This window comes from Xiphophorus maculatus, chromosome 7 (genome assembly GCF_002775205.1).
Source record: "Xiphophorus maculatus strain JP 163 A chromosome 7, X_maculatus-5.0-male, whole genome shotgun sequence".
Taxonomy (NCBI): Eukaryota; Metazoa; Chordata; class Actinopteri; order Cyprinodontiformes; family Poeciliidae; genus Xiphophorus; species Xiphophorus maculatus.
In genome coordinates, this window is record NC_036449.1 from 19,208,844 (window position 1) to 19,330,625 (window position 121,782).

Sequence of the window (121,782 nt, forward strand, 5' to 3'; positions counted from 1 at the left end):
TGCCCTTGATTCATTCTTGATTCATTAAATTATGAATAAAATCACAGGGGCATGAAAATACAGGCAGGTCATCTGTATTAATCTCTCCACAGAGTATGTCTGTGAATAAAAAAAAAAAGTGTCCTTCAAGAGACAATGAAAAATTGATGTCATATCTTATAGAGGTGAGAAGAAAGCTTGTGCTGCTGCAGCTAAAGTAGAGTCCCTTGACATTTTTGTAGCGGTATTGGAGGAATTCAGTTTTGGTCAGCCTAACACATTATTGTAAAAAAAAAAAAAAAAAAAGAAGTTTAAATTCCTGTTATATATGAACTAACATATATTTCTTGAACCTTAATATGAATGTGGAAAAGACATTTAGGGGAGATTAAGACTACATCAACAAATACACAAAACAACTATTCATAATAGACATATATCATATTTAAATTAGAGGCTGATACAGATAAATACTAAAAGTAATAATCAATAAAGAAAAGGCCCTTACAAGTACACATAAGGATTGTATTCAGTTCTTAATAAGTAAGCAATGTCTTGTGTATTATTTGTTTATATTTTTATTAAGCTATATTATAATGTCAAAATTATTTTGAACCATTTGACTTTAGCCTTACAAGTTGGGATATTTCAAATGAGATGATTACATCCTAACTTGTACAGAACAAAATGTAAAATATCTTCACAATATTTAAAAAAGGACATAAAATATTATCTTGTCCATAAGACATAAAACTTTTATGCTCCAAAAAATTATTTCAGAAAGTCAAAATACTTTTGTGCTTGTGTGCGCATCTAGACTGATTAATCAAATAACAGTTTCTTAATCTGTAATTTATCTTCTTTTTTTTACAGCAGCGCCTGAATTCCAGGATGACATCTCCCATGCTGTTTAACATAGAGATATAAACAGGGAGTGAGTGTGAGCTGTTCTCTCCATGTAAGGATATGCAGCAGTGGGAGTTGATGTGTTTGTAAAAAAAGATGTTCTTTGGAGAGATTCAGTCTGCGATCTGACACGTGTTCTATCAGATTCTGTTGATAGATGGTTTGCTCCAGCATGCTGTATTAATCCAAATCCACTTCAAGTCTGCAGAACTGAGTCTTTGTGTTGCAGCTTGTGCTGCTGTCGCTGTCCAGCTGTCGTCCCACACAATAAGCTTTCATCTAAACGTCTCTCTCCAGTGCAGCTCTCCCCAACCAGAGGCTGACCCCGGATGAATCTGCTGATATGGGAACTTTCCGATTGAGATGATTATCTGGACTTTGCAGTCTGTGGAGATTGCTTGAATTTCCTGACTCAGTTTGGAGTTTACATTCTTTGTGTGCTGTTGCCGAGGTAAGAAGTCTTTACCCTATCTTACTGTTTTTTTGGTTTTTTGCTTAGACTAGTTTAACTGAGTCTATACAAGCACAGAGGCAACTTTATTAATAAAGATTATCTTAGAGAGGTGAGTGAATACATTTTATGTTATTCTACTGAAACTGAGAAAAAAGGTCATTTGAATTTCAGAAAATAAGGTCACAACTTATGGGAACAAGAGCCCATATTGTAGAGTCAGGAATGATGTTTTAGGGATTGCACTGTTAAATCTTGCTGTTCTGTCATAATTAAGTTTCTGATTACGTTTTTGTTTTGTTTAAAAGTATTTATGTGCGAGCAACAAAGTGTGGGTGTGGTCAGGCTGGAGAAATCTGCTTGATTCATGTTACCAAAATAGAGATTTACAGAAATCAGGTAAAAAAAAAATGAAGCAAATTTTATCAAATTGTTAATTTGTCACCAGATTTGTTAGATTGTCTTCTATGAACATGCTGGCAGAGGCGATTGTTGAAGTGAGTGGTATAATTTGTTGTTCCTGTTTGTTTATATGCTAGCATTAACACTGCACCACAGCCGGGTGTTATAGGAAGTTAGAAAAGTAGCAAACTCACTGAGTCTGTTTACCTGAAAAGTTGAGATTGTTTATGACTTCTTTATCATTTTTTCCTGTTTGAGGAGTTTTTGCCTGTAATTCACTGTTGTGGGCTTGTTTGGTAGTTTTCAACATTGGTGTTGCTGAAATCGTTCTCCCAGCCTTCACCTGTTCGGTATTTGCAGATTTTTCTGTGGAACGTGACTCTAATCTAATTTGTGGAAAACCTGTCTATTAATGGATTTTCTTTTAAGAGAGCATATCTGAAATATTTTTTTGGCTGATGTTTTGAAAACAACCAATCCAGGAGTGATATTTATTTTCCTTAATGCAGATTGGCTGCACCCTCAAGAGCAGATAAGAGGAAAACTGTTGATGTTAGCTTCGTTAGTAGTGCTAAAGCATAATTAATGGATATTAAGGTTAATTCAGAGTTTTATCCATTAAAAAAGACAGATCCAAGTGTTTTAGAGGGGATCTAAAGAGTTCACAGAATTTAGCAAGGTTTAGGGTTTCACTGTTCTGCCACATTCAGAAATATGGAGTGACTGTGTAAACTAGATATTTATTACATTTTATTGTGGTACATCTTTACTTGTTTCCTGACAATCGTGTTTTTTTTTTTTTTTATTCTGTAAAGAAAAGTATTTTCAAAAAGAAATAATGTTTATATTTGAAGCAATTGACCATAGATTAAAATGGTTACAGAACATTGGCTGGAGAATGTGAGTGTGTATTTTCTTAATCATGCTTCAAGCAATTAAAAACAGAAGATTCTGTTGAGCGATAAAAGTGATTTAATACTCAAGTTGTGAACACACAGAAAAGGCTTTTGCATCTGTTAGTTCTTTGCTTGTAACTTTGACCACCATCAGTTTGATCATCTGACTTTCTAACATCTGTTCTGACAGAAAACTAGGAAAAAATGCAACAGCCTCCCATCAGCTCGTTATTTTGTTTGTTGCTTGTTGATGTTGACTCACATCATAGTACTTAACTCCAGCCAAAATGTTCCTCACCACATTTTACTCATAAACTCTTATCGGACAGTACATCCAGGCTGAGACTTTTTTCAAACAGAATTCCATGTTGTTAAGGAATTCCTGTTTTCTCAAAACAGATAAATGTAGATATAAATATCAAGAGACATTTTGTTAACACTGTCTGAAATTGCAATAAACATTTGTAAGCTCCGCTGAGTCGCCCTCTGTGGAATCTCACCTCTCTGACAGTAACTTCCTGCATTGAAACAGCGCTTTGGATTAGAAAGATGACACAGAGCAGCTGCTGTGTTTCAGGAAAAATGACTGGAATCAATTCAGTCGCGCCAATGATTTTATGGGTCATCATTCTGATGGTGTTCCAAGCCGCATCGCCTCAACCTGCTCCCCCTCGAGGACCCAGACCCATACCTGGACGAGGTGACAGTCCGGAACCAACACCGGCTCCGCTGCCGCCAGAGCCCACACCAAGACCAGAAGGTTGTGAGAGTGAGTTATTGTAATTTAATTTTAGGTCAGGAAACTGCAATATCCACTTTTCTGGATTTGCCTTGAAGGACTTGAGGTCGTTTTGATTTATATTTAATTTGCCTGTTTTATATGCAGTGCTGGAAGTATCCAGTGGAAATAAAAACGTAGACGGGTTAAAAGTGCAATAAAGTTCGAGCACGACTGAACATGAAAAAGAGATAGTAAAGAAGGATGAAGGAGGTGCTCGTCTGCTTCTATAATACATTACAAAACAGCATTAATTGCACTCTATGGATGTGAAATTGCTGTAATTTAACCAGACAAAAGAGTTTGAGTTATGTGAATGTGAAAGGCTTTATTTGTGCTATAATTTATTAGATGATTCACACTAATGCCTAAGAGCAGCATGTAATGCTCTGTCACCTTGAGGCTGAGCTCATTTTAAACCAGGAACACAAAGCTTGTTTTGTACAGACTGATGTTCCAAGACTCACAATGAAAATGAACCTTTTCAAATCATTACATGCATTATATGCACTTTCATTTTCATGCAAAAAATCTTAATAACATAAAAGTTGCAGAACAGGACAGCCTGTGTCGTTTCCTATGCAGCCCAGCAGTATGAAAAGGCATGAAAGTGAAATTTAGGAATTTTATGGTACATGAAAAATAATTGGATTTTCAGGTTTCATTCTGTCTCATTCTGCCAGTTGTTCCCTCATTCCATCAGCCATGTTTGTTCATGGTACTAATAATTATACATAATGTGTTCATCTGTCATTCTTTCATGCAGCTATTTAATCATCAATCCATTCATTATTCTATCCATCACTACATCTGTTTTCCCACCATCTGCTATACTTTGTTTATTGTTTCTTATCGTCTAGTCTTTTTTTGTTGCAGGTTATATGTTCAAATTCTGACCACTGAAAACATATCTGCTACGGATTTACTATTGACTTTTGCATTTACATATAAGAATTTTGCATTTTTGAATATTTGGTCTGGAAAAGTGGGCAATTTTGATATAAAAAGTGTGTAGGAACTCTAATTAAAAAAATTTTAGAGTATAAAAAACTATACTGCATCTTGCCCTATTTGTACCTTATCACTCAATAATGTTCACAAAAAACATTTGCAACTTATTTACATTTTTGTTGGCATCCTCCTGTTCAGCAACGATCATCGACTGTCCCATCAAGCTGTTTTTCACCATTGACACCTCAGAGACCATCGCCCTGCAGGAATCTCCGCCCGGGAGTCTGGTGGAGAGCATCAAGGAATTCATGAAGATATTCGCCCAGAACCTCGAAAATGAGGAGTACAGGGGCCAGATCCAGATCACTTGGTCCTTAGGGGGATTGCACTTCTCTCAGAAGCAGGTGTTGTTCAGTCAGTTCACGACCAAACAGAGCTTCATCAGGAATCTCAGTCAGATAAAATACCTGGGCAAAGGCACCTACATCGACTGCGCTCTCACAAATATGACCCACGAGATGACGTACTTAGGGACACAGGCTGTCCTGTTCTCAGTGGTCATCACAGATGGTCACGTGACGGGGAGTCCATGTGGGGGGATCAAGGTGGCAGGCGACAGGGCTCGGGATCAAGGGATCCACATTTTTTCAGTAGCAGCCTCCAGACGCATCAATGAACTAGGGATGAGGGAGATAGTCGGCTCACCCACAGAGGTGTACCGAGACGATTACATAGTCATGGAGATCGTTAATGGAAGACCGAGGATGAACACTGAAACTATTGATCGCATCATCAAAGTCATGGTGATCTGAGATCTTATTTTTTCTAAATACTTTTTTAAGATTTTATTGGTAGAAGAAACTTGCCTGACTGACTGCTGTTTTTGTTTTGCAGAAATATCAAGCATATCTACAGGTAAGACATCTTAAAAAATAATGATTGATCCACTAAAACGTCACTTCATTTGTTCTAGTCCCAAGGTTTTGAAGAAACTGTTCCTTTACTTGTTTACCTAATGATTTTGAATCCCTCCCCTAATATTGAACTTAACTAACTACCTGCTAGAGTTCACTAGAGTCATTATGCTTTGATTTGAATCTGTTATATTTATACAGATTAATAAAACTTTAATGACCTTGAAAAGGATGTTAGAACTCATCTCATCATGTCATTTGCTTTTTTTTTACTAATTTTTTGAGCAATAATAATTTGTCCTTGGAGATATAGCTACAGCTTGTACGCTAAAAATATATAACTCTACTTAAAAGTCACAGAAGATCCAATGTGCTTTTAAATGTATAAACAATGAAAGCTTCAATCCACAAGTAGTTTCTTAGACTAACTTACCCTACACCATGCTCATGAAACATTTGTTCTTTTGTTCAAGGCGCATCAAAGATTAATGAGGTTGGTCAAACATTTTGAAATGGGATCACCGCTGTTTTCACAAATGAGCTAGTTCTTTAAAATCTTAAAACATATGGCATAGGAAGATGTGATGCCATAGAAAAACACCACATCAGCATCACCTTACTCTGCACTGAACAATGTAGGAGACACAATATGATCACCAGAAAACCCAGGCTGCCACAGGGTTTTGGATTTGTTGAACAATTCTTCTACACAAGCACTGCGGGTCACACACGCCATGTACATTTAATGTGTTTGCAACTTCGAGAGAATCCACGCAACTGTTACTCAGCATGGTTTAATCTCTCACCACACTGTGCTGTCTGCGCTGATTTCTATCACCTCAGTGTGCCATATGCTTGAAACTGAAACTAAGGACCTGATCTACTTTCAAAATAATGACATTTCATTCCCAGATATTTGAATAATTCCAAAGTATTAATAAAATAAAACTAGAGGGTGACATCACAGGAAGAAGAAACATACCCCATCCTGATGCAGCAGGATGCAATGACTTCCACATCCTTGATCCCAATACACATACACCATTCACAACAAGAGTGCATAGTTCAAAGAGTTAACAGGATTTTTCACAAAATCAAACATTTTGTGTTTGTTTAGGCCTCTTGTGTTTTATAATTTGCATGTACAGTGTTTTTCTTTTTTCAAAAAAACATACAAATATTTACTTAGAAGACTGCTTTTGTTTTCTACCATATTTTTTTCATAATCACATTTGAAATGTTTGTATATTGTTTAGAAAGTGGAACCAAAATTAAATATCTTGTTTCTGTGCTCAAATGTGGCCAATAAAGATGGTTCTCATTTGGTGATGTATAAGACAAAGCAATCAAACATGCTGACACAAACTCTTCGTCCACCTGTTGACGAAGCTCTGTCTGGTCATGAACTGACATGAATCCAGCAATCTATCACCTCAAATTGTTTAGTACAATGTCCTTCAAAAGCAATGGCGCCTCAGTGCAATAACAGTTTTTTGAGCTACATATCAGCACTGACCCCATGTTGCCCTGAGAGGTTTCTTCTGCCAGCCAGTGTGTTGCAAATGTTCAAATATTCAGATTCAAAACAAAAACATGCAATGAGTCTGTAGAAGAAAATAATAGAGCATTTCACAAAAGCCAACCTACACCAAGACCTGCTTGTGGATTATTTGCTCATATTTGTTGAAAAAAGAGAGAACATAGTTTCTAATCAGGAATTAAACCATAAATGGATGCAGAACATTTAATGTGGAAACATTTACTTAGTTTCTATTATTATAATTGAACAGTAGAGATACTAGGTAATTTTTTATCTATGAAGCAAAACATCCATCCCCCATAAGCACACAAACCAATGCTTAATGCAGAAAATCCTTAAAACAAAAACCTTTAGAATCTGCTACGGTGTCTAATTCTTTTTAATTTTGAAATTAAATTTTGAAATAATGTTTTGTTTATTTATTATGAATCAATTTATTTTTGTTCTTCTTCTACTTGCAGTGTTATAAACCTACATGCCTTGCAGTCCCTGGGATCCCGGGACGAAAAGGGGCCTCAGGTCAAAAAGTCAGTATGACTAGTGCTATGCTAGTTTTCATGTTTTGTCTCCTGTTTTGCAAAACGTTCATTTTGCTGTTATTTTTTTAGGGCATTAAAGGAGACAGAGGCATCAAAGGACCAAAAGGTCTTAAAGGTAACCAGGTATGCCTGAGAATACGTCAAATCTAGTTAAAAAAACAACAAAAAAAAACAACTTGTGATTTTATTTTATTTTTTAAATTTTCAACGACAGCTCACTTTTAAATAAAATGTTCCAATTCAGGGTGATCCTGGGATTGAAGGTTCAATTGGACGACCTGGTCTAAAGGTTTGGTGAAGCTCACCAAATATTTATACGTTTTTCATTTATTTATCTTAATAATTTGTTCATTCTTGTTTGCCCTCAGGGAGAAGTTGGTTTTAAAGGAGAAAAGGTGCGATTTTCTAAAATTTTCTGATTATGTGCCAGTGAGAAAAAGAAAATACCAGCTGCAATAAATTTATTTCTTTCAAACAGGGTGAAATTGGATTAATTGGAGCAAAGGTAGAGCAACATTTTAATGCTTGGCTACACCACTCGTTTCTAGACTCCGAAAATTAATTGTGTTTGTTGTTTCTTGCAGGGTGCGGCGGGTTCACCAGGAAGGAATGGAACAGATGGACAAAAGGTAACTGGAGACGCATGTTACGTTTTCAAGGCACAGGATACTGGAGACATGTTCACTGACCTGTGGAAATTTCAGGGTAAATTTGGTCGAATTGGAGCTCCTGGCTGCAAAGGTGATCCAGGTGAAAAAGTGAGTCTTATGCTTTTACTGAAATCTGTTTTTGAATATTGATCTCGTCGTAGTTACCGCAAGAAAGAACACAATCATTTCTACCATGTTGCACATATAGATCAATCAGATGGTGTTAAACTTTATCATTAATCACCCACAGATGTCTGACTCATTCAATGCCTGTTTTTAAGGGACCAAATGGATACCCAGGAGACCCTGGTGACTCTGGATTATCTGGAAAAATGGGAGAAAAGGTGTGGAAAAAGAAGTCTAAGTTTATACAATTTTAGTCTGGAGAAAGACGAGGTAAAAATGTAAAAAACATAAAATAAAAAAAGAACAGCTCAAAAATGCATAGGTAACATAAAGCAAGGCTAGTGATTCAGAATTTGCTGGATTCACAGTGAAACAGTCAGGATGTTGGAATAGCAGCCTGGACCATCAGCTTTTTATGGGGGATCTTCACTTGTTTAATAGGCAGAAAGGAAATTTCCAGTTTGAGCACAACTTTTGAAAGAGGATGTGTCACATAAGCAAACCAGTGTAATAAAGCAAAAAGAGCATGTTAATACTTTACTCAAGCAGCAAAAAAGAGAAAAAAAGTCTGCAAATATATGCATTATAGCTGTTGAAGCAGAAAAAATGTCTCAAATTAAACAACTTAATTAGCTGTCAAAATTATTCCTGCAAACCTGCAGGATTTCACCTTGTTAATACGACTCAGTACCTTCAAATTTTCAATTACAGATTTCAGCTCTGTGTATAAACTATCCATAGCATATATATGTGTTTTCTAAAACGTTATACACATGTACAGTATGATATTGTACATTTGGTGACATCCTTCAATACTTTTGTGTGGCTCATATTTTTTAATAAGGTTTTGAAGGTATTACTGAGTTTTTCATTGGAATTTGGTTGCTTTTTACGTCCAGATTCTGATCATTTAGGGAGGAATGTTTTGTTTATTTTTCAATCCACTTAACTCTGACTTTTAGATCATTCAGGCGCAAAATAGATCTCATACTGGAGCGACAAATCAGTGTTGACTATTCATGTAACACACAACTTAGCAAAAACATATTTTTGAAGGAATCTGGAAACCAAGGTTATAATAGTTTCACTGAAATGTCCCAGGGTAGAAAAAAATAACATCTGCAATCAACTGTTTTTTTCTTATCTGGCTCCCTTGGCTCAGACTTGGGTAAAAAGCAATGTTCCTAAATTTTACTATGCTAATTATTATTAACTGTTTGGGCATATAAGGAAGGATCCATCCTTCTCACCTGTGTTTACGTGCACAGAGACGATTATTGCAGCTGGAAAGAATACAACATCTTCTCCCCATATATGGTAGCATCTTCCTGTTTTTGTGAGCATGACTCAAGTAGCTCTTTTCTGTCAGACAATAAAAGTGTGCTTTAACACAAATTTTGTGCTTTGAAAACCAAAGGAAAGGCAGAATGTGATTTATTTATTGTTTTATATTTTAAAAATTTCAACACCTTCAAACCATGATTAAATGAGTTCTTTAAAGCAAGCATCCATATTCAGTATTTTCTATGTCCATGTCCAGTGTTTAAATCTAATTGTGTCATTGTCTTTGTTGATTCAGGGTGATACAGGTCTCCCAGGGAAGATAGGCCCCCCAGGCCCTGTGGGAAATCCAGGACTAAAGGTAAGCTTTAGTTTGAAACACAGCAGAATGATGAAAAAAATACAGCCACTAACCTGACTTACCATTTCTTAGGGTGAAAAGGGAAATCCTGGAAATCCAGGATCACCTGGAGGAAGAGGGGTTCCTGTATGTATCATAGATTTATTTGAATGTCCTACAACATAAATTATTGGTAGAGTGATGACACTTATAGTACATTTGCATTTCTTTCAGGGGATCAGTGGCAAACCAGGACTGAGGGGCGAACTGGTATTTCAATCACTATTTAAAAGATTTGTTTTTGAGTTGTAAAATTTCGACATTCATATTTTATCAAACATTAACAGGGCAGGAGGGGAGATCCTGGAAGGAAGGGGGCGCCAGGACAAGATGGGGCCCCAGGACCAAAGGTGAGTTTTACATTGAAAAAAATCAGTTGTCATCTACTGATGACGTTTAAAGTTTGGGATTTTTAAAGCAGATCTATTCCTTTTTCAAACTGAGAAAAGTTAGGAAACTAAAACCAAAAGTAAATACCGTACTAGAGAACTTCTACTGCAGGGTGTCTTGGTAAACTATGGAGTATTTTTTATTTTTTTTAAATGCAAAGATCATGAAGGAAGGAGGGTTTCTGCTAGTGATCTGAAACTCGGTTAATCTTTTGAAATACTGACAAACAGCATGAAATTCTGTTGACATGAATTTTCAGCTGTAGAAGTACAGAAAATATCATGTTTTTCACATTTTCTGCACAACTCTACAGCCCCAGAGAGCAGAACCCCCTCCTGTCATGATTTAGTTATGCAATGCATCAGATACTTTCTTTGAATTCTGAGGAAGATTCTTGTTTTGCTCCAATTTCTTTATTCAGATTAACCAATTATTTATAATTTAAAATTCTCACGCAATATTTCTTTGAAGGGAGATCAAGGAGCATCAGGGGACAGAGGTCGACCTGGGGAAGATGGAGTTAGGGGTGCGAAGGTGAGTGGGTGGGCTTTGGCTGGAGAGACAACCCAGAGCCTTGTTACACATCATATAATGAAGCTACGCCTTCAAGCATAATGGATCAGCCAAAACAACTCCAGCTGAGTCTTGTATCAGGAAAAAAGAGGTCTTTCTCCAGGGAAAACACAATCCTTTTGAAATGGTTTGGCCTGCGTTGTCCACTGCCAAATTCCCATCCACATGAGTAATTCTGTGTGTGGGGGCTAGAGTCAAGGTTAAGTCCGGTGAAAGCATTTCCATTAATGTTTTCAGGGAGACCAAGGACTACCAGGACCAAGGGGTCGGCCAGGAGAACCAGGCAGCACTGGAGGAAATGTGTGCAGTTCATAATATCATCATTATTATTAACAGATTAATAGTTAAAGTTCATGAGCTGATGGAGCCATTAACCTTTGACACTGTAGGGCACAGTGGGGCCTCCTGGAGAACCCGGACTGAGAGGAGACCCTGGACCACGTGGACCGCAGGTGAGTAGGTCAAGTTTTAACTCTAAATGTAATAGTTTTTACACTTTTTAAATTCAACGGCATTTTAACAGTTTTATTTGGAGGTCTAAAATCAAAATCAACAAAAACTGTATTCAGATATTTACCACTCTGAAAAACTAGTATATACTGTATATGCATAAGGAAGACTTAAACTTTCCCATCACATTGGCCACCAGGAAGAAAGAAATAAGAGACTTTGGCTTAAATTTAAGCTCATTTAATGAAAATGTATGTGGTTATATTTCCAGTGAGGAGGAGAAATTCTGGAGGCAGTAGTTTGGACTGGGCATGTTGCTAAGGTGGATTTTCAAATCTAGTTTTGAGTGTTAGATACTTATAAATAGTCAGTCTTTTTAAAAATCTATATTTTCAAAACTCAGCTAATTTCACATGTAAACATGGTTTTTTTTTAGCATCTGATGCTAAAAAGTGATGTCTACTCATCACTTATATCCATGGTTGTTATAGGGTCTGACTGCTGACTTATAGGTCAAACTCCTTGAACCGAGGGGTTATAATAATCTCTTTCCCGTGTGATGCTTTATTTAAAGTCACGATTATCCAGCAAAAGATTCATAATCTTGTGACGAAAAGTGGGGCAAGTAAAATTAGTTCCCACACCTTATTTTCATTAAGTTGACTCAATTTTTCAGCATGGCTGGGACCTTGGGGAACACAAGAGTGTTCACTCCATCCTGTACTGCATTCCTACAATAAGTAGCAACATATCCTTTTAGAATGTTCTCTTTAGAAAAATCGATTCTGTTGACAAAATTCTGTTTTGGTAATTCTCCTCTGAAACTAGTTCACTATCGCCCTCTGGTATTTTCTAATGTCACTTATTTACTCGAAACCCCCCCCCCCCAACAAAAAACAAATCCCTAATTGTGAGTTTTTTATTTATATTGGAGAAATGAAGTGATGTTGTAAGACATTAATAACCAAAACCTAATCTTTGTATATAATATTTAACATTCAACACTGTCCTGGCTTAAAGGGAGACAATGGAAGACCAGGATTCAACTACCCTGGACCAAGAGGACCAACAGTATGATTTTTTTCTGTTCATATCATATCCTTCAGGTTTTAGATGCATGAGTAAAAGTGAATTCTGTGCTTTGCAGGGAGAGAGAGGAGATCCAGGCAAGAGAGGACCCAGAGGGGGCAGAGGTGAATGTGGTGCAAAAGGGGAGCCAGGAGCTAAAGGAGCACCAGGAGAGCCTGTAAGAATAAAGACACAATGTCTTTAATGGAAGGGCAATTTAGGGTTTAAACAGAGATGCTGAGCAGATAAGCTGAAACTAATGTTTATACGGTTCTGCTGAAACAGGGAAAAACTCTTATCTCAAAAACGAATGCTGTGCAGACTGTTCTGCCTCAAGCACTTGGATTGCTGAATGCACACAACAGAAGAAGTACTTAAATGAAACTATGTATAGTGTAACAGTCAAGTTTTCAGGCCCATGTTAAGTATTTTAACTCAATAAGTGATTTTGTTTAAATTAAGTCTTTAAAACTGATAATGCATTAATTAGCCTATGTTGTTGCACCAAATACATCTAAATCTGTGAATTTATTTTATTTTGTAAAGTTTAACTAATCCTTAATTAAGTCGTCTTTGTCCTTGTCGTTTTTTGATCAGTCCCTAAAGATAACTTTGAATGTTTGCATGCATATATTCATGAAAATTCTACTTTCACATCAAAGTTACATAAAAGAAAAAAACAATTAATAAATAGGAAAATGTACACACTTGAAGAAGCTACTGTTTTGTAAAACAGACTTGAGTTACAGTAGGTCTTCTTTTTTCTGTTTTTCAAAAGTATTCATGTTACATTTTTCTGTAAGATTCATCCACCACAATAAAATGTCTTTTGCCTTCATTTCAACTTAAAAGGTTGCCTAAATACATCTTTCCTAAAGAATAGCTACTACAGTGGCCAGTTAGTCAAAGGCCATCATCTCGTTTGGTGCTGATGTAGACTTGCACAAAAACTACTTTACTGGACTTTACTTAGTCACTCCATATGCAGCCACCTACTGGACAACCACTATAAGATCACAAAATTAGTATTTTAACTCTCGTGACTGGCCTTTATGACAATCTTACAAGCAAAAAAATATTACTAACATCAATTAATTATGACTAATACTATTGGCAAAATGTGCAATTAATCCTTTGTCCATTACTGGAGTTTCAAAGACTTAAAAAATAACTTTGCAGCCATTCCCAGATTGATAGATTTCAGAGTCCTCTGCTATTGAATTTCTTTATATCAGAGATTGATGTGTTACTATTTGAGATATTTTAGCCTACTTCATGTTGTCATGCAGTTTCTATTTAAGTGATTTCTGAATTCCATTCCATTTTGTCAGCTAATTTGTGATGTAAAAGGAGGAGGAGTTATCTTATCACATAGATCAGGGTTGGTTTCAGTATCTGAAACATTTATTTTAACCAAAAAAGTTAAAGAAGTCTTTAGGGAGGAAAATACTTTTTCACATAACTTGTGAATTTTTAAAAACATCATCTTTACAACAATTGGCTGAATAGTTCACAAGACATTTTTGGGGAAACAGGCTCTTTAGAAACCAAGTTTTACTGTGAGGATTACTCAGGTGGAAATAGAAAACCTAAATATTATCACGAAAGAAGAAACAGAAAATAGTCATTGAAAAAGGCAGAAAAAACTGTGGAGCTTCTTTTTTAGACATGGAAAAAGGAGCCCCAGAGATCATCATTATCATCATTATCATTACTGCCATCTGTTTCTTTGTGATATTTTTTGCAATGAAACAGATGCAGTTTATCTTCTGTACTGTCCATGTGTAGTTCATGGACAGTACAGTACTTCTTCAAACAAGGAGCAAAATCAATGACCACAACGCCCCACCTTCTGTAAAAAAAAGACTATAGCTGAACACTTTATACATATGCAGAGAATGAGTCACTATTACTTAAAACATGCTTGGTATGAGGTATGAGTCACTTCACCAGAAAAATATTTTGCATTCAGGGTGAACCAGGCCAGCCAGGAGAGCCAGGAGAGAGAGGACCCCAGGGAGACCCTGGAAAAGATGTAAGAAGCATCAGCGAAACCACTTCAGTAATCACCTGACCATGCATAAAGATTTCAGATCCAATATCGCCACTCTGTCTTTGTCATGTGCTTGTGCAGGGGGGTCCAGGGCCAGCTGGGGATCCTGGGCTCACTGTAAGTCAAACTGAGAAATACCATGAATAAAAGTAGGCTCTTTATATTCTTTGAAACTGAATGTCTCTAAACCGTCTTAATGTTACTCCAGGACTGTGATGTTATGACGTACATCAGGGAGACCTGTGGTTGTTGTGGTAGGCAGAGAGACATGATCCTCATTCCAACACAGCTCTGCAGTTATCATCTTTAAACATGCTGAGCCACTTGTTGCATTTTCTTTTCTTTTTTTTCACTCAGACTGTGAGAAACACTGCGGCGCTCTGGACATTGTCTTTGTAATTGACAGCTCTGAGAGTGTTGGGATGACCAACTTCACCCTGGAAAAGAACTTTGTTATCAACACCATCAACAAGCTGGGATCAATGGCCTCTGACCCCACATCTCCAACGGGTACAGTCCACAAAAATAACATTCAATCCTTTTCTAAAGGAAAATCAACACAGCGATCATGTGTCAAACTGTTGGGAATGTTTCAGTGATGTAACAATCAACATATTGATTGTTACAGTTGTAATGACGGTTTATATAAAATTGATAGGTTATTTTGAATGTGCAACAAAAGCTAAATTTAGGAGTAGTTTTCAGGTAAACATGCCTTTTTGTACAAATTATTGTAGCTTTTTGTCATTCTGTATCAAAAGTACAACAATGTGTGTCGCATTTTGGGTTTTTTCACTTTTAACACTACATTGGAGTTCTACTCAGAAGTTGTAATTTCCAGGTTTCATGCATGAAAAATGAAACAGAATGAACCCTGAAGGGAGAATCCTGGATTTGAACATTAGAGGTCTCCCGCTAACTCCAAATTCAGATTCAATATGGTTTCCACAGAAATATAATGAAAGTTGTTACAGGATTAAACAGTTTATTTGCACTGCTGACTCTTTTCTACCTTATTAACAACTGCTGATTGCCAAACAATCTTTGTTTGTAAAAATTATCTTGCCTTGCTAATTGTAGTTAGTGATAAAATACTTAGCAAATTTAACAAGTTTTGCAACCTCCTAGCTTAGCTGTGGCATCATCCCAAGATCCGGTTTTCAACTTCTGAGACAGCAGCAATCTACCACAGTTGTGGGTCGGAGATTTGGGAAAACTCTGTAGCTTTTTAGCATTGTTCAATTGAAAAAATTAAGCCTTTTATTGACAAAACAGTTAAAGATGTTTTATCATTAAAAAAAGACCATTTACTTACTGTATACTAGCAACTTGCAATTAATCTACAGTTACTGTGTTTTTTAGGTACGAGAGTTGGAGTGGTACAGTTCAGTCACAAAGGAACATTTGAGGTCATACGACTCGATGACCCTTCCATAGACTCCATGTCTTCATTCAAGACAGCAGTGAAGAATCTTCAGTGGATTGCTGGGGGCACATTTACACCCTCTGCACTCAAGTTTGCCTATGATAACTTAATAAGGGACAGCAAGAGAGCCCGTGCCAAAGTATCGGTAGTGGTAGTTACAGACGGTCGCTTTGACCCTCGTGATGATGACAGTAAACTCAGGTACCTCTGCGATGACCCCAATGTGGTGGTGAATGCCATTGGGGTTGGTGACATGTTTGACAAGGAACATGACAGCGAGACCCTAGTATCAATAGCCTGTAACAACAAGAACCGCATCACTGAGATGAAGAAATACACAGACTTAGTGGCTGATAACTTCATTCAGAAGATGGAAACAGTTCTCTGTCCTGGTAAGTCTCTCCATCCATTCTCCTCTTGGCATCTGCCTAAACTTCACTGAATGTCTGTTTACTTTTCCAGATCCAGTGATTAAGTGTCCAGATCTTCCCTGTAAAACTGGTGGGTTTTATTTATGGTTAGGTTACTGGTTTAATGGTAAAATGACGAGAATGTCATTGAGTAAGCGGTCCTCTTTCATTACAGAACTTGCTGTAGCTCCATGTGTTGGACGACCCATAGAGCTGGTGTTTCTTCTCGACGGTTCGGAGCGCCTCGGGATGGAAAACTTTGGCCACGCACGTCATTTTGTTGAAATGGTTGCAAATGCATTGACAATGGCCAAGAACAGAAATGACCAAAACGGGGCTCGTCTGGCACTGACAGAGTTTGGCAATGAGAATGAAAACCAAGTGGCCTTTCTTCTTACACACGAGCAGAAGGCTATCACTTCTGGTCTATCAGGTTTACATTATCTTGATGCTTCGTCAGCAGTGGGGCCTGCCATCTTCAAAACCATCAATGAGGTTTTGGGTAAAGGACCCACTCGCAAGACAAGACGTGGTGCCGAGGTCTCATTTGTTTTCATCACAGACGGTATTACTAATATCACCAACCTGGACGAGGCAGCTTCTGCAATGCGCAGGGAACACATCTTTTCCACTGTGATTGCTACGGGAAGTGATGTGGATGAAGAAGTCCTAACAAAGTTGGCTATGGGTGACCAGACTGCCATCTTTAAGAGTCAGAAATTTTCTGATCTGTTACAGCCTAGTTTCTTTGACCGTTTTGTCAGGTGGGTGTGTTAGAGACTGTCCTCATTGTGAGTGTCATACTGGTGCTACTGCTCTGTACTTAACCATTTTAACAGTTGATCCAAGTTGAATTCACCCTTGTATTGTTCTCAAAAATGCTGATTAAGGTCAGCTAATTTCACCTCCGTCAGAGATTAACAGGAACAATAATGTGCAAAACCTGAAATATTTGGGGAGGAGGTTTCTAAAGAACTCAGTTCTTACCAGCACTGATTTTCTTTGTGTTCAAATATGAAACAAAAAAGAAATGAGCCAATGGTGAGAGATAACTGGCAAAGACTTTAGGTACCTCTATATTGTCTACCCAGATTGTTTTGAGTGAACATTTTCCAGATAACATTTTTTTCTTGTACCAAAATATTAAATTAGGTTAGTTTCGATTTATTTGTAAAATGGTCTATTTAGTTTTCCAATTGCAAGAAACTCAAACTTAAAACAAAATAAATAAGGGTAAAAGATTTCCATCAAGTTAATTTGACAGCCAGTAAAGCAATTTATTTTTCCAAATGCTTGCAAATTCATCTCCAGACATGAACACTAATTATACAGCGAAATTAGGTAATATCATACCAAGCTGAAACCAAGAGCACTTTGGTGTGGTCCATTTGTACTCAGAAATCCAACTTTCTTATTTACTTCACAAACTCAAAATCCAATATGGCTGCCTTGTGCTTCAAATGTAACAAAAAATGTATGCCTTGTTTTTTGGATTTATGGTGATACCTCCTCAGTCACACATATTGTCTTTAATATGTTTCTAAATAGTTTGAATGTATAAAACACTGAAATATGTGCCACTTTAATTAAATTTGCCATTAATGACACAACTAGCAAATTCTATTGTTGTTTTCATCAAGCAACTGAAGCTAAGTGATTCTGTTAAAAGATTATAAGCAGTTATTCCTTAGCAGAAACTCCCGTTGTTTTCACGCTATGCAAAACCCAGGTAGTTGGCCCAAAAGGCTGAAGCTAAAGGCTAATCCGAGAGGCCATAGACCAAGACAACTAATGTTAATGCTTCATCAACCTGTAAATTGTAATCATCCATGTATAGAAGAGTTATTTATAAAGAAGCTGAATATTATTTTCTCAATAAGCGAAGTTTGGAGGCAGTGCACCACCTCCTGTACGTTTGGGCTTTTCTGGATGGATTTTGCCTACATGTTTCCGTCAATGGCTAAATATCTATGTCAGGTTATTTGGTCACTTAAAATTTTGCTGTTTTTAGTGCTTGTGCACATAATTGTCTCTCCGTTTCCCTGTGATGATGAGTTGCGACCTGTCCAAGGTTCACCCGACATCTTGCCCACCGAGCGCCATAGATGGACACCAACCCCTTTGCAGCCCCAGCATTTTGAACCTCTATAACATTTTGAAGAGTACAGTTGTTTTGAGATGGTGAAAATCAGTTTTGGTCTAGTGCTTTCTCTGTCTAGCCATTAAATTCACCCTCTAAGTCCAATTAATATGGATTCCCACCAATTGAAAACTATGTAAAATATCCAATATAAGCAAGATATTAACTGCTTTTAACCTTTTTAACAGAACCACACCTGGACATTCATAAACACCTTTGAAAGTTGGCTGTGATGTCATTTTAAGATTAGGGCTTTAATGACTTGGGTAAATCAAATTACCGTAAATGATAGAGACTTGAATCTTCGTTGTCTGCAATAAATCCAGGGCAATATGTTATGCTTTTTATTTTGAAAGGTTGTCTCCTAAACTAAGGAAGTACCGTCTCATTTTTAAGAAGTAAATGTTACACAAATGCAGCTTTTAAGTGTTTTATGTGGTGCTAGCAAGCTTACATTTATTAAGGACTTTTTTAGAGCTGTTCAACAAATATGTTACACAGTATCATATAGTACAATAATTCGGTTCAAGAACAGTGATTTAGAGGGCTTTTGTGTAAAACACAAGTGTCTGTTGGTGTTCATTATCTGTCAAACAAAAACGTTGAAATACACTCATTATTTTAAGAAAATATTTGTTTATTACTTGTGCGTTCTACAATTTGCAATTATTATCACAAAGCATCAAGTTTTAATATATTTTGTCACCCAAAAAAACACAAGCTCTACTGTTAAGCATATTATAAATCACTGATTTCACATAATAAACCTGTAGTACTCCGAATGTTACAGTTTTTGGTACACTAGATCATTGGAAAATGAATTACAAAAGACTCGTACAATGATAGTGATTTTACATTTAAAAGTGAACACAAAGTTTTTGATCTAAGCAGTTTTCTGTAAGTTGTTTGGTCAATTGTTTAATGAAGTACAGCTAACTAAAATACACCCAGTGACGGGAATCTCCAGTGGAAGGAACAGGACAAAGGACGGTTTAACTAGTTTGCTTAGGGTGGGGTTCAAACACCACATTCCTTAGATTTCTGCCAACACTCCTCCTGCTTCTTTTCTTACATCATGTCCAGCTGCACAGGAAGAGAGCAAAGAGAAGGGATATGAGCCTGATGAGCTTATAATGAGGTACTAAAAGCTCAACTCCTCAAAGAACAACATGAAAACCGCAGAGGAAACAGTTCTAACACTAATCTAATTCCTAAATTATATATCTATATAAAAAGACAGAACATAGATTGTTGTTGGACGACACATTTTTACACTCACCAAGTCATCAACATCGCCAGTGTCTTCCACAGGTTCAGGAGCAACTTGTTCTTTCTTTTCCTCAGCCAAAAGGAACTGCAAACAAAGTAAGATTCAGAGCTAGCAGTAAGGCATTATTTAGCCCTTAATATTAAATAACTTGCACGACTTTAAAATATCCTTGGAAAACTAAATATTTCAGCATTTCAACACAAAATCTGAATGCTAGAGATTTAGAACAGAGTGATGTATCTCACAGTAAGATATTTAAAGGGTCCATTTCTGCTATGTTTCGTAATTATGGGTTAGAGCTAATATAAAAACTTGAAATTTAGTTTCTTGTGAATTGGAAGATTATGGAATAAATGGAAAATTGTTTTTTAACAGGAAGAAAGTCCAGCGTGACTTCAACCTTTAGCTGCTCTTCGTAAATTAGTTTTAATTCAGTCACATCGGAACGTTTAGATGCACAAAAAGACTCTGGACCTTGACTAGGCCACTTCAAAACCATTGCCTTGTTTTTTAGTAAGCCATTCAGAAGTATACCTACAGCTACTTAGTTTAAGTGTCCTTGAACTTAAGGTCATGGACTGATTCCTCCTGAGCAGAACTCATGATTCAAACATTTGGGTTCCTGTTGGTCCGAAAAGCTTTTTCCACTTGGAACTCTCCAATGGAAGCTGTTTCTGCCAAGTCTAGTTTTTTTGTTGTTGTTGAATTGTGACCTCAAACATTAAGGAAAGCAAGTGAGGCCTTTAGATGGTGGTTTATTTGAGACCTCCTGGATGAGTCACTGGTGTGTTCAGGGAGTAATTTTGGTAGACAGCCTACTTCATGTTGTCAGAAAAGTCCTACATAAGTGATTTCTAGATTCTGCAAGTCTGGCAGTAATCAAGCTTTTCCACATGGGGTCAGATTAATTTGGACAAGTTGTTTCTCTTGAAATCATCATTTAAAAACAAGTTTCTTTTTTTGATTCGTTTGTTATTCATTGCCGATATTAAAAATTTACTTTCTGCCAAATGGGGTATTGTTTTTCATTTGCTGTTAACCATAATCCACAAAATAAAAGAAGTACTTCTTATATATGTTGCTTTGTGTTTCACTTTTTGAATTGACTTACTGAAATAAATTATTTTCTCAGTAGTATTCCACACTATTAATATGAATATCAATGTGCATTAAAATCACCTGAGAGGCTTCACTTTTCGACACGGCGCTTCCTTCAACCTCGTCCTTGCTGATCAAAGTCACAGCGTCTGCCCAAACAAAGAAGTCAAACGCTGAACTCTTCAGTAGACTTGTACTGTAACTAAAGCAGCGTTCGGCACTCAAATCATGTAGAGGCTTCATCTCTTCCCAGGGGAAAATAATTGAACGGAAACCTTGCAGCCTCTTAAAAAGAAGGCTTATCGTACCTTGAACAAGCAGGTCCCAGAAGACCTCGAGGCCTCTGCTGGGAATACTCCTTTTCAGGGACTGAAGGTAACTGTTGAACAGATCAGCATTCCCCTGCTGAATTATGGAAGACATAAAATATTCAAATTCCATTTAGCGCTCTCGCAAATGCTGACATGCTTATGAAAATTGGCCTCAGCTCAAGTCACAAGAAAAGAAACAGACTCATTTTAATCTCAAGACTAATAATCTCAGAAGAACAACCAAACGTTGAAAGAACATCATAGTCGTGCATTCCTAAATGTCGGATAGTGAATGTTTATTTACCTTTACAGACTGCTCTCTGAAAGCCTGGATACAGGTGATGCTTTTCATGTAGTAGTGTGTGTTCTTGTTGCTAAGCAGCTGCTCTATCCTGTGAGTCAATTGCTGACAGACTGAAAAGACAGAGGTCACCACAACCAGAGAGAGAGAAAAACGTAATTATAGGAGCTGAGTGTGAGTCACGGTGGTTTATATTACACCGATTTTCGTCTGATCAGCTCTGCAGAGAAATAACAGGAAGCCGGGACCTCACCTTCTCCGAACGAAAGAGTTTTCTGTTTGATCAGAGCGCGGAAGTCCCGGGCTGGATCTACACTTCCCACCTGGTTGGAGGTGGAAATTCATTTAAGACACATCTGTTGGGCTTTCCAGATTCAATGTTCCAGAATCTGTTTTGTTCATTTTTAAAACACAAAATAATAAACTGCACCATTGGTTTATGTCAGATTTTCTACAGTGGGCAGGCTTTAAATAAGCAAGAAGAAAAACCTTTAACTAGAGGGAAAGTAGGACATAAGGGATGGATACAGGACATGAAGGAAGGTAGGAGCAGGAAGGCATGGAGACAGGACATAAGGAAGGAAATTAGGACACAAAGGAGGAAAGATGGAAGGGCACAAGGAAAGAAGGAAGGAAGTAGGATACAATGATAGAAGTTCACCAAGACAAATGGAGGGACAGAGAGATAGGAGAAATGATGAAAGGAAGGAAAGATAGAGGAGATAAACATTAAAAATGAAGGACAGACAGAAAGATAGGGAGCATAAAAGGTTGAAGGAGGGAATTAAAAGATATGGTGCAATAAGTGCAAGGACACTAATAACAAAGGAAGGAAGTAGGACAAAAATACTAAGAAGGAAAGAGGGACAATAATAGAAGGAAGGAAGGAGGAAAGGAAGAAGGGAGGAAGGAAGCAAATAAGGAAGGAAGAACACAAGGACAGAAGGATGCCAAGTAGGAAATAAGGAAGGACACAAAGAAGAAAATACAGAAGGAAGGGTGGAAGGAAAGAAAGGACACATAGCAAGAAAGATAAAAGAAAGGAAGAATTCAACATTTAGACAATGGGACAAGAATCGAGTCTAGAAATAAAAATATTTTTACACCCTTAGTTTTTTATATTTATACAGACATAAAAGCTACTGTAAACTTTTCTATATATGACCCCTATGTGGCCTGTGAGGACTCAGCCAGTTCCCTCTGACACGTACAGAAGTAACAGATCCTTCAGCAATGTTTGCCAGGTTATACTCATCCTCCTCTTCGTCTTCTTTTGCTTTTTTGGCATCTGGTTCCTCAGAGCTATGAATCACAAAGAATATTTACAATCCATCACTGCTTCTTGTGACGTGAAAAATACCATGCACGTTACTCTGCAAAGGTTTTACAACCGATCTGCACACAGGACTGCAACAGGACTCACTCTTTGCCAAAAATCTGAGCGCTTGTCTTCAGCTTCTTTTTCTTCTCTACTTCGGTGAGTGGAAACAACTTCTTTATCTCCTGCAGTGGAGCTTGGCAGCGTTCCTGGATGACCTCAGGGCGATCGAGAGCAGCCTCCAGCCACGGCTCCATGGGGGGAAGAGGAGAGTCAGCGTGTACAGCCCTGTGGTGCAGACACTGAAATAATAAAATGATTTTGAGAAGCTGAAACCAGCACTCAGTGAGGCAGAACCAAACCAGGATAAACATTGTCAGATACTAGCTGGGTAAGGTTTTCCTTCCAATAGGAAAATCATCCTGACAATAAACACAAACAATGCATTTTGCCTAAAATCTGAAGTTTATTCCTATTAATATTGATAAGTATGTCTGTCGTACAGACAATGGAAGTTTTAGAAATTAGAATATTACATAACAATAGAAAGTTTTGGTACTTCTAACATTGTGGGAAGGTTCTAGGTCTTTCTGGAAAATGAAACCAGCATCTCTATAAAGTTCATCCAGAGGGAGGGATGAGCTGCTCTAAGATTTCCTAATGGATGGTTGCTCTGCCTTTAGACTTACTGAAACTCTGTGAAACAAAACCAGAAGCTAACAGTGAACTCTGACCTCTTCATTCTTCAATCTTTTGTCTACAGCATCATTTCATTTCTTTTAATTATTCTTATGCGATATTCTAATTTTCTGTAAAACCACATTTCATTAGCTGTAAGCCATATTCAGCATAACTAACAGAAAGACATGATTGCAATATATCTCCACATTAATGTATTAGATTTGATTTTCACTTTCTACACTGAATTACTGAAACACACTCACTTTTTATGTGTACTATAATATTCTGACTCAGGCAGAGAGCAAGAAAAAAGTCCTGAGTTAGCCATGAAGAAAAGGTGTTGGGAAAACTCCCAGAGGTTGAAGCTTCATCATAAAAAGTGACACATCAAAGAACAACAAGCAACACTTCACAAGTGATAAAGATTTAGTGAGACATGTCTGCAGAAGAATATAAAATCTTAAAGCTTTTTCCTGAACTCAATCAAACCTTTCTCTCTATATATATTTTTTCATTTGTTGAATATTTTTAGCATTTTTTTAAAAGACATTTCTGGAGTTTCAGTCAAAAGTCTTAATTATTAACTTGCTTCAGTATTAGTTATGAGATTTTCTCTGTAGGTTTGCCAGTAAAATAACTGAACTTCAGAGTTTAGGGGTGATTTATAGTGTCACTGCTTTTGTGGCATCTGGACTATCTTAGATAACATATTTTAGAATCTCTCTAAAAATAAAACCTCTTGGACCTGTGAAATAAGTAATAGACTATCCTAAATTAAATGCAGATTATTTAAAGCTTCGGTACCTTCCTCAATTGTTGGAACAAATACTTAGAAATAGTAGTTTTAGGGCTTTGCTAGGCATTTTAGGCAGACTTTAGGTACCACAGGTCCATGAATTAAAAGGTGCCTAGATACAAAACTGGTAGTTAAATTGTTTTTTTTCTGAAAGTGTGTGGATTCAGTCAATTAATGAAAAACCCCAAAATTGGTAGGCAAATGTTAAATCGATGTGATTCAATAAATCACAGATAAAGCACTTCTTAGGCATTATTTGACATTTGTTCTTTAGAAAATGGTAGATGGGGAAAAACAGAAAAAAACAATTATCAAACATTCATGCAAAAATTTTTTTCTTTCCTCCCCATATACAGACCCGGATATTCAGAGGAGCAAATTCCATATTTTCTTCATGACAGTGTAGGAGCTCTGTCTTTTAAACTGAGTGTTACCAAACCTGGAAGTGTCTCTGGAAAGCAGGGTTGGGAAGATGGTGAGGTTTGAGCAAATCTTCGTCTTCTGTTACAAGCATCATCGAATCGATAAGAGAGTCGATGGCTGACAGCTGCGTCTCTACAGGAAGTAAAGCACAAAAAGAAATCACAGAGTTTAGATTTTCATACGCAACTTAACACATTCAGATTTAAAGAACAACAAAATATCTAAATAAACACTTTCTAACAAAACAGTTGATCTTAAATATAAATACAGAATCATTTTTTTGTGAGAATACATTTTTAGTTCCTTTTTGTGATTTAAAAATAAAGCAACAATAGTGTCCCACCAGCCTCAGAATGTGCATGTACTAAAGGAGAAATAAAGCAGATCTGAAGTGTTTACATCACACCCATCGAAACGGCAGATTTTTATAACATGCAAAGAAATGATAATTACTTCTAATGTTGTTCACCTATAATGTGGCGCAAATAACTAAAAACCAAACAATTTTTGGGGGGATGGGAAAAAAATTGGTTCATGTGTGCACAGTCTTAAATGATTACATCATCAGAGCACATTTTAATAGAGTTTTAGGATTAATTGTTGTTTGGCTGGAATCTATTGGAGTTGAGAATATTTGCTCACTTTGAAGTCAAATTTCTTTTAAGTCCTGTTTGATATACACAGCATTTTTACAGCAGCTTAGGGTAACACTTACTTGATAATGTTATAAATTGGCAGAATGTGCCTGGAAAACATATAATACTGTCAGTTTAAAATGTCACCTAATTCACTGTGATTTATGCTGCACACCCAATAAGACTGAGTGTATAAATAAATCAATAGGCTCAGCAACAAAGTACTAATTTAAGAGTTTGTAGAATTGTAGAACTAGGTTATTTAATTTTTTTTTCTTTTTAAATTCCCCCAAACAGGTTTCCTGGTGTTTTGAGGTAAATTATTCAGTATATACAGTATGTCTCACAAAGGACAGAAAAGGTTTGAGAATAAAGTATTATAGTATCTTCATCTAACAATACAAAATCTGGAATTGAGTAGCGACACTTGAGTCACCATAAATTAAAAATGTTTCTGTGTTTTAATACCTCAAAGAATTACTGTATAAGTGAAGCACAAGGAAACAGGCTGCAGTCTGTATCCACATAACTGTTGAGCTGTACTACCACAAGTGTCCAGTACCAGTGTCCAGTAATTCTGAATAATCAGTTTCAAAAAATCTCCTCAGTGTCAAGAGCTCCTCCAAGCTCACACAAAATTTAATAAAAAATTAATAAAAGGTATCTGCTGACTGGGAGCTTCAACTTGTTCAGCTGAGGAGTTACATGCCTTAAGTGAATTATTTTAGCTGCAGCAGTTCAAATACACAAGATAGGAACTGTGCTCTCTGTTGACAAGGAAATGTGAGTGTGAAACAGTTTTTATTTTTTGCTCTTGAAAATCTGAAGAAAAGATCTAAAAGTGCAAAAGTATATCTTTCTGTGTGTGCCGCACCTGATGGAGCAATCTTCTTGTTGTTCTCAAGAGAAGGAAATGTAAACTGTCTTCCATAAAGATCTTCCATGAAGGGTAGCTGAACATATAAGAGGCACTGCAGAGGGAGATACAAAAAATTGAATGCAAGTATTTATATGCAATGTAGAAAAAGACACAATCATTTTTCCCCTTCACTGTGACTTCATATGATTCCAGATACTAGAAGATAATAGCATTGCTTTGTAAGCGAGCTAATTAGAGGCTCACCTGGTGATGTATTTTAAGTCAAAACCACAAAAGAAATCAAGATTTCCATTTTGCACAATGACCTGAAAGACCATTCAGCAATGAAGAAGCCACTACCTCAAAAAGTCACATAAAAAACAACAGGTCACAGGTTGGAAATGCAGTCAGGGACAAAGACCTTATTGTTGAGCACAAATAAGTCTTCCAAATTATTTACTAATAGTTATAAATTTGGATATCCCAACAAATACAGAAAAGTGTAAATTAAATGTCAAAGCATGAGCAAAAAAGATGGTGTGTTTGCAAAGACATTATTTTAAAAGTATATGAGGAGAGTTGCTGAAGAACAAACTCAGAAAAAGTATTTTTGTCTATGACCTGACCTCATAATCAGGTTTGATACATGGAAATGCAGCCCCCACTTGAGGATTGCTGCGCCGGTCGTAGGCGTAACGCACGATGGCAACCATGTTGAGCTCATCCAGACCACGGATCAGAGCCGACATGGCCACGCCTGCATGCTGTTCAGAGAGAAAAGAAATAAAACAAAACAAAAATACCAGATCAATTTCAACTTGTGGTCATTAACTTAACAATCAGCGCTGTCCATCCCTACCTCATCATCCCGTGCAGGAAATATCTTGACAATCTGTGTTCCCATGAACTGATGGCGAAGAACCTGCAGATGGAGATTAATTTAGTAACAGTATGCTTCAGCTGTTAAGTTGAGTCATGGCCTTGATTAAAAATAAGAGAAAAATACCAAGTTCTTTTTAGTGAAGCCCAGGACAGCAAAGCACTTCCCATCATGCTTGTATTTCATCTGATCCTGATCCACTTTGGAGAAAGGCACAATATCACTTCCGTAACGAAAACCTGGCAACAAAAAAAGAGGCGGGCTTGAACTTAAGCATAAAATTAGTCAGATTTTAGGACGAAAAAAGAATCTCTTCTGGCTCTTTTTTTTCTTTTATGCTTTGATTCCACTCTTCAAGGCTTTAGATTGTCCTCACCCTGAATAATGTCTTCCTTCTGCACCTCTGTCTCATTGTCATCGTCCAGACAGAAAACAGTCTCTCTCTTCACATCATCTCTCTGGTTGGTTTGAGCATCGACTGTGATCCACATTTTCTTCAGTTTCTCCTCAGTCACCTGGAGAAGAAATGCAACATTTAACAGTGAGGTTTATGTGACTATTATTAAGGTGGAATAACACTTAAGAATAGCTAAAGAATATATGAAATGTAAAAGCACTGCTTTAAATGGTCCAACTGAAACAAACAAATGTGCCTGCAGTTTTTAAAAAACAAATCACATTTTAGTGAACTTACTGCTTTGTAGCCAACAATACGGATGGACAGAGAGCTACCGATGGTGAGCTGACAGGGCCAGGCCATGGGTCTCCTCTCAATGCGTTTAAACATACACAGCTGCTCCACAGCATTCCTGCAACAGGATCGAGGCAAATGAAAATAAAAACATGTGACAAATATCTAATGCAAGGATCATTTACTCCTAAATGCAGTCAGATGGTGCGACTCAGAGATGAAAGTATTAACAGAGAACAAAAACCAATGAGAAGTGAGAAAGAACATTTGAATTGGAGAAAAATCTTTGAAACTCTTCAACCTGAATGTGTAAATTTCTTCCAGGCCCTCCTCCTCCTCCAGACTCAGCATGATGTTTTTAACCATTTCCAGGCCAGTTCGCTGTTCCCTGGAGAGACCTTTGCCCCTACCAGGGTCACCGGAACCCGTTCTGTCCTCATCTCCTTCACCCTCTTCTTCATCCTCCACTGGGAAAGGCAAACTGGAAATGAACAAGTTGGCAAAGGCAAAACAATATAAGGTCAGCAAGCTCTCTCTCTCTCTTCAAATTTAACAAATTTGAAGAAATTTAGCTTCACGCTTGAGAAGTAGAAAGCTACAGTAATATGAAAATGAACATGCTTTACAAAAGAAAACTGTGTATTACAAGAACTGCAGGGTGATTCCAGCTTGTTTCAAGTTCTCAATAATAACATCCAGCTTGTCTGAACTGGCTTCCGTGTTCAGGTCAGTCAGGAGAACAATGTTTAAGCGATCACATTTCTTCCCCCTTAAAAAGAAATAAAAGTCACAATCAATTAGTCTCTTCGACATAATGAAGAATGAAATCCACCCAAAAATGTTGGTTTTTGATTCTTCCTTTACTTTTTTAAAATAGTGAGATACACATTGCTTCTTACTTGGTTTCTGTCTGGAGAAGGTCCATGGAAACTACAAGAGCATCCAGCCCTGTTAAACGTTAGTTAAAGAACTTTTGAAAGAAAAAGCAAAGAAGCTGCTCATCTACATAAAATTTTGCATTGATTCAGTTATTCATGCATGTAATGCAGGTTGACATTTTAGTATAACATTTTTTAATTGATCAATGAAAAACTATTTCATACCTTGCAGTTTTTTTCTGTTTTTGTCATTAAAAATTATGGATTTTATTTAATGAGAGAAAAAAGTTCTCCAAACTAACCCGGTCCAGTATGAAATGGTAATTAGTCCCAAAGCCTGTGCCATACTTGGCAGCGGCCTCTCCTATCGAGTGTTTGATAACTGGCAATAAGTATTTTATGTCTTTCAGTCTCTCTAAAGTATCCTTAGGTGTGAGTGTGTGTCTGTGTCCATGCAGGGTCGATTGTCCTGTGCAACTTTTTCAGGCTGTACTCGCCCAACGATCACTGGAGATAAGCACCAGCCCCCCATGACCTGGGCAAGCAGGTATAGACAATGAAGGATCTGAAACATTTAATGGGGGAAACAGGAACATTAATAGGGAGCTACTAGGTTTTCACAGCACTGTAACCTTCTCAGAAACTCCATTTTGGGATTTCATTAACAATAAGCCGTACAAAATTTATAAATAAGTCCAACAAAGGATACAGTCAGCCTGCTGATTCTCAGGGTGGATCTGATGTTCAATCTCCTCCAGCAGCTCAAAGTCTGGCACCATAAGATGACGATGCACTGTGATGTTCTGGTATTGCCCATCCTGGTCCAAAGAGTTTTTGGTGGAATCCGTGCCAAACAGAACCAAAGCCAGCTCATCCTTGGTCTCTGCAAAAACCTGACAGAAAAACACTGGATAAAGATAAGAGGCCTATTTTTGAGGATGATACCTTGTTCGATGACTGTGCTGCTGTACCTGGCGCTGGACAAACTTCTGGATGACTTTTTTCGCCTGTGCAAATGGAGGCTCTTCACCAGGGGCTGAGTTGGACATGGAGAAGCCCACATCCATGCAGAGAACCAGGGCTGACTGCAGAGCAAACACCGCAATGGTTATAAACCCCGTTTTTTATTATAACAGATCAAATACATATTCATTATGTCATTATAAAGATGCCAATAACTGCTGAAACTCCTCCCCAGGTGAACTTACACCATGGCTAAACCAGCACTGTTTCGTCTTAATCAGATATTCAAGCATAAACCTGGTGTGGAAGTTTCTTTCGATATGTTAAAACCACATATTGTCATAAAATCAAGACATCGCCATGATGAAAATGAGTAGCAAATTGAACCTAGAGGCGTGACCAAAGATTTTCAGACATGCCTGAACATGGACACACTAACCTGACCGAACACAAGCAGCTTCTAATATTTTCAAACAGCAAAAACAAAACAAACCAAAAAAAAATACCCGAAAGTATTTTCTAAACACGAGCCTCCTGTTGTCATTCATTTAACATTGGTCTAAAGAAATTAACACACATTAAATATAAAACAACTTACCTTTGCTCCGGCCATCCTCTTCGTTTTCCCTCTTTAAGTCACAGGGTGTCACTGTGTTATTATTCCGGAAGGCAACAACTAGCGGTTCAGAGAGTTCCTATCTACCCTCGTCTTTTAAATCTTCGTATATTAAAATATAGGTTTTGGGCCCAAAAATATTATTTATATGTTGGAGGGGACGTTTATATATCAGTAAAGATTAACAATATTTTACGTATTTTTTACGTACAGTATTTTTTTTTTTTTACTAGAAATCAAGATGTAGGTCAAACGCCCTCTTGTGTTTCATGTGGCTCTCTACACCCTGATTCTCAAGGCACAATGTGCTGCATGTGTACCCGCTTTGATAATCTTGATTCAGATGATGACAATTCAACAAAAGTCTGATAATCCGCCATTAATTAAAATCAGGCGGACTGAATCAAGGGAATACCTACAACTTGCTGGGCAGTGTGCCTTGAGAATCAGGTTTGGGAAACACATGTTGGAGCTCTGCTTGTACTGCTACAAAAAATCTCAACTTGCCAGACAGGCATTTCATCAATCCTGGTAAATAAACACGTCAGTGAAACAGATTAGCAGACAAAAGTATAGTAATTTGATTAATCGTTTCAGCCATATGTGGAAGGAAGTGAAATACGGCAGTTTTTCTTTGTGAATACATTAATCCATCCACGCATTAATCCTTGCAGGCTGGCGCCTTTCGGAAGCAGTCAATAGGCTAGGCAGGTTGCCAGCTGATAAAAGGGTAACATAGAAATATGCAGGACAAAGAACCATGTGCACACACACACACACAGTTCCTCCTGAGGGCAATTTAAAGTGACCAATTAACCTAACATGGAAGCCAAATAGCAGTGAAAATGGAAGCTGTGGCCTGGATTTGAACCCAGGATCTACTTGCTGAGAGGCAGCAGAGATAACAATGTCTACATGCATTTACAGAAAATAAGAGCTGGACAGTATTGGCTGTTTTACAGCAGGAGGGGAGGAATAGGTTAAGAAAATATCCCACCACTGAAATGTAGTGATGTTATCCTTTGTTTTACTTTTATTCTTTGTTTTCCATCATGTGGATTTACAAAAAGTGATGTGGAAAACAGATTCAGTCTCAAACCACATCTATTTTTTAAATTGTAAACAAAAACAGCATACCCAGAAAGGGGAGGCCATACATGGTTACATATTCTCAAACACACCCCAACAGATGACTCACCAAGCATTTAAATAATCTGATTCATCTTAACCCAATATCTATTCACCTAGTTTATGTCAAAGTGCTGGAGTGTAAAACACATACAGTAGCTTAAACAACTTGTCAACGGATAACAGAAATAAATCAGAAAATAAAGAGACAACATATAAAATCTGAATACATGGGAATCTGACAAGATTTCTCAACTAGAAAAGTACAAATGAAACAAAACACTAAGATTCTGATCGCACACAGTTCATTTCATGGTGCTTAGACTGAGCAAAAACATAACAATTAAATGAAGTTAAAAGTAGTGGCTGATAAATCTGTTTATTTTTTCTTGATTGACTTTGACCAGTGATTGACAGGTGAAATACAGATGTTTTTTTTCCTCTTCAGTCAGTGCATGGTAACTAAAATCTTCCTTATTTTCCAACGGTTACTGCATCACCAAACCCCAAAATGCATAAATGAGTGTAGACAAAAGCAGATAAATGTATATTTTAATGAAAATAATAATGTAACCTTTTTTATTTTCAGTTATATTCAAGAACAAAACCTTCTTGGATATTCACTTTGAATATCCCCGTGTTTAAAGTATTTTTAGGAACTCCAGACGTCCTCCTGAACTGAATTGAATGCAAGTGGGATAAAAATATATACAGTATATACGTATATATAACACCATATTCCCATGGACCATCAGTGATCACTCAATACTCATTATTACACTAGTAAGCCAAAATTTTGTCTTATTTCAAAACTACACCGGTAAACATTGAGGTGTCTCTATGCATAGGAGGGTTGACTGAGCATTAATTTGCAACAAAACTGTCCAAACTAGTTAAATAATACTAAACTATGATACTAAAACGGACATGGAAAGTATATTTTTTACTAGGCTAGGTGTACACACTTAGACTGACAACATACAGAAAAAAAAGTTATATCACAAAATAGAGAACCAATGGTGGCAAACAGACTCTATAAAACACATAATAATCTTTCAGTCAATAATGTGTTAATACTGTCCTTTCCCACTGGAACAGTTCATGCAGAGCCTCCTAAGTAAGAGGCTTCTTCTATAGCATCCAAGTTATTACAGCGACTTAAACAACTGAGTGCTGCTTTGGAAGTTACACAAGTCATTGCACAGCAATCACAAATGTTTATTACAGATATTTACAGATCAAGTGAAACTTGGTTGTGATGTTGAGTTTTCTGTGTTACTGGATCTCCAGCATGGCTTTCCGAGCCAAGGACAACATGAAGTGAAAAGTCTCTGAGATTGGTTTAGTAATCCCTGGTAGCTGTTTAATGATACAAGTCGAGAACCATAAAAAACCCTGATAACCAGTTATGCTTATAGTTTAATAAGAGTTTGCAAGAATAATTCAGCACCTAAAGACAGTTTGGGCAGTGCATACTGAGTTATGTTTTGCAGTGAAATGTAGCTGAAAAGCTTTTAAGCATTTTTGTCTAAACAAAATAATAATTATGAGGAAAATCTTCTTTCTTCTTTTTCAGTTTAATTAAAGAAATATAAGATTCAAATGAAGTGATATGTTTATAACCAAAAGGAGAAATTATGTCAAATTACAATTTCCAAAATCTGTAAATATATCTTCTGACATATTAAAACTACCACATGTTTGTCTTCAAACTAAGATGAAAAGTTAAAATGACATCAGCATTTTATGTAAGCCAACATAAATAGGGGGCCCTGTAAAAAGAAAATCTAATCTCCTGAATTGTTTTACATTTGATCAAATAACAACTACAAACTTCAATGTATTACTACATGTTTTCAAAATTTTTAAAAACCTGAAAGTATGCATATATTTTATTCATGCCTGCTTACTGTAGTACCCATGAATAAAACTGTATTCAGAATTGATAAATAGTTTCAGTTCTGAGTAATCTACTGTAATTTCATTATAAACTTAACAACTATTTAAAGGTCTGAGATGTTAGTTAGATCAATCCTGGTACTCAAGGCACACAACCCCGCATGTTTTAGATGTTCCCCTGCTTTTAACGCCCCAGATTGGGATGATTGCAGTTCAGCAAACACTTGTAAATCAGTTATAAATCAAAATCAAGCTTGTCGAAGCAGAGAAACACTTAAAAATGCTGGGCAATGTGCCTTCAGGGAAAGAGTTGGGGAAATCTAAATTAGAGAACATTAGTGAACAAATAGAAAGAAGATCCACTGCTCAGGATGGGAAATCTGTTGCCCAGGCAACTGTTACAAATCTGGCTTAAATTTGAAAGAGTAACAAGAAGAAAACCAGAGTTGAAGCCGTATGTAGTCCATCTCCATTGTGCTGTGGAGATACTTGTCTTCAGCAGGGACAGGGAAGCTGGTCAGAGATGATGAAAAGCTGAATGGAGCTAAATACAGAATAACCCTGGAAAGAAAACTTGCTAGAAGCTGCAAAACATTTCACACTGTGGCAGAGGTTCCTTTTAGAGCAGGTTGATATTCATAAACATACAGTCAGAGCTGGAATGGTTCTGATCACAGTATATTCATGTCAGAGTGACGTCAAAGTCCAAACGGTATAATTAACAAGGAATCTATAACAAGACTTGAAAATAAATATTCACTGATAATGTTCGTCTATTCGGACTAAGCTTGAGTTAATTTTTTAAGAATTGACAAAAATTGAAGTCTCTAGACATGCAAAACCGGTTAACATATACAATACTTGCAGCTTTAAGTGCAACAAAAGGAGGACGTTATGTTGGTTAATCACATAAAACTCAAATAAAATCCATTAAAGTCTGTGGTTGTAACCTGATAAAATGTGAAAAAGGCCTTTGAATACAGTTGCACAGCTCAGCAAATCAGCAATGCCCCCCTCAAACTGATGACGTCTGGGCAAATTCACTGGGTGCCTTGCTCTGCAGAGTCCCAGAAACCGTGTCAGAGTCGAGCAGCTCCACAATGCTGTAGGGGGAGCAGTCCTCCAGCCCCAGCTTCCCACAGGCCCATCCACAAAAGCCTTTCTCCAGGTCTCGCACCGCCAGCCACCACTCACTGAAAGCCCAGGACACCTGCACCACGGCTGAGTATAGAGCCAGAGACAACGCCAATGGCATGATGAGCACAGGGTAAAAGATGATGAGAAAGGGGCAAATGGTAATCTTGTGCCAGAACGTCCGCTCCTCGTTGTACACCAGGAAGACGTTGTACCAGGTGAGCGTGCCATAGTAGAAGGAGGTGATGAAGGAAAGGAGGAAAACCACAGGAGCGCAGGAGATGCTCCACAGCACCACATGGGGTCCCTGGCACACTCCTAAGGTACACTTGCGTTTGTACCCTTCCCCAGCCTCACACTCTGCATCAAGACGCTCCTTTGACTTGGCCAGATCCCTGAGTTCTCTCTCTGTCAAAGTGACGTGAATGTCCACCACCTGGCCTTTCTTCTTTCCTCGAGTGATGGTGCCAGTAAGCGTCACGTAGCGGCTGTCTGGAGGAAGGTTCCAGTCCCTTTCTGTTCAGAGTTAAAATTAGGTTTGAGATGAACAACAGATTGATCTTTAAATTACCACAGAACATAAGTAAATCAAGTAATGCAATCAAAAGCACATTTTAAACAAGCAGGAACTTCATGAAATAAAAAAAAATGTATTACATAAAAAAAATCTAACAAAAAGCTAAAGTTTCAGACATTTCCCATAAATAAAAACATAGAATTACTGTCAAATATACAAATCATTTATTAATCAGTTATGTAATTATTTTAATCGCAGGGTTCAAGTAATCCAGATTTGGAATTAAAGGTAGAATAGAGTTGTGCATGGTTTAGGGCTTGGCTAATTTTCAGATTATAGGTTCCATACAATGCACAGTACAAAAAAAAACAGCATATTTTTCAACTTATCTTGAACAGCTGTATTTATACTGAGATTAAATGAGACGCATTTAAAACAAAGTTTAAAAAAAAAAGGCTGGAAATAAAGGCCCACTACATGTTTTAGGTTTGTTTTTGTATTTTTAAATAGAAAACCGTATGTAATTTTCCTTAAAACGATGGATTATTTTGTGTGTGTCTGTCAGACAAAATTCCCATAAAATACATTGAGGATTTTGGTTGTGTCTAAATATTAAAAATCAACCTTTTACAAGGCAATGTACAGTTATTGTAACTTGTGTACTACTCTTCAACTTTAACACTACTCAACAACCCTCTCACCTTCTCCTGTTGGTGTTCCCAGGAACTTTGCTCCCTCCTCTGTGCTCCTTTCTCCTCCCTCCTCTCCGCTCTGCTCCTCTCCTGGTGCTCTCTCCATTTCGGAGCGGTACACGATGATGGACTCTGGACGGGGCTCTTTCTTCTTCCTCCTCTTCCTCCTCATAGATGGCCCCACTTCTCCATCATTCCCCTGGCTCACTGCCACGTCTGATCTTAAGGAGACCATCTGAGGGCTGTTCTCCCCTTCAGTGTGAGATTCCTCTACCTGTGCCATCCTTTCCTTGAAACCAATTAACTCTGAATGATAGGCTACTTTTCTGATGTGTTACGTGTAGGCTGAAATATGTGTCCCATCTACTGCATTTATAAAAACTAAATGTAGATTACTGGAAGGTAATCCAAGCACAGAAACACACACAAGAGAGAGGAAGAGAGACCAGTTGGTAGAAGCTTACTTGTTACTTAATCCTCAGTGTACAGGTATTCTCTGCTGAATTTTACACAAAACAGCTAATCTTTTCTCTATGTCCTGCTGTAGACTGTTTACATCCAGGAAATGGCATCTATTTCCATATGGATGAATAGGGAAAACGGCACCGGATGTAGCAAAAACAAAGCAGGAGCCTGGATTTGTTCAGGTTAGAAAGGATTTTTTGTTTTGCATGACTGTCCTGATTATCTGAGCACATCATCATTATCTTACATCCTCCTTACAGACATATGTATCAAAAACACACGAAAAATAAACAGGGCGTTCAGTAAGAATGCATTCATATAGGAGAGGGTGAAATCGACAATGCAACCCTCATACAGCTGATTCCCCTCCCATTTAAATCCCACCCATGTCCTCTCTTTTGTCTGCAGTCAGCAGCCGGTGGAAATCTGCCGCTGTCTAAAAATGATTCCAATGAAATGCAGGCTTACCTTTATAAGAACAGACGGCGACCAGCAAACTGGGACAGTGTGAGAATAAACTAGCGGATCTCTCTCTGACACATCGCAAGAAAACACAAACACACCCCAGTGCTGTGTTTCTGAGCATACAGCTGCGCTACGCAAAAGGGCTTCTAGAATAGGACTAATCCCGCCCCTACGCAAAAACCTCCAAAATCCGACCAATCCACACTATCCTTGATCCCTTCTCCAGCCACACCGTCACTTCTGCTTTTGGAGGAAAAAGCAGGAATTAGCTGCAGAATTTGGATACCAAATACTATTTTCACTTTGGAAGCCCGGTAGCTCCAAATGAAAGACAACATGGTCTTACACATCTTACAAAATATATACAAATTTAAGATAAAAAAAAGAGATTCAAAATCACGATTTAAGATAAAAGGTAAAATAATTTTCAGTGCAATAAAAAGTAGAACTATGAAATAAAGAAAAAAGCCACAATTTTGATTTTAAATGAATCATTTTGAGTTTTTCACAAATATCTTTGAGTTTCAAAGTCATAATTCTGCGAGACAGAAAAATTACAAGAAATAGAATAGAATAGAAGTACTTTATTCATCCCAGCAGGGAAACTACTTCGCAGTTACAGCATAGAGACAAGACACAATAACAACTACCACTGAGTAGTAGTTGTAGAAAAAATAAAACATAAAAAATAAAATATAAAATGCTATAAATTGTAAAAATATGAAATGCTGTTAATATAAAAACAGCATTTCATATTTTTACAAGTCATTTGTTTAGTAGATCTTGCTTGGGTTTCCGTTGTAACAGATTAAATAAATGTACAAATGAGTTTGAAGTTTCAAAGTGACAATTTAAAGATCATAATGAGGGTAACAAGACCACATGCACAAAATAAGGTGCTCAAAACCAAACATTTGAGTTTTGGACATCTATTGACAACTTTGAATTATTGGTCACGACGTTCAAAATCACTAAAAGTAGGCTACTGTTTAAATACATATCGTCCAAAATTTGGAAATTAATAGTAAAAATGTTGTCCACAATGTAGCCATAATTACGAATAAATTATGTCATTTTAAGTTAAAATATTTCGACGCCGTGAGTTTGAGTCTTAATGTTGAGACTTCATGTTATCATTTTAAGGAATAAAATATTTTTCTATATGAAATCATTGGCATACAGTATGCCAACTTAATTCATCACTAAGTACTGCGTCGAGGAAGAGGTGGCTGACGGTTGCCATGGTTACTAAACCAGGAAATGTGAGGATCGTCTTGATCTTTAGAACACCTCCAACAGTTGTTTCCTTTAGCTAAATTCTTTCTAATCTAAAAACAGATTTTGACGTTAACCTGTATTTTTCTATATAATTTGTGTTTTAGGTTACCACATTATCACCCTTTTAGCTTTAAACTATAATTTTTCATTATAATTAAAATTCTTAACTTATAATTAGCGCCGTTAGCTAGCTCAACCAAACATGAAGGAGCAGCATTTACTCGACAATATTGACAGTCTTGTTTTTCAATTTGGTAAGTTTATTATGTTTACAACTATATCTTTATGAAATTTGTTCGGGTTTTTATTGTTAGCACTTTTGTAAGCACTTTAGCTAATGTAAGCTAGTCGGCACCTGACAATACAGGAAACTGTTGACAGCTGTTGGGGGTCGATATCTTTTACAAATAAAAAGCAATCAAATAATTTCACTTCTTTTTAGCCATTAAAACTCGAGAGGCTTCTCAAAAGAAGAATGGAATCCAAAAGCAAATCAAAGGTATGTCAAGCTACACTTGTTGATAAGTAAACAAATCGTAGCCTGTGAGTTTTATTTATTGATATCGCTATAAATAACTTAAAGTATTATAACTGCATTGTGCTACATGGTCCTTATCAAATACACGCAAGTCAGTAATATGAAGTATTTCTTTAAACAGAGTGCAGAACTCTCATCACTGAGAAGAGGTCTTACATTGAAGCAATTCAAGGACACATCAGGAATCTTGAAGAAGAAATTCGAGTGAAGCAGAGCACTGTAATGAAGAATAAAGAAAAAGCAAAAAGGTAACAGCAATGAAGTGCCACAGTGTGCACTGGTCAACATGATCAAATGTATTTTTATTCCAGTTACATTGTAGTGGGGTTTTTATTTACTGTTTTTTTCTGTCATCCATGACACTCCAGCATGAAGGTGACCAACAGCCTGCTTCTTCAGTATGAACAGACGCTGAAAACAGAACTGGAAAGTAGAAAAAGCAGCTACGACCATGACCAGTAGGCTATTGTATAATTTGGTCTGTTGAAAGTTGCATTTAAATGTACGAAACTGAGTTGTTGATTTTACACCAACTTCTTAGGGAAGTCTACGAAGAGAGGTTTGCTAGCTACCTACAGACACTGCAGTCATACAAAGAGACATATTTCCAAAATCCCATCGCTCAGAAGCTCCTCCTGCTGCAGGCTGAGATAGAGAAAATTGAGAGTCAAATTAAACACTGTGATGATTGCATGATGATGAAAAAGAAAGAACTGGAACATCTTACTGGTAGCCCTGTCTTTTCTATGTAATTTGTCTTTTCACTGGTTAAGCTGAAAATTTACATATTCAACAATTTCTGAACAGATCCAGATGTGACTTCCATGGAAAAACTACCAAATGGGTTTGTTTTACAAAATTTACAATTAATAAAAAAAAAGAAGCAAACTTTTAAAGCTTTTCATTTACTAATTAAATGCAATTTTCTTTGTAGTGTTTTAGGCGAACACCACACAACAGAAGAACAGTCTGAACAGATGGAGGAGGATTGCTCCATTGACATGTCATACATTGATCTCAACCAAGCAGCTGTACTCAGATTGATCAGTTTGACATTTTGTCACTGCTAACACATCAGTACCGGAGTTATGTTCTGTAAAATTATATCAATCCTGAATGTAATGTTACAGAGTGACCATGAACCTGCTGCAGAAGTAAACACTGAAGAGATGAGTGAGGAAAACGAACTGCAGGATCCAACCAGCTGCTTCACTGCCTCTGACAAATCAAATGAAGAGCTGTGGTCTCTGCAGCTGTCAGATGGTGAATATGTCACCCTAGAAATTGAAATAAATTACATTTTTTGATTATTTATTCATATATAGACGTCATCACTGAAGATTACCATCAGATTGTTGTTTTATTTTCAGAGTCAAGTCCACCAGAAGAAATGCACTCTGAGGCAGAGGAACCAGAAATTTCACAGGAGGAACAGGTTTTAGTTTATTCTCTGATTTTTAGTGGACTGAGTCACTGTATTTTTTTTATGCTTTGGCAAACTTTCACCCAGATTAACTTTTAGGTTACATAAGTTTCATTTCAAACAGATCTACATTTGTACTATTCTACTCATAGGGTTGTGGTAAAGTTATGATTAGGTTATTAAGTGCAGTACAACACTTTTTTTTTTCTTTAGTTAGTTCTAAAGAAATGTGGTGTGGGTTGTAAATCCCCTGCGACAGACTGGCGACCTGTCCAGCGTGACCCCGCTGGCCTCTTGCCTGAAACGCTGGCTGGAATTAGGCACCAGCACCTCTCTCGACCCCACTGGGGACAAGGGTGTTAAAAAATGGATGGATGGATGGATGGATGGATGGATGGATGGATGAAGGGTTGTAAATCCATGAATGTTATGCAGGGACATCAGGAGCTTGATGCAAAGAGTCAGAGTGAGGGAGAGACAGGAACAGACCAGCAGGTAAGAGACAGTAACACATAACAGTAGATATTTTAATGAAATGTTTGTGGCTGAAAATGACAGGATAAACAAATATTTTGGCTTTTTTGCCTCAGTCTCTGTTTTTCAATATGTTTTGTGTTTGGCAAGTTATTGAATGCAGGACTGGAAAGTGAAATGGCACACCCGGTTATCATTGAGGAGCTAAGGTGTTTGTTAAATGTGAAAAGTATATTTATTTATTTATTTATAATATATTTATTTTTGTAGGACAAACTGTTGCTCTGATGTACAGTTGTTCAAGAAGAACAAAGATTGTTTTTTAGACCATCTTTGTTGGTGAAACTACTGTACTGAGTTTTAAACCATTGAGTTCTATTTTACCCTGGCTTTTTACTTACCGGTACAATTTTAGGAAGAGGCAGAACCAGGTCAATTTCCAGTAGATATATTTTGACCAGTAAAATATATCTAAATATGGTAGCAAGCTATGGTAGCAAGCTTGTGTGTGCTGTCAAAGTATTTATCTTGCTAGTTGTGAGGCAAATGATAAGGAATGACAGTCATTTTGGTTGATTAAAGACTCAAGGCATTTTGTTCAAAAGGAAATGAAAAATGATATTTTTGGGGGTTAGTTTGCCACCATGAGATCAAAAAATATAAAAAAGTAACTTCATTACTCAATGAAAAATCCATCCATCAACTAGAAAATGCACATTTCTCTTTTCCCTCCATTGTTTACGTTTGTGTTGCTGATGTTACACACGAGATGTAACTCCTCAAGAAAAAAGAGGAAAGCAACAATGTATGTTTTTACAAAATAAAATAACAAATATAGTAACACACAGTGACTTGAATATGTCATTTCAATCTGAGTTTTGGATTGTAAATAGTAACATGTTAGATTACTCGTTACTGAAACAAGGGGTCAGACCAGAGTAACGCTTTACTAAGTAACGTGTTGATGACACCATTGTTTATGACATTTCTGCTCAAGTCATTTACAGATTTGTCAGGTTTCCGATATGTCCCCCCCCAACGATACACTCAATCCTACACCCTTGACTCCACTTATTCCAAGTTTGAAAGGTTTGATTCAAAGTGACGTCCTTAGTTATTTTGCTTCGATGGGGTGAAGCTCTTCATTTTCTTGCACAAAAGTCAGCAGGTTACTGTGTTCTAATACAATTTATACTGTATAAAATAGTGATGGAAATGATAAGGTTTTGTGGTTATGACAAAACATGAAAAGGTTCAAGACGAATGAATACATAAGGCAGTGACTCTAGAGGGAGTTCGTATCCTAGAAGCGTACCTTGATACAAGTCAGAACAAACCAAATCAAACAGGAACTAGACTTAAATGTCAGGAGACATAAAACAAAACTATCTTCTACATGGAGCACAAGAACTTAGTGTATAGTTTAAAAAGAAGGAATCCAAATTTTGTTTTGCTTTTTAAAAATATGATTTTAGTTCTTGACACAGTGCCATCTACTTTGTTAAGTGAAATTATGTTCAAGCACGTACACACACCATGAACATGGGAAGCTCAATAAATAATGACTGAAAAGGCCTGGTTTAAGGAGCAACTTCAGCAAATTCAACAACTGTTTAATTAGACATGACAAATGCTGAATAATAATAATATTGAGTGATGCTTTAATTTCTCAAGCTGGATTTTGTTTCTTTTGATTGTGATGTACATTGTCTGAAAAAGAGGTTTTTTATTTTTTGTTACAAGGTGCAGGTTCCCACTTTACCAGAGGAAGTCCAGAAGGATAACATGCAGGATGAAGCACCCGATGCAGATCAGGAAGCCAATAGCTTTCCTCAAACATCTCAAGAAGCCAATCTACAGGCTCTCTCTTCAGCTGAAACATCCGTCTTCTCAACTCCAACATTTACATTCAAGTAAGATTTTATCAGTTCCTCAAGGCTTTTGAGTCAAGTTGCAAACAGAACCTGAAGAGATGTGTTCTGTTCTTGTTTTAGCTTCAGTCCCACCAGCTCTCCTCGTCAAGGCACTCCCGATTCTAAATCTTCAGCTTTTGTGCTGAATCTGAACTCTAATGTTAGCACACCTGGATTTCCTGGATTTGGATTTGATGTTGGCCCATCCCAAGAAGAAGTAGGAAGTTAGCTGAAGGGAAAAACTAAATCCGACAGCAATTGCTCTTTCTTGGTTTCGGAGTTAACTCTAGTTGTCATTTCAGGAATCCTCTTTTGCTTTTCCTGGCTCTTTTTTCAACGACAAGGTGAGGTTTATATTACAAAGTATTAGACCTTCTTATATCTGGAGAAAAGATACTGAGGGCTGTTCATCTTCTTTACAGAAAGCCACAGATGCTAAATCTTCAAGCAGTAAGTATCTATTCAGAAGCTGTTTTATTATCTCTATGGGTGCACCCCAATAAATTAAAATGTCATTAAAAAGTTGATTTATTTCAGTAATTAAATTAAAATTGAAACTCATGTTTAGTTTCATTGCAACTAGTGTGTTCTGCTCACAATGTTTATTTTCAGTAATTTTAATAACTATGGCTTAGAGCTAATAAAAAACAAAACTTTCTCAGAATCTCAGATTAACAAAAAATAAATAATACCAATAGTTGGTCGGGAATCCTTTTGCATGAATTACTGCATCAGTGCAGTGTAGCATTGCGGTGATCAGCCTGTGGTTCTACTGATGTATCCAGTAGAACCACATCTCATCTTCCTCTTGTCTTTACTGCACAGTTTCTCTATGGGGGTTAGGTCAAGTGAGTTTGCTGGACAGTCAAGAACAATAAAACCATGGTTACTGAACAAGGTATTGGTACTTTTGACAATGTGAGCAGGTGTTATATCATACTGGAAAATTAAATCAGCATCTTCATAAATCTTTTTAACAGTCAAGTATGGTAAAATTCCGAGGTAGACGACTTGATTAAACAAAGTTGACTGTAACTAGCAGATGACAACACATCACTGACCATGGGAACTTCACATTAGACCTCAAGCAAATCCGATTTTGTGCCTCTGCACTCCTCCAGGCTTTTGCAGGATTCTTATTTCCAGAGAGATAAAATTTTGTTTTTGTTAGCTGTGAACCATGCCCATCAAAATGAGAAATTAATTCTTGAAATGTATCATTCTGTGTCCATATAAATTGAACATTTGAAACCACATTACTGAAATAAATTAACTCTTCGATTTGGGATATGATTTTCTAGCTACCGAGTTCCTGTTTGACCAACCAGAACAAAGTGAAGACTTCCAGTTTCCCTTTACAAGCAAGAGTCCTCAGTCAAGCAAGAAAATCTCCAAAGATGAGTTTCCGTTTTCATTCAACTTCTGAGGAAAGAAAAACCACACTACAATATTTTGTGTATGGAGTTCCTGTTTATTTCCTTTTGTTGTTGAGCTGGCAGTGATTTAAGATGAATTCAACCCTGAATTCAACTGTTGATATAAAGGTGTATTTGGGTTAATCACACAACAATGTATACATAATAGTGTCATACTTGGATATATATCAAGTCATTAATATATACTTAAACACCTCAAAAGTTTATATTTCTTTATAGATTCATCTCTTTTAAAGTACAGTAGTTGTAAAGTTTACATGTTTTACATTGTAATAAACTGTTTGATAGGTTCAGAAAATTCTGTTAATTTGAATTAATACTAGATATGTTGCTTCAGTCACACAACCACACAATATACACATGTATATATAAAAACAGAAAATGAACATCTTAAGGGTCCCTTGAGTTACAATCACACTAGCCACACAAAATATTCAGATAAAACAAACAAAACTTTTAAAATTACTTAATTTTTTAGGATTATTTCTTTCACTGAAGGCTCCTGCTTATATGTCTTATGGCTCAGAATGTAAGCATTTTCTATATGTGGATTTAAAAGTAAGAGATTTATACTGCAGCATCTACATTCATTTGTTGTAATGCATGATATTCAATAAATGTTCTGTAAAACTTTGGTTTGGTGGCACATCTGGTTGTCTGTTCTATAGCAGCAATTTGAGTAGAAAAAATCCTTACAAGCACCTGGGAGAAAGTACACAATTTCTCTTTATTAAATGCGTCAGTTAATAAATGAATACTGAAAATTATGTTACCTGATCTTAAATAGTTAGTATTACACTGATTAGAGGTACTAAAAAAGTTTTTTAAGAAACATAGTCCCATTTTCATTCAACAGTAAGGTGCCTGATCTTCAGAGGGTGCGGCCTGAACTTTATAGAAACAGGAACTTGATTCTCAGGGCAACTGCAGTTACAGGCATACACTAAATAATAGAAAACATCTTATACTTCAGTCATGCTAATGCAAAGACATCATATCTATTGTAAATATTTTCCACTGCAACATTATTTACATGAATGTTACTCAAATATTGCAGCCACATTGTGATAATCTTACTTAAATTCATGCTATGCTTAGCAGTGGCTTGCTTTGTCTGCATAAATTCACTCACCTCAGCATCTGCCATGGCAGATCACCTGACTTTAAATAAATCCAAATAATTCACCTAATAATTATTTTACCACTTGGGCTACTTATAGCATTAATCTTTACGCCTGGGATGATGAACTGATCATTTAGCTTCCGCTTAAATCAACATGTTCTGTTCTAACAAAGAAGCACACTGTTCATTTTACACAATTATTCCCAAAATACATGTACAAAACATATCACAGGGGCACATTTCCAATAAACATATTTGCTTCATCTTTTCACTCTAATCTACATAAAAAAGTATTGAATAAGCCCATATGCAAGCCAAGCTAATAGGCGTGACAACAGCTTAACATAAAAATCTAAACATATGACAAGAGAATGAGAGTTCTTGTTTCTTAGATAAAGTTAAGGCAGGAGGAATTCAACTGGAGAAAAAAATATCTACACTCTATAGTGGATGTTGGTCCAGTGCAATTTCATATGCAAATAGGAATTATTTTCCACTAGGGCACTCTGGCTAGGTTTATGAGGGAGAGCATCAAAACATCTCACTCATGAGTGAAAATGGGACAAAGGATGGATAGATAAGGGTTAAAAACTGCATACAGAAGTTTTGCCTCAGGGAGCCTAGTATCCAGCATCAATGCTGATGGAGCGCCGAGTCAAATGTTCCATCTCTCCGGGGACATATTCAACAAAATTGGTTTGATACCTGGCCAGCATCTTCAGCATCGGTCTCAGGTTGAACCACCACTGAACCTTGGGCATCCGGTGCCTGAAAAGCAAACAAACAATACCCAGAAAGGATTTGGTTTAAAGTTTTTAACAAAAAAAAGCTGTTTTATAAGTTTTTCATAATACTTACTCAAAGTCAGTGCTGGCCTTCAGGTCAGTTACAGGAATGAATGAGACGACCTTCCTGTTCAGGCCAAGCACACACGCTGTTTCTGGGGAGTTGGCGAACACGCGGCCTGGAGGGAAATGATGGTATCATCATCAAACATCTGCTTGCTTTACATCAGCTTGGTTTAGTACTTTTCTTTTCTGGGAGTGTAGCATAACCCTACCTTGTCGGAAGTTTTCAGTCAACTTCTCGGAGATCCACTGGGTTGCCTTCACACCCAACTTGGTGCCAAAGTTCCTATCGAAGGGGGAAGGTGCTCCTCCCTGCAGCACAAACACACATCCTAAGTGATACAGTGAATCTCAAACATGAAAACTATCTATATATATCTTTAAATGGTCTTATTTGTTTGGCTCTTGTTATTTTAATAAAAACCAATGTATAGATCGTCTAGGAATACAAAATATTTGCTTTCACAATAAAGCTACTGCAAATGGTGTTGTCTTACTTTAAAAACTATACCTGCTGGAGGTGTCCCAACACGTTCACTCTGCAGTCAAAAACTCCCTTTCCTTCCTCTGTATACAGCCTATGAATAAAGTCTGTAGTGTAGTTCTTGTGACAGTACTCGTTCCTGTTTAAAAAAGAAGATAGTCAACAGTAGTTCAAAGTTATTACACAATTATGTCATTCTGTTGTCGGTCTAAATATTAAGAATGTTTCATTTTATCAGCAGAATCTTGGCTTTAAAGGGTCATAAGTATTTCCAGATTTGACAATGTTGGTCGTAACTTTTATTTAGTTGTACACTTCAAAAACAAGAATGTCAATAGTTGGTGAAAACCGGTATCAATAATTGTTGAAGTTAACTGTACTGCAAATGTTTTAAGTACGGTAACCTAGATGTAAAAATGCAGATCTCACATACTGAGACTGAAAAGTTGTCAAACGTATATTTATCTTACTTCAGATATTAAGTATATTTATGTAGATTTTAAATAACGAAGGTCTTAGGAAAATTTCATAAAGTCATAAATGTAACCCACTGAAACTTGCAGAAATCCAGCATCAAGTTAATTTTGGCAGACAAAAAAAAAGTTCAAACCTGATAAGAAGAAGAGGTCACCTAGAAACAGTCTACACTTAAAAATGTCCAACTTGTTACAAAGTTCTGTCTAAACTGCACTTTGGCCAACTGAAACACTGGATAAGGTCATTAAGCACTTCTCAGCTTTTATTCTAAACCAGTCAAACAGAAATGTGTTGAACAAGCTGATAGACTGGAAGCCATTCTTTTTTTTTAGAAAATGAGCCTTTACTGCGAGTACTTTGAATTTCATGTTTTTAGTAATGTTAAAAGTAATGTCTTCACTCAAGATTTTAAATTGCTCTGTAAAGTTGCGAACCTTAGTACCAGACCCCGCTGGATGTCCTTCTTCATCTTTTCAGCCAAATGCTCAACATTGGTCTATGAACAGAGGGCACATTGAGAGAAGATGCATTAAACCAGTGTTTCCCAACCCTGATCCTGAAGACACACTGCCCTGCATGTTTTAGGTATTTCCTTGCTTCAATCCAGCTGATTTCAATTGATGACTGATTAACAGGCGTTTGTTGAACTGCAATCAGTTGAATCAGGCACATTATAGCAGGGAAACCTCTAAAACATGTAGGACAGCGTGCCTTGAGGACCAGGGTTGGGAAACACTGCAATAAACGAACAAAAAAGCGAGACAGAAACTGTTTTGTTTTCCTTTAAGTTTCACCTTGAGGTCATGGATGTTAAAAGGTTCTTCGAATATGTAAGCAGCATCAGCACCGACAGCAATAGCAGTGGAGGTGGCCAGATAACCACAGTATCCTCCCATCGTCTCGACTACAAACACTCGTCTCTTCGTCCCAGAGGCAGACTGCTTAATCTTGTCACATCCCTGAAGACAAGTTAAAATGAGACACAATTACTCTCAGAACATAAAAAGCTCCCCAAAGAAAGGATGATGATTAAAAAGCAAGATGTACTGTATTTCCTTCTGAGCTATAAAAAGGATTGACTGGCCCCATCTACAGACGGACCAAAAACACAATTTTTACCTACAAATAACCTGTGTTTATTTGAACCCCTGGTGAAAATGTACAAAAACCTTTAAATAAGTTTGATCTTGCGATGCTGCACCCTAAACTCTCACTGAAAAATGAGAAAAATCTTAACTCTGAGTTTATTTATTCAGTGGGAGAAAAAACTCCACATTAAGAAATAATTGGTTTAACTAAACCACTGGTTGCACAATTTTTATTACCTTGAACAGGAGAAGGATCTTTGACCCTTCCCTTGCACAATCTCTCTAGATCATCCCAAGTCCTTTTCAGTGAGCCTGAGTATAAGCCACACCCACTAACTTTTAAAAAGAAATGTTCAATATTTGTCCCATCCAAGACATGACCTCAGATAGAGTTAGTCTTACTAGCATTTAGCTAACCCCTCATATTAACAACTGTGGCGACAGGGGACAAAATACTTTCTTTCTGGCAAGGGCCACTTATGAAAAAAAAAAAAATTCTGACTTTTAAAAAAAAGTTAATTTTTCTTCCGTACAACTCACATCTCTGCTGAGCTAGTTGCTCAATGCTGAGATTAAAGTCAGAATTCAGAAAAAAAATCTCAGAATTCTGACTTTTTCCAAGATTCTGAGAAAAAAGGCAAAATTCTTCCCCCCCCCCCCATTTACCCCAATCCTCTTCCATACCATTGTATGTCTGTAGTGTTTAACTCTTGCTATGAAGCCTCGCTGACCCCTAGATGCCACTGTTTACTGCAGTTTTCTAATAGAGCTTTGGGGGCTTTTCTTGGCAAGATAAATGTTTTCTCAGGTAGCCTGCTGGCTGATCATGGATTACAAACTGAAACTTCCTAATGCCCTTAAGAGTGAAGCATAAGTTTTAAATGTTTTAGTTTTGTTACATTTAAAGGGATTGGTAGAGCTTTTCCCACTAAATAAATATACTGAAGGTTGTATTTTTCTCAGTTTTTCAGTGAGATTGTCTTACTGCAATAAAAGATACATTTATTTGAAAACTTTTTTTACAGGTTTTCTTTAAATGAGGCTGCCAATAAATGTGCGCAGATCTGTTCAGACATACCTCCATGGCAGCGTTAACAGCTGTGTCTGCTCCCAGACTGAAGTCCGTTCCTGGGACGTTGTTGCTGATGGTCGCCGGGACGACACACATGGGGATGCAGAGTTCATCGAAGTGACCCCTGGCTTCGTACAGCTGCTGCACACCTTCGTATGCCTTTGAAATTAACACATGGATTGTAAGTCTGAAGCCTTTAATTAATAATATTCAGTGATTTAAAGAAAATAAGAGACTCAAATACCTCAAATCCTCCAATTACAAGCAGAGCTGTGATGCCGAACTTGCCAATGTTCTCAACAATTTTCTCCATGAAATTATCAGGAAGGGTTCTGAGAAAGACACAACATGAAAAAAGGTGTTAAAATTACTTTGAGACATTTAATTTCACATGTCACAAATGTGTTGCAATTGTAAAAGTTTATTTTTACTACCTGAATTTGCTTATGAGTACACAAATACTTGACAGGCATATTTTTGAAAAAGCACAACTTTCTTTTTTACCGCTTTGTCCCCAGGAGTGATCCTCCTTGACCCGTCCATCCGGCCACGTTGTGCCATTCCATTTCAAATATCTGCTCGCAGGCAGAAAGGAGAACAGTTTCTTTTGAATTATTTTTCAAAATTATAGCTAAGATTTTGCGTCATAAAAAGCCATCCTCACCAATCCGTTGGCGAGTCCTTCAAAGCCGTCATGGACACCGTAGACCTTGTGTCCGTGAGCAAGTGCAACTCTCACGGCTGACCTCACTACTGCATTCATGCCTCCAGCTGGAGCGCCAACGTTCAGAATAGCCACAGAGTGATTGCTCTAAAGTGGAACCAAAGTCAAGTTCATCTCACATGTGACATTCTGTGAGTGTTTCACGCTTAAAAACATGAGATAAAGCTAATGTCTGACAATCTAACCTCAGTAACATCAGGCTTTGGGAAGGCCAGAAGCTTGTAAATATTCAAGTTGTTCTCAAAACTCCTACAGAAACAAGACACATTATAGTTAGGTATGTTAGGTAGGCACTTTTCCATGAACTTGTAAATTCTTAATAAGTTAATTTAACTATTTTAACAATGACTCGTATTTTGTCAGTGTTAAATACAATAAGAAACACATTAAATGTGTACATCTACACATTTAATGTAAATTTAATTCTATAAAAACAATGATTATGGCTTACGGCTAATAAAAAGCCACAATTCAGTTTCTCAAAAAATTTGATTGTTACAAAATACTTATTTCAAAGAAACAAAAAACTAATTGTAACACCAAAATGAAAGTCTACTGAAAAGTATGTTCATATCCTGTACAGTGTAACCTTGATTGGGGCTCCAATCCAGTGAAAGTGGTCAGCCTGTGAATCTGTCTGGAACCTCTAGTTGCTTCAACAGCGACCTTCACCTCATCTATATTGTTGCTCTGCTGTCTCCCATCTACGTACTAACACTACTCCAAACATTCTCTATGTGGTTTAATTAAGACCAGTTTGCTGACCAATTCAGTTCAGTGGTATTGTGGTCATTTGAAGTGGCTGTGGTTACCCAGGAAGAGTAATTAAAGTCTTTAATGGGTGTTGCTTCACAATCCTCTTAATCATGCAGTTATCTCTGCTGCATTTGTATCTTTTTCTACCAGAATTTACCTTTTCCTGTCACTCAATTTTCCATATGTATACACTTGCATATAGAGCTCTGAACATCATGCTTTATTGAAAATGAATGATTGTTAATTGGCCTCCTTGTTTACACAGTCACTAACTGCTAAGTCAGCAGTCTTATCAGTTTGTATATTAGAAATCATCTTTATTTGGCCTCGGGTAACAACTAGCAACGTTTATTTTGTCAAGTTTTTGTTATGATAATCATCAAAATTAACAAAAGTAAGCACTCCAAACACATCACTGTGTAAATGAATGTCAATAATGTTCCTTAAAGAATCATTATACAGCACAATCCAGGATAAATATGAGTGCTTACCCTCCACGCAATTTAACAGCTTCATCAAACCTCCTTTCATTCATGGCTTTCTGCACCAACTTGGTCTGCAAAAGATTGTTCATTTTCTTGTTAATCTGCAACCAGCCCCTGCTACATCACATGTTTGCCATCCATTAAATCAGTTCCCCCAGAGTGGAGCCAGACTCACCATGTCCACACACTCCATGAGAGGCAGACGGACTGAATGGTTGCCAGAGAGACCGATGACACAGGCTGGAGTGTCAGGAGAGGCCTCGATTAGGGCAATTACTGCCTCCACTCCCAGCTTGGTGCTCTGCAAACACACATTCATACTAAGATGAAAAAAGTGAATGTGGGTCTGGTGAAATCATGCAGGCTGGTCTAGGAAATCTTCAACTAGAGAAGCTAACCAGTAATAATTAAAAGAAGCAAAGTGACAGATTTTAAGGTTGCATATTAGTCATTATGAAAGTTGTCAAAATGATTTTTTGTGGGTTGTTTGCTGGTCTTCATGTACTGTTTACCAATTTCAATTCAGTTTATTTAGTGTATATTTAGCCAAACAGGTCCAACTTGTATTAAATTTTACTGTATACGACCCAGTTTAATCCAGGAAAAAGTCAAATTTATATCAAATAAAAATAAATTACAAATTGTTTTTGAATTCGTATGTAAACAATGACCTGACGAGGATAACCAGGTTTAAGTATTGCCCAGGGCATTGCCCCTGATGGTTCTGTAAACAGACAAATGTTGTATACACAATCCAGTCAGGCGATGAGTTCAGACAACTATAAATAGAGGAGAACAAACAAATGCTCTGATCTAGAAGCGTTTAATAGAAAGTTTCCAGGGACTGGGCCTGGAGACCTAATACTCCAAAACTAAAGTAATCTTCACTCAATTTATCATAATTTTTTTAATCTATGATTACATAACTCCAGCAGACAATTATTCTTACCAAATGTTACAAAGACATGGATGATATAGAGTGAAAATCTTAGTAATAGCAATAAAGAGTAAAAATAAATGTTTTTCAAATCGGAAAATAATCTTTTTATCTGTAAAAATGTATCACTGCATAAAGTCAGAGCCTGACAATTAGAAATAATGGTCAAAAACTAAAATGTACTAACCAAATAGGCTTCTTAAGCACAACGATTACATTAGGCTGCACCTCTGTGCTGCTAAATGGTACAACAAACCATTTCAAATCATGTACTCAGAATAATACTTGAACAAGTAAAATATATCTAAAACTTATCCTGTAAAATTTATAATGTACTGATCCTGAATGGTACTATTAGCACAGTAATGTTCCAGAAATAATTTATCAGATTTTTCAGAGTTAATTAGTAGATAAAAATCAGACTGAAATGCAGATCTGCTTTTTATAATGCAAGAAGCTCTGCAACATTAACTTTCATTAATCTTTCAATTTCCCATCTGTAATTGTATTACTAAACAACTTTGACTTACATTATTTTGAGTTTTAGAAAAAAGGTTATGGAATTATGCTCTGATGCTTAAATGGGAGTAATCTTGTAATCCCTAAATTTTAGATTTAAACCTTCTACATCTATGAAAGGAACTGATGCATGTTCCAATTTAATTAAAGTAGCAATATTTAATCGTTATAACAATGTTTAGAGAAATACGTCTTGTATCGTCCTCAGACAAAATCAGTAGGTTTTCTAAAAGATATTGCCAGTAAAAGCCTGATGAGAGTAGCTCCGCACCTTTTAAAAATGTAAAAGGTGTGTAAAATTCTAAATAAAGGGAAAAATACAATTTACTTGTCCATGCTGATCATTTCAGTTTATCCTATTACAACTGTCTAAAATGTTCGCCTTTAGACTAAGAATTAACAGTTAAATGCCATCATTTTGATGAAACATACATTCAACAATCCTCTTTTATCACATGCAGCTCACCAGAATCCTGTCGAATGCAGACGGAGTTCCTCCTCGCTGAACGTGGCCGAGCACCGTCACTCTGGTGTCATAGCCCAGCCTCTTCACCACCAGCTTCAAACAGATGTACAAGTACTCATTTATTAATGTTACATACTCCAGTATGAAAAAAAATGTAAAAACTAAATCATAGTTGAAGCTCCAGAAACAATAACATGTCTTTATAAGCTATGCCAAAGAGAAGGAATTATAAAATACACTCTCTTAATCTTAAGTAACGTGTCTTCAACACATATTGACAGCCATTATAAGTGTCATCAAGTCTGGAAATAACAGCTCACATCTTTTATGTAAGTTGAGGAGATGGGCTTTCCATTTGAGTCAATGGCTCCCTCTGCAACAATTATAATGTTGAGTCTTGACCCCTTGTTTCGGCTCTGAAAGTAAACAGAGGATTCTTGGTTAAACCTTCAGACGTGGTGTACCTGAGCATGAAGCTGGTGCTTTTAAGAAATCTGGACTGTTTTTGTGTGTGTGCATGCTCTACTTTTTCCAGACGAGCACACATGAGGTCCTCCCAGCCCTCAAGAGGAGGAGCCTCTGGAATGAAGAGCCAGTCTGCTCCTGATGCTAAAGCTGACACGAGGGCCAGATACCTTCAGGCAAAACGCACTAATTAGCACAAGAGGAGGGTAGAGTACCCAAAAAGTGTACTCATGTAAGCGTAGTACTATTACATATTTTTATTCAAGTAAAAGTAAAAAGTAGCTGTCCAAAAAAGGATTCACGTAACAGTAAAAACAGTATTTGGTAAAAATGAGTAACTGATCAAGACATGAATGATGTATTTAAATCATGTATTTAAAAATTACATCCTCCGATGAACCACAATATAAAGTTATATGGAAATTTTGGTATTAAAAGGCCAAACTGAAAATAATTCATAGAAATACCATAATTAAAAAAATAACAAAAACAGGCAAAAGAAAAAAATTTTCTAAATATTTTTGTTTCAGTACAAAGCTCACAAAACTTTAACCAAAATTGCAGGTGTGTTTGTTTCTGATTAATCTTTGGTTAAAACAAGCTTGTTCTTCATTCAGTAAAGTTACTCACAGTGGGTAGAGTATCCAGGGATTTTATTCAAGAAACAGTAGCAGTACTTAATAAAATTACTCAAGTAAAAGTAAATACCACAGCTTAGTGAAAATACTTCTAAAAGTAAAGTTGTTCCAAAACGTCACTCAAATACAGCTAGTTACTACCCAAATTTAATTAGCACCGTATAAAAGGATAAATAAAAGATTTTTAAAATCTATGTGTTACTCACCCACAGTGGCGGCCCATGACTTCAAGAACAAAAGTGCGCTGGTGGCTGCAGGGAAGAAAAAAAAGAAGCATGATGCATTGAAGCATTTGTAAAAACTGTGAGCAAGTTTGTGCAGGATACAGCAGATCTGCTGAGTTCACGTAGCTGGGGGCAAAAAGTGCAGTAACACACTAAAGCTCAGTCACTTTATAGGAAGGTGACTTATGATCACATAACAAAATTAAACACACTCATGATTGTTTTACAGTTCTGTGCAGAGCTGAATGTAGGCAACAGCCAAACCTCAAAGATATTAGTCAGATATTAGATAAACATTAAAACAAGAAATTTAGAGGCTCAAATGTTGGAACCTCAATTGAGAAAATCTTTGGGAAGTAATACTTGCGCAATTAAATGATTAAAATGACCTATAATGTAATGTGAAAAAGTTTGAAAATTGATGCTTTGACTGACCTTGTGCTTTATAAAAAATGGGTAAAAATATTTATTCTCTATTTGTGTAACTCAAAAAAATCTATAGCTGTAATCGCAGCAAAAGGTTGTACTCTATGCTGTTCAGTGACATAAAATCACAGTAAAATACAAATGCAACTCCTTGGAGTGTCTAACCTGTTTGCAGTGGTCATGATGGCGTCGACTATTTCCATGATGCGATGCAGCGCAGAGTCAGCTCCGATGGTCATGTCAGTGCCGCAGAAATCGTTGTCTATTGATCCCACAAGTCCGACGATGTTCAGATTGTTGTGCTGCTTCGCCAGCTTGTCCGTGATCCTTCCTGAAGACCCACAGATGTAATTTCCTCTTTAAAATTTATTATACAGCACTAGTGATGGCATGGAAACAAGACTGATCAAATATCCTGGGTCAAAAAATATATATACTGTATAAAGAGTATAAACAGTTCCAAGAGAGTGGCTGACCTTTCTGTACGAGCTCATCCAGCAGGCCGCTCCACTCACTGCGGAAGATATTGGCTCCGGTGAGGCTGCCGTCTCCGCCGCACACACACAGGTTGGTGATGCCTTTCTTCACAAGGTTGAAGGCGGCGGCGATGCGGCCCTCGCGCGTCTGGAAGGCCTTGCAGCGAGCGCTACCGATCACCGTGCCACCCTGCAGCAAAGACGCTAGTGAAAACTAAGCTGAAACATATGATCTGTAGCTGAAACGACAAGCTAGGTCACACATTTTTTCCTCACCTATTTTTCCCCTGCTGAATATGACTCTTAAAGGAAGGAGCAGGATAAATGTAGCATTCTGACCAAATTATTTTTGAACAAAGATTGAAAAGAACGCGTTGTCTTCCGTTCAAATTATATGAACTTATGTCTGAAAAGTGAAATTTGAAAAGATGCCCGGGGATGTTTACAGGTGGTTGGAGTTGATTTTAATTACCTGTTTAGGCTGAATTTGGAAGTGACCTATGGATTAAAAAAAGTCTCAGTTTTAACATTTTCTAAGATAGACATAGAGAGATTGACATAAAAGCAAAGAAAATATGCTTATAAATGTTCAGTGTTTGGAATACAAATCAGTCTCGAGGCTCACAGAGGTTTACAGAGGTTCACTCCTTCCCCAAATCCCTCTTTTTTTCAATTACAAAAAGAAACCAATGGCTTAGGAGCATTGGCTCCTAATGCTCCTAAGCATTAGGAAAATATTTGAAAATATTGTTTTTTCAGACATTAAATTGTATTATCTTACAATACTAAGTAATATCCATCAGTGAGAATTACCTTTGGTTGAATAAAATAATGAGAGTAAACTGGCTTTAATGAGTGATCTCGAGTACAGTATATAGAAATAGAGAATAATGTAAAGTCTACAAAAATATTATTTGCATTCTAGAAAAAACGATATATGTATATTATGCAAATTGGTATAAAACGGAAAGGATGAGATGGCATCAAAATGGTACGCAGGGGTACCATGACCATTTCCACTTTGTGAAATGGTCATTTTCCCAGAAGACAGTAATAACTTTCAACCCACCAGCTGGATAATGTTGGTCACACTGTGCCAGTGTGCCAGCTTTATGTTCTCTCCTCCATCCACCAAGCCTTGATATCCCTGAAATGTCACAAGAACATTGCAATCAGTCCCAGAAAAGCCATAAAACAGGATGTGACATTGGTCGGTCTGCATGTTCACTCGCGGTTGTAAAACTCTTGTTTACCTCATGGATGAGATAGACCTTGGCCCCGACATAGATGCCCATTCTGGTCACGGCTCGGACAGCGGCGTTCATACCTGGGTCAAAAACAGCATTATCCTTACATTGAACTCAACTTCAGTTGATTTGCACCCAGGCTATTGCATCATGTGAGGAAATTAAAGTGTCTGCTGCTGCATTTCACTTCTTTATCAGTTATTGGGCAAAGGTGCCATTTGCTCTGTGAGGACTGCAGCAACGATCCTGGGCAAGATTTGCTTGAACATATCATGACCCATAAGGCTTACTGAGCCTGTTCCAAGTGGGGGAAGGGGAGGAGAGCTCAGACTTAAGCCTTTCACCATTATTACGTAATCGTGTGTGCAAATCAGCTACAGTTGGCTGTGATTATTGTAAAACTACTGGACTTGTTTTATGTAATTGTATTTAGACTAAATGTATGAAATAAGAAGTCTGAGTTGTAATCATATCTCCAGCTTTACATCTACTTTTGATGTGAATCAAAAGGGTCAAGCAGTCCATATTAATTTCAAATTAGCAGATGAATTAATTTTTATACATCTAATTGCATGGACCACAAAAACCAGCAGCAAAGAAAAAAAAAACAGTATACAGCTCATTAAAGACATCAGTTGTTTTAGGTCCTTTACAACAATGTTGCCAAGCAGAATTAGCTTCTAGGTGAAGGTTAATTAGATACTAGCCTTACAGCTTTTAGCTAACAATAGAAAATTATTTTCAAGTCAAATCTTAATAAATGTTTACATTTCCTTAAGGTGAAGGACTGCATGACATGTCAAGAGCCTGTTGATCTTAACTGCAGTACAGTATGTCAGCTTGAGGAGCTCTTCAATAGGAATAATTGCATCCCTGCATTATGGGGCTTGTAGTTTTGTCATAGTGTGATGAAATCTGCATTACAGAGCTAGTATTGCATGCCAAAAAGTCGATAAACACCACCACTTGCATAAACATAATTTATGGCTTAGTGTTGAAAAGTTGAATTTTTGAGGCTTTCAAGTATAAGATTTATGAAAAAAGCCGGACCGAATTGCTAATTTATGCGCTTGAACCTGCAATATCTCCATCTTGCAAGCTGCAGCTACTTTAAATGTATAGATATGCAGTAAAGGGCTGATGTTATTTAAATATTAATAAGTCTTGCTTTACAGCTGAATCAGCTGTACTACTGTAGCTGTAATTGTTTGATACACACAGTCTGCTGGAAATCCCTGATTTCACAACTAATAAATATTGTATTATTATATATGATAGTATTAAGTAGGTGCAGTAAGTGATTCTAGTGTAATAGGGATTGTTATATGGGTTGTGAATCTGCATAGAGCCTCATGGGGGCCTTGACTTTGGCCTCTTCACAACCGAATCCCATTAACCTTTTAATATGCTATTGTAATTGCCATATACTACACCTACTGTGAGCCTTTTGGGACATTTGAACTACATTATGAGTGAGAACATACATAAATCCAAATTGGATCATCTTTGAGTGCGAAAATTAGCTCGCCCATGTGTAAACAAACCCGCTCAGTGGGGTCAGAGCTGCACAGAAACACGATTTAAGCTCCACGCGTCCAGCCACAGGTTTGAAATATTAAACCTCAACGCAGATGAGGAGTTTTCCAAGGTCACCTTGTGCATCTCCACCGCTGGTCAGCACCGCTATGGCCCGACCTGCTCCCGTCATCTTCAGCTTCTCAAAGTCCATGGAAGACATGTTGACCTGCTCACCTTACAACAGAGAAACCCGCCTATAAAAAATGAAAAGAATCCCGTTAGTTTCGGTGGATAAAAGAAATGATGCAGTCGCTTCTCGGTGTTGTCCCAGCTGTCCGCTTCCTTGTTGGCAGCGGGTTCAAACTAAACCCTTCCACTTCAGTGGAGTGGAAGCCCCCCTCTCAGCAGTTACACCTCTCCGTAGACTGACTCCGCCCTCATTCGCCAAGGGAGCGTATCGGTGGAGCGTTTATTTTTCAACCCGGCGCCGCCCGGAGCTGCGAATTCCTACTATTCTCTGCGCTTCTCCCGGACGCCCGCTGCGCCGGAATGTTTGTGAGAGGAGACCCAGAAGCGCGTCTTCCAGCGCTTCCTTCAATGATCGATGTAAAAAGGTGGAGCTTGAGAAGACCGCATAGTGTAAACGTGACTGATATCACGCTAACAGCAACAGGAAAATACAAGAAGGAACAGTTTCACTCTTTGTGGTTCTTCGTAACGTTTGTGTTTGCAAATCACGCTTCAAAAAGAAGAGATTAGTTCCTCTTCTAGTAAGAATGCGGGAATGTAAGCCAAGACAGCATGCATAAACAAGGTAACATGGAGCGCTTTACTAGAAAAAATAAAGGGGAAAGAACAGGAGATATTATGGAAGAGCAATTGCATTGCTTGCAATGAATGCCAATACTTTAAAACAAGCAAATAAGACATGATTAAAAATAGAAAATAAACAGACAAAATATTTGTGATGTTTTCTGTCAGACTGGAAGAAGCCACGGTTCTCTCTACCTCTCAGGTTTTCAGGGAGTAGGTTCTGAAACTGAGGGGAATAAAAACGAAGTGCTGCCTAATCTTGTTTTAATTTTGAACCCGAGAACTCTGAGTAGACAAGCCTGACGATGACCTTAGATATCTACAGTATTTGGTTCACCTGACAAGCAACACTCTGATGTTTTTAGGTCAAACATACAGGCCTACGTTTTTAAAATTTTTTCCAATCCAACAAGTGATCGGTGCATTGATTAAAGATGTGATCCATTTCCCTAGAGTTGATTAGGACTCAACATTTTGAAGAAGATGTAGCAGTAGCTAAGCTTGTGTCCAATTTTAAATTTGATAAAGTTTGATAAAGCTGAACATAGTCCAGCGTAGCATCATCCAGAGTAATGATAGAAGATGATGACGAGACTTTGTTTCTTTCATGTAAACTTGGGGTGAGTGAGGAAGTATAGCGAAAGCACACAAAAGGATCACACCTTCCGTTTGAACAAATGTTTCCTATAAGATCCTCTTAATTTAGAACAAAATCAGGAAGAAGGGGTGGCGGAGCAACTGCTGTTACATTTTTCCACTTGTCAAGAAATAGCTTACATCTATTTGAATGCAGCCTGTGAAAGACTTCACTGAAAAAATAAGTCGTAATGTGTGATTTTCAAACAATCCAATAAAAAAAAAATCTCATTTTTAACATTTTTCTGAATAAGGTGAACATTTTGCAATGAATATCATTTATTTTTCGTGGTCCAAGTGGGAGCGTGTGATGTGAAATCTCAAAGGATATACTGTATTTTATATTTATCTTAGTTTCTGAGTTATTGTTTTGTGTGGATAAAAGTGGTGATAATAAACAGCTTTTGAGTGGATCTGGATTGATTTGTTTCATGTGATGCCCAGCTTGAAGGTCTGAGATATGTCAGGAGTATCAGTGAAGACGTCTGTCAGTTGTTTGCTCTCCGATCCTTCAGTCAGCATTTCATGAGCTGCAGATCATTTAGAGCAGCTGGATAGACCCACAGTTGTCAGTTGGCCGAGGTCAGACTGTGCAATATTCAGAAAAATTAATAAGAGAACTTTTTATCTCTCATGTTTAAAGATCATGGTAGTTCATATTGTCTGGAATTGTTGCCAAGAGTAAAACGTCTCTAGAAAGTGAAAATAACAGCAAGCTGAATTTTTTTGACATGTGGAGATGTTGAACCTTTAAAATAATGGAACAGAAAAGGAACAACTAGACCATCAGCAATGTTTAGGAACATTTTTAGAAGAAAAGAAATCAGGTACTGATGTTTAGTACTTATCAAATTATCTTGGGATCAACATTTTTTTTAAAAATAGATAGGTTTGTCTTTTTTAAAGCCTTGTAGCAGAACTGTGTCATGCTGTGTTTGGATGTTAAATGCATGGTTTTTGTATTATCACTGGAGCTCATGTCAACATGCAGGAACATTGCCCAGGAAACGCAACAAACAAAACATTAATAATTAATTCACCTAAAATGGCTCACAAAAGCTTTCACAACCCTTGAACATTTCCACACTTTGTCTCAACAACACCTGAAATATCAATGTATGCTTTGAAATGGAAAGGAAATGATACATGATTTACAACATTTTGGAAACATGTATGAGACAAGATGTGGAAGGAGAAACTAAAATTAAACTTTTTAGCCTACATGCGGGAAAAATTAACACGTCACATCTTCCTGAACACACCATACCAACAGTAAAACAAAGTGGTTGCACTTTGGCTGCACTTACTGCAGCGAAGCTTTTCTTGAAGGAAGTTAGTCAGAGTTGATGAGCTGAAAAAAAAGCAAAGTGACAAAACAAAAACGTATACAGTCAGAAGTACAATGGGATACAGCTAAGGATATTCTTATTAGAATGGCTTAGTCAAAGTAAAGATATAAATATAATAAAAAATGTGTCAAGACGTAGAAAAAAATTGCTCACAGGTGTCCTAAAAACTGTATCTTTCTCCCTGAACTTCAGTTAGGCACCAAATATTTCACCAAGGGAGCTTGGCCCTTTTCAGGGCCATAGAGCTGCAATATTTACATAAAACTCAGATTCTAGACATTTGAATCAAATAATTAGGTCATTAGTGAAACTCCGTGGAACGTGACTGCATGTTGAGGAGGCATTTCATCCATTAGCTCACCACACTACACTAATGACTGAACTCCAGCACCTCTCATCTAACACACAAAACCCTCAATAAAATCTAAAATAACAATAACATTAGTATGCATAGCACTGAATTTATATGCATTAACCACTTTGTTTTAAATAAAACAAGACAAACGACTGTGTTCTTGGTACAGTACATCAGCATTTATTCCATGCAGTTTGTTTGCTTTGATTTTATTCTCCTATTGCACTGTACACTGAATAATACAGGAAAATGACAGGATTGGTTGATCATAATGCCATTCAACAGGGAAGAGGTTCGCAAATGAGAGAAAAAAAGTATGTGCGCTAAACAGAAAGAGGCAACAATTTCACAGAAATTCAAATGGAAATATTTTAGTTTATGATTACAAATGCGAAGAAGGAATCACTGAAGAAGTAGAGATATAATTGGCTCCTTACATGTTCCCTCGGGCTCGTCTACCCTGCTTCCTAATAACCTAGGGGAAGATGGAAAAAGCTGAAGGAACCCTTGATTCTGCAAACTACTTATTCAATACTTTAAACTGCAATGATGAATCTAAACGACGAGTGGTCCCTCTGCAGGGTTAAACAGTGATATGGTAACGCTTTTGTTCAACCACACAAATACTGCCCTCTTCCCCACACCCATTCATTGTGCTTCCTTCAAAAGGAGAACCTGTTGGTCATGAGATTTCTGAAGCTGCCTCAAATTAAAAAGAAATATTACTCCTGATGACTCATTTCAAATAAATTAATTCAATAATTATGTAGGCCAGCTACAAAAAGGAGAGAGAAAAGAAAACAACAATAAAAAGATCTGAATTAAATTAAAAGTTCACAACAGTCATTCTTCACAGGATGGACACCAGAGAAGACAAGTGTTATTATCAGCTCGATCAGATTACATGAGGTTACTTCACATGTACGTAAACAGAAGAGAAGAAGGTAGATGGAGCCTTTTCAAAGCTCTCGAGCACATTGAATCAAGATTCACCTTCCTGTCGTAGTGTTCAATACTGATATAAGGATGACCTCCTTCTCCTCCTCCTGTCCGGCCGCTCGGCACACGTTAACGAAAGAGGATGAAAAACGAATCACATTGCATTTACATTTGTTTATGTACAGGATTAACACTGAGATATATGGTTGGTGAAAACCAAGAGCAGCTTAAAGCTCCGCAAACTCGTCTCTGGCTTGTGTTCCTTATGCAGATTCACAACCGTCGGCACACACGTCTGAGCTGACATCATTAGCGTTCAGTACCGCCCTGACTGATGGGATTATTACAAATGTGGATGCCAGACGAGGACCCAAAAGCAAAAATAATGCTTTCGTAAATGCAGTATCTCTTTTTTTTGGTTTTGTATTTAAGACGATTGGGTGAAAAAAGTTGTATTGCTGGGATTGTGAGACTGATTGGTGTGGGAGGTTCACAGAAGAAAGGCAAAATCAAATGTCGCCATCTAGTGACAGCTGATATATTGCTGTCATTCAACACAAATCCTGAGCATCAAACCTCAAAAAGGCAAGTTGGGGGGAAAAATAAGAGAAAGGGAGCAATTAAAAAATATATCCACTCACTGCTCTACTCTAACTCCTAGTAACCATGGTTACATCCAGCCTGCTGGATTAACCCCCTCTCCTATTTATAACCTGAGATCTACCCTGCTGTTTGGTATTGATGTTCAGCTAACAGACAATATTTACAAGTGCATCTCAATAAATTCAAATATCATAAAAAGTTAATTTACTTTAGTCATTCAATTCAAAAATGAAACTCGTTATATAGATTAATTGCAAACAAATTCATATTTTACAGTTTCTTCAAGTTTCAGTAAATTCAATCTTAAACTTACTGACCTCTTATGGACCAAATATGGTTTAAGAGCAACATGACTTACAAAGACAAACATACTAAATAAATCCCTGATATGCTCAATAACCCACACTTAGCTTATATTCTTTTTTTTATTATTCTGCATTTTCTTTTTTGCCTTTGCCATATGTTTTTATGCATTTTGTGTTTAGGTTACCCACTTTTAACACATTTTAAGTCTCATACTATTTATCCATAACAGGTTTTAACAAATATTTGAAATCCAGCCACCTTGTCAAATATACACATTTCCATAAAGAATTAGCGGAGATAAATAAGGTTAAAAGAGTGTGATTTTCATTCCCTAAACCAACAACTATAATCCAGCTTCACAAGCAGAAATATTTTATGGGTTTGTAGGGAAAGGCTGAAAGTTGAATGAAATATTACAGCATAACACCACTCTACATGTCAAGAACTTCAAAACCTGGGACAAATGATTACTACCACAACATAAAACAAAAAAAACGTTAAAAATCAGAGGAAGAAGCATATAGGAGCACATTTAAAACATAAATAACATTTAAGACTCATGATGGAAAACTGGACATGTTTTTAAAACTTAAAATGGAAATATTTTTTAGTACCTTTTAATGACTCTACAGAGACTCAAGCCTTTATTTCTGTTTTCCACCTAAGGCTGTGCCATATGTGTTATCACATATTTGTAGCATACTTTTTCCCTCTACTAATTTTTTCTTTTTGTTTTGCTGAGGTAAAGGAGCCTGGGAACAACCAGCTTCTTTAGTGGAATCCTAAACCTGACAGCTTTATGATAAATACTATTTTTCTACAAATTGGTATGATGACATTTAAAGAGACTTTCTGATAAACTAAATTTTGGATTGATGCCCTAGTTTTACATCCCAATTATTAAACTTAACAGGTAATTTAGATTAAAATTTTCACTGTTCATGCATTAAAATTATATTAATTTGACTTTATTGAGTGAAAAAACTTATTTATAGAAATGCACTTGTATCATTATGAATAAAAAAATAAGAATCTCTGCAAGAAAATGATGAATGAGGCGCTCTGTCACTTTCCAGAAAATCTAAAACAAAACAAAAAGAGATACTGCATTTAGTCTGCAGCTATAGAAACACCTACACTAAAGGGCTGAATATCCAAGGCTTCTCTGTAAGAGCTTTTTTTTGTTTTTAAATGCCTCCCCAGTCCTTTATATTAACATGTGCCAGTCGAAGAAGATTCTTTCACACGATGGTTGGTCCGATCTAGTTTCACAGTCCTCGAGCGATCCTGAGATGAAACTTGAAACTGTAATGTCTGATGGTTGAGGAAGGGGGGCTTACGCAAACCAACGCACACCGTCCTCAAAAGCTCCCATCGTAACGCCTGATTGCTGATGACGTGTCTCACAGAGAAGGTTGAGAGCGTCCTTTATTTTGCTTGTTTTTAGCTCTCGGATGAGTCGTCCTCTCTGCTGACCGCTTGTCTGCTTCATGCAGTCCTTGTAAAGCTTTTTTCCTCTTGAGAGCATGCTCTAATAACTATGCGGTGATTCTGACAATGAGACAAGTCCAGAGGTGTTTTTTTTTTTTTTTTTCATTCGGGGGAGTTTCCATTTGCAATTTGCAAGGCGAGTTGTTCATGCTGGTGTTGACACTGTTTCCATGAGCTCATTGTTTACCTGTGTCAGCCACAGTTGTGACAAGAAGGAAGTGAAAGGATGCGGGATACCAGGTCGCTGCGCTGTAAACTAACAACAAGGAGTTTGCTTTTTTCTTTTTTGTGAGGTTTTACCAACACAGAGATGCTCAGAGCAACTGTAGTGAGATGTAGACCTGTAGTGATGCTCTGACACATCAGAGCTTCAACATTTCCTCCCTCACCTATCCTCCGCAGCTTCATCAGTCTCGGTCTCAAAATGTCAGTTTTTATTTCCTCTGTTCAGAGAATCCTGAATTTCTCTTCTCTGAATTTCTCAAAAATAAATTAAGAATGTTATACTATCTACTGTACATTATCAATCAAAAGGGAATCCCTGCCATGGGTTTGCCTGGATGCAGTGCTAGACGATGGGAGGCGGAGGTGGGCCGGGGGGATGATGCTGAGGATGAGGGGAGATTATGCAGGACTTTGCTATAGGGAGAGTTTTGTTCTCTATGATGTCCTCTTATTGCTGTGTTTTCTGTGGAGCCCTCTAATATGGATATGATGGCCACCAGGCAAAAAAAATAAACAAACAGATCCAACACCCTGTGGAGAGTTTCACCATGACGACGGAGCACCGACTTTGTTGTTTCTGATGGTGGTATCGGAGCACTCTGCTTCCGACGAATCACAGTCCGAGTCTCCGAACTGCAGTGGATTCTGGAGACAAAATGAGAGAAAAAACTTGAGCAAAGATCTGGCAGCTTTAAAAATCACTTTACATCTTTCTGGCTCTTCTTTAAGTTTGTAATAATGAAGCATGTGTTGGCTATAAAATCAACTACTAGTGGTTCTTAGCCAAAAGTCATATAGATTTTTGTTACAATGCAATTTACTGTCATTAAATGAAATATAATTAGTTTCCGTTCAAGCCAAATAAAATGTGGCTGCTAATTTCTATTTAGGGCCAAAAAATAAGCCTTGCACAATAAGCTCGCTTTATTTTATGGTTAGTTGCATCATACAATAAAATTAGCTCAATAATTTTCATTTTCCTGCTTGTTTGTGTAGTTTTATTTAGTCATTAAGGAGATGCTGCCCTTTAAAATTGTTAAAAAAAGGTGGCCTGTTGAAAACTGCTGCAAGCTTTTGATAGAGTACAAAGCAGTTAGTTTGTACCTCTTTTTCTTTCTGTCTAACTGGCAGTTTTGCCTGTTTCCCTGTCTGAATGAATAACGTTTTTTGAAGGACAATTTTGTTTACAGAGACCTCACGATCTATTACATTTATTGCTTTAGTTTGTCTACTTATTTTGGATATTTAAAATGTGTTCCAGTTCCACAGTTAGGTGTTCTTTAGAAATGAAAGTTTATTGATCTTTGAGAGGATGTACTTGTATTATTATGCCATTATAAATCTGTATATTTTTCCCAGTGTTCCCACAGTACAATAGCTGCACACTGCCTACACCTTTAAGTCAAAAGCCAAATCGCTACTGACCTCATAGCTGTGTTCGTCCGAGCACAGCTTCCCCAGCGAGATCTGCGTCTTCACCCTGCGAACGGCGCACTCCTTGTCGGAGAGGCCGTCAGACTGGGTGGAGATGTCGATGGGGATGTCGGGCGTGTGCGACAGCAGCTCGTCCAGGTGCTCCTCCTGGCTGGCGCTCAGGGGTCCACTGTGCGAGTGGTCGCTCGTGTTGCCCTCCTCCCCGTCCGACACCGACAGGTTCTCCGAGCTGAAGGTGGAGTAGGACTGGAAGCTGCTCATACAGCGATGGGGTCTGGTAGGAGTCAAGGAAAATATTCTGGAGTGAGTTGTAGTCTTAATTAATTTTGGATTCATTTTGATTACGGTGTGCAAAAGGGTCATTTGTTTTTGTTGTTAATGGATTAATTTAGCAGTATTACGACACGTAAAAGTCAGTTCGCAAAGTATTTTACCTTTGTCGCCGTGGAAACTCCACTTCACTGTCCACCTCTCCCTCCTCCTCTTCAGATGACTCATCGCCACCCTGAAAAGTGCAGCAACAATGGCCATTGATATGCAGGTACTCACCATACACACACAGTGCCTTCCAATATTCACACCTACAGAGTATTTTAACATTAATACCTCAAACTTTGCTTACTGTGTTTTTGTTTACACTGTCTTTAAATTATTTTCACATACTTTTACCCCACAAGCACAGTTCTGGATTTTGTGGATTTCACTGGGATTTTATGAGAAAGATGAACACAAAGAATAGCGTAACAGTGAGTTTTTGGAATATGTAAGCCCCTACCAGATTTACTCATCTACACACATAAAATGTTAAGTCCATTCCTCTGCAAAATAGCTCAAACACAGTCAGACTGGATGCACAACATCTGTGAATATTAATTTTCAAGTTCTTAGTTGGACTGCAGAGTGGGCTTTGACTAGACCATTCTTAACAAAGAATATGTTGTGATCTAAATCATTCCACTGTTGCTCTGTCTGTGTATTTGGGATTAATCCCCTGCTGAAAGGTGACCTTTCAACCTGGTCTTAAATCTCTTCAGATGTGAGTCTTCTATTATTGCCCTGTATTTACATAAAGAAACATTCCCAGAGCATGATGCTGCCATCCCCGTATATTACTACAGCGATGCACAGTCTTCATTTTCCACCACACATCACATTTTGAATACAGTCCAGAAGGAACACCTACTTAGTGGTCTTTAAGAGTTGTTCAAAGTTTGGGAAATTGTTTAATGTATCCACAACTTTATTTCTGACAGGTCTGATGTGTTCCTTGGGCTTCATGCTGCTGTTTTTGTTCATTAATGTTTCCCAACAAATCATCTGAATTTAGATTGAAATCAAAAGTTTGACTCTGTTTCCCAAATAAATAGCATCTGAAGGCAGCTGGTAACATTGCATTTAATTTTGGGGCCGTCAGAGTAAAGAGTATTTAATACAGATGGAGGCGACACTTCAATTTTTCTTCATTAAAAGAAAACTAAAAAACATTTACTTTCATTCTACTCTGCAACGACTCACTAGCATTGTTGGTCTATCACATAAAATCCCAGTAAAATATGATTAAGTTTGTAATTGTAATGTAACAAAATGTGAATAAAGTCCAAGGTGTGTGAATGTTTGTGCAGTGATTCATGGCTGTTCACCTTTCTGAGGGGTCTGAGGGTGCGGGGCAGTGCAGAGGGCAGCGGGTGTTTGGACTGGGATGGATTCTGCGCCTGCGGGGCAGCGAGGCAGCCGTCCTCTCCGTTTAAAGCTGCTTCTTTATTGAGTGGCGCCAGTGAAGACTGGTTGCTTTCCTGGGTGCTAAGCAGCGAGTAGTGCGGTAGTTCTGGTTGGCTTAGAGTGGGCGGAGTCTCTTGACAGTGCAAGCAGCCGGGCAGAGGGTGAGCCTGGCAGCAGGGACATAACAACACAGCGCCGGACCCTGGTATGGGGTTGGTGCTGGTGGATGAAGTCCGCTGCCGCGTGTCTGCATCCACAGCTGTGGAAATGAGGTCAGGACTGGAGTCAGAGACGCGGCGCTGAAGGTGGTCGGTCTGAGGGCTGCGGAGGGCGGCGGCAGGGCCGAAGTAGCGTAGATTGTTGGCACAGTTAACTACGGCCTCCTCACGGCCTTTCAGAGGAAGAAACTGACCCTCAGCTGGTGGGTGGTGGTGATGATGATGGTGGTGGTGGAAAGGCTGCTCCTGCAGAGACTGGGTGTCTTCTGGGGCTCCAGTGAGAGGCTTCAAGGCGCCAGGGAATTCGCTGTGGCTGCCTTTGCTGTTGGCGCGGCGATGGCGAGGCTTGCTGCGGTAGCGGGTTTTCCCGGGAGGCGTGGAGACTTTGGGGCTGGCCGAGAGAGGCGAGGGTGAGGGGAGGGAGTCAACGCTGGGGATGCCGTCAGAGCGCAGCAGGTCCGGCCTACAAGAGAGGCATTCAGCAACATTGCATTCAGTCTAGAGGTGTTTTACAGGCCTCTAGAATATCTTTTTGAACTGCAAGTAACCATTGTTTAAGCGCATCAACACAAAAGTTAGGTGCACCCAATTTAACACAGCAGTTTTACAGGTTCACCTTATTTTAAGTCTCTGCCCATTAAGGTAATATTGATTTGTAAATCCTTAATCAACAATCAAGTAAAAAAGTTCTTTAAAACTGTCTAAAGTGCTTCAATGAGCTGAAATTTAAACTTTTAACATTTCAAGATAAATAAAAATTAATCCAAGTGCTAAACATCTTATGAATATTCAATTTTCTTCTGAGTAATTATTTCAGAGTTAAAGTTAGTGAAGAGAAGTTCTTCTTTTTCAGTACTGAAGGCAAATTGATCATCATCTCGGCCTCGTCTGATGACTTATTTGCTGCTGAAAGGCAGCAGTGGGAGGAGTCACCTAGATGTATTTATCATGGCTTTGTGCTTCTTCAATGTTTATATTAATTTCCTATCAGAAGCAAAGTTCTTTTAATGCCAACAATTTTAATGGAGATGCTAAAATACTGATGAATGGACTGTGTAAGGTTTGCAAATCAGTGTTTTCTTACTTTTTTCCCCTGATGAAAGCAAATCAAAAAGTATTAAATTGAAAGTTTATGCCTCTTGTTTTCACAAACTACAATGGAATGACAGACGGGAAATACATTTAATATCCCTTTAGTGCGAAAGTGTAAACTCAGAGGGGAAAGGATGGCTAGAAAAGAAAATCGGTGGTTTTGCCTTCAATTAAACTCATGACTGATGAGAATTTTTTAGGTGAATATTTTTTCCACTACTATCATATTTGATATGGCAGAAAATAAATGTAAAGCAAGTTTTCCACCAGTTTATGCTTGTATACTTTTCAAGATTAAATGAAACAAAATTAAATCTGAGACCTTTTGGTGGGTGGCATTCCAGGTTTGTGTGAGATGCTTCCTTTTTTCTTGATGAGCTTCTCGACGGCGTTGGATCTGACGATGGGCCGGACCAGGTGGCGTTTGTAGCTTCCTGGATATTTCTTCTCCACTGCCTGCTCCCTCCTACAGAGACAGCAGATGTTTTGTTTGGTTTCACAGGATGGGATGTAAAGACAAAAACTACAAGAGGCAGAACATTTCATCCAGGAACAAAAAAGTCTTGAATCTACAGAGCAATCTGAACTATTTATTGCTGAAGAAAGAGGCAACATTGAAGTATCACTCAGTAAAGGCCTATTGTAAGGAAATGACACCAAAGTGAAATAACGCCTTGTATTTCTACATACTTCATGAGTTCCTTCTCTCGGACCTCCAGCTGCAGCATGATGGCACTGAGCTCCATGTAGAGGTTGTTGGCTCTCTCAAGCTTTCTCTCATAGTGCTCCCGGATGTCCAGAGCATGCCTAAAAGGGAATAAAAAAAGAAATAAAATCAGCATTATGTATTCCACCTGATTGTCCTGTTAACAAAAACCATCATAAATTATTTGGTAAACAGACCTGAGTTCATCCCTCCTGCGACGGATCAGCTCCTCGTCCAGCCTGTGAATGCAAGTGCCTTCACTTTTGATCTTCTCAAAGTGCTTCTTCACCTCCTCCCTCCACTCTGCCTGTGGCATAAATGGGCAGTTTAGAAAACCTGCATGCAAAACTGAAGCTGTGAATTCAAAGTATTTTATTGAAATTTTATGTGTTTAAACACAAAGTAATACAGAATTGTGAAGTGAAAGCAAGAATATGTAGTTTTCAAAATAACTACATATTAGTAGTTATTTTGAAATAAGAACTACTAATTCAGTACAGTGGTTGTACTGAATCTTGCCCCTAAACAAAATTCAGTACAGCCTCTTGCCTTCAGGGCTTTGATGTGCAAAGCAGTTGAGAAATAAATAATACTAGAGAGAAATAGTGTAACTATGCATTATTGTCCTTCCACTTCACAATCTCATGTTACTTTGTGATGTTTTTTTCTGATAAAATCCCAAAGAAAAACAAAGAATAGAGAAAAAACCTGAAAAGGTTCAAACCGTCTAAACATTTTTTTAAGGGGCTATGCCGCGAGAAGAGAAATTTGAGTTATGTGGGCATTTTGTCTGAAATCCAAACCTGAGACTTGAAGTAGGTCTCCTGAGGAGTTCCTAAAACATCAGAAGAGGCAATGTCGAGATGGAGGAGGATCTGACGAAATGAGGGCCTATTCCTGGGCTTGCCTTGCCTGGAATGAAGCAAAATAGTAAAGGAATCAAGATTTATCTCAAAGTAAACGCAAAGCAGATGTCACAGCATCGGGTCCAAACTCACCATGTTTGTTTCATGAGGATTTTAAAACCGTCTGGGCAGGTGGAGGGGACAGGAAGGTGTAAGCTGTTGCTGCCAACACCCCAAATGATGGCGGATGAGTCCACATCTTTGTAGGGAATTTCTCCTGTGAGCAATTCCCATAACACAACTCCAAATGACCTGAAAAACACAAAGTAACACAGACTCCAGTCTCAATGTACCAAAGACAACTCCAACATCAGATTTTAATTTCTTAGAGGCAAAAAAAAGCTTTTTATTCAATATCTTTAATAGAATGTGGATACATTTAGAATCAGGTGTGCTACTACTCACCAGATGTCGACTTTTTCAGACACAGGCTCGTTTCTTATGACTTCTGGGGCCATCCAGGCCACCGTACCCGCAAATGACATCTTTGTACTTTTATCACTGAGCTCTTTGGACGTTCCGAAGTCAGAAATTTTCACAGTGTCGTTGTGTGTGACCAAAACACTGAAATACAGACAGAAGAGAGTTACAAAATGAGCTGATTTAGTATAAACTATTCACTTTGTCAATTAAGCTTCTTCGCTGATATTCCACTAAATTTAAAGAGCTTTATCTTGTTTTTTTTCTTCTGTAGCATACTCAACTGTTTTTCAGAAAAGTGTTTCTGAATCATCCCATTAGCTAAATGAGACTGACCTTTTACAGTGCTTTCAGCTAGCTATCATTCTGCTGACTAATACAGGGCTTGCTGCTGCAGCATGATGATATTGATTAGAAAGACAGAGCTACAGACACGACTGCAGAGGATGAGACAGAAGGAGGAGGAGGAGAAGCAGAGGAGCTTGCCTTTATTAACCAAAACATTTGCGCAAATGTCACTCTGTAAAGAGCTGGAGGGATGAGTTGCTGCTGCTAGTTTTATCCAATTTGTCTCAAAAGGTACTAAAGTGGTTTGAAAAAATGTTTTAAATAAAATCCATTAAGGACCAATGCAAAACGTATCTATGAATTCATACAGCACTTTAGCTTTAAATGTGGAAGCTATGGATAGACGGACAGTTGGAAAGTTAGATTGACGGAAAGACAAATTTATGGACAGATGGATGTAGGAACGAACTACATGGATGGATGTAAATACAGACGAACAGAAAGATGAATGTCTGGATGGATGTAAAGTTGAACTGACCTTAAGACGGATGTGTGGATAGAGAGACAAAAAGACAGATGGACATACATCTATTTTCTATACTTTATTTTTTTTTTTTTCTTGATCTTGAAAACAAAAACAAAATGTTCTCCTTTTTGTGGGAACCCTGTACTTTGTTTAAGAAAAACAGCTTCAGGAAAGTGTTCAAGCCTCTCATGTGACATTAGCAGTAAACCAGCAGCTCACTTGGGAGACTTGAGGTCCCTGTGGATGATCTTGTGAAGGTGTAGGTAGTTCATGCCGCCGGCGATCCCTGTGGCCCAGTCTACCAGCAGCCTGGGGGTGACCTTCCTCCCGGCCCTCAGCACCTCATACAGCTGGCCCTGGGCGCAGTACTCCATGATGATACAGTAGCAAGGCGCCTGGGTGCACACCCCTCTGACAACCACAAAACAGGAAACATGTTTTAAAACCAGGATCAGGTAACCAGTAAGAAGTCTTGAGTTTTGAGCTTACTTGAAGCTGATGATGTTGGGGTGCTTGAGCTTCCGCAGGTGCTTAATGTCCGTCTCTTTCTGCTCCCGCACCTTCTTGATGGCCACCTCCTCAGAGCGAAACTTGCCCAGGAAGACAGCGCCCTGCGCACCGCTGCCCAGCCACTGCAGTTCGGAAATCTCCTCAAATGGGACCTCCCACATGTCTGCAATCAGGTTAATTACATTTCATCCTTCTGACACCTACACTTTGTTACATTGTCCAGTGAGATGACCAACATATTTATATTGATCTTATATAAGATGCAGAGAAAGGATTCTGTCAGGTTAGCTGGTAGAAGGAAATATCTGCAATCTATGTAAGCAGGTAAAATAGAGACATTTTTTAGAAATTTGAAGTGTAATTTAAAAAAAAAAAACATGTTTGAACTTGTTTTTAAGTTTAAATATATCATTTTTTAGGTGGTTTTCGCACCTGATATTCTGGTAGACATAATTAAATTATAACATTTGTTACATTTTCACCTGGTGCATTTCGTTTTCAGACTACAGTGTAAAACAAACCAAACTCATTGAACAACCAGTTCACCCCCTAACCTTTAGTGGTGCTGCACCAAGAACCTCGAAAGGAAACAACACAAAAACACTAAAGAGTGCAACATCCTTCTTCACAAAACGTAAACAAAAATGGTCTGGCATCAAATTTTACCAGTTGTAAGATTTCTCTTTAGCAAAAGACCACAAGTCATTTCTCCTGCTAGCGCTAGACTCACAAGTTTGCTTTGGTTGTATTTGCCCACAATGCCTAGCACTGTAGTCCGCTTCTTGCTTTTAGAGCGGTCTCTGGTCTGCTCGGCATTCACATACGCATTAGAACCGCGCCAGAGTTGACTTCAACCGAGCCGAGATCTCAGGCAGACCAGAGATTACTTTTCTGATCCACATCAGAATATAATTACACATTCACATCTCCCCAACTGAAATGTACTTCCTAGATAAACTAGAGCTGGATTAAAGTGGACTAAACAGGGATGGTGCGGATGCATCATAAGAGACAAACCACAAAGGTCTGGAATTATAGTGGAACTAAAATGTCTATACTGCCCAGTTAAAATGCCAGGTTTAATGACATAAATAAATCAGACCATTATAAATGACATTTTCACAAACTGGGACCACTTCTGTGCAGCATAAGTAACTTATACATGCAGATGAAAACAGCACAATGAACTATAAATGACATTCAGGGAGTCATATGCTGCTCTCTCCCTGTTTTGTGCTGCTTTACTATCAGTGATGATGAGAAGTTATGCTGCCTCACTTTTCAGCTGAACAATGTAAAGCTTCAGCTCATTTGTATCTAACCTCAACGCATATCCTTCAGCCTGCACATCCAGTCTCCACAGCGAGCCCTGCAGCAAGGTGAGTCTACCTTTACCCATGACCTTAATTCTAACTGACAGCAGCACAGCCACACAGCAGCCTCATACTAAAGCTGGGGAAAGATATTCAGTTACTCTTTTGGTAGTACAAGACAGAACCATTTGATTGTTTCTCAGAAGAGTTAGAGACAGAAGCCTTTTAATTAAACAGAGAGGGTTTAGTTTGTTCAACCGGACACCGTGCAGGGAGATGAAACCAAGAGCTAACCTTGCTGCTGCAGCTTGTATTCTGTGGAGTAAGTTTTCCCAATGATGTTCCAGACGGGCCGGAGGCAGCCAAACAGCCCCTCCAGGAAGCCCCCCGAACCGGGCCCGGCTCTTTGGAAGTGCAGCTTGATGTCGTCAGGGTGCCGAGGGTGGCTGGGTCTCCCCTCGCCGCTGTGGTCCACAGGACAGTCTCCTTCTCCCATCTGCTCGTCCATGCCACTCCCACACCCACCGTGCTCACAGGACGCTGGTGAACCCGCTTCTTCCTGCTCCGGCTCCTGCAGTTGGAGTACGCTGTTGTTAAAGTTTCCGCCTTCGCTCCGAGTAGAGTCCACGCTGAGGGCCGTGTTTCCTGGGCTGATGCCCCCCAAGATGGAGTCCTCGTCCTGGCCGGGCGTGTGCAGGGGAACGGGCAGGTTGGTCGGCGGGGCGAGGTCTGTTATAATCTGAGGAGGTAAAGCAGCAGGAAGGGCCTGAGGAGGCTGGGATTGGGCATTGGGAGAGTTGGATTTCTTCATGGCGTCCCCAACCACAGAGAGCTTAAGCTCGTCTTTCAGCTTCCCCACCAAGAGACTGGGACAGGAGGTCCAGGAAAGCACCTCTGGGGAGCTGCCCATGGTGTCGTGCATGTGGATGGGCAGCCCAGTTACAGTGAGAGGGATGCGTCCTAACGCACTGGTCTCTCTGGATGTTGAAAATCACCTACAGAATAAAGAGGAAGGAAGAAAAAGGACATTTTTTATTAATAAAACCCAAAAGAACTTTTTACACATAATTACTTCCACAAATAAGTAATTATTTGTGGAAGTAAATAATTACTATCATCAATAATCCTCTCATCTATTATCACAGATCTGTTGAGACAGATTAGATGGTTATTATTTCAGGTGACAAAGTGCAAACGTGACAGAGTGGGAAACTCTAGAGAGGTTATAAATCTTTACATGACAGAGAAAATACAAATAATACCATCCAGGGAAACTTTTGGCAAGCAGCTAGATCAAACCAGCTGCACACAGACACGGATGACACTGGGACTTTTGTGGGATCTCTGTGACTGACCCAGAGATGGCACAGGAATGATTAAAGGTTGGGAGCAAAGACATCTGGCACACATACCTCCTTCGCTCTGCTTAACCAGCTGTGCTGACCAGAGCTACTGAGATACCAGAACCACACAAAAACTGCAGGACTGAACCAAAACCAGAACTTTACACAATGAGTTTCACCAAACAGCCTTTCTGGATCTTTAAAGAAAATAAATGTTTAAAGATAGAAATCACACAAAATAACTGAACTAATAAAACTGGCAACAGAGGTTTCTTCAGTGCACGTTAATATTGACTCGTCTTAAATAAAATACCGTCCATCTGCTCTATTCTCAGAAGGTTTTTCCAAATGCAGCTGGTTGGGCTTATTCAATTAGTTCTTCGCACAAATTTATTTAATTTCCTTTTTGTTTTGGGCACCTTTGTGCCCAAGGACATGTCTAGAGAACGAATGAATTAATGAAAGAAAACATAGAATGAAACATAATAAAGACAGAATGAAAGAAGCATTCTTTAGAATAAATGGTGAACAGAAGAGACGGATGTAACTATAAAATGACATCCAGATGGACTGATATAAAGTCGAAAAAGCTATCCAAACCAATATGACCTTGCGCGGAAAGAACATTCCCCTACATCTAATAACTGGTTCTACCAGCAGCTGCCATAACTGGATACAAGCCTTCTATATTGCTGGAGGGTTTTCGAGCAGGAACGGCCTGTTTAAAGTCATGCCACAGCATCACAAAGCACACTAAGATTAGCTTATTTCACTTGTTTTGTAATTGGATGCCGTGCTGCATCGTCCATTTCAACTATTGTACCAGCACAAATAAAATGCTTCAAATAGGTTAGCTCAACATGACATGATTTGTTTAAAAGAAGCAACTGTCACACTGCAAAAGAAAAAAATAATCCAAAACCACATTGAATTAATAATATGAAGCTAAAAGCAAATGACACAGTTTGCATTCTTTGTGCTCTTTAACTTAGTGACCTCAGGCCAGATTCATTTGTAAGATTTTACGTGTCTTGTTATTTTCAACACTGCCTCTAGGAGCTGCCAAAAGTGAAAACGCTCAAATGTTTTTTTATATGCTGTGGCTTTTAACTCGCTGCAAAACTCAGTATGGCACATACTGAGTTTTTAGCTGGATTGTTACACAAAATAAGAAAAAATGTGTAACCTAATTAAAGTTTGAACAGGCAGCAGAAAACAGTGGAGAGTTTACGAAAGAGATAACACAAACAAGAGATGAAAGGTTTTAGGGAGGAGACGAAGCTCCAAGTGGCGTTCGAGACACATATTGTCCAATCAAAACTCTTTTGGAAAGCAGCTCCACTTTCTAACCCATGAATTCACTCCTTAGCCTTCAGCAACATTTTTACATGCTTGACTGGAAAAAGAAGACGGTGACACAAAAAAGGAAAAAGAAAAACTTGTAATAAAAGGTCGTCAAAGGAAAGAAATTAGCTAAAGACCAAAAGTTGACGATTAGTAACTGGTCAAAAAATAGAAAATGGTTATCTTTTTCTGATCAGTGGACAAACCATAACCAAACGCTACTGACAGCAACCCACTTTGGAATGGGAGATGTTGCAAAGTGATGCCATTCTGATTATTGGTGAGAAGACGCACAGAGATATACGAAGCCATTTAAAGTGAAACTGTATTTTCCATGAAATTAGCCCAAGAGAGAGTAAGACATTAAGTAGATAACAGGAAGGCTGAACAGAGAACAGCAAAGTTTTTTTTTAAAAAATCCTTTTTAGCTTTCAACCTCTGTCTCTCCTGGAACATTTTATGTTTTGGAAATGTTAGCATCTGTTAGAAAATAAAAAATCTTCAATGATCCCAGAAGGAAATTACATAAGATAAATAAGGTAGTTCGGGTAGCCAATCCTGTAGGGGACACTGTTGGTGGCTACCGTTTTGCAACACTAGCAGTGTTAATTATTAATATAAGATGCTAAAAGCAATTTTAATCAGTTTAACAGCTACTGATATTCCTCACACATTATATGACAATATCCATTATTAATAAACTAATCATTATTAGTTTAATAATGATTAAAGTCAGGAAGACTAGAAAAAACATGACATAAATACTGTTCTGATATCTTATACAGCAGATCTCCAAGAATTGATTCAAACCAATAATAGCAGATCAAAAACTGACCGCAAAATTCTGATCAATACATTTTTAAAAGGACTTAAAATAGACAAGGTTAAGCTCATCCATTAATGATACTGGTTTTTAAACCTCCATTATTTTTTTCTATTTTGCTTTCAACAGCCAGACTTTAAATGGTTTTAATCAACTATTATTAAAAACTTTCTAAAGGTCTAAAGAAACAGTTGGAAAGACTTTGAGAAAGCCTAAATAACCAATAATTAAGTCTATTTTAAAGGAACCCATAAATACTGACTGCTGGAGGCAAAATATTAACTAATGAAGAACAACAAAAGATTTCTGCCCAGAACTGTAGCTGCTGTTTGCATGTTTGTGCAAATCCATGTAGTATATCTCTGTGTATCCACTGGGGGTAACCTGAGCGCTGTGAGAGTGTGGCAGCTGCCAGCAGCTCATCTATAATGCAGGCGTTTGCCTAAGCACGCTGCTGAGAGTGCAGGGGAAGGAGAGAACGCTCTCTCAGGTATCCAATAAATCCCTCCCTTCCAAAGCAGAGACAAGCGAGCCGTACAAATCGAGGGCCGGCGGTGTAATTCCACCTCGCAGACAATTCTCAGAGCTGGCCTTCTGACGCTGACCCTGAAGTGGGTGGATGTGGTCGGCCGGGCAGCGGCATAAAGACATACTGCAACCTCTGTAGCTGAACTGAAACTCTACAATTATCCTGGCTGATTAATGACCACAGAGCGCAGGTGCCTTCCAACCTTTTATGTCTGTTTCCTGACACCAAGAGGAGGAAAGGAACCTCTTGCTCCCGTTCATCAATCTCTAATGGAAGATCTCTGAGCCTGATGGAGAGCAGACAGACGGTTTCGTTTACGTAGTCATTTATTTACAGAACTTTCCAAAAGACTTTGTGACCGAGAACAAGGACACATCAACTGCCCCTCTGATGATTAGAAAAATAGTTTAAAAAAAAGATGGACATTGGTTCAGAGGAGGACACAATGCACATCCTAAGCAGGATGAATATTATAGAGAATGAGCCGAATGGGGAGGGACAGAGGGGGGAGAAATTATCAGGAGCTGATCCTTTAATCCCCCCACAGGGCTGCAGCTTGAACAAACACATATCCAGATATATTTTAGTTATTATTTATATACATATTTTCCCCATGAACACCCTCCTTCATGGTGGGCATATTTTTAATTAGAGATCCACTTAACTCAAGGGAGCTGCACTTATTGTATCCCTCTTTATGCATGTGTGTGTGTAGAGCATTTGGTGATGGTGCAGGGGAGGGGATCAGGTTCACACACACTTGCCCTGGGCGTGTCTGGCAAGATCCAATAATCCCACTACTCCCAGCAACCCACCGGGGAAGGCAGCTCATGTTTTTGCAACAACGCTCAGCAAAAGCCTGGTGTCTGTTGTATCTTTACAAACAACAGCTGAAACGGAGAGTAAGTATCAACACAAGAGTGGAGATTCTTCATATCAACAGATGTAACGTTTGTCCTGGTACCAGAGCGGGCAGCAGCCGTCTCATCTGCGTTTCCGTCCTCATTAACAGGAGGCCTGCTGGGAGCCACCCAGGGGGAGAACCTCCTTTCAGGTGACAGCTGCGCCTCCAACAAAGAACCAATTTAGCCTCCCATCCCACCTCGTCATTCACGTGTTACCATGTCGACACTGCATCCATCCCGACCCTATGCTGGCAGTCACGCTCGATCCCATTCAGCACTCTGGTTTGAAGAGGCTGAAGGCCACATTCATGGAGTCGACAAAACAGAGTAGAGAAAAATCTAGCTTGAAAAACAGCAATGTGACTTGAGTGAAACATGCAACGTTTGCTTGGGATTTATCTGCTTATTGGACTTTAAAAAAACAAAAGCAAAATGTACAAATGTCAGTGTGTTTTGATATTAAGATAAACACATTGACATTGTAAACATTCTAAAATATTAATTTTTAAAAATATTTTACAATGTTTTACAAACACAGCTTTCAATATATTTTATTAGGGTTTTGATAGAACAATGTGAATGAGTATGTAATTGTAAAATATCTGGGTTTGTGCAGCAGTGGCAAGAGGTAAGTTACTGTGGAATGAAAGCCATAAGAAGTACCATTTGAAGTTTGACACAAGGGATATAGGGGCCACCACGTGTTCTGGTCACATGAGACCAGAGCTAAGATGGACAGGGTGAGATCAAACAAATTCATCAGCTGTCTAGAAAAGAAGAATCAACAAGTTTCACTCTATATGTGCAAAACTGGCGGAAACGAGTCAGACAAATAGAGTCATTTTCCAACATCTGAAGCTTATTTCTGGGACAAATACAAGCACCGCAAAGTTTGTGTCCCGCTTGGGTTCCTCTCCTGAAACAGATGGTGAGAGCTGTGCTGGTCTCCACCGAGCATGTGACAGTGTGTTTTTCTCGGTCATAGTTGAAGAGGTGAACTCTGCTATCTGTACTTGTTTCCCCACACTATGGACTGTTCAAGGTCTCTGTTCAGCCTGTGAGTAAACAGAGTTATAAAACTCAATCGACATACACAAAACTCACAGATGTAAGTCATTGTTCAAGCAGACAAATCTAGTAGGTATTTAGAAGTTTATGTGTGAATAAATCAGTGTTGCCTTCTCTAGCCTCACCAAACTGTTTGTGGGTGAGAGCAATAATCTGCTGGTGTGGGAACAGCAAATTATTTTTCACAATCTCTTTCAGCTGACATTTTCCTATAATCCTTCTTCCCTCAAATTCAGATGCTGTTTGGAATGAAAGAAGGCCACACGGCACAATAACCCTCACCTGTTTAGCTGCAGGTTAAGTGTTAAACTGGAAATCAAACATAAACACGGTCAATGCTTTGGCTTGAACACTAGGGAAAAGACCAGGTGGTGATAATGTGTACAAGTTTGATTTTTGTGTTTCTGGGTAAACGTGAAGAGCAGACGCATCAGATGGGAGTTAAACAAACCACGTTCTCTACCCTCATCGATCCTACGTCACGTTCTGGAGGAATCCTCCAAATGTCTGACACAGAGAGGCTATGAATCATTAGCACTCCAAACACACACAAGATCGGTGCCTCAAATAGCCTCAGCTGGTACCAGCCAGAACTGGAGAAAATAAATAACTGGAGAAAACACACGTCAGCTTCATTCTCAAGGCTCTTAGCGAGGCACATCAGCCAGAACACTCAAATACCCACAGGAAAAAATGGCCAACTACAAAAGGGGTAGAAAGGATTTTCACAGTGTGTATGATTCAGTACACAAAAAATGCTATGTTAGTAATTAAATTCAAAATGTACAAAAGCAAAAAATAAGATTTCAATCTTTCATTACTTCTCAAGCAAAGATTAAGCCAAAAATCTAAAAATAATTAATGCAAAACAAAAAAACATCCTATGGTTTAGTACTTTGTAAAACTAGGACTAATTTAAACAAGTTCTTGATTGTCTGAATGGAGAATTTCAGATTATGAAACAGCTGATGTTTCATAATCAGCTGCTCTGTTGAGTTTAGGATCATTGTTCTGGTGCTGACCCAGTTTTAGCTAAAGACACTTTGCCAATATGTTGGCAGTCACATGAGTTCATGATCGATTGAATGAGTACAAGGTGTCCTGGTCTTGTGACTGCAAAACAAATCCAAATCATCACCCCACTGCCACCATGCTTCATAGTTTGTATGAGGTTTGTATTGACAGATGTTGCTGTGCAGTAGGTTTTTTGTTTTAAGTTTCTCTGATCACTACATGCTGTGACATTGGGATGAATTTGCTCAGACACTGAATGCTGGAAGGATCGGTAGCCATCAGAAATGCTTTCTACTTGTTAACAATCTTTCTCACTGCAGAATAAACATCAAATGCTAAGAAAGGTTACTAGATTTATTGATGGTGGAAATTGCTTCTCTACAATCACAGTTGATGCTGTTCATGCTGATAATCTGCATGTACTTTTCTCCAAACATCTGTACTCTGGTGTCCTAAAGGACATTGTTTTAGAAAGTCTCATTCAATCCCAACTATTTTTGCAATATTATTTTGATAGAAAAAATGCCTATTGGCAGGTGAGGCATTCAGCCAATCAAAACTTGTTAAGTCTTTTTCCAACTTGTTCTGTTAAGAACATTAACTTGCTAGCCAAATTAATGAGCTGCAGTTCTTCATTTATGTAATTGTGTTGAGCATTTGTAGTGTTTGACATTGGGATAAATTTGCTGCAGTATCCATCCCTAGAAGATTGGCAAATTGCTTTCACTACATTCTGTACTGACAAAAATTATTAATTACTTATTATTTTAATAAAAGCAGTGTTTAATCTGCTGAGTGAGGTTGTGCTTAAATAGTCTGAAAACCTGGTAACCAGAGGATTACATCCAGATACACAACACATTAGAACTGAAATGGGGTGTACTTTCTTTTTACTATGCTTGCATTCTCTGTACTGTTCATTTCAAGAAGCATTTTGTACTTTTCCAGACTTCAATTTTCAATGTATAAACCTTTCCTTTGAATTTATGTTTCTACTGTACTGTAGAAACAGTACAGTAGAAATACATGGATGCATAGAAAAACACAAGATGGATGCATCGGTACACATTTAGAGATCAGAACCAAAACTGCATGAATTGTTATGCTCCTCTTATCTGGATCAAACTTTCTGTAAACAGGCTATAAACACATTTGTTTTGAGTTGCCTTTGATTAACAATAACTGGAAAATCAGTTTTCATTTGAATTACAACTTTTCATTACTTCTCTTTATTTTGTCACTGCAAACCAATGAGGTTTCCTGTTTATTGTGTTATGTTTTTATCATGTAAAGCATTTTGAATTACCTTGCTGCTGAAATGTGCTATACAAATAAACTTAATTTGACTACAAAATGGAATACGGAATGAAGTGGAAATACAAACATCATCTTCTAATTTATTTTCTCATACTTATCCAGAATGGAAAAACACAGATACAACAAGTTTGTCATAAACTTTTTGGGTCAAGCAGCAGTTTTATTCCCGGTAGCTAATGACAAAATAAGCTCTCTGTAATCGGATTCCTCCATACAGATGCTTTCATAAAGAATTCATTAAGAGATAATAAGAAATCAAGGCCAAAGAGGCGATGGTGGAAAGGATAAGTCAGAAGAAAAGCAGAATGCAAGAGGAAGACAGAAATAGAAAAATATGAATGAAAAACCTAACTTGTTTTCTGCAGCTACTAAGGCCGCCAGCGGCACAATACTGTACCGACTGAGCTCTAATGGGAAAGCCTCCCAGAGCGACAACAAAGGGCACAAGAGGAGTCGGCTCCATGTGAACTAGGCCCGTCTGCCCTGCACGACCAGGAGAACAGCACACTCACACACTCACACAAAACACTGCAACACCAGAGCAGCTGCTGCCACAACAACTCCCCTTGTGCTCCTTTAATGGGACGGTCTGCCTGGCCCGCTAACAACAAGGACAGAGACAGACAAACATGCATATTGCAGGAGACTGGCTGTGACTGACACCATTTTTTTTTCCAAATGGATGCAATATGGAAAGCCACAAAGCTAAAGAGCAGAGAAATGGGTCATGTGGGTCCAGTGAGACCAGCAGGAAACCTGGAAATCAATATGCATTAGTGCCCGTAGTGGTTCCAAGCTTTCTATTATCCCAGATCAGCTTTAAACATGCATGTTATTCTAAAATGTAAACCAGCTGAAGTCAGACTGCATAGATAGGATTCTGGCCACATTTTTAAAAAAAATGGACGAATGGATCTGCTCCACCCCTCCTCTTCCTCTCCTCTAAAGCCAAACCGCTGGCTATTCATCCTCCACAGTTATATAAACATGCTTAGTAGCAGAGGACAGAGGTAGGCACTCTGAGCTTTCCAGCTGCCAAGTAAATTAAGAGATTGGTGAACAGGGGGAGGCAAGTCAAAGGTGACTTGCCAAGAAAAAAAAAGCAGGCAAAGTGGGTTAAACAAGACATTCTTGATGATACTAGTAACGGAAAATCTGGTGCCATGAATGAAAAAACAAAGGTGAGGTGGGGGTGTGAGTGTCGCTTTAACCTACATCACCTGTCCTTCAGAGGGCATGAATAACACTGCATCAAAAAGCAGCAGTAGCGTCACTGCTGAGCCTAAAATAGATCATGCACGCACCGACGCACGACTGCTCAACACACTCCTGCAGCACCACTGCTGAACACACACTAAAACCCGAGACATATGCAAAAAATCTCAAGTACACACAAGAAAATACTGTTTTTGTATGCATATTGGACAAAAGATAAACCCCAAATCAGTGAAAAGAAGGAGAAGCAGTTCCACATTACAGAGACGCGGCATGAGAAGGTTACTCACCGGAGACACGGCTCAGATTCATGGTCCTGTCTCGGCTTTGAGGCAGGGAAGGAGGACGGTTATAAACCCCCCGAGAGGACAGCTGAAGACGACGAAGACACGGGGGAGAAATGGCCAGAAAGGGAGAGAGGGAAAAACAGACAGGCATCCCTGTGACTCGCGCAGCACCTGGGCTGTGAGTGGGTGGGCGGTGTGAACCGTCTCGGTGTCGCTGAGGACCTGCTCACGTCACGCTTTTCATGAATGGAGGTGTCTGACGCAGCAGAGGACGCGGCTCAGAGAGGAGGAGGGATGAAGCGGGGATTCGTGGGCGGAGCAAAGAGGGATGAAATGAAAGCAGAGAAGAGGAGACGGAGGAGGTTGCGGCGGCGAGGAGGTGGGTCGGGCGTATTTCAAAGCAGCACCAGCTGGAAACAGCAGGTTGGGCTGCAGTGGTGCCTCTGTAAGTAGGACAAACCGTTTCTGCTCAAAAGAAAATCCGTTTGGACCAAAATCAGTAATCACTTTTTTGTCCAAGCCGACTCTGACCCACGGCTGTGGGTTGCACGATGCAAAATGAAACATCAGAGTGTGCAATCTGTCAAAATAATACATCTTGTTTCACAGTCACGTGTGGCTGAAGCATAAAAATAACCTCTGTAGCTCTGAGAGATGAATAAGGCAGCAACACATCGTCTTTATTCTCAGTAAGGTGGAGAGAACATCTTTAGTATGCATAAACCCAAAAGATAAATGTTATGTTTTAGTAATCTGAGACCACAGAGAGAATATCAGCTGTAAAACAAGATCAATAAAATTACATAAATAATCTTCAGTTAAAAATGTGAACATTTTTATGTAGATAGAAGCAAGATAAGGGCTGCTAAGATTTAAACCAATTCAGAATGTATTTTATCTGAAAGATTTCAAAATGTCTGTAGTTTTAGGTTAACGTAAAAATAAAATAACCACTCTTGTACGTTTTAAAGCATTTTATACAAATGCTATTTTATGAAACATTAAAACATTGCTGTTTGCATTTCTACATTTACATTAATAAGAAAAAGAATCTTTAGAAATCTATAGTTGCTGAGATGTCAGTCCAATTGGCAGTAAAATGTTCTTTTTTTAGGGTTTAAGAGGGTTTATTGCAAATATTATTTCAACTTCAAAAGACTACAAATAAAAAAGAAAGAAATCTAAAGGTCATAATGTCAAAATCAGATGAATTCCTCTCAAAAGGTCACATCTCTGGTTTTCTTCTCCAATGTCAACACATTCTCTCCAGATGAACTTTATTAACATCCACTGCCAGTTTCTTATCTCGTTGTGTGTCTGAAGGTGTGTGTGGGGTGTACTGACCTGTCGGGTGGTTCATGAGTATCTCAGAGATCTGCACAATGGGATCCGGTCTCGGGCTTGACTCCTTCTGGCTGCTCACCTGCGAGCAAACACAAAGAACGGAGCTCATAAAGTGATGGGTTAAATTTAGTTAGAAGTAGGAGCTAAGAGGGAGTGCCCAAGACAAAAGGAAGTGGTAGAGATTATAAACTAGCTGACTGAGAGCGTGAGAGGAACAGATGCTCCCCCTGGAGCTCCTGTTTCAGGCCCTAGTCCTCTGGGGAGGGGAGTGGCAGGGTGGAGAAGCAGGAATGTAATGATGCACGGAGCGTTATGGGGGTGTTGTGATCTGGGAGCACCATTGTCCAGGGTCGATCCTCAGGCCACGCCCCACCTGGAGGGGGACCCTGCCAGAGGAGGAGGGCACGTATCCCAGGGCGGCGTGCTGGCTGAAGCGTCCAAAGGGACAAGAAAAGGCGTGAAATGGCCTTCAAAAGAGTCACAGTGCAGATGGCCGTGAACGTAGAATGACTGGAGTCATCACTTACTGCTAGATATCTTAAAATTTCACTTATTAAATGTGTATTTAAAGCCATTTTTGAGAAAGTACAAAAGACAGCGGAAGAAGCTCCTTGCATACATAAAGTACAGCAGGGTATTTCCCAAAAAATGAGCTCTGATCAAATATTGACAAAGTGAGGGAGAAGCTCTCGACATGCATGCAGGAGAGGAATTTTAATATCTGATCTGTTTGCTCAGCGAGGACGTCGAGCCCAGCTCTGAAGCCGAGACTCCAAAGTCCAGCTGGTCATAAGAGCTGCAACTCAATGTGGGGAAAAACAAAACAAAACAATAAACTACAGCAAAATACAGAAAACATCTCCATGGATTAAATAAAACATTTCTAAAGCAAGTGATAACAGGTTGAAAAATTCCAGATGCTTCTATAAATCTCAAGATAAATTCAAAAAACTCTAAAAATAATAATAATAAAAAAGGAATTTTTACAATATGTGTTTCACTTAAGAAATGTACATAATGATAAACAAAAGCATTTAATTGAGACAAAAATATCAATGTGTGACTCAGCCAAACAGGCAGTCTTTGGTTTTACAACTTGCATGAAAAATGTAACTACAAAATAGGTCTGAATCATTTTCCACTAAGTCTCATTGTTCTTGTGGTTTTTTTTAAGCTAAAGGTTTCATGAAGTTTCAAATGTTCTCCAGTTTTGTTCCAGCAAACTGTGTCCGTCTACTTCATGCAGCTCCTTTTTGGGCTGTGGCTGCTCACTGCAGTTCATATGGCTGAAAAAAGCCAACTATATTATAATATTATTCACAAAAAAACAACAATCAGGACAAATTAAGCAGCTAAAAATCAGCTTGTTATACCTGTGTTATTCTGCAAAATAAGCCCTCAAACCAACTGGTGTTTATTTGACTTTAATAATCAATATTTTATTCCTTTTTTTGCAGCAGTATGAACAATTGTTGCTTTGCCTAAAATAAAAACAATAAAATCATAGTGCACATTTCTTTCTCAGATTTGTGTGATTCTGTTGTGATACTCTGAGATTTTTACTCAAAGTTATCCTTCTGTGAGAATCTCATACAATGATATGTTTGCTACATTTGGATATACAAACAAGGCTTTGCTTTCAGAGAATCCTTCACATAAAGATTGATACCTTAAATCTCAAAACTTTCACACAAATACAATAAAAAGCAAAAAGACTCTGCAGCAAACAAAAACTGATTGTTTATAGCCACAACTTTAAACCCATTAAGTTAGTGACACCCAGCAAAGCTCTGCTGAAACTGTATTTTTTTTTTCTCATTGTCACACATAACCACCTCCAAAGCATTGTAGCAAACCACGTGCACATAGATCCTCCCCACCCCACTCACTGATGATAAAATCCTTCACAATGAGACAATGCGCGTCGACATGCCAAACAAACTGCTTAGGAACGGCTCGGGGAAGATGACAAAGAGCCGTTGAGTTGGCCTCTGAACGCCGAGCTGCTCTGGCTTTGCTGCTGTTTCAAGGCTGGAGTGAGTGACTGTATGAGTGGGCGAACGCTTTTCACAATTTTAATGTAGCAGATGGTGAGAGTATGTGCATGTTTGAAATGGTGAGCGAAAGCTGAATTCAAACACAACTATTACAAGAAAAATAAAAATCCTTCGAAACGTAATAAATTGAGACGAGTGAACATCTATAATGACTTTGTAATTAAATGTTTTAATCCAGTTTTAGTAGAAATAACAAGCTTTTCTCTTTTTTTCGGGAGTGAGTGAAGCAGCTTTCTGGCTTTTACTTTCATCACAGCCTTTTCCAGGCTCTTACTGCAGGAAGTTTCCTAGGAATATTTAGAAAATAGAAAAAAAGCTCCTTTCTGTACAGCATACTGCAATAATTACAGCGTAGGTAACTACACTCAAGACTATTCCTACTAACCTATATGTAATATTTACTTAGTATGCACTATTTACATGCTTGACAATTTTATTATTACAAAAATGTCTATCTAATTGTATTTCTTCTTGATACCTGAATGACATGTTTTCTTGCATTTCCAATTTTTAAATTGGGTTAAGAGAAATGGGCCTCAGATTCAGGTCATATCAAGACCATAGGGAAATGTGATGCCAACAAATACTAAAACGTTTCTGGATACTCTCAAGAATTTAAAAAAGCAAAGTATAAAATAAAAATAAAAGTTAAATAAATTAATTGCCTTTATTTCCTAGGAATTGATTGAGCCATCAACAAATGTGGTATCAGAGATTTTGGTACAAATTTATTTCCACTCCTGAATGAATGTGCTCAATCGAAAGTTAGGACGTTATCAGGTGCTATATTACTTTATTTTTATTCATGGTAACTTTTAATAACTTTTTGTGTTATATATTTTTAACTAATATTGAATGAACTTCTTGCCATTCTTAAAATTTTATTACTACTTTAAATAAAAAGAAACATTACCTAAATCTGTCAGGGATATGAATCATTTTGGGCTTAAGAGTATACAACCAGTTCAACTTCAGAAAGGGAGAAATTATTGGTGAGAGTCAGGTCTTCATATGCACTCAATTAAGTTATTAAAATCCATAACTTTTTATTTTATTTTACAGACATATTAAATTTCAAACCATATTTATGTTGAAAATTAGGAAAAATATTAGTAAAAAACATAAAACAAATAACAGAGGTGCACAGGAAACAAGAGAGCAGCGTTACAGACTAGAAATTTAAAAACGTTAGATTCTTTTTCAGATTAAAATGTTCAGAATTTTATTATTTTATTTGTAAACAATTACAAGGTTTTTAATTTAATTACTGGAAATACCCTGCCCACTCTAAACTACTTAAATGTATCTGTTCTGCATTTGAGTCTACTGGTAGAGTTTAAATAAAAAACACAAAAAAACAAAAGCAAAATACTAAAATATTGTTGCAGGTAATATTCAAAATAGAAAAATCAAAACTGAAGTAATAAATAGCAGATATCAGCTATGTTGATGCACCAGTTTCAACACAAATCAACATTTCTAAAATAAGAAGGATTTCCAACGTACCTTTTAAGGAATATTTCAGAGTTTCATAGCTCAGCGTGAGCAACAATAAAAGATCACAGCATGAGAAAGTAGGGCTAGGGCAACTGATTACAGAATAAAATTATTTGTTCCTCAATGTTTGGAAAGTTTTTTAATGCTCTGTGAGGTAAACAGCGAGGTTTCCATGAAGATCTCCAAAACAAAAATCAAAAGAAGAATCTGACCTCTGTTTCTCAATCTGCCTCATTTCTCCGATTGCAAAACATCTCCATCTCTGCCTCCAGCAATCGCGGTCCCGGCGTGAAGCGTGGCCAGTCGGTGCGCCATGTGCCCCTGCTTCACAACCAATCGCAGCAGAGCTGTAAGCCACACTGACCGGGCTCCGTTATACACACTCATTACTATTTCACCGGCAGCGGAACAGCAGCATTGACAGCTCCTGTGTCGCCTTCATTAATAAGAGACAAAGCAGCATCGCACACAGAAGCTTTCAGCGGCTTACCTTTCCAATCTGCCAGCACAGGCGCAGGCAAGGGCCCAGATACAGATGCTGTGGCATACACACACGTCTATAATTACTGACAAATACACAATGCTGCAAGGATTGTTAGCTACAAGGGTGCAATACAATGACGGGGTGTTTACTGATTATTTCAAGGTGAGTAATTTAGGACCTGAAATGCAATTATGGCTCTTAGATAAAAAAAAAAAAAACAATTACAGTGACTTCCAACAACACATATCCCAACAACAGTATATTGCTAAAAACCGTTAAAACTTGAGCCCTTTAGTTTAAAATCTAATTACTACTAATAATAATCACTGGGATAAATATTGCTTATCTGTTCACATGATAACCACAAACTAATGGATTGCTTGGTGTCTTTAGCACATAGCGATAAAGGAGAAGAACATTACATGATGTTTCCCATAACAAGAGGCTGCCAACACCATGTGTCATTACCTCTGTTAGTACACTTAGTTTTCTACATGTAGTCCAATTCATGAAGGTGAAAATGTTTAATTTCTGCCTAATTTAATTGCTGTTTCCCATCTGTGGCTTGTGGTAAATTGTAAAAGCAAAACTAATAGTTGCTGTGTCTCTAGATTTTCTTTTACATTCTTCAGCAGAATTTTACGTTTTCATCTGATTATTTTGGCAACACAATTTTTACCATGAAAACATGAAATCTCCAACATTATCTCCATTGAACCTACTTTCCAAATCTCAAATGTTTATATTTGTATTTCCAGTGAGTGTACTAAAGGCATTAACATACTCAGAAGTTTGAACAGGGAGTTGTGCTTTTCTGGAATATAACATGTTTAAGTCACAAGTGAAAAAACAAGTAAGAAATGTAAAGACATTTGGATGGGCTGTTATTTACTAGTATAAATCTTTATAATATAAATATTTCCCTGTCATGCTTTAGATATTCTAGGCTCTTTCTTCTCACTGAAAGTAAAAGAAAAACACTTTTGTGTAAATAGCAGTAAATGTCAACAAAAATAAATACAAAAACAAATCGTTAATTTCATAATGAAATATCATTTCTACAAAAAAAGAAAGCAAAGATCAGCTTATCGTAAACACATATGATAATGTGTAAACTATGTAAAAGTCAATGTGACTTAATTTATTTTTTTATCCGCATTCATTGATTTTTTTTTCTTTTTTCTTGTTTTTTTTCCTGTTTTTATTTTGTTTTCCTATGTTTTTATCCTATGTTTTACAGTCTCTTTTACTGGAATATATCTTAGATGCCTTTTCACTTAATTGAGTGTCACTATATTTTTAGGTTAATTGCTTTGATTAAAAATATAAAATCTGTGTTTATAAAGCAAGAGGACTAATTTATCATACAATAAATACCAGTATGATTTGTTGCTTCTTGTATTCCCAATCTGCACTGTAACTTAATAACAGCACAAGCAAACATTGTTAACAGACAGAGGCTGCATATTTCTGTTTGTACAACCATTTAATTAAGATAAATCCTTTTTCAAAGGACTAGTAAAAAAGTATATTATTGCAACTATCACCCCTCTTTCTGTTAGAATTTGAGGAGTTTCCCAGCGGATGTTCCCAAAAGATCAAGTAATGTTCTGACGTCATGAGCAAACCTCATTGGCTACAATGTGAATTATTTTGCACGCAAACCCAGGTGATTGTTTGGTTTTACATAAACAAAGCAAATTCTGCCCACAACAACTGCTGACGTTGGGAGACAGATAATACTTGAGAGACTACGGTGCTGAGGCCACCAACATCTCATCCACTGACCAATCTGCACTGAGGGGAAATTATATAATAACCGCTCCACTCCCCCTGTGGGATTCATCCAGCAGCACTACAACAATCCATATCTTAATTTCCTCTTTATGTTCAGGAGCAAACAGATGAGGAGCAGCAGGCACAAAGCGTGTTTCAACTACCCTTCCTCTCAAACGCGTGCACCTGGTAATCCTGAGCGTGATTTAGCAGACTGTGTGCAGATTCATAAAGCCGAGCACAGAGGCCACCCAAAGCTGTCCAGTCCTCTTCCTTTAAATAAATAAGAGAATGAGAAAAGTGTGGGGAATGTGAACATATGTACCCCTTGCACCTTGGAGTTGTGGTCATCATGACATTATATTAGTGGGACTGGGGAAGGACGGTGCTGAAGCACAGGACAAAGCAATAAACACAAATGCACAAAGACAAGGGAGGACTCCGGGGCAGAGATACAGAGTACAGTATGAGCCAAGGTCACCAGGACACGTGCACCAGTTTCTCAGTCATGTGCTGCACATAAAAACATTTTATTCTGCTTTTATAACCTGAACAAAATCCATTAGTGGTCTTCAGAAACTTTAACATCACTAGAAATAGAGTGGAATACTGAGGACCAGCCTATCTGTGCTTAAAACCACTCTCTATTTGTGAAGGTAACCTTACAACAGCTGCACAGGAAAGAAATAAAGACACAAGTGTCCACTCAGAGTTTTCCAAACCTATCAGCTTTCAACGCACAAACTTACCATAGCAGAGACTAGTGGCTCCCAATGTCAGTCTGAATAAACAAACAGCACCAATAAGCCCATTAAACAAAGACAGGAAGATAAGACAACCAGCCTCAACAACTATCATGGGCTCATTTCTTGTTTTTTGTTTGATGCTAGAAACTTGCACATATGCAGTGTTGGCAAAAAGACAGGATGAAGGACGATGAGATAAAGACTAATACGTTACAGCAGTTGATGATGATTGGTTGTACCTTCAAGAGCGGTAGAGATACAGTAACTAAGACTTTGCTTCTTCAGTAGTACAAGACCGGTTTCAACTTTGTACTTTGATGCATATTAAGGTGTATTTGATGAGAAAAATAATAAAATAGGCAGTTCTAAGTATTTCTAAAGGGGGTCTCAAATATTTGCAGATTTAAGCTATTTGTGGCTACCTGCCCCACATGGGATCCATCGTAATTTGATTTAATTAGTTGATGGAGAAAATAATTTCAAACAACCAAATTTGTCTTTCTTAAGGGAAAGAAAAAGTGTAGCTACCAGTGTTCTATCAGCCAGCTGACAGTGTGCAGCAACATATGACGAAGAGGCATTGCTGAACTGATAAATTCCTGCACTTCACCTAGCATCTCATTAAACATAAAAGATGTAAAATTATAATATTATCATCATGGAATAGTGAATTAAAAAGGGATAACATCTCAGTAAAGCTTCCTCAATGTTTATACATTAAATGTGAGAGAAAAAAAAATACTTTTGATCTGTGTCAAATTTATCACAGTTCATCTGTTTGCAGGGTAACTGCTCCCCTAGAAATATAACTAAAACATTTATTGGAAAAAGTAACATTATAGAATACTATTTATTCTCAGAATCCCAATAATAATAGTTCAACTTTGCATTGATACCAGTACTTGCCCATGTTTACTCCGAAATAGTCCTGACAACCACGGCTTTAGTGCACATAAAGCAACACGACTGTTCCAAGTTTACAATGGAAGACAGTAGTCAGAACTGGGATGCTGCTACAAAAATACATAAAAAAAATTTGCCATGCTCTTATGTGTAATTTAAGAAGCAGTCAAATTTGTTCTTTTATGTGGAGATCAACAAGTGTAGGAAACACTTAAAATAAAGCTTTTAGATTTTTTAAAAGAAATTAAGACTATAACAAGCTCCATGTGGGCTTTAGGATTCCTTAGATCAAAAGTCGAAAACATGAAGGGAAACGCTTTAAAAACATGTTTCATACGGACAGTCCGTGGAATCAAAATAAAATGTGTCTAATGACATTTTATGAATAATAAATAAATACTTATTTACTCCTGCTGCAGTTTTTCTAGTCACATGGTGCAGCACTTCAATTGACTAATTATCTGAGCTGCATCAGGCAACCATTACTCACACATACATAAGCATGCATTATGGCTGTGATCTATGAATAACAACATCCCTGCTGTTTATGTCCCCGTTCTAAAGGCGCACACGTCCGAGGTCAGGGCTACTCCAATCCATCTTGTATGACTCTGGTTTTTGCTCCTCCACTCGTGTGTGTTAATTTGCTCCCCATGAGGCGCTCCAGGCTGTGGTAATTATAGAAGCCGGCTAGCACAAATATCACGAGAGAAGAGTATATTTAAAACTGAGTGGTGCATGAATACAGTATTTCTGAACACAAAGAATACAACAAAGAAAAAAAGGTATTGCAGTAAAGACTTTTAAAGCTTCGTTTAGATATGCAGAGTTAATCTAAGCCCCTCATAGCCACAACTGTAATACCCCTTCCCAAATATAAAAGGATGTAGAGCTTAACCCAGTTCTTAACAAAATCCCAGTTCTCAAACAAGCTGTCCAGCAAGCCTGTCTCCAGGACAGTTTCTCTCCAAGCTAAAAGAGAAGACGATTCCAGAAAATAGACCATCTTTAATTCCCTAACCTCTCTGAGATGACATTACCGACATTTACTGATCTGATAAAGATGTGAGGAGTGATGAGAGGAGCAGGCCCTGCATGGAGAGCTGAGGATGCGGATGGAGGCAGGGCCTGTGGAGCGGCTCAGACGAAGTCATTATCAAAATGTCAGTCAGAAGGAAGGAAAAGAGGAGACGGCCTGAGGGAAGCAGAGAAAGTGAGGAAGAGGACGGACTTACGAAAAGAGGGGAAAGACTTTCGCTTCCATTCTTCAGCCCAGATTTTGTCATTTGGTTGTTTCCACTTACTGATTCTTCAAAGGCTGCAAGCATCATGAACACTCAGCACATCTGGGTTATTTATAACAGCTATCTGGCCACAGTCTACCAGATATATCAACATAATGACTGATTTTTAAAGATAAATTTAATTATTTCAACAGCAGTATTTCTTTGGAGTGCAGTGATGCACCTTTAACTTTCATTTCAAACAGTGACAATATTGTAGTTAGGAAATTAGAGAAGCAGTCAAGAGGTCAATGGTTAATCTGGAGAAGATGTGACTACAGATTACTGTACTCAGGGGGAAAACCCTTACCAGCACAGTACCTTGCCGTGCATGCCGAGAAGAATGCCAATGATGAAAGAAAGACACATTTGAAAATTGTCAAGACCTTTGGAGGACACACAGCACATGTGTAAAAGATTATTTGGTCGAATGAGACCAAATTTGTTATCTGGTTTAACCCAAAGCATACAGCCAGAGCAACAATGGAATGATGTATATTGTCTAAGTCCAATAATGTTTTATTGTGGCCCAGTCAAAACCTTAGGCTAAAATCTAATTAAGAAACAGAGGCAAGACTTGAGAAATATCCTTACAAGAGACTTTCAATCCAATGTGAAGGAAAGGAGCTTAAAGCACTTTGCAAGAAAGACCAGGCAAATATTTCAGTCTCCAGACATGCAAAGCTGTTAGATCTCCAGTTGTAATTGCAATAAAAGGTGGTTCTACAACGCATTAATTCAAGAAGGCTGAACACATCTGCCCACCCCATTTATAAGGTTGTATTTGTAAAGAAAGAAAAACTGTTTTCCTTCCATGTGCAACTTTGTGTTATTCACATAAAATTCCAATTAAATACAACAAAGTTTAGATGCTTTCAAAAAATGTGAAAGAATTTTAAATAAAATAATACTAAGTAAACAAATGGCATCCTAAAATCAAAGTAACAATGAATGAACCTGGCAAAAAAGAAGATAAAAAAATACAACCTTAAAGATTATCTACAATCCAACCTTTTATTGGTTAATTACCAGTCATTTTAAATGCACCAAATCTCGTACTGAATCAACATGTCACACCACAGCTCACACGACAGAATCTACACCAACTCGAGTTAAACTCGCACACCAGTGTTTTCAGTTAATCCTGCTTTAATCTCTTTAAATACAAATCTGCAAATGAATAACCGATTTACGGTAACAGAGGCTCTCTGGTTTCTATTTGTAGTCCAAGCAGACTTGGCAGATTAGATTTCAGCGTCCTTGGGTTGCATGCAAATCCAAATGCATTCAGTGTATTCTAATTTTTACACAGTGCAAGAAAAAACATCTATTTGCTTGGATATTGGCTTTTCAAACTTTACCATAAAGCCCAAAATTATTGCCGCTGAGATTTGACCATAAAACGGATGGTTCACAGATTTCATAGAACCTTGTATGAGAATCCAGATTATCAAAGGAGATATGAAGAAGTTTTAGACCCCCAAACATACACAATCAAAATAAATCACTCTCATAAAATCACATTTAGCCACATAAAAGACACCCTGACGGAGCACGGCTACATTAATGTGACCTAAAACGGGCCAGGCAACAATCCAGAACTTGGATTAAAGAGATCAGACCAGCTGCAAGGCTGCACTGCTCCTGCTGTTACACATGTCAATTACATTAATACAGCTTCCTGTCCGGATGCCAGCATCAGCACCGCGCTGATGCTTCTGCTGACGCTCAGGAATCAGCTGCACAGATGTGCAGGTGTTCTCGAAATCAGCGCCATGTTGCAGCAGCAACATCTCCATCCAAGGTGGCCGACTTATTCAAGAAGACGGGATTTGGTCTTATACTCTAAATAAAGGATAAAACCAATGGGTATTCTTTATTTTTCTCATTGTGATGTAATACCTTGAAAAGGCTGAGTATGAGTTAGTCCACCTAAAGATTGGATAAAAGAAGTCTGGAATGGAAACAAATTTTCACATGTTTTCACAAAGTCACAATCAAAATTTAGGTCTGAGCTGTCACAATGATGAATGAATGAACACCTACAAAACTCCTTCAGATTTGCTGGACTTACTAGACTTCTTATGGTTATCACAGAATCCTATATGTTACATGATATCCCTATAGAACACATAGAAAACTTGGCAATTTTGGAAGTTTTAAGATTCAGATTTAAGATGCAAAAAATAGGACAAAATAATTATTCATACCAGCAGAAGCAAACAATAAAAATGCTGTTGATTATTTTCAGCATGGTTATCATGCTTGGGACAGAGCTGGGTATTTCCAGCCATCGCAAGTTGTACCCAATCTGAGACTTAGCCAAGATAAAGAAGTTTCCCTATTTATCACCACTAAGGAATGTGCCTCTGCGTGCAGCAGTCCAACTCTGACAAGGAAGCATTATCAGATTGTGTGGTCAGTGGTTAAATGTCTTCCCAGGACCAGCTGATCCTCCCAGCCCAACTATGAACTCCTGCTGCACTGCTGAACTTAAGCTACATACGTACTTCACACTGCGTACGTGTACTACCACTTATAAATACTCAAATATTTATTAAGTATATGTGATTTTTTTTTTTATCTCTATTGTTTGAGCTATTAAATTTCATAGTCTGCTTTGTGTTACTTATGTGCCTTGAAATTTCCCTTTGGGAATAAATAAAAGGGTTATTTTAACTGAATTGAATGGGGTAAAAAAAAATTAACTGTGGCAAAAACAAACCAAAACATCCTTGACTAATTAAAGTTGTAGCACAAACTCTTTATAAGCAGATTTCAAGTTCTATCCTAATTTTATTTTCAAAGGTGAAGTAAAATAAGCTGAGTGCTTGCCTGATTAGCTTATAATAAATATTTCACATTAAATATTCCAGCCTCCATAGTTGGATTGAGCAAACTGTTTCATCCCAACTTGTTTCCACCAGTCTTGAACACATGCAAAATTTGATTTTGTTTTATAGACAAAAGGAAAAAAGTGGATAGAAAAAGAGATAAGGTTTTACAAATATGAATTGTGTGGGTTGCATGTGGTATTTGCCCCTTTACTGCCCTAAATACAATCCAGTGCAACAAAATACCCTCAGAACCCACCTAATTATAAAGGAGTCCATGTAATTGAATCCCAGGATAATTGCTGCTGCTCAGTGAAGATCCCAGAAGTTTGTTAGAGAAAATTAGTGAACAAACAGAATCATGAAAACCAAGGAGAGCAGCAGACAGGTCATGAAAGAAGTTTAAAGCAGGGCTAGATTTTAAAACAACATTCTAAACTGGAAATCTCTCAAATCACGTAGGCAACACAGCAATTTGAAGATATAATCAAGTGAGATCACAAATGAAATTGTTAGCCTATTTGTGTGTTGGAAAATCCTCCACAAACCACAGAATACATCATCCCCACACTAAAATATGATGGTGGCAGCATCATGCTTTGGGAATGTTTTTTATCCAGCTGTATGCTGGCTTATCACACAAAATCCAGACAAAATACTTTCAAGCTTGTGATTGTAACTAGGGGTACAATCACATTTCCAAGATACAATCCATAGGGTATTGGCAATGATCATATTATTGATCATATATTGTTATATCAAGGAAAATAGGGTAGTATGAAGATAGCTATGATTTATTATGTCAACAACAAAGAACTGGAAATATTTGCAAGTCTTCAAAACATAGACTGCCCTGCTTCATTTTGCAGTTTTAACTATTTCTTTCAATGTTGAAGCTTCAGCAAATGTTAAAATATTTAAAAAATAAAATTTAATGCAATTATGGTGTTATTTAAAGGTAAAACTGCACCAGTTGGTGCAATGCATTATACTGAAGCAGATTTGGTAAAGAGAAAGCCTTAGTTTTAGAGCAGCAGTGGTGCAGTGATAGATGAATTGCCAAGAAGGATGTGATTATATTTAACATTTAATTTAATTAATGACATTTTAATAACTCAATGTTAGGGCACAAGAGATGATATTCCAAGACGACATGCCCTGAATGACACCATCAGTTGTTGGCAAGCTCTACTAATCCACCTCATTTGCTTTTGCTTCAAATCTCTGGTCTATAAATTTTGCACGATGTTGGAGTTGGGGATATGATCCTTACGCATTGAAAATATTATACTTTAGATATTATTTGAGCTTCTGAGATGCTAATCAGCTACTCCCAATTATAAAAAAAAAAAAGTTAAAAAATTAAAAACTTGTTGCCATGGTTACAAATCATAACAATTGTTCAAAAAGATAATTAAAAAAAACTAACTTACAGCTGCACTGCATCCAACTGGAGGTAATAATTATCCAAGCAAGAAAAAAAAGAAAGTCTACAAAAAGAAAAAAATCTGAACTAACACAACAGCACTACTCCTAAATAGATTTTTCTATGCAAAAGTTGCCATTTCAACCAGTCTTACTGTAAGTATCAGAAGTTTCAATTTAATGCCTCGACAGAAATAATAATAAAAGAAAAACTATCACCTCAATTTTCTTGTGTTCAGGTGAAGCATAATTATGTGTAATTGATTGTGTTTGTGTAATTTGGACATCATCTGTTTGCGTGCCTCATCTAAGAACACCTGAGAGGAACTGCTTCCCACTCAGCGTTAGCTGGGAGAGAGGCTGCATTTGGCTGATTGGTGTCTAGCGTGAACTGTGGCTGCACTGCATTCGTGAAGCACGTGGACACTTACTGGAAACTCAGCACAATGAGGGTGGAACACAATGCTGCTGACAGCACACACGCGTACGCGTGCGCGCACACAGAGTCCACTGCTTAGACGTCTAACACTCTCTCTGCTGTCAGAGGATGTCGATGGAGATGAGGAGAGGTCGGACCATGAAGCTGTTGTGACATGAAGTCTTCATGAAGGACAGATGAAGTATTGTGTTTGATTTGTATCAGATGCACTCTGAAGCTGGTCAGCTTGCAAAAACCATGCAGGGTGGGAGGATGCAGAGAAAACATAAATAAGGCATCATCTGTGTTCAGTTTATTCTGTCGACCCAAGTTAACTGATATACTTGAATAGAAAAGGGAAAGCAACCATGCAAACACATATGGATGAGAGGTTTATAGTTTTAAGAGGTCACTCTACAAGCAGAGTGAAACAAAAGTCAATATGCCCTTATTAACCCATAAAATCAATAAATCAAGATCTTAAAGAGAAAGAGCAAATCCAGGAAAATATGGTATATGACAATGTCCACACCACTCTTTGAGAGCTTTTCCAGTATAACAGTATGCTGGACAGACTGTAAACAATGCCAAGAACACTGATGAACTAGACCAACATCATTAAGTGGAAATAATTAGCAGCACCTATGAAAGCTCAAAGGGAGTACTCTTGTTTTAAAAACACATCGGCTATATTCACAAATCGGTCTTGTTGCTCAATGACAATTTTTGTTGAAATCTATTTTTTTTTCTTTTTTTGCAAGGTCATTCATACTACTAATCAAATGTGACAGCAATCAGACTCATGTTTGAACATTTTACAATCCCAAAGCAACTCCATGCACAGAACATAGATGTCATCCAGCGGTGCAGTTTTTACGGAGGTGATAATGTGTGCTGCCACCTATGGATCAATTTAAAAGTTGTTCAGGAATTACTCTGTTGTCTTTCCGTGGATTAGCATTAGCGACTAAAATGTTGGCACCGCTTGCAACTGTTGACGTCCAGATTTACCACTTCACAAGAATTATGATACATGTTTCAAGTCAATGACATCATAGTTGAATAACTATTCAAACTGCAGATGCATTGAAAACTATTGAATATGTAAATAATTTGGTACTGCATGTGGATTTTGGCCTTTCAGACTGCCAGGAAATAGTTGGATATGATTTGCATATGAGCAAAAAAAAAATTATTTCACTCACTTTTTCCTGCTGTGTGAATGCAGCCAAAGCTTCAGCATTTTGGTTTATTGCTTGTCAAGTAGATTAAAGCACATAATAATGCATGATGTGTTGGCCTTCATCTGTGGTGGTCTTTATTTCATTACAATTTTCACTTGTTTGGAATTTGTGAGTAAGTCTGAGGAAAGAGTTATTGGTTCAATCACTGGATATGTGGGTTTTGAGAATCCCCAAAGATAAGATAATATTCTGGGAACATACCCAGAATATTATTAATTATGTCATTTTCTATTGTTTTATATTTTATATTAGTATGGCTATCACAAAAGATTACAAAAATCAACAGATTGGAAACATTTTGTGCATCTAACACTTTACTGCTCTTTCAATTGAAAATCAATGTTATTAGAAAGATAGATAGAACATTCTTCTAATATTTTTAATTACATCATGAGTATTCATAGAGAACATTTGACCACGATGAAAGAATATCTCACCAACATCATCATTCGTATTACCAAAACCCTTCATCTAATTACCTGAAGATGATCAAGCTAGAAATCAGCAAATACACATATTGGGAAGCTCAAAGGTTTGCAAAAGCTGCAGTTGAAAAATTGTCCACAACATTTGGATCTGGACCACCATAGTCTTTTAAAATTGTTTCAATAGAAATATTTTTCGAACATAAATAACTGTTCTTCAAATTTAACTAAATCATATAGCAGACTAAAAATTTATGGGATATAAGTTTTTAATTGTCAAAGCTAGTTTTCCTACCAAATAAAAACACTACATTTGCACGGAATTTGGACTGGTTTGAGCTCACTTCAGCCAGAAGTGCAAAATGAAAACAAACTGTTGGTTTACAGTAAAAACCAACCTGTCCCAGCCACGTAGTCAAAAATGCTCAACAAAAGTCCAATCTGTGGACAGCAAAACAAACATCTCTCTCCTGGACACTATAATTTTCCCTCCTCTCCCACAGCAGAACTGTAATTTACTCCTTCTTCTAGTTAAAATAGCTAAAACAACTAAAGGGTCTGTGAGCAGATCAAAACTGCTCACTGGGTTACATAATGAAGAGAGAATAAGAGTCTTAACCTTTAACTCCTGCTTTCAAACCCAGGACCTGCTTCACTCCCCACCTGTCAGGGCTGAAATAAATGAAAACATGCAGGTGTGGGTTACTGCTGCGATACATCTAGAATACATGAAGCTTTCAGATTCGGAGTCCATCGATAAAGACGTATGAACAGTTCTATTATCGGTACTGGTCGTCGTGCTAAAGCCAGTTAAAGTGCAGCTCTGACATCTGCCTCGGTCAGCAGCTTCAGTTCCATCCCAGCACCGAACCGAGATGTTTCCACCAACACCTCGAAACACCACGCAGGTCTGTAGCTTTTCACTGAGGCTCAAATTCCCGGTAAACAGCGACATTAATATAAACGATAGTTACCGTTTCTCTGCTCTGAATGAGACGTCGGTCCGCCGCTGACCCTCCGTCCATCTATCCAGCTACTAGAATGGTACCGTCTCATGAGAGCGTGCTGCGTCACTTCCGGACACTGTCACCTGTAAACAGCTCGGCAAAGATCGTCTATTCTGGACAGACAACGGAGAAGAAAATCTGTCACTGCAATGCTTCGCGAAACTATTCATTACACCTCTTTAAGTTTTGCTGTCAAGTTACATCCAATGGAATTCATGGAAATATTTACTAAACCAGCACAAATAAGTAAATGAATGTGACACAGAGAGAAAATAATACATATACCCTAAAATTAAAAACAAAAATGAACTGAACTTTTTGATCTAAATTATTCCATTGTAGTCGTTTGGGGTCATTGCCTTGCTAGAGTGTGAACCTCCCCTGTCTGACGTCCTTTGTATCCTCTGATAGTTTTCCCTTGTGTTTATTACTGCTGTCTTCCCATTAATTATGACTAGCTTCCCAGGAACCCTGCTGGACAAAAACAACCTAACAGTATTACAATGCCACTACCATGCCCACAGAGACATGAATGGCTTGTTTTTCTTCACACATAGCATTTTCTATTTTGTTGAAAAAAATTTTTTTTTCTTCCATTTGATCAGACCCCCACCTTCCACACTTTTGTTGTATTCTGAAATGGCTTGTTTATATTTTCATAGATTGCTTTCATCTATCTTTCTAATAGAAAAGAATTGTGGAGTGCACAATAGAAATCCATAGCTTACATTATCTAAGCTGTGGATCTCTGAATCTTCTAGAGTTTAGATGGAGCTCTTGACTACTTTTTAATGTTTTCTGCTAGGCCAGTTTATGAGCGCCATGTACTGGTAGGTTTGTAGCTCTTTTGATTAAAAGTTAAAATATTGAACCGTGCTCCATGAGATGCTCAATGCTCTGCTTTAAACTTCTTCACAATATTATTCCTAGCCTATTTGCTGTGTTTCTTGATCTATTTGATGCATTTTGTTCATTAATCTTCTCAAACAACCCTGTAAGACATCACAGAACATCTGGATTTATATTCATACTAATATTTTATTTACTATTTATTTAATACTTTAATTTACTTATTTGGTTTACAATCAAAATAAAGGCAGGTAAATATAAATGCATACTAACCTGCTCATGTTTTATTTGTAAAGAAAAACGTTCTATAAAAAACTGTTACGCTGTTCATTTTAAATTTTCTTATTAGCCACGCTCTGTCATTTCTTAAGTACCTTATGTTGTCAACAACAGGGGTTTAGATCTCAAATTAAGGTTTTGTTTGTGGTTCCAAATCTAGCTATCTTTTGTTTTCTGTAAACTAAATTATCACAGAATGTCAATAGGGATCAAAGTGGCTGTATTATGAGCAAAACTGTGTTTTGAATGTCACAAAATAAAAGTGGAGTGTGACGTCTTCTTCTTTTCTTATCTCTGCCGTTGTGTTTAAAAATAGCTTGTCTGCACTTGTCGGACAAACAATATTTATGACACAAAATCATAACAACGCTAACATCTACCAATCGTATTTGTTATTATGTCTATGTACAAACTATAGATAACATTACATTAACGTTACAATAACACAAAAACATGATTTAAACTCAGTAAATTAAAGTCACTGGCTGTTGCTTGTGCAGCTTTCATACAATACTAATATGTCTGTTTTTAAACTGAACACATAAGTTAAAAAAAAGGACCGGTATTTGATGAAAACAGCGGTACAGATTATGAGGAGGGCGTGAAACCGATACTACAGCATGTGTCTGGCCACCTCCCCCTCAACCAATCAGAAGCGGCGGAAGCTGCTCCGAAACCAAGCAGCAGCAGAGCAGGAGCTGAAAATTCACTGACCTGAAATAATGAGTCCTCAGAGTTGTTCCTGCATGCTGAACACACTAAAATCACACACAACTAATAAGTAACGAGATGTTCATAAGTAAAACAGCAAGAAAAAAAGAGCCTTTCAGTCATTTTATTGGATTCTTGAAATAAAAGGTATATATATGATGAAGATTTGAAGTTTATTCAAATAGATGAATCGATAGTAGTCCAATACATTGTTATAAAACCCATCCATAAATATTGTAATGGTATTTGCTACATAGACAAATTATTACTGTGATATACTTTGTCTATCAGACATTGTATGGACTGCAGTATTCACTCAACCATACTATTCCATTGAATATTGATGTTTTCATTAACTTTTATGGTCAAAGGTGTATCACATCAAGCACAATAGATATATAGAGTGCTGTTTCTAGAAACATTTGTAGAACAACAACTAAACTAAATTCACATAATGAACTTTTAGTTGTATCATAACAACATGAACTTGTTTGGGAATGATAGGAAGTGTTAGCAATATTAACTGTAGTGAAGAGAAAGAACAGAATTTCAGGTAAGGATTTGCTGCATATTTTCTTTAAATGAATCACAACAAAGGCAGCACTGAAAGGCACAAGGTGATTCATGGATTGTCTTCTATGTGCCAGGCTTCAAGTTAAGTTGTCTTAATGCAATATGAATATAACAATGTCAAACAGGGCCAGAATTATCAGAACTTCCTGTTGTGCAGCTCCGCCACCTGCTGCAGCGAGCATCTTTGGTTTGGGCTGAGTTTGATTCTGCTGCTCACCTCCTGCCACTGGAGGCAGCTGTCACCGCTTATAACCTGTGGATGACAACAGGTCAAGTATCACCTAAACCTATCAAACTGTATGTATTTTATGAAAAAGAAAAGTAAAATCCTTCCCACCATGTTGTTAATGTCCACCATCACTTGGCTTGTTCCGTCCAGGTGAATGTTTAAGACAGTTGTTTCCACCCAGGCATTGTCTGTGTTCCTGCAGTCGTCCACATAGCCCTCAGACACCTGAAACACAATCCAGAGTAGATCAAGAAAAACTTCATCATTACTCTACGCAGCAAATAAACATTATTCACAAACAAAACTCAAAATAAAGGATGAAGGAACATGGATTCATAAAAGTCTTGTTACAGCCAGGAACCGACTGGTTTTGTCATGCTCAGCGTAGAATCGAGGACCCACACACAAAAAACCTGCTGACGAAAATGGCTTTTAATGAAGAAGTGAACAAAAGAGAACTTAGACACAATAGACTGCTGGACAAACATGGAGTGAGGACCAGGAAACAGGCAGCATAACCGGAGGAACTAGTGAAAAACAATGAGAATAGCCAACATACATTCTGAAGAAGGAGCCGAAATGACAGGGGAACCAGAGTCATTCAGGGAGAAGTGGAAACAGCTGAGAGCAGGCAATGGTGAGATGAGAAGATAGAGAGCGCAAAAACTGACAGCCAAAGCAAAACAAACATGAAAGATAAACAGAAAGATCAAAAAACTGAATTTGAGACTAAACTAAAACAATAAACAGAAATGAAATATGAATCTGAGAAAACAAGCAAAAGCAAAACAAGGAGCATAGATAAACACACACAAATAATAAACTAAAATAGCAAGATATAAGCAAATAAACAACAGATAATTTTACAGAGATCACAAGCAAACAAGTTAGTTTTCCCAAGATTATTGATCTGCAACAAGCAGTTGGTTCCTAATAAGTTTTTGGAAAATCAATTATGTAATTTATATAACAGGTTATGTTTTTTTTTTACAAGCTGAACGTAGAAATGAAATTATGGTTCTTTAAAAAATGACAACAATCTCCTATATTATTTATTTCTCAAAAATATAAACTGTCATTTTTTAAAAGCTTATGCAATTTTTGCAGCTCTATGCAAATTTTATTAGTGGGACTCAGGGCAAAAGGGTTCTTTGAATTTTTAATATTTTCTTGAAGAAAAATTATGCAAAATACAAATCCGTGATTCTAACATATTGACAAACATCCACTTTACAATGATCCTTTTTATACGTAAAATACATAAAACAGTAAATAGAAACACTGAGGTTTGTAGCTGTGACTAATTGTGAAAACTTTTTAAAGGGTATCGATATTTTTTGCATGGAACTATAAACTGCAAACACTTTTTTGTCAGTAAGTTCTTATACTTTAAAGAGAGTGTTTGTCATTGGTAGCTACAGAAATAGTAACTCAGTGTGTTTCTGCTTGATGTCTGGTGCTAAAATATGAGATATGATAATGCTATTCCAAAAAATAACCATTTATGAAACAATAGATTATATAAAAACATTACATTAAATGTAGAAAGCACATCACAATTCCATTCATAAAAAGTAATATTTCTGAATGAAACTGAAGCTAAAATATTTAAACGCCAAACTGACCTTCGTTCCCTCTGACACTTTTGCATCTAGGGCTTCAAACAGCTTATCTCCCAGAATTCCCTTTAGATTTCCAGGCAGGTGATCCACAGAGTCAACAGGACCCTGAAGGTACAGAAGAACAACAAATGTATCTCACTAAAACCTAAAACAAAACAAACAGTGAACCAATAACTACTCACCCCAGGCAAAGCTAAAGATCTAAGGTTCTGGTTCAAAACAGCCAAGAACTCCAGCACAGACCTCGCACTGTCTCGCCACCTGAAAAATCCAATTTCAAGTTCTTTAGATCTGAGAGACAAACATTTGAAACCCATGCCAGGATATCAGATGACCTACCGTGTAACCACGAGATCCAGGTTCAAATTTGGACCAAGACGGCTGAGTGCGCCTCTTCCCTTGATGCCTGTCCTCCCTCCTGGGTTTCTAATGATGGCAGGATCCATAAGAGACATCAAGATGATGTGCAGTAACCTTAGGTTACTGAACATCAGTTATTCTTTATGTTTTAACCTACCTGTAATTATCTAAGCCTTCTGGTCCAGATCTGTGATTAAAGGGAAAATTACATATAAAAAGGTTTATGCAAAGCAGGTCAAAGAGGTTGGGTCAGTAGAGGGTAGTCTCATAACATACCTGCCTGCATGGTCATTTCCACCTTCAGAACTCCCATAGGTCGACATGAATGAGCTGAGACTGACCTGCCAAAAAGAACAACAAACAAACATCCAAATCCATAAATCCTGAACACATTTTCTGTACTGTGATTTAGAAAATGAATAGCTCTTCCTTTATGGCACCTTGGAAACCTTTGAAACGTTCCACATTTTGTTAATTACAACAAAAAGCAATGCATTTTATTCAGTTATGTTCAATAAACCCACAAGTAGTTATATGTTCCTAACATTTAATAATAAAAGTGTGTTGTGCATCTACATTCACCTGCATGCCTGTTCCTAATCTGCTCATCACCAGGAGCTAAAGAGGAGCCAGTGGTCAGTCATTCTGCACCTGAGTGTCAGCCCATGCGGTTTCCTCTCTAGTTACTTGATGTATAGTTCTCTGGATTGGCCATTAAAGCCTCCTTATACAAGAACCTCGCAGAATACATCTATGATAACTAACCACACATCTTCTCACTTCCTCGTTTTAACCAACCTAACCTGTCCACCCTCCAATGCTCCACTGCCTCCTCCTCACCACACAGAACACGCTGCTCTGTCCACTCCTCCCTGGGGACAGAGCAATTTCTCAGTAAACTGTGGCACCATTCACTAGTCTTATTTGGCAATATTCATTCCTTCAATCCCACTCACCTCTTTTTATTATCATTAAATACTCCTGCCTGTAATTTGGTTCTCCACAAATAAAAATGACAAACACTGCGCTTAATGCAATACCAATGCATTTCAACTTTTCAGCTCTTCTTTGACAAAAAATTCTGAAAATCGGGAATAATTTTCCTTCTTCTTGAAAATTATGTACCACTTTGTAACTTAACAAAATGTGGAAATGTTCAAGGGTAAACTTTTGCAAAGCATTGTTTGTGAAGTATCTTGAATGGTACTTTTTCCTCTGGAACAGGGAAGCTGTCCGGGTATTGAAGCTGATGGGACTTCTCGTGGAAGCCATCTTCTTTTTCTGGTGTCCTCAAAGAGTTGGAGGATTCATCTGGTATAGTTGAAGTTGCAGGAAAAAGTTGACAAGAAAAACAGTAAACAAGTAAAACAATTATATAACTCTGTATGAACAGAAAGGTTGGGGTGAATGTAACAGTGTGACTGAGGAGGGTTTAATGGTTTGTACCCTGTGGTTGAGTTTCTTTTGCAGAAAAACCCTGAGATTTCAGACTGTCAACAATCCACTGCAGTGATTTGTTTGACTGGGTGACCTAAAGACACAAAGTAACCAGTAAATTAACAAGCTGCACAGGCAGTGATGAAGAAGAAGGGTGGAAATCAAATATAATTTATATGGTGATATAGATTAAATGAGTCACTAAATCAGTTCATAACCTGTTCTTCTAGTCTCTCCATCCGTTCAGTTAAGGTGGTAACCCTCAAGAAACAAGCAAAAGTAACATGAGTGACTGAGATTTAGATTAGCTGATTAATAATAACAATAATAAAAAATCAATTTTCACAATTTTTACATCATTGTAAGTACCGGTAAATTACATTAAAAAAATTTCATTTACTTACAATTTATATAACAAAACATATTATCCACATAGATAAAACAAAAATTATGAGTTGAATGCTAATTTCTTGACAACTGAGTTTGAATGATCAAATATACAAAAATATTGAGGGCAGCACTAGTAGTACTGTTGCCTTGCAGCAAGAAGGTTCTGGGTTCAAATCCCAGTCTGGGGTCTTTCTGCATGGGGTTGGGGTGTTCTCCCTGTGTGTGCGTGGGTTCTCTCCGGGTACTCTGGCTTTCTCCCACAGTCCAAAAACATGATTGTAAGATTGATTGGTCTTTCTAAATTCTCCTTAAGTGTGTTTATGTGCATGGTTGTCCCTGTGATGCTCAGTGATGGATGGGAAGGGTATGACCTCACTAGGTTGCAACCCCACTAAGGATAAGTGTGTAAAATGATGGAGGGATGGATGGATGGATGGATGGATGGATAGATGGATGGATGGATGCTCAATAATATTGGGTTTAAGCTTTAATGTGAGCTTAACTCAATGAAGATGATTTTAAAAGTCTGAGCCACAAGATCCTAAAATGAGTCACAAATTATTCAAAAAAGAGAAACTTAAACATAACCATTTGCAATATAAAATCCCCAATTTCAGTAAAGATTCTGCATGGCTTTCATTCAAAAGCTTACACAGAGGTATTTAGAGATATTTTACTTTTGAGATGTATCCAGAATGCGTCTCTCCATGCTCTGGCTCTGCTCCTGCCGTGCAGACAGCAGGTGTCTGTCCTTCATCAAAGCTTCCCAGGACAATAGCTCCTCTTCTTCTGTCTGAGGAAGCTGCTTCTCTGGAAAAAAAAAAGTGTGGTGTGATTTGTATCACCGTCACCTTTTCTTCTGTTTGGTCTTAGCCTTAAGGTTCCACAGACCTCCATAAAAACACACTTCATGTCACTGTCTGCATTGGTGTAATTTAAATACCATTAGAATATATACGATATAAACAGACAGCACTGTGCTGCACACTCAAACAACAGACGTTGATGCATGATTGGTTGTAAGTAATAATTTTCTTTATGTTTGTTTGAAAATGCAAATGACAGGAACGTATTAATCTAATTGAATGAGGAATTGGCAAGTCAAACCTTTGCAAAAATTGACAATGCAAATCTCTGATTGGTTTACGTTTAGTAAAATAGAAATAACTACAAATGATTATGAGAAAGGATGTATTCTTGGAACTAAATATGGATAATCATCTACAACACAGGAGAGGGAGATGATATTTGAAAGCAGTGGCCCTGAGGATACCTCTTGTAAATTATCACACATCTAAAAGTCAGGGATTATGGCCTTACTGAACTCAGTAGATGAGATCGGAGCCTTGAACAGCACCATTTTTCTGATGAAGAGATAGAGATGACTGAAGATGATGAAAGGAGGTGGGGCAGCTGGGCGGCTATAGTATTCTTTGATCAGCTCGTATCTTTGAAACTTCCAGATACTATCCGTGTTGTCATGCACCTCCTCAAATGTGTAGCTGTGCAGGTGAAAGATTAACAGATTCATTATGTTGGAAACCAAATTTGAACAAAGATGTGGTGCTAAGGACTCACTTAAAGATGGCTATGAGGAGGTTAAGGAGCAATATGTTGGCAAAGAGCAAATAAACACAGAGCATGATGATGGTGAGCCACTCAGGGAAGACCGGCATTTGGTTTTCATTCAGCACAGGACATTTGGGCTTCAGGGGATCCGTACCATTCATGCTGCATGAATTTATATCAAATGCAGCATCTGCAGGAGACAAAACACAAACTAGAAAACGCTGTATCAACAAGAAAACATGTCTTTTATTGCCTCATATTGTATTTTTTTAGACATAATGGAACTACACAGAACACTTCTCCACTCACTGTCAATATTTTCAGGGAAACTTCCAAATATAATGAGGTACGGCTCGTAAATAGCCCCGCGGATGATCCAGTCCAGTCGATTGTCATTATGGATGAGGATGCCTTGTTTGGCCACACCGTACGCCACAACCCAGATGCTCAGGAGAAACATGAAGAAGAACATGTCCATCATCTGCAGCATAAAATTACATCAGTTAGAGGACAAAAAGATTAGCTGCCATTACAGACTTGTTAATAATCCAATTTATACTCAGAAAAAGAAACAATAGGACTTAAGTGAAATTAATTTGTCAGACATAGATACACTCTGCATCAACAACATCATGAACGATTTGAATGAAACTAGCTAAAGTAAACAGCAGGTGATAATTTTTTAGTAGTAAAGAGAGAATAGTTTTGTACTTAACACTGAGATGTGATGCATTTACATTTCTCATTTGAATTCCATCTATCTATTATCTTTACACAGTTGCAAGGGGTGCCAGGCCAGGATTTGAACCCAGGACCTTCTTGCTGCAATAGTGCTGCCAACTGTGCCACTGTGCAGCCCTCATTTAAAATAGACTTAGACTTAGACTGACTTTATTGTCATTTTGCATGCACAGGGTGTATACAGAACGAAATTTTGTTGCATACGCCTCAGGACAGTGTTTTGAGGTTCCAAATCCACAATGGCTTAAATTACAGTTTATTTTTGGGGCATTTTTACTAATCTAAGAACATACAGTATATCTACAGCTGTAGCCCATTATTAACAAGATAATGTTAATAATCTTGTTATGAACAAGATTATGAACCAATTCTGTTCATAGCCTTCATAGACAGCAAAAAGTTCTATTTTTCAGGACTGTGCACCCTGCTGTCAAAATTTTGTCTTCAAAGACTATTTTAAGGACTAGAGGTGCACAAGTGTCAGGAAGATCAGTACTGTACTGTTATCAGGTTAATCATTTAAAATTCATGCAAACTCCTCACCATTTTCCTGACTATGATGATTTTAGGTCCCAGTATTCGACTGATGGTGAAAATTGCCATAAGACGGAGGCAGAAGACCACAAAGTCGATGCACAGGAGGATTTTACCTGCGTAAAACAACTCAGTTGTCAGCCTGAGGTAAAAAAATAAAATAAAATGAAAAGTTGGTGAGTCACAGATTATTAAGTATCTTGAAAGACTTTCCATGTCCGTCTGAGAGATAGAGAAGATACCTGAATGCAAGACCCAGACAGAACAGCACGATGGAGATGACATCCAATATGTTCCACATCTCATGAATGTATCTCTTGGCTTTCTTACGAAATCCAAAACCATCAGGATCATAAAACAGCTGAAACAGAAAACATAGATTTAAACTCAGGATGTTATTGTCTATCAGTATATATTTATTCTGAATAAGATTATATTTGGCCTCCATGAGCAACTGGCAGGCCAAATGAACCAGCTGCTGCATTGAGTCATAGAAAGCCTATGACTCAATGCCGCAATATGCGGCATTGAGTATATATATATATATATATATATATATATATATATATACAGTATAGACCAAAAGTGTGGACACACTTTCTCATTGAATTCAATGAGAAGGTGTGTCCAAACTTTTGGTCTGTACTCAGTTCAGACCAAAAGTTTGGTCTGTACTGTATATTTGACGCAAGAGTCAAAACGAGCCATTGTAGCCATTAGGTTACAACTGGTGTCAGAGCTTGTCAGAGTAGGGCTCCGCCAAAGTTGCCCTTTATCACCAATTCTGTTTATAACCTTTATGGACAGAATTTCGAGATGCAGCCAAAGTGTTGAGGGGATCGAATTTGGTGGCCTTAGGATCAGGTTTCTGCTTTTTGCAGATGATATGTTGTATTAGCTTCATCAAGTTGTGATCTACAGCTTTCACTGGAGATGTCTACAGCTAAATGTGAAGAGGCCGGGATGAGGATCAGTGCCTCCAAATCCAAGACCATGGTCATGAACCAGAAAACAGTAGAGTGCCTTCTTTGGGTAGGGAAAGAGGTCCTGCCTCAGGAGAAGGAGTATCTGGGGGTTTTGATCATGACATTAGAAAAAACAGGGCAGGGAGATTGATAGGCAGATTGGTGCTGTGTTTACAGTGATGCACTCTGTCGTGGTGAAGAGAGAGCTCTGCTGAAAGGTGGAGCTCTCAATTTACCCGTCAATCTACGTTTCCACCTTCTTTTATGGGCTTTGGGTTGACCAAAAGAACATCAGTGAATGTCCGTTACTTTTGCATCATCTCACCTGTCTGATCTCTTCACACACCAGAGAGAACAACCAGAAGTAGAGCACCAGCTCTACTATGGATGGTGTACTCTGGAAGTCGACCATCAGGACCACAGCAAAGAGGAACAGGAAGGCAAAGTATGAGATGATGTTTCCATAAAACTTGACTTGAGGAGCGCTGTACAGTCCAACCAGTCTGGACCAGCAGCCCAGAGGCGGCTCCACATTCTGCTTCCTGTGGGCAGAAACAGATTTGTGTGCAAAAATTTATTATCAACATAACTCAATTTCTCTCTGGGTGAGTTCATCACGTCTAAAAAGGAACAGATAAGATCATGGAAAATAACTTTGGAAATGTGAGGCTTTACAACTTATGAGGTTTTCATTTATAAAACTACTCCCATTAATAACTCACCTGAAAACCACAAATCTTGTGTAGATCAGAGGGAAGAAGACCATACAGACCAGCACCCTCCAAACAGGATTTTCAACTGAAAGCTCACCACACCAGATCTGAGTAAGAAGATCCTAAAGCACAAGCTTCTTATCAAGATTTTTGATGAATTACTCAGGTACAAGAAAACAGACTGTCTTTGAATTGCTTATAGTGATCTTTAAGACTGGAGAAAACAGAAATGAGTGTTAGCAAGACTTTTGAACAAAAATATTTTGGTCTGTATTCAAGATGTTGAATTACTTAACTTTAATATGCAGTACCATGTAAAAGAAGGTTCAAATTTGGACTGTGATCTGACCGCACAGTTTAATGTACTACATGTATTAACTTTTACGATATAAATAAAAATCTGCTTCACCTGAACACCTGACAGAGCCACAAAGTTTTTATCATTGGCCTCAAGTGCCAGCCTCAGACACGTTGTCTTGCCCCAAAAGCATGAGATTCGAACCAGCAGCTTCTGGGCACGTTCCTTGTCACTATTGTAGCACTCGTTGAACACACCTAAGGACACAAATGCAGGTCAATAAATTCCACCTCAGTCTGTAAATGTTCTCTTTACCTCTGTCCCATACCAATCGCATGATTTTCATAGTGCTTTGCGAGCTCCAGCATTTCTTGAGGCTCGTCTGCATCAATTGACTCCTCTGCCATTTTCTTCAGGATCTTGCTGGCAGCCAGAGCACCAGACATGCAGTCTCCACACTGCGTGCACACAGAGAAATACAGAGTTACAAACATAAACCACTTTGAAGACACTTTCATTTCACATGTACGGGAATTTTTAATCACCTGATCCCAGGCAATTTCAGACAGCTCCTTGTTGTTCTGGATAATTGTCCAAAGGAAAAGGTCACTGCCTGGATCCCTCTGAGCTTCAGCTCTGTTCTGCCTCAACAGGTCCTGCATCATTGTCTGATCTTTAGATACCTGGAAAAAATGTCAGTAATTGGGATTTTGGGTTAACTGGTCAGGTGTAGTCTCCATTAAGCTGCCAGACATGGAGGAGTCAGTGAATTAATGGAAGTCTTAGAAATAAAATTTATTTTCATTAAATACTAAACAAATAAATCTGTTAAAGATATTTTGAACAGGAATTAATCCAATCACATCCCATGAACAAGAGGCAAATGCCAGGGGTCGTGTTTGAAGGAGACAAGGCACGGCTCATGACCAGGCCAGTACCATCCCTACAGTAAAGCATGGTGGTGACACCATCATGCTGTGGGAATGCTTTGCAGCAACAGGAACTGGCAGATTTTTCAAGACAGAGGAAAAGATGAATGCAGCAACCTCAAGAAACATTCAGGATAGAAACCTGCTCAAGAGCATTTTGACCTCAAACTGGGGCAAGGGTCAATTTGACAGCAGGAAAACGACATAAAACAGATGGCTAAGATCTCTAGAAGAATGGGCGAAACTGCTTGTGGAATCATATTCAAAGGACTTCAGGTTGTAATTGCTGCCAAAGGTGGATCAACAAAGTATTAGACAAATGCATGTGATTTCAAGGTATTTACAGCAGAGGTGCTTGAAAAACTAATATCAAACTGAATAAAGTTCAGAATTAAATATACTCACAGATGATGAGATGTCCTCTGTGGACATGTCAAGATGGTATGTCTTGGCAGATGAAGGATAGATGTGCTGTGTGAATTTTCCCAGCAGGTGGCGCACTTCATCAGAGACATGAGTCAGTGAGATCTTTGCTCCTGCCAGAACATGAGCCCTTTGGCCCAGTGCCTGACTTCTGCTGCTGCTGGCAAGGTTCACCCTCTTGGCCAACTTGTCCAAGAAGAAGCAGTTGGGGAGCTGTTTGTAGAGCTCACAAAGGGTGTTGTCATCCTTCAGGAAGTCCCTCAGACACAAACCATTCTCCAGGAGAAGACTCACAAACTCAGGCTTGTTGCCAACCAGGGCTAAAGTCATGGCCCAATGGAGGTCGTTGGACTAAAGAAAGAAAGGAAGAACTTTCTTACGTTGGTGAAAAACAGTCATATGTCATAAAAGAGACAATTTTAAAACCCAACATGTCTGAAATATACAGTATAAATTGAAGAACCATTCATTGCACCATTATCTGTTATATATATATATATTAAGAAAAATCAGATGTACACCTCACTTTAGACTGGAATTTAATTTTATGTAGGAATTTAACTGCAGAGTTTCAAATGGTTTTTCAATTTATGCTTGTGGTGGATGCTCCTACCATCACCACATCGTGTTAGTATTTATTTTGTTTTTATATTAGTTATAGCTTATAGTCTGTTTAAGTTAGTTATTTCATTTAGACCTATATTTTCTAATGGGTGCACACTTTAGTTAATGTCTGTCTGAATGGTTTACTTACACTTGTTCTTTTGTTTGAGGTGCTGCAATTACAAGTCAGCTGGAGGAAGAAACCTGGAAGAAGCCATTTGTTTTCCTGAAAGACTAAAGGGGGGAGACTTTGCTGTTTCAAGTTGATTTTAATTAGTTTATTTTGTCACTTATTCACCTGTTATTGTTTGTGCTAAGTTAAAGTTAGTTTTGCTTTATTTGTTTCATAGGATGCTTTAGTTAATTTTGAATTTATTTGTTCTTTTGTTATATTGTGCTTCCCTCATGTGGTAAATTTAGGTTACGCCACTCCTATTTAAACAGCCTTTTGTTTTTTGTTTGCAGGTCAGTTTTGTTTGTGTTCAGTTAAGAGTTCAGTTGACCTCAGTTAAATTGGGCCCAAATTTGTTATTTATCCTTTGACTTATTCTTGCATTAAATCTTTATGTTTTGTTCACTATTTTTGGAAGAATGAAATTGAATTAATTAAATTTTTCTACTTTGAACACTTTTCTTCTCCTTGTTTGAGTCTGGTCCCTCAGAATGCTCAAAGAAACATCATAAATTAACCATTTTCTCTACAATACTTGTGGTGCACCACATGGGATCTCCAACAAACCTGACTTTTAATTATGTAATTGCATTAATGAGGTATGTGCTACTACTTGAATCCTAAATTAAAACAAAAAAGTTTAATACATATTTTACAATCTATAGTGTTGAAAGCCGCATCGCTGCTGATCTGTTTGTTCTGACTCCATATTGACCTGCTTTTCTAAAATTAGAAACAGTACCTTAAAAATTTATTGGTGGAATAATTTTAAATAAAGTTCAAATCTAAATCCTTTTTACCAACCGGCACAGTGGTCTGAATCAAACCCACCTTCCACATGCTTTGCTCAGTGAAAATCTCAGTCTTAGCTAAGTCCACTCGATTCCAGGTGATAGCCAGCTCCAGCTGCCTCTTCCAGGACTCACCTCCTCGTGATTCATCAGTCTTTGAAGCTGAAGGTAGAATACTCACTGACAGGTAAATGTTGTCAGAATATCTATTGCACACACAATTATTCACTTTTATTTAAGGCAAATAACCCCATAACAAACTGTTTAAGAAGCAGAGAAGTAGTTTGGTTGAAAAGATTGGAAAACACATAGACTAAACTTTGTGTTAGACGAGGAGATAGCAGACATCCAAAACTAGCTGAGTAAGATGGATTGTTTCCTGATGACATGCCAACACAGAAGAAAACTAAATGATGGAAACTTGAGGGAAAGCATTTCAGACAGTTAGATGAATCATCATAATACGAGCATTAATGGAATGTTCAGTGGTGTGGACTCACACTGTTTTAGTGCATGGAGCGTCTTCTACACAATATGCATTAACCTTGCACTGAAGGGATGTTGGTGAGGCCCAGGAGGAAGCATTGCATGTTTCTAAACACATTGGCATATATCTTTCCACATAATCAATGTTCACTAATGCCAGAAAGATCCTTCCTGGTCTTCAATCACTTCACATTTCATACTTTTGACTTGTGACTGCGTATTCTGAGAAGTAACATAATCCTCTCTGTGAGAAGTGTATTGCAGCAAGTCTTCTCCCCTTCAAGCTCATCGCTGTGTTGAGGTTCTGGACTGCACTCAGTCCATTCAGACATTTACACGGTATCTTCCAAAGTACTCCGAAAATTCACACACTTCGTCCACATTATAACAAGATACAACAGTATATTAAGATTAATATGATTTTATGTTACAGGACAACACAAAGAACTGCAAAGTTATAAAATGAGATAAAATATTTTTTCTGCTTATTTTTGTTTCTATCAAATAAATGGTTCTATCATGTTCTCACATGATAGAACATTAATTTCTGAGTCTTGTCACAGATTCCAAATTGGATTTAGGTGGACTTTGACTGGGCCATTCTAATACAGGAATATGCTTTGATTTGAATTGTAGAAAGCCAGAAAAAGGAAAAGTGTTGTAGGATTTTAAAATAAAAGTCTTTTGCAAGGCGTTGTTGTTACCTTACCTTTGAGAAGAGCTTTTAGGATGGCCACATCCAAATCCACTCCCCCCTGATCGTCCTCGCTTGCTTTGAATATTGTCAGCAAATGAGACATCCCGATGATGTCCTGAATCTGGAAACAGAGCAAACACATGACTAGACCCAGAGTGCTGTTTGAGGAGGTTTACTTCAGCCTACTAAAGAAGACAAATATTGAAACGTGACTTAAGAGAAGATTTACTGAAGCACATCAGATTATATGTCTCCAGTTTTAAGTCAGGTAGAACTAGCAAAATTATTTCTATTTGCTAGTATTTTCTTCAAATTTGGAAGTTTAAATATATTAAGTTTACCATGCCTTTGAACAATTTTGTAAAGCTTGTGATATGATGCCTTAATGAGCTTCTGAGAGGTTTATTAACACTATTTGAGCTAAATAAAGGCACATTCCAGTTAAATTCAATTCAATTCAATTCAATTCAATTCAATTCAATTCAATTCAATTCAATTCAGTTCAATTCAATTCAATTCAATTCAATTCAATTCAATTCAAACTACTTTATTGATCCCAAAGGAAAAATAATGTTATTGTAATTCATTTAATTAAATAGTGATTGTAGATGGCGATGGCTGTGGGCAGGAAATATTTCCTATAGTTGTCTGTGTTACAACAAATCTGAAGACGCCTTACTGAAGACACACTGTTTTTCAATGACAGTGACATAAGGAGCATAGCGGTGGATGTCCATAATTTTCTTGATTTCATATAAAATTCTTCTTTGCACCCTAAGTCACCCGTAGAACAGTACCAGCCTTTTTTATCAGGTTGTTGAGCCTTGTAAGGTGCCTGGTTCTGATGCTGCTGACCCAACAAGTGATGGCAGACAAGATGACACTCTCAACAACAAATTTATAGAAAATATGCAACATATAGGGGGAAACGCTCTCTCTTTGTTGCTGGTGGTTGAGAAAAGTTGAAATGATCTCTTTCTGTGAAAATGTAAAAAAAGTTTGTTTTTGAAGAAGTAGATATAAAAAAAAAGGATTCAGAGCTCTGCAACTTTGGGATCCTGTATGGTTCTTACACTTTTTGTGGGCATTGTTTTGCTGCCTTGGCCATTTTTTAGGCCTAGAAGTGGTTTGAGTCTGCTCTCAAACCCAACAGTGCCATATTCCCCAAAAGCCCTTCTGTGGCCATCCCAGGAAACTTGCCCATATGATCTATATCAAAACATCAAGTTTTTGATATAGCAGTCTCAGTGTACTACTATGGATTGGAGCATCATCAGTACACAAACCTTTTTTGTAAACTCTATAATCTCATGTTCTTCAAACTTTTCATACTCTTGACCAAAAGACTCCATCATCTGCTGTCGGATGAGGGTGATGGTGATCTGGCTGACCGGTTTTCCAAACACCTGAGCAATAACATCTGCTATTCTCCCAGAGCCCTCCAGGATTATGCATGGTGTGCCACTGAGCATGGCTTTATAGAGGGTCTGAGAGGAGATGCAAATGAAAGGTCAGATTACTGGAATATCAAAGATGGAAAGAAGATTCAGGAAAATGCTGACTCACATCGAGTGTGCCCGGTCCTCCATCCAATGCCACACAAACCACTGGGATGGTCATAGAACTCACTGGATGGCAAAATAAATAAAACACTTATTTATAGTCAAATACATTTTTTTATTTTAATAATGAGAACTAATCTTCTTTTAACCTTTGTTTCCAAGATTTCTGCATGAGATGTGTTTCTCTAGTTTTGCACGCAGCTCAGTCTCCACAAGATAGCGTCCATTGGTTCCATCATCAACCAGCAGGAAGTGGGAATGATTGTTATCAAGACAGGCCAGAGCACCCTGACCTTGTGTGTCAATCACATAATTAGCTGGGAAGCAACCCTGCAGACAAACAAAATGCAAACTATGAAGGAAACACACAAATCCATGCATAAGCATAATGTGAAGAGTGTGTTCTTCTTACTTCTTCATGTACCAATTTATCCCTGTTGTGAATTACTCCCCATGTTGCCACTCCAATAGCCACTACTTGCCCCTGTATGGTGTTACTCAGGGCGTACTCCCTCACAGCCTGTCCCACATGCATCATCACACCAGAGTGGGTACCGCCAGTGAGGATCCATGCACCTACGGAGGATGAATTATCACTGAGTGTGTTTTTGTCTGACATTCATCACACCTATCTCCAGTTTTCTGTCTGTCTCACCTGTAGTCTGTGCAACTTTGATAAGCCCTCTGCGAAAAGTCTTCTGCAGGTGGGGCTTCAGGTAGAAGTTATTGGCTCCTCCAGTCACAGATATGAGCAAATTTGGAGGCAAAAGTCTCCATTGTTGAGTCAGTAACTCGTAGAGCACCTCAGCTTCGGTGTCTGCCGACACTCGTACATACTGGCAATAAACATACATAGTGGCATGAGAAGGTGTAGTATACATTTACAGTGCCTTACAAAAATGTTTCTACATGGACTTTTTCCAAAAAAAAATTGTCAAACTACAGCCATGTAGAGATGGTTATGCATCGGATTTACAGAAACACGCGAATGCAAAAGTTCCAGTTTTGAACTTCTGTGTGTAAAAAAAAAGATTAATTGTGTTAAAATTTTAAAAACATTAATCAAACTTAATGCATTAAAATCCCAGCCATATGCAAGATACATACAAAAAACAATGTGTAGTTGAAAAATAACACTGCAGATTACCCTGAACACTCAAGCCCCACTGTAAAACATTGTGGTGTCAGCATCATCTTGTTGAGATGTTTTTATTTGAAAAGGATAAAGCTGGTAAGAGTTGATGTCAGTATGGAAGGATGGATGGCAATTAAAATCTAATTTCTTTTGGTGGTATCACAAGTGAACACAAATGAACACCACACTTATAAGATATGCATTTAAAATTTTTACAAATTGTAAAAATCACCTAACCTATATTTTTCTTCCACCTCACGATTGGGTCTAAGTTAGATTATTACAAAAATGTAATTACAATACACGATTGTATTGTAACCTTACAATACAATCAGGTTTATTTATTTTATTTCTTTACTGGTTCTGCTGATGTAATCAATTACATGATTGTATTGTAATCTTACAGTACCATCATGAAAAAATCTGAAAAGGTTTAAGGGGATAAATTACCAACATTCACACACCAGGCAATCAAAAGTGTTTGCTCCAAAGTGTTTAGACCAAATCAAAAGAGAAAATAACAAAAATGCTTCAGAAAATATTCCAGAAAACTACAAAACAGCTGAAACACAGAGTTCTTTTAAATGAAGCCTACAACACCAGCCCCCTGTGTTAGATTATTTTAGAGTTTAGAGTTGGAGATAGGATTATTTTACCTTGCTTGTCTTTTGCCCCAAACCACCAAAGCTGATGTCTCCAAAAGCATCTGTTGGAGCTTTGTGGATATGTTTTCCTTTGTCCCAGGTTTCCCCGGTGAAGTCCTCTGGCTTGATGGCTTCATCAGTGTGGTCAGTCTTAGAGTAACCACAACGACATAGTTGCTCTTTCCTGTAAAAAACACAAATTACATGATGTCACATTTCTATGTTGGTGGAAGAGGTTTAGACATGTGGGTTATGCACTATGATAGTGCACTATCATAGTGGACACCATGGTGTTATTGTACTGCCTTGGTATTCTTTACAATCCTCACCGTGTTTCAGAAATATTGGGGAAAATAATATAAATTGATCTAATTTTTCTTGCATCAAGCCACTGTTGATGTCCTATCAGGTAAATTAAGATCTAAAATGTTCAGCTGTAAAATTAAACGATTATCACAACTGGACATTTTTAGAATGCATCAAACAATTTGAACAAAAATCAAAGTTTAAGTTGCTTCTGTAACAATACAAAACAAAACAGTTCTGTAAGTAGTTGTTGGTATTTCATAGCACTTTAATTGGAAACACAGTAGTGACTCAAAATGAGATTTAACTGCAGTCAGATCAGTTTCCTCTCATTATTAGTAAAACATTGCATCAAAACCACAAGCACAGTTTAAAGAGTAGTAACTCAACCTACCTGGGATCCCTCTGAAAAAAGGAGCATTCCTTTTTTGAAATGTTCGCCTTGATCCATGAGATAAAAGGAAGTCGCTGGAAAGAAGGAGAGATGAACAGATGTTCACGTGCTGTTTTGGTTGCCAGAAAAAACTGTGACTGAATCTCATCTCCCTTCATGGTGGAATAACACAAGGATCGGTGGTGATCAGATTGAAGTCAGATTGAAGCCAGGCCGACAGCATGGCAGGGGAGAGCAGTCTCTGCAGCCTCTGTGCTGGCAGACAGTCTGTTCTGCATCACAGCTGTGCAGGGTGGAAATACTGCTGAGTAATTGACCCTGAGCTCTCTGTACAATGCAGTCTGCGTGCATTGCTGCTTTTACTGACATCAGGAGGGACTAAAGCATCAAATTTCTTCAAAATCCATTAAAAATTATCTATTTTATGTAACAAAGTGTAAATTGTGAAAAGTAATAATTACATAAAGGTATTTGAGTTTTTTCAGATTTATCCCAGTGTTTTGGAAATCATTCATAGTACTCCTTCTTAAATTTAGTTATATCACAATTACAAGCATCAATGAATTTTATTGGAGTTGTTTATGAAAAACACAAAGCAGTGAATAAATGAAGTGAAAGGAACATTTTTTGCATAGGATTCTCTGGAAGGTTTAGACATTCCCCTACATAAAATCCAGAGCAAGAAATTAACTAGTTAATTAAAAGTGCACTTCTGTTTGTTGTTTAGACTTGCCATTAATAAGGAGTGTGGAATGGACAAGCTTTCCTTTTTGTCTTTTATCACTCAGCTTTATTGACGGTGGGAAAACACACCCTAACAATGAAAAGTGCAGCGCTAGTGTGTCACCTCAAACCTGACACACAGCACTCGCGCATACAAGAGTCACAGTAACAGTAACAAAGTACCAGTGACATAAAAAAAACACTATCCTTCCAGTTTTTAATGATGGCAGTCCAAATCTGCAACCTCCGTAGATATTTTTCTATGCTCGATGCCAATGATTCGGCCCTTCTTAAACAGACCAGCAGCTTCTCCATGACCATTTCATGTGTCATTTTGCACGGTTATTAAAGAAATGAGAAGTTAGCCACTGCATCAGCTAGGGTTAAACAAGTTAAATAACTCCATGCAGGTACAATCAAATGTGAAGTTCATACTTATCTGCTCAGTGAAATTCAGGTGGTGACTTTTTTTGTATCTTGTCAGCTTTTATAAAACATGTTAGCAATTTTTCTCGGTTATTCTACAAATTTATTATGCCTGATCTGATTCAGAACAAAGAAACTCATCTTAGATTCAGAAGAAAATAACTGACAAGAGAGCACTTACCTCACGTAAGCAAGGCATTGCCAAGTTGGTTTCTCCTTTATTGGTTTGAAAATATTTCAACATACTTTGAGAGTGAACTTTGGATCCCAGTCATCTGAACATGACTGAGGAAGTACCTGCATTAACCAAAACCACTGAACATGAGTTGATCTCTTCTGAGTTGCAAAAGTAAACAGAACCTGTTTCTCATAAAGTGTCCAGAGATCTTACAAGCTTCATTAACGTGTTCTAGCATGATTTAATCTACATCATCTCTAATCCCTCCAATCATTTCTTTGTGCTTTCAGGATGCCCACCTGCCCCCAAAAGTCAACTTCGACTAGAAACAACTTACTGCTACACATATTCACATCAGAATACTGGAAAGTAAGGAAACCTTTTCATGGAAAATTACCACAATCATATGAAAGTCACTGTGCCAAACACAAATTGCTCAATTTGTGAGGGTTGTGTCATGCCTCGCTTGTTGCTGAGTCTCTGGATCATTAAGCCTGGGATCTCAATACTACAACAGTCAACCTGTCAG

General features: G+C 37.9%; 7 protein-coding genes and 2 long non-coding RNA genes across 13 annotated transcripts; 4 read left to right on the forward strand and 5 right to left on the reverse strand.

Moving 5' to 3' along the window:
- The first annotated feature begins 988 nt into the window (after nt 1–988).
- LOC102227077 (collagen alpha-2(VI) chain-like) lies at nt 989–17,796 on the forward strand. Of its 2 annotated transcripts, none has more exons than XM_014469397.2 (28): nt 989–1,336; nt 3,212–3,403; nt 4,562–5,166; nt 5,258–5,278; nt 7,279–7,344; nt 7,426–7,479; nt 7,601–7,645; nt 7,725–7,751; nt 7,835–7,861; nt 7,941–7,985; nt 8,061–8,114; nt 8,288–8,350; nt 9,712–9,774; nt 9,847–9,900; nt 9,988–10,023; nt 10,101–10,163; nt 10,675–10,737; nt 11,014–11,076; nt 11,166–11,228; nt 12,247–12,297; nt 12,374–12,472; nt 14,267–14,329; nt 14,429–14,464; nt 14,556–14,601; nt 14,705–14,857; nt 15,710–16,165; nt 16,236–16,274; nt 16,359–17,796. In XM_014469397.2, the coding sequence occupies exons 2-28, from the start codon at nt 3,217–3,219 to the stop codon at nt 16,958–16,960; spliced, it is 3,144 nt and encodes a 1,047-aa protein (XP_014324883.1). In that variant the 5' UTR covers nt 989–1,336; nt 3,212–3,216; the 3' UTR covers nt 16,961–17,796. The 2 variants fall into 2 exon arrangements, with proteins under 2 accessions (XP_014324883.1, XP_023192669.1); XM_023336901.1 differs by having other exon boundaries at nt 3,212–3,394.
- A 1,143-nt stretch (nt 17,797–18,939) lies between these two features.
- On the reverse strand, nt 18,940–30,109 carry xrcc5 (X-ray repair cross complementing 5). Its single transcript, XM_023336902.1, has 21 exons — nt 30,026–30,109; nt 29,436–29,549; nt 29,174–29,357; nt 28,486–28,534; nt 28,233–28,355; nt 27,888–28,067; nt 27,590–27,704; nt 27,272–27,410; nt 27,022–27,134; nt 26,875–26,937; nt 26,642–26,779; nt 26,031–26,127; nt 24,538–24,653; nt 22,727–22,923; nt 22,515–22,605; nt 21,557–21,626; nt 21,307–21,416; nt 21,000–21,096; nt 20,773–20,840; nt 19,603–19,677; nt 18,940–19,406 (listed from the first exon to the last, which is right to left on the reverse strand). Exons 1-21 carry the CDS (start codon nt 30,038–30,040, stop codon nt 19,392–19,394), a joined length of 2,169 nt encoding a protein of 722 aa, XP_023192670.1. The 5' UTR covers nt 30,041–30,109; the 3' UTR covers nt 18,940–19,391.
- A 953-nt stretch (nt 30,110–31,062) lies between these two features.
- On the reverse strand, nt 31,063–36,467 carry tmem169 (transmembrane protein 169). The gene is made up of 3 exons (XM_005800696.2): nt 36,347–36,467; nt 35,423–35,808; nt 31,063–34,720 (listed from the first exon to the last, which is right to left on the reverse strand). The coding sequence occupies exons 2-3, from the start codon at nt 35,694–35,696 to the stop codon at nt 34,086–34,088; spliced, it is 909 nt and encodes a 302-aa protein (XP_005800753.1). The 5' UTR covers nt 35,697–35,808; nt 36,347–36,467; the 3' UTR covers nt 31,063–34,085.
- A 1,346-nt stretch (nt 36,468–37,813) lies between these two features.
- LOC111609342 lies at nt 37,814–38,363 on the forward strand. Its single transcript, XR_002753073.1, has 3 exons — nt 37,814–37,875; nt 38,064–38,120; nt 38,281–38,363. It is a non-coding gene; the product is annotated as an uncharacterized LOC111609342 (long non-coding RNA).
- Nucleotides 38,364–39,466, forward strand: LOC111609281. The gene is made up of 6 exons (XM_023336623.1): nt 38,364–38,407; nt 38,528–38,617; nt 38,701–38,888; nt 38,967–39,003; nt 39,094–39,190; nt 39,290–39,466. Exons 1-6 carry the CDS (start codon nt 38,382–38,384, stop codon nt 39,464–39,466), a joined length of 615 nt encoding a protein of 204 aa, XP_023192391.1. The 5' UTR covers nt 38,364–38,381.
- Nucleotides 39,467–41,848: 2,382 nt separating this feature from the next.
- Nucleotides 41,849–43,358, forward strand: LOC111609343. Its single transcript, XR_002753074.1, has 5 exons — nt 41,849–41,969; nt 42,051–42,186; nt 42,272–42,313; nt 42,392–42,419; nt 43,271–43,358. It is a non-coding gene; the product is annotated as an uncharacterized LOC111609343 (long non-coding RNA).
- A 61-nt stretch (nt 43,359–43,419) lies between these two features.
- LOC102220680 (ATP-dependent 6-phosphofructokinase, liver type-like) lies at nt 43,420–57,867 on the reverse strand. Its single transcript, XM_005800697.2, has 22 exons — nt 57,514–57,867; nt 55,867–55,940; nt 55,683–55,760; nt 54,614–54,803; nt 54,303–54,468; nt 53,694–53,738; nt 52,911–53,019; nt 52,705–52,800; nt 52,385–52,477; nt 50,638–50,763; nt 50,469–50,533; nt 49,407–49,470; nt 49,162–49,308; nt 49,002–49,072; nt 48,742–48,829; nt 48,504–48,656; nt 47,132–47,296; nt 46,772–46,833; nt 45,888–45,999; nt 45,589–45,688; nt 45,387–45,492; nt 43,420–45,296 (listed from the first exon to the last, which is right to left on the reverse strand). Exons 1-22 carry the CDS (start codon nt 57,596–57,598, stop codon nt 45,149–45,151), a joined length of 2,343 nt encoding a protein of 780 aa, XP_005800754.1. The 5' UTR covers nt 57,599–57,867; the 3' UTR covers nt 43,420–45,148.
- A 2,821-nt stretch (nt 57,868–60,688) lies between these two features.
- Nucleotides 60,689–100,567, reverse strand: map3k13 (mitogen-activated protein kinase kinase kinase 13). 2 transcript variants are annotated; one of them, XM_023337116.1, is made up of 15 exons: nt 100,482–100,567; nt 84,416–84,494; nt 73,521–74,221; nt 71,893–72,076; nt 71,623–71,814; nt 70,575–70,733; nt 70,263–70,421; nt 70,068–70,176; nt 69,462–69,571; nt 69,249–69,365; nt 68,881–69,024; nt 67,170–67,929; nt 65,964–66,034; nt 65,521–65,803; nt 60,689–64,740 (listed from the first exon to the last, which is right to left on the reverse strand). In XM_023337116.1, the coding sequence occupies exons 3-15, from the start codon at nt 74,146–74,148 to the stop codon at nt 64,639–64,641; spliced, it is 3,018 nt and encodes a 1,005-aa protein (XP_023192884.1). In that variant the 5' UTR covers nt 74,149–74,221; nt 84,416–84,494; nt 100,482–100,567; the 3' UTR covers nt 60,689–64,638. The 2 variants fall into 2 exon arrangements, with proteins under 2 accessions (XP_023192884.1, XP_005800755.1); XM_005800698.2 differs by lacking the exons at nt 84,416–84,494; nt 100,482–100,567 and adding an exon at nt 83,075–83,405.
- A 1,896-nt stretch (nt 100,568–102,463) lies between these two features.
- On the reverse strand, nt 102,464–121,337 carry trpm2 (transient receptor potential cation channel subfamily M member 2). 3 transcript variants are annotated; one of them, XM_023337584.1, is made up of 32 exons: nt 121,257–121,337; nt 119,927–120,000; nt 119,239–119,410; nt 118,103–118,283; nt 117,860–118,023; nt 117,597–117,777; nt 117,452–117,513; nt 117,172–117,372; nt 115,898–116,006; nt 114,743–114,864; nt 113,119–113,487; nt 112,330–112,467; nt 112,113–112,242; nt 111,896–112,041; nt 111,496–111,608; nt 111,099–111,315; nt 110,051–110,169; nt 109,818–109,950; nt 108,843–109,014; nt 108,543–108,723; nt 108,285–108,466; nt 107,642–107,774; nt 106,793–106,835; nt 106,584–106,668; nt 106,345–106,448; nt 105,414–105,478; nt 105,295–105,324; nt 105,117–105,203; nt 104,960–105,038; nt 104,781–104,882; nt 103,264–103,380; nt 102,464–103,179 (listed from the first exon to the last, which is right to left on the reverse strand). In XM_023337584.1, the coding sequence occupies exons 1-32, from the start codon at nt 121,317–121,319 to the stop codon at nt 103,063–103,065; spliced, it is 4,191 nt and encodes a 1,396-aa protein (XP_023193352.1). In that variant the 5' UTR covers nt 121,320–121,337; the 3' UTR covers nt 102,464–103,062. The 3 variants fall into 3 exon arrangements, with proteins under 3 accessions (XP_023193352.1, XP_023193351.1, XP_023193353.1); XM_023337583.1 differs by lacking the exon at nt 121,257–121,337 and having other exon boundaries at nt 119,927–121,198; XM_023337585.1 differs by lacking the exons at nt 102,464–103,179; nt 103,264–103,380; nt 104,781–104,882; ... (4 more) ...; nt 106,793–106,835; nt 121,257–121,337 and having other exon boundaries at nt 106,356–106,448; nt 119,927–121,203.
- Between the last annotated feature and the right edge of the window lie 445 nt (nt 121,338–121,782).

Excerpts from the sequence above, each read along its gene's own strand:
- LOC102227077 (XM_014469397.2), top strand. The coding sequence starts at position 3,217 with ATGACTGGAATCAATTCAGTCGCGCCAATGATTTTATGGGTCATCATT. Across the intron at positions 3,404-4,561 it reads AAGACCAGAAGGTTGTGAGA|CAACGATCATCGACTGTCCC; the intron begins GTGAGTTATTGT and ends CCTCCTGTTCAG. Across the intron at positions 14,465-14,555 it reads CTGGGGATCCTGGGCTCACT|GACTGTGATGTTATGACGTA; the intron begins GTAAGTCAAACT and ends ATGTTACTCCAG.
- LOC102220680 (XM_005800697.2), bottom strand. The coding sequence starts at position 57,598 with ATGTCTTCCATGGACTTTGAGAAGCTGAAGATGACGGGAGCAGGTCGG. Across the intron at positions 52,801-52,910 it reads TGTGTGCTCGTCTGGAAAAA|AGCCGAAACAAGGGGTCAAG; the intron begins GTAGAGCATGCA and ends GTTTACTTTCAG. Across the intron at positions 52,478-52,704 it reads CCTCAACTTACATAAAAGAT|CTGGTGGTGAAGAGGCTGGG; the intron begins GTGAGCTGTTAT and ends ATCTGTTTGAAG.
- trpm2 (XM_023337583.1), bottom strand. The coding sequence starts at position 120,084 with ATGAAGGGAGATGAGATTCAGTCACAGTTTTTTCTGGCAACCAAAACA. Across the intron at positions 112,042-112,112 it reads CTATGAAAATCATGCGATTG|GTGTGTTCAACGAGTGCTAC; the intron begins GTATGGGACAGA and ends TTGTGTCCTTAG. Across the intron at positions 104,883-104,959 it reads GATCTTTAGCTTTGCCTGGG|GGTCCTGTTGACTCTGTGGA; the intron begins GTGAGTAGTTAT and ends CTGTACCTTCAG.
- xrcc5 (XM_023336902.1), bottom strand. Across the intron at positions 22,924-24,537 it reads CTTTCCAGAGACACTTCCAG|TGTCTGCACCACAGGGCTGT; the intron begins GTTTGGTAACAC and ends TTATTATTTCAG. Across the intron at positions 21,417-21,556 it reads AACTCTTTCGTTCGGAGAAG|TCTGTCAGCAATTGACTCAC; the intron begins GTGAGGTCCCGG and ends CTGTCTTTTCAG.
- tmem169 (XM_005800696.2), bottom strand. The coding sequence starts at position 35,696 with ATGGCACAGGTAGAGGAATCTCACACTGAAGGGGAGAACAGCCCTCAG. Across the intron at positions 34,721-35,422 it reads GGGAACACCAACAGGAGAAG|AAAGGGACTGGAACCTTCCT; the intron begins GTGAGAGGGTTG and ends AACTCTGAACAG.
- map3k13 (XM_023337116.1), bottom strand. The coding sequence starts at position 74,148 with ATGCACGACACCATGGGCAGCTCCCCAGAGGTGCTTTCCTGGACCTCC. Across the intron at positions 72,077-73,520 it reads ATACAAGCTGCAGCAGCAAG|ACATGTGGGAGGTCCCATTT; the intron begins GTTAGCTCTTGG and ends ACCTGATTGCAG. Across the intron at positions 69,025-69,248 it reads CGAGAGAAGGAACTCATGAA|GAGGGAGCAGGCAGTGGAGA; the intron begins GTATGTAGAAAT and ends CTGTCTCTGTAG.
- LOC111609281 (XM_023336623.1), top strand. The coding sequence starts at position 38,382 with ATGAAGAATAAAGAAAAAGCAAAAAG. Across the intron at positions 38,889-38,966 it reads AGAACTGGAACATCTTACTG|ATCCAGATGTGACTTCCATG; the intron begins GTAGCCCTGTCT and ends ATTTCTGAACAG. Across the intron at positions 39,004-39,093 it reads ATGGAAAAACTACCAAATGG|TGTTTTAGGCGAACACCACA; the intron begins GTTTGTTTTACA and ends TTTTCTTTGTAG.